Source organism: Prinia subflava, chromosome 6 (assembly GCF_021018805.1).
Source record: "Prinia subflava isolate CZ2003 ecotype Zambia chromosome 6, Cam_Psub_1.2, whole genome shotgun sequence".
NCBI lineage: Eukaryota > Metazoa > Chordata > Aves > Passeriformes > Cisticolidae > Prinia > Prinia subflava.
Window position 1 is genome coordinate 34990619 of NC_086252.1, and position 144179 is coordinate 35134797.

The 144179-nt window shown below is 40.9% G+C and overlaps 2 protein-coding genes across 3 annotated transcripts in view; both read left to right on the top strand.

Moving 5' to 3' along the window:
• The first annotated feature begins 16180 nt into the window (after positions 1–16180).
• On the top strand, positions 16181–70007 carry KYNU (kynureninase). The gene is made up of 13 exons (XM_063400999.1): positions 16181–16376; positions 21739–21859; positions 28545–28627; positions 34234–34295; positions 35619–35690; positions 37157–37231; positions 38569–38715; positions 44917–45015; positions 45775–45848; positions 63253–63305; positions 64785–64870; positions 68270–68500; positions 69694–70007. The coding sequence occupies exons 1-13, from the start codon at positions 16208–16210 to the stop codon at positions 69844–69846; spliced, it is 1425 nt and encodes a 474-aa protein (XP_063257069.1). The 5' UTR covers positions 16181–16207; the 3' UTR covers positions 69847–70007.
• A 13614-nt stretch (positions 70008–83621) lies between these two features.
• Positions 83622–144179, top strand: part of ARHGAP15 (Rho GTPase activating protein 15) — a 322319-nt gene continuing 261761 nt past the window's right edge. The window contains exons 1-7 of one of the 2 annotated variants that reach the window (XM_063401000.1): positions 83622–83861; positions 84212–84272; positions 100848–101027; positions 130913–130987; positions 134141–134202; positions 135559–135646; positions 141640–141729. In XM_063401000.1, coding sequence (XP_063257070.1) covers positions 84249–84272; positions 100848–101027; positions 130913–130987; positions 134141–134202; positions 135559–135646; positions 141640–141729 — 519 coding nt within the window. In that variant the 5' untranslated portion in view covers positions 83622–83861; positions 84212–84248. Of the gene's footprint in view, positions 83862–83936; positions 84067–84211; positions 84273–100847; positions 101028–130912; positions 130988–134140; positions 134203–135558; positions 135647–141639; positions 141730–144179 lie in introns of those variants that run through there. The other variant, XM_063401001.1, reaches the window with a different exon arrangement.

Genomic DNA, 144179 nt, shown 5'->3' on the forward strand with positions numbered 1-144179 from the left:
AAAGTTTCATTTCAAGGGAAATGGGGAAGGATTTGCTCTTTTTTCCCAGTGGCAAGTACTGTTCATCTTCAGTTTTCAGCGTGCTGGAGATGCCAGGGATCGTTTATAGCCACACGGATAATTGGGAAATGTTCCTATGCAGGTGTTTGTGTTCTCTGCTAATCACATTTGTCCTTCTTTAGTCAGGGAAAAGAGAAGATTAGAGGATGTGATTTTCACAACACACTCCTAATTGCTCCAGCATCTCATAGATTTAAAACCAAACCCCCCTCTCATTACTGAGTTGCTGTTAAAACTTTTATATTTAAATATAAAATTCCATTTGTATGCACATATATGTGGGCTATTTCCATCATGAATATTTTCCCGGACTATAATTTCCTTGCTTATCAGTGAGATTTTAATTCAGAATTTATTATCCTACGGACCTCACGACTCAATTTCTTTGTGCATGGGGTCACTGCTGCTTCCTGATGGGAACCTGCAGGGCATCACCTCGTGCAGGAGCAGGACAGGCTGGGCTTGGAGCTGTGCTGAGTGCTGAGCAGCCACTCCAGCCCCAGCACAATCATCAACCCTATCACTGCACCTCTCAGTGCTTCCTGACTGATTTCATGAGTAGTGCTTGCTGTGAAACTGAAGTTTTTCAGCTCAACAGATATATATATTTTTTTCTTTTTTCCCTATAAAAATAACCCTCTGGAGGAGGCAGGGTATTACTCCAGCAGTGAAATCCCTAAGACTTACACTGGGAGGACATGAAAGAGGTTTTATTGGTGGTATTTATAGATCTTTCGCACTAGAAGAGCTGTAGAAAAAGCCTGTGGTGAGGCTGAGAGCTTGGCTGGCAGGACTGGCTCTTACCTGGTAGATGCTGCATCTCAGCTCTGCTCTGAGAGGTTTGAAAATAGCAATACTTGTGTGTGATACAGAACAAGACCAGGTATTGATTAATGACAGGGATGACCTGCAGGGACATGTTTTTCCAGTCACCCCATGGACATCAAAATGATGGTGTTGTCTTCAGTAAAGCTGTAATGAGCTCTGTTTTCAGGCTTTTGTAGTGGAGTGCAGAGGAGTATTGAAGGCATTTTTGGGATATACTGTAGACATACCTCAAAATGTATGCAAGACAGTTTTCGAGTAGCTGAACTGCTGTTTTTTGGTCTTTTTGTTAGTTTGGTTTTCTTAATTTTTTTCTTCTTCTTTTATGTTTTTTCCTAAATGGAAATGCATTGAGAATTGTACCAGCCAGGTATTTCATTTTCAAAGGTAGGTTAATGCATCTACCAGAGTGGGACAACTTGAAATCCTGACCAGAGCTTCAGTGCCTTTTATTAATGCAGTCATTATCTTTTATTTTTTGTCAAAGCTGTTAGAGGTTGTGGGGAGATATTGGGATCCTTTAGGATCTGAACTTCCATAATGAAAAGATGCAACTTGCTGCAAAAATGTTGTCTTGAACTTACTTCTGCAACTGAATGGGAAGTCAGGGCCTCATTTTTTCAACCCTTTTATGGGAGAAGGATGGTGGAGAGCTCACAGGCAGGTAAAGCTGGTGGAAACACACACATGGATGAGCCCTTGGTGTTAAATTGTTGGACACTCTTTCCTCCAAGGTCAAGTGAAACTTGCTTTCTGCCAGAAATGCACAGCCTGTGCACATATGTCAGTAAACCATTTTTATGGGCTCTGTCTCTCAAAATCTCTGCCTGGTATAAACTTCTTCAGCTGATGCCAGTAGGAAGCTTTCACTTCACTCAAGTAAGATTGTAGAATAACATTTGTCAGGCAAAAATTAGGGGGGTAATGAAAGGGGCTTTTGTTTTTTTCATGTTTTAGCAAAGAGAATCTTCCACTACCTCACGTGCAAAAGATGCTGTGAGTGCACGGAGAGCAGCATCTCCTCTGGAGCTGGATTGGAGGGACCTGGCTGAGGGAGCTGGGAAGGGGCTCAGCCTGGGGAAAAGGAGGCTCAGGGGGAATTTCTGTCTCTGCACAGCTCCTGACAGGAGAGGACAGCCGGGGGGATTGGGCTCTGCTCCCAGGAACAGGGACAGGAGGAGAGGGAACAGCCTTGAGTTGCACCAGGGAAGATGTACATTGGATTTTAGGGAATATTTCTTCCCTGAAAGGGCTATCAAACACTGGAGCAGGCTGCTCAGGGCAGCGCTTGAGTCACCATCTCTGGAGGTGTTTAAAATGTGTGCTTGTGGACCTGGGGATGTGGGTTAATGGTAGACTTGGCACTGCTGGGGAACTCTTGGACTCGACGATCTTAAGGTCTTTTCAACCTGAATGATTCAACTATTCTAAAAAAACCTATTTTGAATGACTCTGAGCATGCCTGGGGTCATCCTGACCTGGCCAACAAAGGATGGGGGCTTGCAAGGAGAGAAGATCATCCAGGAGAAGAAAGTCTGCATCCAAGTTCAGGATCCACCTTACAAAGGAATAAAGACATAAAATAAATAAAGACATAAAATAAATAAAGACATAAAATAGCTTTGTTGTGGCCTGAGTATGGGGTTGTCCAAGAGGAAGAAGGTGTTTGTGTGGGAAAATTATCTCATAAAGGGAACAGCTTGGGCCCCCAGCCTGCATCTACATCTGTGTCTGGCTGTCAGTGAGGAACAACTGCTGAGGCATCGTGCTGGGAGCTCATCCTGAGCTCCGTGAGCAGGAATCAGGCAGGCACAGCCCCCTGGGCAGCTGCTGCTGTGGTCAGCAGGCGTTTATCTCCCTCCCAGGAGATGGAGGGTGGGTGTTCATCTCCAGCAGATGGCAATCCCACAGAGCCCGGGCACGGCTGCAGAGGGCTCCCTGCGGACAGCAGGTTTGAGGGATGTTTTGGCAGGGACCTGCTCTCCTCTAATGACGAGCAGCAGTCACTGCTCCTCCTGAGCCACACTGAGCACCAGCCTGGAGTGCAGAGTGGTCCCAGCAAAGCTCTCTTTGCCCCGTGTTAGCCCAAATTCCCCACTGGCACAAGGCTTTTCCTGCTCCCCTGGTGTATCTCCTGCCAGCTCTCGTCTCGGCTGTCAGGATGTACAAAGGCCCCAAAGATCTGGTCAGTGGGAAGGTGCATCTGCACCAACCTCCAGCAGGTTTTGCAGCTCCCATTTCCAGCATTCCCCAGCATCTTCTGCCCACCAGCTGCTCTAATCCCCCTTTCTGTGCCTGTTCCTGATGCTGCCTCCCACTCTGGGTTTTGGATGTGCTCAATTGTTTGAGAATCTTACACCCAGCCATCCACAAATTCAATCTAAATCTAACATCAAACCCTTGGATCCTGCCCCAGGTCATTACAGTGTATAGGATACTCCCATTTTTTTCCTTTATTACCATTTGCAGGAAAATAATTTTTCCAGGTATCTAGACATCCAAATAGTTAACCCAACAAATTCAGCATATAAAAATCATCAGTTGTGCATCTTCAGTATAATCTTCTGAGTTATGCAATTTCACTGTTACCTGTTTTTTAAAATAGTTGGTATTTTAGGTTTAAAATAATGTTAAAATTGAATGCTCAAAACATGGCAGCTGTCAAAAAGCCTCTGTCTTTTTCTTCTGTTTCTTTTCTTTTTTTTTTCTTTGATTTTTTTTTGTGCAGAAGGAAATACAAGGAACTGTGGCAAATAATTAAACATTCTAATTTGAGATAATCTTTGATTAATGAAGAAGCTGCTTTCAAATGCTCTTCTCCAGCTCTAATAATTGATCTCTAATTGTCCCATCTAAAGGTTATATATTGCCTTTCCTCCTGCTTGTGTCCTCCTAATGCCTTATAACTCGGATCTAGCTATTAGCAATGTTCATTAATTCCTCTGGAAAATGCTGTGAACTTTCCAAACTGAAAAAAAATGTTCTTTCTAAAACCAAATTTAGTTTTGTGCCAATTTTGAGACTCATTGGAAAAACCACACCAAATGACATCACAAACATGATGTGTAACTTTTCAGTTCCAAATTATTTAAGAATTTACTTCTAAACAATTTGAGGATGTTGGACAGAGGAGGTGTAGGAGGATAACCTAATTAAAAATAACAGAACAGATGCTTTTTGTTCTCTTGCTGCACGCAAACAGGTGGTGGATTTGCAATTAAGTGCATGATGGCTGAGCAGTAAGTGCCTTTATCAAAAATTGGGAAACTCTGGAATTTAAGATCTGGGGAAGTGTTTGTGATGGCAGAAAAACTCTGGGTTGTTACAAAGGAATTTTTGATCTCTAAGTTGGGACACCTAAACATTTATTTCATTGTTTACCTGAGAGATAAGGCTTTTCATAAACTGAATTCATTTTTGGAATAAACTGCATTTTAACCTTATTCTACTTTAGTTAGACAAACCCTTTTAACCTGTTCCTTAGCGGAATTCCTTTTGTAAAGTCAAAGAAATATGGCTAAAATTCTTTGTTGTTCCTACTGGGTATTGGATTAATTTCCCTAAATACTTGTGTGTGTCAGGACAGCACCAAAGGCTTGTGATTATCCAGCACATTTTCTTCATTGTTTGAAATTAAAACATGCCTAAGGTACTTGCATGAGCATAGTTTTTTTACAAATATGTCTAATTAATACAGTTTGAAAATGTTGTTGCTTTCTTTGCTCCTGAAATTTTCAGTCTAATTTCATTGTAAATTGAAATGCTTATTCATGTGCTGCTTTCCCCAAATTTGGCTTAATTGTTTCCAGTCTGTACAGCCCGGCTGTCTGGAGATGTTTATTACCAAGTAAATGTATTCTGCAAGGAGAGAGCCTGGCTAAATTGCTGGGGAAAAAAAAAAAAATTCTACAGTCTGACCTTATCAAGGGAGGATCCAGAAGGTTCTTATTTTTCATTTTGACTGTGGGCCGTTAGTGAGGCAAAAAAAATCCAAAGAAGTTAAGTAAAGTCTATCAAAATAGTCAAAGGGAAAGGGGAAAAAAAGGAGGAGAACAAAAATCACATCAAAAAAAACCCCAACAAAAACAACCCAACAAAACCACACACACACAAAACAAACAAAAAAACCCAACAAAACCAAACCAAACCAAAGCAAAAAAACCCCCTGTCAAACACTTATAATAAATTCTTCAGGATAGCAGAAAAAGCCTTACATATCTTGGAATGATACAAAGATATTTTCTTCTAGCTTTGGAAAACACAAATGTCTTCGAGGAAAATGCACCTGGTATTTGGGGAATCTTTTAATATACTTTAAGTCTATGATAACACAAAACGAGAGTGCAGCATCAAAATGTTCAATAATCTTTTCCGAGTGATCTTTAGCAACTCTCCTAAGCGTTTATAGCTTGCTAGAGGGAAACACATTTTTCAAAGATCACGAGCAGTCCCTATGGAGACCTGTAACCTTCCTCAGAGCAATTCACCACATCCTGATGGGTCTGATCACAGCACAGGGAGACAGGCAGAGGGAAGGAAACGCTCTGGGAATACTGATGGAGCCCTGTGCCTGCTGAGTCACTGCCTGGGAGCAGGGAGGGGGCAAACAAAGGGTTATTTGGGGATTGTAAATCCCAACATTTGTAAATCCCAACATGGAGTTAAGCGTTGGCCAAAGCTTGGTTTAGACCTTGGCCGGTTCGTGGCCTGATTTGCTGCCTAATCAGTTTATTAGTGAGTGAAACAAAGATAAAATCTGTGCTCTGGGAGGGCTGGGAAGTTGGACTCTGGGGCTGGGGAAAGGAGGAGGGAGCGTGGGGATGGCAAAAGTCTCCTGGAGCAGCACAAGGACCTGAGTTTGTTCTTCTGGGCAGAGTTTGGTGTCGTTGCCGTGCCACCTGCTGGGGTTGTGAACCCAGCACGAGGTTCTCTCCTCTCCCTGGCCCCTTGCAGGAGCCGTGCCCTGCCCTGCTCCCCTCACAGTTTGCTGCTTTCTCGTGTTATTTGGCACCAGGAGGTTTTCCAGGGTTCTCAGCTTGGCCAGGGGATCGCTGCTGTTCCTGTGTGTGCTGCTAAACCCGCTCGGAGAGAAGGCTGCAGGACCAGCTCCTTATCTCAGGGTTTGTGTGGCTACAGCCCCTTCCTGAGCCACTGCTGGCCTCCCTCGGGTGGCACATGTCACCTTGCTGCCTGTCACCATCCTTGGTGTGCTCTTGGTTCCTCTGCTCACTCCAGGCCATCAGGAACAGTGGTGTGCTACTTAAATCAGGCAGAGCCCAGCCTTGCAATTCCAGCTTTTGGAGGGTGCAGATCCACACGATGCTTCATTAACCTGCACCGTGCTATGTGTGGCCTCTGGATTTTATTATTTTATTATTATTTTATTTTATTTTATTTTATTTTATTTTATTTTATTTTATTTTACATTTCATTTCACTTTTCATATGGCCCACATGTAGTATAAGCTCAGCTTGTTATTTTTTGTCCTGCCTTTTCCTTCTTCTCCTTTCCCTGAGCTTTATTCCAGGTGGTAAATGCTGCAAGAACATCAAAAAAAAAAGAGAGAAAAGTGTGAAGTGCATTTACTTTTATGGAGCTGCAAACAAGGGACGGGGGAAGGGGGGGAAAGGCACTAGGATGGTTTGTCTGCCCCAGCTGAGTTCATGTCCTCAGCTATTTGTCAGCCTGCAACGCTGTGAAGAGCATCATAAAAGACAAACAAAAAGTTGTTTGTGCTGCACAAACATTTAGGACAAAAGGAAAGTTCTGGTGTTGTGGGATGCCTTGCAGTGAGGTGGTGTTGTTATCCCACTGCCTTTGGCTCCTGGTTTCTGATTGCCACAGGAAATGTTCCACCAGCAGATGGAGGAGTTGCTGGTTGTGTTGTTCTGTGAGATCTGGACACTCGTCCTGGTCACCTGAGATGAGGAAACCGTGCCCAGGCAGAAAGAGATACAGAAACTCTGTACAGAAATTCTGATACAGAAACACCTCTGAGAGCACCTTGCAGGAGGAGCAGGCAGGAGGTTTCCTGGAAATCCACCCCCAAATGCTCCGTTTGATTTTTAGGATTTTATAACACATAGCAAGCAGCTGCCATGAGGAAAGGGGGTCCCACGTCCCTCATTTTTCTTTCAGCCTCTCAAATGCCCCCTTGGCCATCACACCACTGCTCCCTCAGGGAGGGACAGGCACGTCCCCCCTCCTGTCCCTGCCTTTGGTAAAAAACACTCAGAATGTCCTTGCTGGCCTGAGCAAACACTGAGACCAAATATTTGACCAGAAGCGGGGGAAATCTCATATTCTTTGCAAAACATGAAGATCAACAACAGTGAAAACCCATTCCTTATAGCAAGAGGCTTTCAAAAAAAAGAAAAAAAAAAAGAGAGAGTTTATGCATCCAGCCTGGAAATGCAGGTGAGGGCACTGAGGTACAGTCATCCTTTATTAGTAACAGCTAACTTGGAGAGACACAAGGAAATTTCATCTATTCAAAATGTGTTCCCCTGCTGTTGCAGCCACCACGGAGTTATCAGAGCCGTGGGGAGTTACTGCTCTTGTTCCCTTTACGTGGAAATCACTTGACTCTCATTCCCTTATTGTCCCTCTCTGGGTATTACTATCATCAGTGCAGTGGTGCAGTAGTTCTCTTTAAATGTTACTGCAGAAAAGTAAATAATTTCTTATTCCTGTGATTTTTTTTTCATACAGGCACTGCTTTGAAAATAGATTTTAAAATAGACTTTAAAGGACAAATATTATGTTTAATGACTCAGAAAGAAATGAAAATTATTACTGACACAGAACCTGAAGAAAAACAGTATTAGGAGCAGGTCACATAACAGGAAAAAACCCATATCTATTTAGATAAGGTGTGCCTAACAGTCTGACTGAAAAGAAAATAGGGAAAATCCATTCAGACAAGGAGGAAGGTTTCAGGAGCTCATTTTGGCTACTCAAAGGGCAATTAATTATTTAACAGGAGCTACTAATGACTGCTTCATAAATAAATAAAAAAATAAATAAACACTGGATCATCATTACAGGGAGTTAAATCTCTATCAAATAAAGTTTAATAGACTGAATGAGGACTTTTCAGTCTTAATAAGACCAAAGTTAATAAGACCAAAAGTTAAAATCAGACAGCCGGAGCAATCCACTCCTGCAAAAGAGCCAAATATACAAGTTTCCTCCAAATAACTTCAGAAGGAAAAAGCAGCTTGCTGGGATGTGAGGGAGGAGAACCAGTTAAGTGAGGGCAGATGTGGGGCATCCTCATCACACAGGCTTTAAATGTGACCCGAGGGAGCAGAGGAAATTTCTGGCAGAGCCGGGGCTGTTGATGGAGTGGAGAGAAAACAAAAGTGATAAGAAAGTTGTTACAGCAAGCTCAGCAGGGAGGAGACCAAAGGTTTTGTGCTGTTGTTTACTGAGCGATTGCTGTGAAGCCCGAGGTGAAGTGCATCGTGCCATCACAAGGTGCAGATGGCACGCTTTGAAAACGTGGCTGGGGGGCTGCCTTGGAGCTACAGACAATCCTGGTTTTTCTGAGCATCTGTGCCCGGGCAGAGCTCTGTGCTGCAGGTGCAGCGTGTGCTGCTTGGTCACTGCTTTGCTGCTCCTTTCCTGACTGCAACAACCACAGAGGGTTCCTGCCTGGGGGTCTTCCAGGCTGTCTCATCGTGGGTAAGACCTGCCTGTTCCTGTTAAAGAGAATCCTTCTTTGTTTGCTGCATCATTTTATCCTCTTGACAGCGAGAAGGCTCAGGGCTGCCAGTGCCACATCCAGCTTTCATGACCTGATGGACCCAGTGTCCTGGCATCCCATCTGGCACGGGCCGAGCTTGCTCCAGGGTGCCCTTGGTTATTTGTTGTTGTCACATGCTGCAGAAGAAGGAATAGGTTTTGTCAAATTCATTTGTTACAACTTTTCCTGGCGCTGCTGTGGGAAAGCTCCCACTGTTCCTTCCAGTCAAGGGACAAGGCTCCCGTGGCTGGAGGGGTCCTGGTCAGTGTGAGGGGCAGTGCTGGGTCACAGATGGGCTCAGCAAATGAGTGGGGACGAGGCTGAGATGAAGCAGCACCAGCACACTCAGGATGTGGCTGGCAGGGGCTGGCTCTATGTGGTTACAAGGCAGGGAAGCTGTTGGAATGGGAAATGTGTTTCCTGCACACCCCTCAATCCCTTCTCTGCCCCACAGCCCTCAGTTACACACACAGAGCTCCTTTTATTCCTCTTTTTCCTTCTCTAAACCATCTGTCAGACATCCCTGCCTTCCCATCACGCTCCTAACAGCTCCTTTGAGAGGGTGAGGGCTGTGCTGCCCTCGCTGCATTCTCTGCCTGCTCCCTGCCACACAGACCTGTGCCCGCTGGGACTTTGGCCAGTTCGTGTGGCCTCCCTCCCTTGGACATTGGTCTTGCTGTAACCCACAGCAGCTCCTTCTCCTCCTCCTGTCCTCTGGCTGCTTCACAGCAACACAGAAAAAAAAAATCCCAGACCATTTTACTTGTTCTGCAGCTAAAAAAAAACCCATATCCAGGTTATATGTTTGCTGATGTTTGAGCCTTGAATTTGGGGGCAAAGGATTTTGTCTCTGTTTTCCTCTCATTCCAGCAGAACGGTTGAGAAGAATAGCTGGGAAGAAGGGGTCAATATTCCAATTCCCATAAAAGTCTGCAAACATATGGCCTTTGCCAGCACAGCTGCTTTCCTGCCACCGTCAACAATCAAGGTTAAAATGCATGATGCTCATTCAAAGGGAAATGCAGTGGGAAAATTTTCACTCCACTGTTTGTCTAGTTTTATTTCCAAAGGCAAATTGAAAAGTTGCAATGTATTTCAGCTTGGTTTGACCTAAATGGCCAACCAAACAAGAAATAAATACCCTTTTGGGCTGAGTTTGACTTTGGATCCCTTTTGCTTCAGCAGCTCAAGTGCCCCAATCTCCTGCTTCTTTCTCAGACCAGATTTCTGGTGGGATAAAGTTTCTTGAGCAGCAGTTCCATTGTCTTGCTGGTGGAGTAAACAAGTTGAGTTAGTGGGCAGCCCCAGAAAAAGTCATTTGACAGTGCAAAAGAGGGCAATGATACTGCAGGAACTGATGGATAGAGGTCAGCTCTATTTTGGGTCAATATTAAGTGCTCTGTGTGGTTGTTTTGTTGGGCTTTTTTCTAGCAAAGAAGATGAAATGTTACAGTTCAGGAGTGTCACATCTATTGGTGCTTACTGAAAATGGAAATCCAGATAATAAACAAGCATTACTGCAGGGGTCTGGGCACACAGAACTCCAGGATGGAGATGTATCTCTGAATTACATTGTTAGTCCACAACTCTGACCCTCTTGCCCCTATATCTCTCCTCACTGTTCCGTTATATATTTTTGTGGTTTTTCTCTCTCTTTTTTTTTTTTTAACCCTCTGAAGCTCCACAGAGGCTGGATGGAAACATTTTTTTCCTTGTTCTGTATTCCTGTGTTCTAGCTGAGGGTAGGAATGGGTGTCACTCAAGCTTGAGTGGAGGGGTTTGAGCAAACATGTGGCTGGTTTGAGTTAATGTTTGTAGGGAGCAAAGAGAGAGATCACCTCTGTTCATTCCTAATTTCACCTTTAATTCTTCTTCCGTTTTCCACCCTGGCAAATCTGCATTCCATGTGAATTCCCACCACTCCCTCTGCCGTGTGGTTGCAAACACTGCTGGCCTCTTGCTGTTCTGCTCTCAATTGTCTCCTCCATGAAAGTGAAAGAGTTTGGTCCAAAACTGTGTTTATTTCCCCATGCCCACATGGAAGGAGGGGTGCCTTCTTAACTCAATCAGAACTTTAAATTTCGCCCTGGTGACAAAGGAAAAGATAATAACAGGAGCAATAATTACACACACACCTGGTTTTTGGTTAACTCGGAGGTTGTGTGGCTGGTGGGGTCAGAGTCTGGGCAGCCAGGCACGTGACTGTGGCTGTTTCTCCACGCAGTATTTGCTGAGTATTTGCTCAGGAGTTTCATCACCCCCTCCCAGGAACGGCTGCTGACCACAGGATAACGTGGCTTCACTGCAGAGGAGAAAAGATGAGTTTTCTGTGTAAAATTACTTTTAGCACCACAGCGCTTCTTGACACGAGGGTCAATAAGTGCCTGAATTACTCTAAGTAACTGAGTTTATTATAATTCCTCTCTGTCACATCCCCTTGCTGCAGCTGTGACACTGTGCTGTATAACTTATTTAATTATACAGTGGCGGTTTGCTGCTGCGTGCCTGTTGTTGGGGACTTTATGAATATTTAGATTTTTTTTCTTTCTCTCCAGTTCTGTAATTTAAACAAATCCACTGAAGCATATTTAACCTGAAGTAATCTAGGCTGCGTGCTGCTTTGGGCTGTGCTGTTTTAGAAACTTCCTTCTGCAAAATCATATTTGAGCAGAGCGATTCCTCTGGTGTAGAGACGGGGAGAGGATCAGCCCTCGTACACGGTGCAGTTTTGGAGCTCCTCATTTGTTTGTTTTCCAAACCAGCCCCAATTAGGGCGCTATTGGTGCTTTCAGTGGGTGTATTTTGACAGCTTGGGCTGTGCTGCCAGCTTCCCCAAGTGTGCACACCCCCACTTTTCCCTCCCAAAGGGCGCCTTTGGACACCGGCCCCGACATATCAAAGGTCTGTGGGCTGGGCTGGGTTCAGCAACCCCGAGAGCAGCTCCTGGAGGGCAGAGAGTGCAGGACAGGCAATTCCCAGTGCTGAGCCCTCTCCCCTGAGGATACCCACACTGCCTAAAGCAGGCGTTCACTGTGTGCCTGTCAGCACTGTGCTGGGTAGGAGGACTGTGAGTAACGTCTCAGAATATTTAAAGGAAATGTTTAAGGGGAGGGTTAAAGCAACTTGACCTTTTCTCTATCTCTTTTTTTTTCTTTTTTCCTTTTTTGTTCCTTTCTTTTCTTTTTTTTTTCCCAAAGACATTGAGGCACAGGGGAGATCCATAATGATACAAGAGGATCTGAAACAGGACAAATTATCATTCTTGTAATTAAGCCTAATGGACCTTCCTGAGAAGGTTTGAGATGATGACTTGCTAATATTCACTTTTTTTTTTTTTTATTTAGTCAGTAAATTATGCATAAAGGACAAAACTGAAATAATCACCCAGACATTCATGTCACTTGTGCCTGGCTAACTCTCGTCCATTGTCTTTCATAGCTTTAAAATGGGAAATAAGTAGTAGGGACCAATGTTTGGTAGGAGCTGATAAATTATGGAAAAAGTGGCAGTTTTGCTTATTTTAAGTTGCATGTGATATTTTTGATTATGAAAGGTTCCTTACAGTCATAGTTGAGCTTTTACACTGAATCAGGGTGTAGTAAAAGCAAGTCCTGTGGAGGAGCAAAAAAAGGAAAAAAGTAAAAATATACTGACTTCATGTTATCTGTTAAGTCCAAAACTGTAATAAAATTTCAAGGAAAGAAAGAAGAAGATGTGGTCTAGTGAAAGTGTCTCTGCCCATGGCATGATTGGTATAAAGTGGTCTTTAAAATCCCCTCCAACCCAAACCGTTCTGGGATTATATGAAAACACTGGAACGCCTTGTTTTAGAGTGGAAACAAATTGTTTCTCTTAAAATATTCTTTTTTTTTTTTTTTTTTTTTTTTTTTTTTTTTTTTTTTTTCCCCTCTTCTCGAAGCTGTATGAAAAAAGAAATTCTAGTAAAGAACCATGTTTATCAAAGTGAGATATGCATTTTCCACTGAGGGGTTTGAATTTTAGTTTGAAGAGATTACTGAATATTGTTTTCAGTTACAAGGAGATAAAGTGCACTGTTCTTATACAAGTGTGTTTGCTCTACATGTAGGAAACAACAAATGACTCTTGAATTATTGTAAAATAGTTGCACAAGACTCTATTCTGGAAAAAAAAATACAATAATGCCAGTCAGAGTTAAGGGGAGTGGGAAAAGCCAACCCCAACAATTCTGGGATTCCTCTATATGAAGCTTAATTCCCACTCAAAGGACAAAAGTACTTTCTGATGCTGGTCTCAGAATTGGATCTCTGGGATTTCATTCCCCAACTGGATTTTGATTGATTTTATTTTAGTAGATTTATCTTATTTCATAATGTTTGTATTAAATCAGATACCCCTGAGCACTTAATCTTTTTTAACTTCTAGATCTTTGTATTTAATGTTATATTTGCTGTCAAAATCGAATACCAATAAGAATCACAATAAATGTAAGTCATTGATCAGCTGCAGCAACGACAGGGAACCAAAAGCCTGATCCAGGAATTGCTGTGGGTAGTAGAGAAACCTCCTGACTTCAGTGAGGTTTGGGTCAGGCCTCAAATGGAAACAAAACCCATCTGTGCTTGCCAGGCTGGCCAGTGATGACCTGGGATATGATGGCCATTAATCCTCTGTAATAACTGGGTGTCCTCACTGAAAAAGGGTGACTGGTGAGATAAATAACAGGGAACTGTGCTGTGTTCGTGTGGTGTAGAGCAGGGAATCCACGGGCTGGAGGAGAAGGTTGTGGTTATGATACTGAACAATCCTTCAAGCACCTTCATCATCCTGATCACAAATTTCAGGGCAATTACCTCAGTGGTCCCAGGAGAGGAGCGCTGGAGGCTCTCAAACCCCCTTTAGGCTGTTTTCAGAAGAGGACAGAGGTGATGGCAATACTAAATACCCTTGGTCCCCTTCCTAGGGACCATGGGCACTGAGCATCACTGAACAAATATCCTTAACTCTCAACATCCTGCTATTCAGAGAGCTGAAAAGGCTCCTTACCTCCAGGAGGTATTTCACCAGGAAGTAAAAAAAAATTAAAAAAAATCCAGGCATTAATTTGAATACGAAGGAGATTTTACAGAAAATACTGTCCTGGCAATTATTTTACCTAGAAGGAGACAGTCAGGGAGACCTGGTTTTCAACTCCTCATCTAAGGAATTTTTTTTTACATAATTTGAATTAAGTACTCATTATTAAAAATAGAGGGCTCTATCTTTATTATGTATGTGCTGATCATGCTTTGATAATGGGATCAGGACATCCATGCTGGAGCTGTAAATCAAATAAACAAGCTTTGGAAACAATGCTTAGTTCTGCTTTCCAAATGCTGATTCAAGTATTGCTTGGAAATAAGATCTCATTTACTGGTTAATCCTGTAATTTGGAGAAGTGAAATTTAAGTTACTTAATGTGTAGATTATAATGAGGTGACTGCATTAGTGGTGTCCATGGTGGCTGTGACCATAACTTGCTTTTCTTGTTGGCTCACAAAATCTGGAGGAAATGAAATTCCCTAAGCTGTCCTCCCTGGTGTCTGCCAAAGCAGTGCAGGAGGTGGATGCTTTTGTGACCTGCAGAAAAGCACATCTGTGATGGACACCCCAGCAGGGAACAGAGGCCTCGGGTTTGCTGTTCAGCTGTGGAGGGACTGAGGAGCAGTTCCTGGGGCACAGGGGGCCTGGTCACACCTTCCTCAGGGCTTTCAGTGGGTGGCAGCTCTTTGGGAGTGGGGTACCACCCCAGTTTGGCCACTTGAGCATCACACCCAGCTCCCAGTCTGGGTGTAGCCCTCTGCCTCCTAGAAACCTTGAAAAACACTCTGAAAATCAAGATGCTGAAGTATTTTTCTTTTTTTTTTTTTTTTTTTTCCCCTAAGCATTTTTGCCATTTTATTTTCTTTTTCTTCCACCTAAAGGATGATTAGGGTGAATGAGTGGGAATGATAAATTTGGCAACAATGAGGAGGTGTGAACAACCTGTGTGGAGACAGCACAAAAATAGGATGTCTCCAATAACTCCCAGGGGAGGGTGAACATTAGCTAAATGAAACCTGTTGTTTTAAGGAGCTCTGTTAGTGTTTTTTTGGTGTGTGTTTGTTTGTTTGTTTTTAACTCTGCATGCTGGTGGGAGGGGAAAAATTGTTACTGTGTAAGATATCAGGTCTGGAGGGGAAAAAGATTATGCTCTCATCACAAACCAAATGATAGCAGATTAAAGCAGGTAAGCAGCATCTTGTTGGCCATTTGGCCAGAGTATAAACAGGTTTGGGTTAATTGGCACCAAGGAGGCTGTGCTGTTTGGGGGTTTATATTTAAATACCAACCGTTGTCCTTCCCATATGTGTTGACAAAGCTCCTCTCAATAGTCATCTGTTGTTCCATCCACAGCTTGTTGCTGATAGCTATATGTAGGATATTTTGACTTTAAGAAATGAGAGCTTGTGGAAGATATTTGCTTAAAGAGTTTTCTTCCTCAAACAGACAGAAAAAGCGATATTCTCTAGGGGCTCTGTGCTCCTTGTTATGTGCTAATCTATCCAGTTCCAGCCTATCCCCTGGAGTGCTCCTTTGCACCAAGACTCTTGGGGATGTTAAAAAGGAGAAGGTTGTGTGGTGTAACTGCACATTTCCCTAAACTGGGGCAGCCACCGAGCACCTCGTGAGCCTCTTGGCTGCCTGCTGCCACAGGACACAGCAGGGACGCCTTGCCCTGAGGGACACAGTATGTGCTGCAAACCTTCTTTGCCAATTGCAGGAGCCAGTGAGTGCTGTCTGGAGCACAGTGGTGTCTCTGAGCATCACAGCTACAGGACTGTTTTCATATAAAGATCAACCAGCTTGTAAAATTTGCAGTTAGTTTTGGGCGCTCTCTTAGAATTTGTGATCTGTCATATCTGATTTCGCTTGTGCTTCTCTCCTTTCCCAGGAGAAACAGATCCAAACCAGCAGGATATTTGGTGTAGCTGAAAGGAAATATTAATTGAAGGCCCCGATCTTGAAATCTATGTTTGCCTGACGCCTGCATCCTGCCTGCTCTGCCCTTGCACACGAGCACGGCCATACACAAACACCCCTTCCAATTTTTGAGGCAAAAAAATGCTGAAAGGGGCTGAACATTGCACAGCCTGGGAACAACTTCAGTGTGTCTGTGCACCTGCTATTCTTAGGAGCTCAGACTGCAGAAACAATAATGCTGCCTCTGGCTTTGACGTCTCCAGACTGTGAGTGACACTCCAGCATTTGGAGCTGCTGTCAGTCTGGTGGGAGAACTCAGAAGAGGCTGATAAAGCTCAAAAAGGGAAGAGCTTTGTATCTGTAGAAGGGAAAGAAAAAAGCCTTTGGGGGTTACAGCAATATGTTGCCTTGGAAATATTTGATCGGGTTTACCATTCTATCCAGACACTTCACTTTTTAAAAGCTTTAAATCAAGTAAGTTTGGGGTTTGAATGATGCAGCTTTAGTGGCTGCTTATCAGCCACTCGTGACTATGCAAGCTGCAGAAGCTAAACTGGCATTTCTGAATTTCAGGTGAAATTGAATGCCCTGAAAATGGATCCATCTTCTCCTGTGCTCCCAGCAAGCATTTTGGAACAAACTGCCTTGCAGCTCGGATGCAGTCCCACGGACAAAAAACTCGCTTTCCACTTAGATGAAAAGGACGAGTTAAAGCATCTTCGGGAATGTTTCTGTATCCCCAAAGTCAAGGACCTGCCTCAAAGTGAGAGTTATAATTGCTGTGAGGGAGAGGGAGGGGAAAGGGCTGGGCTTCACATCTTCTGCATGTGTTTATCACAAGTCCCTGGAAATCATCGTCACTTATGAGATAATTGAGCAATTGTAGTCGTATCTGAGCACAGAATGTCCCTGCTGTTGCTAAATCAATCCATCAGCTTATTCTAGCACCAAAAGCTCCATGTTCTCGTTGCCATCCTGAATCAGATGTGAGGACTCAGTACTTACGTGGTGCTTATGCTGTCAGTCAGCAGCTTTGAACAATGTGGTGACTGATTGAAGATTATAGGCAGAATTTTCTGTCTAATGGCTCGGAACAGCAGCATCACTTGGGTAGCTCAGAGCAGTTGTTTCCTTGGTGTGATTCAGTTTGGTGCTGTCTGTCTGGTTACAATTATTTTAGTTAATGAAAGGGGCAGTATCTATATACATGAACATTTATGTCTTATTGCTGGTGGTGGAGATATTTTCTCACCAAGGCCAAATGCAAGACTGTGCCTCAGAACAAATAATTGATCTGAGCAAATAATTCATAATGAAGCCTTTTATTTGAAGATATTTCCCACTTTCCTCATGAATTGCCTCTAAAAATAGATAGCACCTGACTTCAGTGAAGCTATGTAAAATTGTTCTGGACGTTTTTCTCCTTCTTTCCTGTTCCACAGGTTGTTTTGAGGAGCCTGTGGCATGTCTGGGCATGGGGAGGGCTTGGTGTGGAGGCAGGAGGGGTAAAAAAGGGGGTGGCAGGCTGAGAGGGAAGCATTTGCTTTGGGTTTGCACTCCCAGACCACCAAAACTAAAACCCAGCAACAACTTTTTTGGCAATAGCCACTAAGTTTAGCCAAATTCATGCAGGGAAACCTGGTGGGAGCAGCCACCTATGGAGGCAGCAAGGTCCTGGTCTCTCCTCCTGCTTCCCAAGTCCAGTCTGGGTTCATTTTCATCTCAGTTACGTGGACAGAAAAAGCTGTGCAGGTGCTGGACACTGGAGGAATGGCATGTGATTTCCTTATGTGGTGAACACATACAGGCATAGTCACTCTCCTCCTTTCCTACCTATTGAAAATTAAAGGAAAAGATATGACAGAACTTCCTTGCAATTTTTTTTCCCACTAAATGCAGACAGAATTTTCTGCAGGTTTTCTTTTTCTGAAAGGAACAGTAGTGATGGTAAATGAGAAATTACAGGTGCATTCACCAAAGTGTGTCCAGTAAGGGACCATGTGATGGAAAATGGTGTCAATAGTCTGAATTCCTGGACATCTTTTGAAATTGTTTCTGTCTTCAGCATCTTCCTGCTGAGCAATGATGCGTGTTGGGAATGCAGTCTGCTCCTGCCCTTGGGACACAGGGATGACAAATTTCAGTTCTCTATCATCTGGTTGTATTGGCTTATCTTTCCCCACATTTGAATCTTTGAGTTGTGCTGTTTCTGTTATTCAGAGCTGGACTGGACATGACTGGACACTTTGCAAATATTTAAACTATGTGCTTCCTCCATGCCTCTGTAATTTCATTTTTTTAATCCTGGTTGCATAAGAGAGTTTCCTAAACCCCTCTGTCTGTTTGGATATTTGACTAGTCTGTACTCAAAGCTCCTTCCACTGCCACTGTGGTGGTGCAAGATGTTCCACTGGAGTTGGAAGGATGCTGGAACACACCTCCCATGGCACTGGTGCTGCTGGAATCCAGCCCAAGCAGGAGTAGCCGAATCTTTGGCTGCAGAATGCCAAAGGTCACTTCTCAGTGTAGTGTTGTACCAGCTTCAAAATAAAGAATTTGCTGAGCAGTAGGTACGGGTTTTGATACCCTTGTGACAGTTTTGTTTTCTTCCCTTCCAACATCCATTATTGTTTGGTTTTCAATTGCCACACTATTTAGACCCAAAGGCTGCTGCTGTGGGGTTTCCCCCCTGTAGTTACAATAATATTTAGTCCTGAGACTGTGGGTAGATATGTTTTAGTGAAGATAAACCGTGTACAAAGTAGTATCTGTTGGAAAGCAGAGACCCCATCATTCTGGTGATCCTAAATTGAGGGGTTTTCCCCTCCCCCTTTTTTTCCCCCCTGACCTTTTCTGTGCTTCAGCTGTCATCAGGAACAGCTTCCCTGCTGAAGAACAGCAGGGGTGTAAATATATATATATTTACATTGTGTGACTATAGCACAGAGACAGATCTGCCATGACATTTATCTGCGCCCAGGAGCGGATGCCAGATAACGCGTTCCCGAAGATAAATGTCATTGCAGATATTAGCCATCAAACACCCTTTATATATTTACATAAAACATTACAATGAGGCTTTGAAACCAAACCTCACAAGAAGCAGATGAGAACATCCATAGGAGACAACAGTAAGATGACGTACAGGAAAATATTTAGGAAGTCATTAGAATAGTTTAATTTAGTTATCGAGTTATAAACTGCCAGGGCTGTTTATTTGCTGTATCAATCAAGAGGAAACCAGTAGCAGCCTAACTCCCTGCAAATCTCTGAGGTTTTGTGTGCAAGCGAGAGGGATGAAGCTCAGGTGAGCAAATGGGGAAAAGATGACAGCAGAAGATTTAGGGAAATATTTGGAACCCCTTGCTCTTCTCTAAGCTGCCAACAAAGTCTCTCTAACGCTCTCTTTGTGCACCCCAGGGAGGAGGCAGGAGCGCCTGCATTGCAGCTGGGCACCAAATCACCCTTCTGATGGGGGCTGTGCTTGTGCTTTGTCACTGATAAAGCAGCAGGGCTCATTTGGGCGTCCTGGGAATAAAAAGATGTCCTGGAGTGAAAGCTCTGAGCTGTATTTCCCAGAAGAGATGGTTAAAGGTGGTGGTTAATCACAAAACCCTGGCTTTTTGGAGGGCTGGGGAGGGGGTACAGGCAGGTGTGAAAAAGGAGATTTTTCATCTAAGGAGATCTTTTCAGCTAAGGACAGAACTCAGACAAGTATAAACAGATGTAGTCATTCCTTTCTGGTTAGTAAACCTGTTACATTTTTCCCTTTTGTTTGGACTGAATATTTCTGACAATACACTTGCTTTCCCTTTTAGTTTTAAAAGGCATAGAAGTGCATCTTTAATGTGGATGAATGGGTATTATTAATATGCAAAACAATGTACGTGATTAAATTTGGCCAGTTTGCAGGAATCTGAGTAGGTGTGTGAATATATAATATATTTAATTAATCTTAATTTAAATGTATTTTTGATCCAGGCTGCTCTAAGAAAACATTTCAATAATAATTTCTTTTTTCTTTGCCTTTATTTCTTCAATTGTGCTTATTTCCTGTTAGAATATTTCAATATACATTTCAAATCAGCCACAGCTCCTCCAGAAATTAAAAGGGCCAATACCATGAGAAATAAATGTAATTTGAGAAAAGACAAGTGCTAGGCTTAGGAAAAAAAAATATATTACTTTTATGAATATAACAGTGAAAGTGGAGCTGTTGGAGCATGAGGAGGTGCTGATCAGGAGAAATTACAAAAATGGTGAAAAAAACAAGCAGCAATGGTCCAAACTGTCTTTGCTTATGAGTCTTTTTGTGATGTCAGAGAGGGAGAAGTAAAGAACTTTTTGTCAAAAGGAAAAATGTTCATCCAGATTTAGGATTGATACCACATGAAGAAAAGAATATCTGAAGGAAAAGGTATAAATGTGTTAAAATACACTTTATCAAAAAAGCACTGCCTTATCTCCCCAGAAGTGAAGAACAGTATTTTTATTTAGAATGGACTGTGGTGTAAGAAAAGCTGGTTTGTTTGCAATTCCTCACCTCTTTTACTTCTTGGTGAGTATCAGTGAGACCAGCTCCAAACTCCTGAGCAAGGATCCTTCTCTCTAGTCCCAGTGGGACAGTGTTATTGTGTTTCTTGGTAGGAAAAGAACTGTTAATAGAATCAGTTTGGGGGCATGGATGATATTGATGCCTCTCTGTTTTCATTCATGTTACAATGGAGATGAAAAACAGGCATAGTATCTGCAAAACAGATTAGGCTGAGGTTGCTCTCTGGCTTATGCTCTTTAAAAGCCTCTAAAACTTTAATTAAAAAATTACCCAAGTTGTCTATGCTCCTGAAAAATGTGTTTCTGGGGCAGTCAATGAAATTGGTAGCTATTAATGCAAAAGGTAGTAAGAAACCATTTCCAGGCTGTTTTTCTACAGGCCTCACAAATTTTTCACAGACTCAATGACAATCCTATGGTTCATTTTTAGCATCTATCTTAACATGGCCATTCATTTGATCTTTATTCTGAGGGACATCAATTATATTTACCAAAATTATATGTGCTGTTAGCTTTCAGGGGGATTATAAGTATAGGTCTGGACGAATGCAAATTACCACTTCTAGAAGGTCACCATCACTTGTCCCTCCAAGAATCTCTAACATGAGAAATAACAGAAGAAGGCTGTGTTTGGATTGATAGATGATGACACAGGGTAATTAGATTGTTCAGAACCTCACTGGAGCTATTATTTATAAATTTCTACCGCCTTGCTTTTCTCCTAATCATTGAAAGGATTTGTCAACATAGATTTCCTCCTCCTCCTCAGACAATGACATGAAGTGCAGCCCACAGTATTTGCTGACAAGAGCTTTTGAGACTGCCTTAAAATATTCTCCTCAACAATTACATTTTTTTCTAGAGATTTAATCGTGCAGGGACAACTTATGTGAAAGACACAGATTTACCTAGTCCTAACTTTTATGAAAAGCATGATTTCAGTACCTCCCTGACTCAGAGTAGGTTTACATTGGTGCTGGAAGACAAGGGGATAGTCTGATTGGGAAGATGCTCCCTGTTTACTCACCTGATAAAATCGGTGCCAGTGGCTGCTTCTCACACAGCCCCTGAGAGCTGAGGATTCAGTGGTGCCCAAAATCACATCAGCTCCAAAAATTGTAGGAGGAAAGGGTAAATAATTGCTTGCAAATTACCTGCTCTCCTCCTTAGATCCTTGGCAGGGTCACCTGAGTGATGTTCTGGGAGAGAGGTGAGGATGTGACACCTCTGTTCACATGTGGGGGCCGTGATGTCCCAGGGGATGGACAGAGCTCTGGGGGTGGTGTGTGTGCCTGGGGGGGTGCACACTGCTGACCCTGCTGTGTTCAGTCCCACCCCTCTGACCCTCCTGTGCTCATCCCTAAACCTCTGACCCTCCTGTGCTCAGTCCCACCCCTCTGACCCTCCTGTGCTTGTGCTGACCCTCCTGTGCTTGTGCTGACCCTCCTGTGCTTGTGCTGACCCTCCTGTGCTCACTCCCACCCCTCTCACCCTCCTGTGCTCAGTCCCACCCCTCTGACCCTCCTGTGCTCACTCCCACGTGCATTTTTCTCCTCTGTTTCCCCCCACAGCTGACCTGGCCCTGGTGAACGGAGAGGAGAGCTGCGTGTACTTCGTTGGGAATTCTCTCGGGCTCCTGCCAAAAAAAGTTAAAACCTACTTGGATGAAGAGCTGGACAAGTGGGCTCGAACGTGAGTACCCTGCGGGTGCCAGATGCCGACCTGTGCAAAGAGCAGGATTTTGTTTTGGAATCTTCCTGGGAGCCGCTTGGACAGCAGAAGAGTGTGTTAGAAGTACTGCAGCCCAGGAGTAAAGCACGTTCAGTGTTTCCCCAGTGCTGTTTATGTCTCTTTTAGAGGCAGGAGCAGTAAAACAGGCAAATAGACCCTTTCAGCCCATGCTGTGTGTGGTGGCTCTGCTTGCCTCACCTGGAGGACCCGTGCAGTTTAACCCTCCCCACCCAGCAGTGTTTAAAAACAACAGTTTAAAACTAAAATAAATAGAGCTCCTACGAGGCACACAAACCTATTTGGCTGCTGCTGCTTGCTGGTGAATGTGGTGGGGTTCCAGGCCCTGTGATTTTCTAATTAATGTTTTTAAGTGCTTGTGATTTACCCTGCAGGCCTTACAACAAGCAGTTCCCCTTGAAACAGCACTGAATGCAGGCAGTGCTGCTGCTCGTGCTGGCAGGTTTTTGGCTCCTCTTAAACCAGGTCTCTGCCTGACAAGTCCATTTTATTTAGGAAGAAGCATTCCTGAGGAAGAAGCTCAGTATCATCTCAGCAAGGAGCTGAGTGTGGACTGCAGCAAACTTTGCTGAATCAACCTGATGTAAAAGAGACAGGATAAGAGAAGGACACATTGCAGGAAAGGGACATTGCCATCAAAACAAATAACAATTTTTTTGATATACATAGCAGAAAGAAAAAGCTTTTTTTGCTCTTTATTTAGGTGTTTTTAATATTATGTTCTGTTTCCATTAAGAGTCTGTGCTTTGAGATCTCCAGCACCTGCGTGAGCAGCTGGAGGAAGGAAAATGATGAATAAAAACCAGGGAACTGAAGGTGGGAAAGGAAAATAACATCCAGACGAGTGAGTGAGCCGGGCAGGAGATGAACTCTTTTATAGGGTGCAGGATATGAGTGGAACAGATGTGATTTCATGGTGAGAGAGCAGAGGAAATATGGAGAGGCAGAAGAGGAAAAATGAATTCTGCTAAGTGGGCAGCCTTGTTTCAGCAGGAACAGTCGAGATGGAGGCTTCCCAATGCAAATGTGGGAAATCTGTAGCTGCTCTTCCACTTGTAAATGTATGAATGCTGGGAGCTCATCAATCTGGTTTATTGGTTCCTATTTCTCACCTGTATTTTGTAGGTGAGAAGGCTGGGAATGAGTGGGAATGAGTGGAACTTTGGGAAGAGCTCGTTCCTTCTGGTTATTCACTCAGCACAGCAATGCAGTTCCTCCAGTTGTTTGCAAAAATTGCAACCCCGTCCATTTCTGTGCTGTTATCCCGCTCTGTCAGGGAAACAGCTGAGCTCCTTCAAAAGGCAGAAGTCAGAAAACATTCTCAGAGTGATGCACTGGGACTGCAAACGTGTTTCAGCTCCTCCACTGTATCTTTTCCCTGCCTCACCTCTATTCTTGTGTTTGTCTTTGCTGCAGTGAGGGATGAGTTTTTCCTCAGTGACTGTAAAAACGTGGAAGAAAAGGTAGGCAGGGTGTTCCTTCAGATCAAAAGTGCCTTCAGGAACTGCATCTAGGGGGAAATATTGCAGAACATTGATTTCCAGCCACTGCAAGAGAGGGAGCAAAACTAGAAAGGCCAAAAACACAGCTTGGCCTCAAAAGCCTCACCAAGAATAAATCAGCAAGTTTAAAAACAAATTAAAACCAAAACAAAACCAAAGACCAAACTAAACAAAACCCCTCAAATTAAGATCAACAAGGAAACAGAATAAAATCCTGAACCTAAAGCAACCGAGACAGCCATCAAGCTAATTTTGAGGAGAACAGTGGATGCTTAGAGAAGGTGGTGAATGGAATGCAAAGGAATAAGAGATTCAAGGTACAGAAATGTGTACTTTTATTACAGTCACCAAGGGCAGCTTAGCAAAACCCAGTCTAGGGTGTTGGCTGCTCCCAGCTGAAGGCTGTTCAATGGCTGTTGTGTCAGCAGTGTGGGATGTAGTGGCTCTGGCTTAGATAAATAAGTAGCAAGAATCTAAGAAATGGCATGCAAATTAGGTACATCCATCAAGTCAGCAATGGTATAGATTCTGGCTTTCTTATAAATTGGTTTATTGCATTTTCTGTTTGTTGTGTCTTGGGACCCATCTCAAAGAGCTGTGAGTCTATTTGAAATGGCTTTCACTGCTTGCAGTTAAAGGCAAGAGTGAAAAGGAAGATTACCAGTGCTGGTCAAGGGCAGGGAAAGCTGCAGCTTTATCTCCAAGTAGTGATGGCAACTCATTAGACAAAGAGCTGGGAGGGAAAAGCATGGAAAAACCTCTTTGTTGTTGTTTCCTCTCAGTACTCAGTTCCTTTCCCCATCTCCACTGTGGCTGGTTACAGCTCTCATCCTGCATCTGCCTCCCACATCCTTCTCTGGTTTTGTATCCATGTCCCTCCTTCCTCTGCTTCTTATGCTAATCTAGCACGATGACAAATGCAAGCCACTGGCATCCTTAGCATGGATCTCAAAGCAGCCTTTGGGGCTTCATCTCTCAGTTGTGATTTTGGCTAAAGCCGAGGTTTATTGAATGAGGGGCGAAAAGGGATGAGGAGCTGTTCCCTCATGTTTAGCCTAGAGCAGCCAATAACCCAATCCTTTAAAAGTCCAGATTTCAAGGGACTCTTTTGGTTGGAGGAGAGCCAAGAGGTGCTCTGCAGTGCCTTGTTTTCCCTTTTGCCCTGCCAGAACTGGTGAAGTAATTAAAATATTTTATGGAATCCTTACTGTGTGTGAGCATACTCACTGCAGCAGGCAGTGTCTCTCTCGTCTGGATCACTCATTAAAGGGGAACAATTAAACCAGAAGGGAGCCTGCTGTAGCCAGTTGTGCTCTTGGGAAGGGCTGGCAGGGCGAGTGGGGAGCAGGGAACCTGCTGCAAGTCTGGAGGACTGGAGTTGTTGAGCAAAATTAAGACTGAAAGGAAACAAAAATGATTGTTCTCTGTGGATGTATTGATGTAGGGGAGGGAAGAACCACTTATGTGAAGAGTATGTTGGCGCAGTAAATATATTTTATATTAAATATAATATAAAATACAAAAGTATTTATATTACATTTAAATATAAACAAGAATTAATAAATTTAGGCTAGAATAAATCATATATATAAATATATATACACATTTCTAAGGATTAAGGGAGTCTGGCAAGAGGCTGACATGGACATAATAGATTAACAACCTCCTAGTTTGAGGAAGGCTTTATAAAGTAAAGCCTGCAGTAGCAAATAGTATTTTGAGCAAGCCAAGAAGGTGTCTTTGGTTCTGTGTGCTGAACTAATCCTGCAGGCAGGAGTGCAGCTTGGCCAAGCCCTCTTTGACAGCCCCAGCTCTCCTGCCATTCCCAGGACTCCTCTCAGCATTCTGCCTTTCAGCAGGTTCTGTGGTAGAGCTGCAAACACCTGTTTTAATGCCCTGGGGTTTTTAAGTTTTGTCTTTAATCTTCTGGTCCATACAGTTCTTTTTCCTTTTGCTATGTCTTCCTTTTTTTTTTTTTTTTTGGCTTTTTCTTTGCTTGAAACCGTGGTCCAACTTAGGAGTCTGTACTGGCTCATTAAATACCTTGCATCATTTTTGGCAAAGTAGCAAGAAGGAAATTTGCACTTGAACAAGATTTGGATGAGCGCAGAAGATTCCTGAAGATGGCAATTAATTTAAATTCCTTTTCTCACCGCCTTTGAAACCCTGGGATCATCTCAGAAAATGTGTTTCTAGCTCCCCTAGCAAGCTTTAAATCAACCAGACCTCAGTGAATAAAACGTGGCATTGTGATTTCCTGCCAAATTGAAAATAAAATGGCAACCGACTAAAAATTAATTTGCACAAGGAAAAACTCTCAGAGAAGTTGGAGAAATACCTGTTTGTCTGATGCTCTGTGATTTGATGGGTGAAGTTTTGTATTCATTAATTGGGATACCTCAATTTAAATCTCTTTGGCTACCTAGGGAGCAGTGGGGGGAAAAAGGGCTCTCCATGTGTGAGGGGAATGCCAGGAGCACTGCACTTGTGTCCTTAAAGATTATTACCCCCAGTGCCTACCAGAGCTGAGAGGGGTGGCATAATATACAGAGATATAAATTCTCTGAGGCAGAGAATCATAGAATTTTACAACCTAAGTGTAATAGGATGTATTGTGCCATCAGCAAAGTCTACAGAGTTTCATGTGATTAAAATAAAAAAAAGGGGTCCAAGAATATGCTTTTAACTACCATTTTAGAGGCAATAATTTTTGTCTCTTGGCATTTATATTGGCCATCAAGAGGGAGGCAAGCTGTAAGCTGTGCCATAATAATAATAATAAGAATAATAATAAATGCTGCCTCTCCCTTCTTTCAATATGGTTAAGTGTCCATGTTTTCCTCTCAAAATAAAACATTCTCATGACCAAAATCTCACAACTGTTTTCATGATAACATGGAAATTTATTCTGAAATTTTGATAGTCCTGTGTGCTGATAGTGAGAACTTTCATTAGTAAATTCCCATTAGGATGACACTAATGGCTATAAAATCAGGGAAATCTAATGAAAGAGGATCCCATAGGTAGTTAGGACTTATTTTTCCCATCTTATTATGTTTGCTATCCTCTGTCAGAAATACAGATTCCCTCAGGTTGGGAGCCACAGAAAATCTTTGGGGGTTTTATTTTAACAGTTTGTATTATCCTCAAGTCCCTTGATCACTATATTACAGTTAAGAATAGGACAGGAAATTACCAATAAATGTCTTTCTATTTGTGAAACGTATACCCCTGTCTTCAGGGAGTGCAGCTGCACTGTGGGCTGACAGAAGGGAGGGGATTTCAGCTCCAATCCTGCCCCTCACAGCATTTTCTCCCTTTCCCACCCACTGCCTTTATTTGTGGTGTATGAAATGCTCTTGTAAATGAGGGTTATTTCACACTGCCTGCTCTCTGCTGTCGAGGGCTCATCAGAGAGCAATTCTAAAATGGAGGAAAGCAGTCAGCTGCTGTACCAGGAGCTTTTCCAAACTGAGGAGCAGGGTCCTCCTGGTCTGTGTGGGACTGGACTGGTTGAGGTTGAGAATGTTATTTTATCTGTAAGAGATGTTCAGTGGTACCTGTGCACTCTTTGAGCTGTTGATCTAATCTAGCCCAAAATTAAATGGTGTTTTGCAAGGATGAGAGGCTTGAAGTAGTTAATACAAATGTGCTTCTTTAGGATTGTAGTTCTTTTTTGGGAGTATCCTTAGGGGGCCTGAATTAGACCCAAATCAATCAAAAAGGGTCTGACTGTAAAACGCCCAGGTAATTTTTGTGGGAGACAGAATAAAACTCTACCTGAGAAGGGAAAGTATGAGGTGGACAGGGAAAACCAATCTTTTAAATGGCCTTGAGGATGGGGTAGTGTCTCGTGCACCCTCCATTCATGTCTGAGTCTGCCAGCTGCCCTCCTGTGATTTTGAGTGAACATTGTGGGCCAGCTCTTCTTTAAAAGGTTTACTACTTTATGTTTTTCTTTTTTCTCACATCAAAGCTTTTAGGGTGTCTTTTGGTCTCCCCGGATTCCTACTGGCTCTGTCTTTATTTTGAAACAGCTTTATACTCAGCTTCATGCAGACTGGTGTTTCCAACTCCACAAGTACCCCGTGGTGCTCAACAAATATGAAAATCATCCAGTGTGAGATGGGAGCCCAGAGCAATGTTTCCCTGGATTAGCACCATTATTACTTTTCTCAGTCTGCCTCCATTTGCATTTAAATCTGTACTCTACACCCTGCATGTTTAAGAAACTAGGCAACTTTTTATTTATATATGCACACTAGCTACCTCAGAAGTTTTCTTCTCTGTCATAATTGAAGGAAAAATTAATTCAGAATACTCAATCCAGAACTGAATTTATATATCTGTCACTTCAGAGTAACAGCATACTGGGGTTTAGGGTGGCCATATGATCCCCTGCAGACAGGAGCAGTTGGCAATATAAAGCTTTAAAATAGCTTTTGTCAACCCAAAAAGCTTTATGCACGCTGAGATCTAGAACAACTTTTTCAGGGAGAAGAGAAGCAATAAAAATTAGCAAGCAGCTCTGTTGATGCAGGGAAGCACCTGTCCCTGCATGAAGTACCCTCTGCTTTAGAAGGGTGAGCTCAGACAGGAGACGCAGGAGGATGGAAATTGTTTCTGACAAGAAATATTCCTGTCTGGGAGCAAGGCAGTTTTTAAGTCTATCATCCTCTGCACCATCTAATGCTCAGGCAGGAATGCAGGCTGGGGAGGTCTTGGGATGAGCTCTGCTGTCTGTGCAGTGATGTGAGCCTGGGTTAGCTGGTGCCATCCCACGCTGGGATGCCCTGTTCCCAGCTTTCCTGTCCCCAGAGTCTTCCAGAAGCCATGCAGCCACTCCCAGGGGGCTTGTGAGAAAGCTATCCTCTTTAATTCTGAGGAATTTCTAGAGGAATTTTGTGGGCCAAAATAAATGATTTTCAGGCAACTGAAATCCTGTCATAAACCAATAAATTGTTTTTGCTCTGAGGTTTCATGGCATGAGAAGTGTCCCTCAGCTTAGGCAAATCTTGTCCTCCTCATCCGTCCTCTGAATGTGAAGTCTCCAAATCAGACATGGTTCTCAGAACTGATGCAAACAGAGTTCCACACACTTTCATCATTTTCCCCTTCCTTTTCAGAGGTGTCCATGGCCACTTCAATGGCAAGCGCCCGTGGGCTTTGGCAGACGAGTGCCTCCTGGACCCCATGGCTGAGCTGGTTGGTAGGTGTGACATGGAGGGGAACATTAATCTTTCCTTCTCCAGATATAAAAACAAATTTGGTTTCTTTCAAGACTCAAAAACCTGCAGCTCTGTAGGCAGAATTGAGTTCCTTTTATTCTTATGTTCGAAAGTAGGTTTTCTTGTGCGTGGACTGACTTTTTATTTCAAGGCTGTGAGTGATTTAGGGGATGAATGTGTGTGGTAATGTATGACCATATGCATATCATGAAGCTAATTGCAGCAGAGGGTTTCTTGGAGCACCATAAACCACTTGGACTAACACGTGAAGCCCTTTCAAAGGGCACTTGGTAACACAGAATCTCAGTCACTCTTCCAGAGGTAAAATGATGAGCTTTCCCCTTTGATAAATTATCTCTATCTAGACATTTTCTGCTTTTCCTCTTTTCCCTGCCACTAAATCCAGACTCGTATGTGAGAGCTGCTTATGGCACTGGAGCAGATAACTGGGGCAGGACCTGCTGTCCCCATTACCCTGCTGTCCCCCTGGAGGGGCCTGCAGTGCTGCAGGGCTTTGGTTATCCCAGAGGCTGAGGAGCCCTGGAGACTCCTCTTGGAGAATTTGGGAGTTGGCTGAGTGGGAATGCAAATTTCCTCTATCACTTCTTACTCCGTGTAGTTGCTGAAATAATCTTTCACTGGGATTTCCTGCAGAGTTGTCTCTGAAGGGGAAAGAGAAATTACCTTGGCAGGGTCTTTTTCTCCCCAACCCTCCCAGCTGTTGTCAAGGCTAGGTTAGTAGATTTTGGGGAGATCTGGCCCATATTTCAATGTAGGTGTTGAAAGCAACTCTCAATAGTGACTGTCAGAACTGAATTATCAGGCGTTCATTTGTGCCATCACTAAGGAAAAATATTACCCTAATGTTGACCTACTGTATTCTAGATATTGTATCGTAATTTCTCCTCCAACTGCAGACAAGCGTTCAATGAGAAAATTATGGTTTTTCTCTTTCAAGAAAAGCAAATGGTGTTGGAACAATTGGGAGCAGAGACATTAAAGAATGTTTCATGACAAGCTTATTTATAAACTTATAAATAAAATCTCTCTCTGAATTCTTTATGAAGCTTCCAAATAGCTAAAATAGTGGGTGTTACTATTGGAGCAGAACAAATGCAATAAATTATTGTTGTAGTTGGTCTATCCATGATGTAAACACTGAGATAATATAAATATAAGTGTGGCTACACTGGGCATCACTGGGCTATGTAGAAAAATCCCATCTGCAGAATGAAATAAAAATCCCAAAATGCGGATTGGGGGTTCTGATTTTGTAAGTTGCTATTGTTGTACCTGGTGTTGCTCAGGAGGTTGAGAGGTTACTTCTGTTGTTTTCATTACACTCAAGGGCAAGCTCAGCACCCTCATCCGTTAGGCAACATAGAACATAAAAATATGGAAATACAAAGGGGTGGAGGGTGTTGAAACGCTGAACACAGCTGATTTAGGGGTTTCTCCAGTATGACCCATCTCCCTTGGCCAGTGAATATTCTTGTTCTGGTAGGGTACAACTAGGAAGCTGTGGCCAGGTGGGGAAAGGTGACTTGGAATTTTCAATTGGAAATCTTGAATTTAACTAAGCAGGGAGTCAAGAATTTGTCTTATGTCATATTCCCAGGCACTCAAATTAGTAATCAAGGTAAGACCACTGATGTTCTTCACACAACCAGCAGAGAGAGAGCCAAGATTCCCCAAAGAACACGTGGAAGCTTCTGAGTTATCATCTTTTTGTGCATCCCCTTCTGTAAGCATTTGCTTTGTTTGCAGAATGTGGGCCCCCGTGGCAGGCTGAGCCCTGACCTCCTGCCACTGCCCCTGCCAGGTCCCGGTGGCCTCGGCTGTGGGTTAAGAGTCACTGCAGAAAGCAGAGGATGAGCCTGGGACCCTTTTACCCTGAACCATCTGTCTTGTAGAGGCTGCCAACTAAGTTTCTATTTTAATATTAATTTAACTACATGATGCATTGTAGGTGGAAGGAGATAGAAATGAGAGTTTCACTTGAATTTCATCTAATTGCTCTTCCATCTCCTTACTTTCCTCCTTACCTTTTATTTAGCAAGCTCCATGTGACACTGCTGCTTTTACATCACCATGGCTTAACCACAATGAACTTGTTATAATTTTCTTCACGGTAAACAAATATTCTAAAATTTTCAATAAAAATTATGACTGAAGTAACCCTAACACTAACCTAATTTTTTGATTTAAAAATTATTTCCTGGGAAATTTCCTGGATTTAAAAATTGTTTCCTGTTGTTTTCCTCAAGGATAAAAAGCATGGTTTGGATTCTGTTCTCCAGAATTTTTGGAGCTTTGTTTGATTAAATTGTAAAATGTGATACAGGCTCACAACTGGTCCTCAAATTTATTTGCAAGGTTTTTGTTTAGGGAATACCCTCATGGCTTTTTTCAGGACATAGGTGAGTGCAGATGAATTACTATTTCCCAAATAATGATGTATCATAGTAAATTCCCATTTTTAAAATTGCAGGCAGTAGTGAAGAGGCTAAAAGGATAAATGGACAAGAAAAAAAGCTATGTTAAAATGCTCTTTTCAATGTGATATTCCACAGATTCATGAAATGGTTTGGGTTGGAAAGGATCTTAAAGTTCCAACCCTCACAATTTATATTTAAGTACCGTTTTCCAACAAAAAATGATATTGATTATGTATGAGTGTGTAGCTGAATGAATTCTGAATTTACTTTCTTATTGACTTTAATGTCGGAACAATAACAGAATTTTACTGTGTTTTATATTCAGTATTGAACATGTTGTGGAGGAGGAAGAGTTGTCATTTCTCGCCCTAAGTAGTGGTAGCAAGTAAAACTCTTTGGTGAGATTTATTCAGGAATGGACCAAAGACTGTAAAACACCTTTGTCTGCTTAATGGTTTATAGTGCACGAGCACCTTGCTTATTAAACGCAGTCACATTTTCTTGTTCAGTGAAAGTTACAGTAGTAAATACGTCGTGAAATGAAGAGTCAAGGTCAGTGGAGGCCAAAGATTTTTTTCTGCGCTCACACCAAGTGGCAGAACGCAGTGAAGGCAATCTCTGCTGCTCCTACCAGACCTTATTAAAACATTACAACCTTGGCAGGATCACCTTCTGATGGAACAAGATTAACTGTGTGGCTGCTGCTGCACGATGTGCTCGGGCAGGTCTCTGTTGAAGGAAGACTGAACACTGAGCAGATTCGGAGTGACTTTGAGTGATAAGGATTATTTGAAATAACCAAAATGTTTTCGAAATCGGGGCCCTTAGCCTTTCTCCAATCATTTTACAACACGCTTTTTACTTGTTCCTCTGAGGATCAGACTTCCCCGGCAGTCAGAGAGGAGAAGGATGGCAGTGTCTGCCTAACGCAATCGTAATTGTCTCTGAAGTTGCACTTTGCAAACGCTGCTTCCTTTTATTAAAGAGGAGATTTATCACACAGAACATACAGGTTTTAGCCTGTCCTGGAGATTTGGTATAAAGTTAGGAAATAAGGAAGGCAAACATAATTTTGTCTCCCGTGTGCCAGGTCTTTGAATATTGTAATAGGTTAATTGGATCATGGAAAGGTTGTTTTCAGAAATGCAGTGCAGGTTATAAAGGATAACAGTTTTCCAATGACATGGATGAGGTTTGTTTTGTGGGCATGAAATTCAATAATGGAAGGCTTTTAATAAATATATAATTTACGGAAGACCGAGACTTACATGACAAATGTAGTGTCATATTTAATTTGGGATGCTAGCATGCAGCTAAAAGTGATCCACAGGTTAACCATTTGTTTCGTACGGAATCGGCACAGCAGGCAGAGGACTGCTCGTGCAGAATTTGCTGTGGAAGCCACAGATTTCACATAAGGAGCAGAGGGACAAATAAGAACAATACCATTTCTTGATCCTGTCCCCCTTTTTCAGCCTCAAGAGTTCCATAGAAATATTAAGACTGCAAATAATACTGTTTTGAGCTGCAATCACTCTCTCTAGCTGTCTCCTGCATCTGCAGTAGAACAACCCCAAGGTGACCTCTGCCAGCAGCATGGAGCCTGCAGATGCAATGCTTTCAGAGGGAAGAAAAAAAAGCAAAGGAGAGGAGTTTAAGTGAAGAAAAAAGGTCATTTTTTCCTATGAAGAACTAGTCCTTCATCTATTTCTTTCCACAAACTTGAGGTGTCTGAAGGAGGAGGGAGCTTATTCATGACATCTCATTCTTGTTGTGGCTCATCCCCTGGACAGATCACTCCCAGGCACTAACACCCGTTTTCCAAATCCTTCTGTCCAAAACCTGGAGATTTCATCAACACGTGGAATCATCCTTGAACACCTCAATGAGAACAGTGCTCAGCTTCTCCTCTGCTGGCAGAAGCTGAGGCCTGCTTGGGAGGAATGTATGAATTAATTATAATTAGAGATTTCCATGTTCTTTGGCTATATTTGCCTGCATTGTGTTGAACCCATGGTTATATATTTTTTTCCTCTGCTGACAAAGTCCTCACTCTGTGAATTTAAACTGCTTAGGATACGGTGGCAGTGTGTCAGGTGTCAGCCAAGGCAGGGACAGGAGAAATTTTCCTTTACTTGTCTCCCCTTGCCCTTTTATATCCCCAAATAATCTTTTCCTTCCTCTATATCGATTCCAAAAGTGGCTGTTGCTCTCCCTGCCTGCTCACACTTCTCTCCATCCCTCCCTCTCTGCACTCTCTCCCCGTTTGCTGAATCTGTGGCTGATCAGGACAAGGTGCACGAGCACATCTCCCATCTGAAGAAGACACTCAAGATATTGATTTGTCTCAAGGATGAATTTCTACTTTTCAACAACAGACACCAGGAATACCAGAAGGAAGCAGGGATTGATTTTCTCAATATCTTGGTGCCACCCTGCCCAATACACAATTTCCTGTCCTGCCTAAAACCTTTGGCCAGGGCTTGACAAATGCTGGAGAATTTGTTACTAAATACTTGCTAACAACAATTAGTTTTTACTAATTAGCTTTGCCTGTGATTAGCTGTAGTCCAAAGGCATCTGTTATTATCCTCCTTGGAGCAATGTGGGTATGACTTCTTGTGAAGCTGCTACATTAATAATGGTCTGTTATATCCAATAGGTCAATTTTTGCTTATTTCATTTTTTAATTAGGGATGAGATTTATCTTGACATTACAGTAACCACTTACAGCAGATGATTATCTCAGTGTGTTTTCTCACTTGTGTTACACGTGAACTTCTGGCAAAAATAAGTCTTCAAGTCTTGCTTTACATATAGTCTTTGTGACCTCACTTGTCTGAGGTATTCAAGATAATAAATCCACTGGTGGTTTGCTGGGAAATGGGAATATTTCATTGTTTTTTTTTGTTTTCTGTGTCTGACCTGAAAAAATAAATATTTTCCTTCCAGTGCAGTGTAGACAGTCAGACAAGAAATCTTTATATTTCTCTCTGATGACACCTCAAACGTTTGTTTCCTTTCGAGGCTTTGGAGAGACATTGACTGCATTCTTACTTTTGCTTTCTCACCACTGTTCTATAGTTTTCTGAAATTTTAAAGAAAAACTCCAACCATTTTTCAATCTTTTTATCTTTTCATTATTTTAGGTGCCAAAAGACAAGAAATAGCCTTAATGAATGGGCTGACTGTTAACTTGCACCTTCTGATGGTATGTCTTTATGATGTATATTTGATCTTGTGTTGACAAATATTTTTCTCCTTGCTTTGTCTGTGTGTAAGCAAAGTGCTTTCTGAGGACCTCACGGAGACAGCACTGGGTGACAGATTAAAATTTTAAGCCTTGGGAGTTACATCTTGAATAATGTAAGTGCAAGACCCGGCCTGACTCCATACTAAACAGGAAAGCTGGACAGAGGAATATTTTCAAGGACTCAGTAGGGGAAGTTTGAGCTGTTCTTGCACGTGCTGTATGTCAGTTGCCAGAGGAAATCTTATTATTTAAGACACATTTGCAGGTAACTTCTCAAATTTCAATTCCACACCAGATTTCAAAGTTAAGGAAACAGGAGCTCAACTGTGATCAAGACAAAGCTGTAGTGTCAGTCAAGCTTAAAATGCAGCTGCGTACGAGAGATGACACCTAGAATTATGCTATTTTATATGTGCCTAAGGTGTGCTAAAGCATTTTGATTTGCATGCTGTAGTGATCATAAATGTGCCTTATTTATGTTCAGGTGCCCCTGATGAGGCTGCACAAAGGCTGTCTCTGGTTCTCCAGTATTTCCAAAGGTTTGGTTCAGCTGAGCTCAGGTGTGAAGCTGCGCTTTGTGCAAGGTTTTCACAACAAGTTTTATCACTTGGATCTGCTCCTCTGTCTCTGACCTTTTTAAAATTAATGACCCTGGAGCAGGGCAGGTGGGGCTCAGCACCAGCCAACTCACTGCCCTGAATTAGGTGTGAATTTGTTGAGTGCACAGAGGTGCAGAGGGTTGTGTAACCCAGACTAACTTGAGCAGGAGGGCTTGTAAGTCTTTGTAGTCCTCCTGGCACAGCTTGCCAGGAGCTGAGAAGAAAAGACCACCCACATGTAGGTGCTGAGATGAGGTCTTTGGTCAGCCTTGTTTTGGAGAAAGGGATGATTCCACAACTAAAGTTTTAGGGCAGGGGATGTAAATCTAATTCTCATTCACTGCCTGCTGTTTTCAGCTTGCTGCCTTTGATTGCTGGATGGAGCTGGGTGAAATCCCAGCTTCCCTGGCTGCAGTCAAAGCTTTGCCATTGATTCCTGTAAGTGCAAGTTTCCACTGCTGGGTTTTGGTGGCCTTTGTTATGGATATGTGAAATACAGCATTATAACACTTTCCTACTTTGATAAATGTTATACAGACAAAGAAATATTTGTAATTTCTGGAGGATTCTCTGTAGTCTGCATGAAAGTAAAGCAGTCTTTATTAAGTTATATGCTGGGAGCATCTTTCTCATCTCTGCTTAGATAAATTTCAATATTTCTTTCTTTTTTTTTCTTTAACAGCTATCTTTCTTTAAGCCTACTCCGAGACGCTATAAAATTCTTCTAGAAGCAAAAGCCTTTCCCTCTGACCATGTAAGAAATTAATATTTCACCATATTTGTATTATTAATCATATTTTTCCAAAGAATATAAGTAGTATGATTTGAATATTTATTAGCTCATCTTGTCCAAGTTACATTACAATAAAAAAATCTGTCAGAAGCCTTTGAGCTCAGCATATTTTACAGATCGTAGCTTTATTCCTTTTGTTCAAATAAGAAGTGTTGCAAGAGGAAAAGAATGAATGGGTGCATTGATTTATTAGTCTTTTTAAAGACATTGAGCAAACTACTGGCCTAAATCAACTAAAGTTGTAAATGTTTTATTAATTCTTGTTGCTGTTTTACTTTATGAAACCAAATCAATACAAACTCACAACATTAACACTTATATCTCCCCAGACAGAGATGGAAATGTTTGTTCTTAGCACTTTAGATTACTAGTTCAAACATAATTTGTCTGCTATAAAATAAGAGACAATAGCCCGTGCATCAGAGTTTTGAGCAAATTAATCTTTGGGTTTGTGGGCCACCGCTGCTTTATCATCAGCACCGTAAACTCCTGGAAACTGATAACAAATTTGATCTCCAAGGTGCAATAAAAGTGACTCAAGCTACTTACAGGTTTATTTGTAATGAAGATGCTGGCACAGATGTATAAGCCTCAAATTGCTTTTATTTCTAAGTAATGTTCAGATTAATCCCACACTTGTTCCACGTGCACTTGTACATTTGCACTTCATCCTCTTAAATTTCTACGGCACTTCAGTAATAATCTCTGCAACTGCCATCGCCTCAGCTCCTGTCGTGAAATTTTAAACTGTTTTATGCTGTTATTTGATGATTGTTGTTTGATCTCCAGGACCATTATTTATCGATATAATTGGCAGATAGGGTTTTCTTTTTTTTAAATGACTTGAGAGTTTAGAGCTCTTATTTCCCTTCAGCTGTGCAGGAAATAGGAGAGGTGAGGATGTCCCAGGGCAGGATGCCTGTGCTGGCCAAACCTCGTTTGTACTGGCAGCAGGGCATGTGGGTACCCCAGGCTCCTGGGGAAGGGATGGTCAGCCCTCCTTGGCTGTCATCCCTGCAGGCTTGGCTTTCTGCTGAAGTGCACAGCACAGAGCCATGGAGTGGTTTGGGTTGGAAAGGACTTCAAGATCATCACGTTCCCACCCTCCTGCCATGGGCAGGGATGCCACCCACTGGATCAGGTTCCTCAGGGCCCATCTCCACCCTCACTCTGCTCTGTTGTGGGATTCAGGCTTTGACTTTGTCCTTGCAGTCTCTCTCAAAAATTAAATTCAGATCCCTTTCAGTCCAAAGGAAGCCTGTGAATTTCTCAGTGGAGTTGGATTATGCTTTCAAGAATTATTTTTAGTGAAAGGCAAGGCATCTGAACACCTTCCTCAAGTTCTGATGTGTCTGTCCTTTTTTTTTTCCTTGCAGTTGTTTACCATGTGTTTGTGTTAATGTTGTCTGCATGGAATTCTCTTCCAGTATGCTGTGGAGTCCCAGCTCCGGCTGCACGGGCTGGATGTGGAGAAGAGCATGGTCCTGCTGCAGCCACGGCAGGTGGGTGAGGCATCTGTCACTTCTGCTGCTGCCACCAAGGGCAGAAACACATCTCATGTGAAAGCAGGCAGACATTCTCAAATATTCTGGTGTAGGAGTTGTAATCTGTGTTTATTAAGATCTAGATAAAATTTGTGAATCATAAACAGACGTGTTTCAGGGCATACTTTCGACGTTAAACCCCATTTTATAATTGCCGATTCAATAGTTGGTTTTGAGAAAAAAAAAAAAGCCATTTTCTCTATTTTTCCTGTTTCCAAAAAAAAAAAAACCTGGCAGCATCCCTGAGTCACCTGCAAAATATAGTAACTCATTGAGAATGCCCAGTGTCCTCTGAATGTCCTGAGGTAAGAGATTGCCATAACACGAGCACCACTGTGTCTGCATCAGCACGGGCTGAGGGAAAGGTCTGCTCTGGGTAATATGCAATTCAGATTAATTTGAAAGGCTGCCTCGCTTCACTTCTGCAGCATTAAGAACTTTGTCACCTCCCTATAAACCAGGGGTGACCTTTTGCTTCTGAAATCTGAGTCATCTTGTGAGTAAAGAGCCCACTCCTGAACGCTTGATAGATTTGCAGAGATTGTTGAGATAATAACAGTGCCTTGCAATTCAACCATCTTGCCCAAGCTTTTTTCAGTAACAAGTCTAATTCAATTCTAGGTTTTCACTGCCTAATTGATCCCTAGGTGGTGGTATGTTGTACAAGTTCCCTTGCTAGGAAGACAGGAGGAGGATGGGGCAGTAATTTTCCTGTAAAGAATCAAAAATGAGGTTGATTTTTTTTTTCCTTGTGGTTGAAATTCTTCTATATTTAATGACCACAGGTTTGGGGATTTTTGTACTTTTGATGATGTGAGACATTGTTTTTGAAATATGAATATGTCAGGTTTATAATAGCTTCCTGTGGGATACCAAGTTTATCAGAAAAGTACAGAGTGAAACTGATAGACAACTTTCAAATCTTGTGGGTGTCACAAATTTCAGATGCCACTTAAAAATCCTTAGATATTCTGTCTGCACCAGGAATTTTTGACTGTAAATGAAAACTGTCAGAAATATTCAAAAGTATGGAGCATGTTGGAGTATGAACTGAATAGATTTTTTTATAACAGGCACCTCCAAGATTCACTTGCTAAAGATTATTTTTTTGAGGTTACTTGCTCATAGGCTACTTCATAGCACTACTTTGTACATCATTACCAAGACAAGGGTTTGCTTTTGATCTCCTTGTGCAAGCAGCCTGGCTCATGGTAAAATATAGATTGTGAAATAAAGAATGGCAATGTCATTACTGCCAGAGTTGATGTAAAATGTGTGGTTTAACTTTGTTTTAGGGGGAGGAGACCTTGAGGACTGAAGATATCCTGGCTGTAATTGAGAAGGAAGGGGACTCTATTGCTGTCATTATGCTCAGTGGGGTGCAGTACTACACAGGACAGCTGTTTGACATCCCTAAAATAACGAAGGCTGGCCAAAAAAAGGTAGGACTGCTCCAGATGTGTCCTTTTCATGCCAATTTTAGATTGCTTTTTCTCTGTGAAATATTTTAATGTCAGTATTCCGCAGTTTTTTGTGGAACAAAACACGGAAATTTGTAGGTCTCTGGTAAAATGTAAAAGCACTCTGTGCCCAGACCTTTGGGGACTGTGTGCTGCATGAAGAAATAGCCCTGTGGGAGCAACCTTTCAGGCAGATGAATGTTAAACTATTTGGAAAAGGTAATTCGTGACTATTAGCTTTGACATGGCTTTTCTTGAAGGGTAGAATACCAAGAGCCTCAGTGAAGAAGGAGGAGGAGGCAATCACAGCTCTAATCTGTCACTGAAAGTTAGTTTGTGTAAGATTTCTGAGCTTTTTCAACAGACTTGAATGATTTTCCCCTTTTCCTGTAGCCGTGCTTTGGCAGATTTTCCCCCCTTGAGCAGGGAGGTGAGCTCCCCATGGAGCTCAGACTCCACTGATGAGTTTTCCAGAGACAGGAGCAATGTGGAGCACATCAACACCACAAGATGAGAGCATTTTAGTGATGACTCAGCCTTCAGAGCTTGCAGGCAGTGTGTTCTGTGGACACAGCTGTAAAACCCTTTAACCATCTCAACTGCCTTAGGAATCCAGGAGAAAATAATTCTTAATTAAGTTGTCTCATCAACAGGAGGTCACCAGACTTTCCATGGTGGCAGCCTTTTACTGGATGCACCTTATCTCATACAAGATCAAACCACCGAAGGGCAAACTTATTGAGCATCACTGGATTTTTGGCAAACCAGCTCACTCTTTATATTTAATGGTTTAACTCCCTGGAGAGGTTCCTAGCTCACAGCACACTATACATCTTCTGTAGCCGTAGGTTTGGCAGTGGAATTTTTTCTGGACGTCAGGGCGTAAGTTATGCTGACGGTGGTGAAGTCCCCCTGGGAGAGCAGAGCAGGTGTGAGAGCTGGTGCAGGGCCCGTGGGATATAAATGGGAATGTGCTCACAGAGCAGCACCTGGCGTTAAAACCCAGCGTTAAAAACAGTACAAAACAAAACCAACTTGTGACAGGGCTGTAGAAAAGAAGTGTGGGGAGTCAGCTGTGTAGGAGCTCCAAAAGCAACACCCTCATGGTGCTGTCCTAGAGTGTCTGCCAGGACTTTGCTGACCACAAAAAGAAAAAATCACAATTCCACCGTGCTGGAATGTTAGAAAGGGAGGACAGGTTATTAACAGGATGGTGCCACCCACTGCTCTGCTCTCTCTCTCTCCTGGTGGCAGCAGAGCCTTCGTTCAGCTGCCAACACCTACATGTCTTCAGAGCTGCTTCCCAGAAAGTCGCTCCGTGACGTGCCTGAAAGGTGTCTGAGAAACAGAGAGAGAAATCTTGCTTCATTCCCATAAAGATGAGCAACCTGGGAAAAACCCATCACTTTACCACCTCTCCAAAGAGGCTCTCTGGACTGTGGGCTGCAGACTTGGATATGTGGAAGAGATGCAGTTTCACTGATAGCTCTAAGCTGCCCCGAAGTGGTGTTCTAGGAGAGAGTAGTCACTCACAGCTTATTACATAGAGTTTACTACATAGATATTTATAAAATCTGAGGAGATAACCAGGACTTGGTGCAGAAAGATTAAAATTTCTGCAAGGCAGTGCAAGTAATAATAATATTAATTAGGTACATGGGGTATGGGCTACCACAGGGATGCACACAAAAGCACCACACACTTTACCCAGAGACCGTAACATGTTCCTGAAGAGGAGAGCAATTTGTGACAGCATTTCAGCATTCCAGCAGGAACAGGTAGATGTCAAAGGCCTGTTTCCATCTGAATGCCTGCTAGAAATGACATAATGTAGACATTATTCTCTTCTTCCACAGATGTTTCAAGAGAGAGAAAAAAAAAACCCACCAAACTGAATTTCTAGTATCTTTGTGGTTCGAGTGTGCAGGATTGAGATCCAGGTAGATTCATGAACTAAAATATCATTAGTATACTGAAAAAGCAAAATTAATTCAACCTGAAGAACTGTTTGAGTACCCTTAAGGCTTGAAAAGCATGAGCCAGCCGTGTTTTTATTTCCCTCCTGTCAGATACGCTCAGCTCAATGTCCTTACAGATTCTGCCCCCGGGTTAAGTGATGTTTATATGTTTATACAAACCCTCTCTGTAACAAACTGTTACACCACACTTCAACATCTGCGTATGACAAATACGTATGACAAATATTTACTTGAACAGCCACAAAATCGTTGATTCACAAAGAGTTTCTGTTGGGAAGAAGCATTTCTGCTCCCTGCTGCTTATCTTGGACTCAGGGCTTCTGGTTATCAAAATGCCTCCAATGTGGGGTTTTCAAAAGAATTGGCTCCTTTCCTTCTCTCCCAGGCCAGAGCTGGGGTTAGGAGCTGCTGTTGGATTAGGGGAAAATAAAAACAACTACTGAAGCAGAGTCATTAGCATCTATGGGTTTAATTGGACTTCTAGACCATATCTCCTTCAAGAGCTTCTGGACCTGATGAATCCAGCATTGCCTTCTAGTCAACATATTGCCACAGATAGGCTGAAAGTCATTTCAAAAGCAGATAAGACTGAAAAGTCAGGTTTGTAGCAAAAAGGCAAAGTTCTCCTTCCCAGGGATGGAGGGTGGTGAGTGACCCTGACCTCCTGAACAGAAGATAGGCTGGGGAGAGCTGACAAGCAAACGAGCCAGAAGGGGGAAAATACAAGGTGAAAGTGTCATTTGAGAAGGAGAGAGGGAAAAAAAAAAATCACTTGTCAGCCAGTATGTCAGAGAGAAAAGTCATACACAGATGGTCTTAATAATTCTTTTAGTGTACAATTGAAATAAAGTCCCACAGCGTTGTGTCCTATCAAGGCTTGGCTGGAGATTTTGAGCTGTGAGCTCTGGAGGCCTGGAAAATGTCCTAGGATTCTTGAGGTCAATCATTTATGAATTAAGTTACTGATTTCCTTTTACATTTTTTAAGCCAATTTCCTAAGTTCTCTGCGTACATTAAGATTCCTCCCAGAGTGAAAGCTCTGCACATAGACAGCTTCATTAAGTCATTAAATATTAAATGAACTAAATTAAGCTTGAAAAATTACCTCAGGCTATTTTTCCATCTAAGGTCTCTCAGATAAATCGAAATTACTACGTATTGTGCAAGGGACTCATCAGCAGGCTGAGGAGGATGTATCAGTGTTCCTTGGTTCATACTTTCAAGCTTGCTCTAGAGGATGGAGGAGGCTGAGTTGTTTTATTCTTCTACGGGTGAAGAAATGGCTGACTTTTAGGAGTCTGCCTTTCAAACACAATTTTCATTTCATAAGTTATATTGTACTTTCCACTGACTCTGTGCCATTATGTAAAATATTTTAATCTCTTGAGTCCCAGTAGGAAGAGCTTTAAGATCCTTCATCTTCATTTCTTTTCCTGTCTCTCTTTCTAAATGTCCCAGCTTTGCTGGCATGAAGCTGTCATTTCTCTCCCTCTCTCCAAATGTCATTGTCCATGCTGAGTTGTTACCTGCTGGTTATCAGCAGCTACCCAGACACTTTGCAGAAATGACTTTTAGATGTTGGAATAAAAGGGAGGAGGCAGGGGCGAGCACATGTCCTGTCCTTTGCCCGGAGCAGATGGAGAGCTCTGTTTTCCCCCCAGTCTGGGGAAGCGCCGTTCCCACGCAGTCCTGGTTCTTGGTGGCTTGTGCAGGGAGAGCTGCTTCAGTTTGTTTTACTCTTTCCGTGCAATCTGTGTGGCTAAACATTTGCTGTTTGTGTGACTCAAGTGCCAGACACCTCCCAGGGAAAGCAAACCAGCACAAACCCATCTTGCAGATGACGACTCGAACAAACGGGTGCGAGTGGGCGTTTCTGAGACGATGCAGGAGCCCTGCCAGCACCGAACCCGAATTTCCAGGCTGTGCCTCAGTACTGTTAAACAGTGCCCAGGAGGATCTGCCAACCAGTTTCAAAGTGGTGGGGAGCAGCTAAAGGAGTCCAGGAGGATGACCCATGGGTGTTATGTGGATGTCCTTCCTCTTTGTGGGCTCTGAGCCTGCTGTGGGTTCCAGCTGATCCATTGCAGCCTCAGTGCCAAGGAATTTTGTCCATGTTGAGGTCACACATGTGGATGTGGTTATGGAGCCTCATTACTGTGAGGGCATCCAACCTGCCACTGCCCCCAGGTGTCTCCTCCTACCTCCCATCTACTGTATTTTCATAGTTTGATATGGTGTGGTTGAACATAGTTTTTTATAGAGTATGACAGGGATAGAACAACTGGATTTGGCATGTGATTTATAGAATTACATTTCTTACATGCTTCTTCCTCATGAGCAACTTCCTTTATTTTATTATTTTTTAAAAATGTGTTTCAATTTTGTTAATGTACAGCCAGACACAGACATTCTGCAAGATTCTCATTGTGTTATTCCTGGTTTCCACTAAAACCAGTGAATCTGTCATAGAATTGCTCCCAAAAGTTTGTGTGGAATGTATGTACCTGTTAAGGTTTAAATCCAGTCAACTGAAGTTTTGAAGTTAATGCTTTAAAACCCTACAAGAACCTCCTCTTGTATTTCACTGGCAATTTGCTTCAGTTGGCTGTAGCTTATTTCTCTGATCCAAAGCCATTTTATCCCTGAATGAGAGCATTCCCATTGGAATTCAATGTGCCCCAGCCTCTCTGCATTAGCTTTGCCATTTCAGCTGATTTGTCTGAAATCAGTGCTGTGTGTCCCTGTGAAATCAAGCCACCACAGATATTTATTGGGACTCTAGTTCCAACCCTTGGATCATGCAAATGGCTGTGGCAGTGAGTTTTCTTCCCATCGTTTTGGACAAACTTTTCAAGCTGATAACTTCACAAATGTCTCCCTTAGACTTAACGTGTCGCATCTCCTTAAAATGCTGCTCTGTACCAATTATTATATACAGAAGATTAAATATACCAAAGTACTCCTTAAATAATTTAGCTAAGACTCCCTCCATGCAGGAAACAGCAGGAGATTCTTTAAAAAACCCATTTGTTTTATTATTGGACGTGGATTTTTCTGAAGCCTGTGCTCTCACTCTTATTCCTACCCTGCTGTTTGCAAGCAAGCTGTTTGTGTTTTAAAAGCAAAATGTAAAATAGCATTTAATTTACAGTCCAGACACAAAATGCAGTCTTATTTCTCCGCTTTTAAATAAATACCAAACCTTAGAATAACTTTTTGGTTTAAAAATGCTGCCATCCAGTGGTTATTTCATATGTAAAACTCTTAGACTCAGAAATCTCTCAGTCCTTAGATGTTGGGTTTTCCCCCCCTCTTTTTCTCTATGTCCTGTGCAAATTATGGGTATGGCAAATACAAGACTTTTCACAGAGAAACGACAGGATTCTTCTTTTTAAGAACAAGTAGAAAAGTTCTTAAAGATCAAGGCATTGCATAAACTGCTATCTCATCCATTTGGATTCCCAAAGAGCAAGATCCTCCTCGTTTAAATACCAGGGACACCTTGAGCATGAATAAATGTCGGAATGTGATTGTGCATGGGTAACTGGTGTCATTATGACCATTGCTGCTTTGTCTCTGCCCGGGGTTTGTTGTGCCACACAAGTGTTTGTGTTCATACATTTGTTCTCAACACTCATTTCAAGTGATTCCACTTCACTGCACAATCAAAACCTCAGCAATCTAAACCCTATCCAAGCCTCCTTGAAGACACGTCACAGAACAATTGGTGATTTCTACGTGTGTCTGTGGCATACAAAACTTGTTTCTAGTAATGAGTCAGAACAGATGGGACTGGATAAATTAATCAGAGAAGGGTTTGGGTTGGAAGGGATCTTAAGGATTGGCTCATTCCAACCCCCTGCCATAGGCAGGGACACCTTCCTCTATCCCAGGCTGCTCCAAGTTCTGTCCTTGGCCTCGGACACTTCCAGGGATGGGGCAGCCACACTTTCTCTGAATGACTTGTTCCAGTGTCTCACCACCCTCACAGAAAAAATATTTCTTCCTAACATCTCACCTAAATCTCTCCTCTCTGAGTTTAAATCCATTCTCACTTATCCTATCACTCTCTGCTTCTGTAAAAAGTCTCTAGGTAGCCTGCACATACTGAGAGCAAGTTAAGCTCTGAAGGAGTTCTTTTCAAAATAATTTCACAGTGATGATTATCTTAATAAGTAACCTAATGATCGTCTCTTTCCTGCAGGGATGCTTTGTTGGATTCAACCTGGCTCACGCTGTTGGGAATGTAGAGCTTCATTTGCATGACTGGGGAGTAGATTTTGCCTGCTGGTGCTCCTACAAGGTAAACCAGATTCATTGTTGGAGACCTTTTTCCATAATGTCACTTATCTCATGGGTCAGCAAACAGGTCAGGTGAATAAGAGCTGCACCTGAACTGTTGAGCAAGGCTTGGCTGAATCTCTGAATTTGCCACAACAAGGAGATGGACACTGGCTTTGGTGATGCCTTTGTTATGAGTGGTTCCAAAAAGAAATAGTGGCAGTGACCTACAAGGTCTTGTGTGGATGTGAGATGGATACTGGTGGTGGATGAACTCTCCCCTGTGGACATGGGATCAGGGGCTCTTCTCTTATTTCTCACACCAAGAAGGACTCGCAGCTATAATATTTTATAAAATGGTCCCTAAGTAAGAGAATATTCCTGTCTAAACTTCAGTAATTTCAGATCACAGAGGAAGGTATCTTTAGTTCCTTTGGCTCCTAGTGAGATTAAGACTCGACAGACATAGTCGGATGAATTGTTTGATGACTTTGCTAGATATATTTTATATATATAACAAATATATGGAGCTGTTTCAGATGTACTTCAATTTTCTGGCCTGTTAGACTTCAAATACCATACGTAAGCCAAGAGAGAGACATTTAAAACTAATCTGAAAAAATATATCTGATTTTACCTCTATCAGCACTTTGTGACAAGTGCTAAGATCTCGATCTAAAAACCACTAGAAATGTTAAAATTGGTTTGTTTCATAGATCAGGGTGAGGGAAGGAAAGTGATGCTTTACAGATAATTGTACATGTTGATTTATTCTTTGCAGTATTTAAATTCTGGAGCCGGAGGCCTTGCTGGTGCCTACATTCATGAGAAGCATTCCAAGAGTGTTAAACCAGCGTAAGTATTTTTTCTAATAATAAATTCCCGAACAAAAGGTGGTGTGAAGTTTAAATGAGAAAGAGCCTTCCCTTTGAATTGTAATCTGAAAGTGAAATTGTGTCGATTCCTAGCCACAGAATATGGGCATGTGCATCTGTGGATACATTTATAGAAACAGAAGAAAATTCCTGTTTCAAGAAAAGCTCATTTGTTACTGATTTATTGCCTCAGTGAAAGGAGTAGTAACAATTTGGTTATTTGACTTTGTTACTTCCGTTGGGTTGTTTTACACTAATTTTAGTAAATTTAAAAATTGCTAATGCACATGCTCACATCTAAAATGCATTTCCTCCTTTAAGTCTGCTATCAGTTCTTAACTAAATAGAACCATAAAAGAGAGCGTTGACAATATTAAAAACAAGCGTCCTAAATCGTGCCTATGAGGCTGCTTAATATAAAGAGAATATTTAACATCTTCCTTGAAAAATGGATTTTAAATAATCATTGAAGCCTTTGGTTGGTGAACAAAATCAAAGACAGTTTCAACTCTGTGCCTAATAGCTCTTTAGTAGTGGCATGTTTTCATTAAAATTATATCCACTGGTAAAGCTAGGAAGTATTACATGGAGATCTGTTCTGAAAGACTGTATAATCCATGGAAAGCTGAGCTATCAGCTGAAGTTAGCTGCATTAACAAAAATACCTGTTATTTAAGCCATTTTATGGCTATACTCTTTCTATGTATATTAAGAACAGTGGGATAATACTTTTAATGCGCTGACAAATGTAAACATTTCTGGCTGTAATGCTTGCAGAAATTGCTGGCACTTCCTTTTATTTTAGCTTGAAGAACACAAACTAAATCAGGTTTCAGAGACAAATAATATTATAATAAGCAGCTTTGCTGCACTATGTGCTGGTTTCAGCCTGTCTAGACTCCCAGGAGATAACAAAATAACGCTGATAAGTTCTTCTCAATCACCCATAACAGAAAACTCATTAGGATGACATATGGCCTGTTGTGAGCTGATCCCAACCTTATAAGTGAACACATACTGGATATCTGGATATTTCTTCTGGAAAGGTTTTTTTCCTGCTCCCCTGTTGCCAGGTGCAGCCATTGCTCCCAAGGCCACACCTGGTTGTATGGATCCCACGGATCCTGGTTGGGGAGAACTGGGAAGATGCTGGGGAAAAAAAAAAAAAAAAAAAAAAAAAAAAAAAAAAAAAAAAAAAAAAAAAAGTGAAAAATTACAGAATAGCTATAGGTGGAATGAATAAAATATCAAGGACTTTCAGTCTTTTTTCCTCCTTGATGACATTTTGGAGCTTTTCTGAGGGTACTGGCTTAGTATTGTAGGTAAGAGTTTAGATTAGGTTTTTTCCCTGAACCAGCTCCTTCATACATAGTCATTAATTTGTCTACTGAATCTGGATGCTGAACATCTTAAATGAAATTACCTATATGGAATAGGTTTTTCCAGCCTGGGGACCAATTAAGGATATAACTCCAAACTTCCTGCATCGACCCTCTGCATTATTTAATCATAGCTATTTCATATTTCCCGAGATTTGATAATCACTCATCAAATTGTTTGTAGTTCCTACGCCCGGGTTGCACTGCTTTCCTTTCTTTCCTGCATCAACCAGCCATTTCAGATCTCCAAATAAGGCACTGAGACAAAGGAGAATTTGTCTATGTCAAAGTATTCAATTGTATAGCTGATTTAAATGCAGAGCAATTTGCTGTATGCTGTACAATCAAATAGAGTGGAGTTCAGCTGCTCGGGAAGCTGCAGGCTCTGAGCCGTAGCTGCAGAGTCTCTGGCTGTCATCTGAATCAAGGATGACACCCAGTGGCTGCACAGCTCCAGTCAGGAACACAGGCACCAACCACTTGTTTCTTTGCACCTCAGCACACACATAAGCAGGGAGGTAAATCCCAATCCAGTTGTCACCCTTTTATCATTTGAGCTGTCTGAAATATTCACGGTTTCAGGTGTGTCACTTTTTTTGCCCCCTATATAAATTTTTCTAAATCGTCTCATCCTTCATATTTCCTGCAAGTTATCACCCATGTAGTTATTTTTATATGGAAATAATCTGTTGTGTCTTAATTGGAAAATGTATGTTCTGCCTGTAATTCAGAGAGGCAGAACATTTGTCTTTTACTGGCTGAGACTGGGGCAAAAAGAACTTAATGAAAATAAAACAGCTGGATCCAACATTTCATTTTTAAACCCCCCAAACTCAGCTGCTGTACATCACCAAAGGAATTTAGGTATCTTGGTTTAACTTTTCTTAATTTTGCGAGTGTGCTTTGTCTTATGCCCAGTTTAAGAAACTGGGTTCCTCTCCAGCTGCTTCCTCCAACAAAAAACCATTTATTTATGCTTTCTTTTAAAAGAAAAGAGGTCTTTAAGGTATTTAAAGTATTTAATGGCCTTACCATCAGTGACAGAGCTGTTTTCTGCTGTGGGGCTGCCTCACTGCAAACCTCCACAACCCAAACCTGCTGTAGATCAGCAATACCTTGGCAGGTCCCAGCAGACAAAAGGCAAATCAGCCCCACTCCTCTCCATGGAAGTGCAAGCTTCCCACAAGAGTTATAAAGTTGGTAATTCAGTATCTTGGGAAGGGATTTATGCCTGAGGACAGGGATTTATGCCTGAGGACAGGTCAGATTGATCTCTAGATCAGATGGAAGCTGAGGGTGATAGAGTCTCCTGTGTCCTCTGTTGTTTTGTGCCATTGTAAACACTCAGCTTGGGATGGTTCTCCACGTCCCTGCAGGGGCCATGGGTCTAAAAGGGACATGTTTTAATGTTTAAATGTTTTAATGTTTAAATGTTTTAACCAGCCCAATTAACACCTCTGCCCAAGCATGGGGCTAGTCCTTTGCCAGTGCCCATCTTTCTCCTCAGAGCAGTAAAACTGAATCAATCTGACATATATGGGTCTGATCTAGCCCCATTCCCCCATGATCTCACCTCCTTTGAAGCCTCTTTTAATACTCAAATAGCTTTTTTAATACCTGCTCCATATATCACAGTGCAATATATCCCTGGCTAATTGTGTGAGAGTGATTTCTTTATGGGAAGGTTTCAAATAAAAGAAAAGGGGCCTGGAGAGAGCAGAGCAATGAAATGCTGCTGAAACCATTGGGTCAATGCAGGCGGAGCCTGTGCCACCAGGTTTCCATGTAAGTGTTGTAAAGGGGAGGTTTCCAACTCACAGAGAGCACTGAAGTGACCCAGTAATACTGAAATTTCGCTTGTCTAGCTGTTCAGGCTTCAGAAAAATTCCCATTTTAATTTTTGATTTTTTTTCTCTCTCCCTAATTCTCCATTTATAAAAAAGATAACTCGAGTTACCAAGGAATTTAGTTGTAATGAAATGAGAATGTTTGTGAGCACGTGGGGGAGAAGGTGCTTGAGTCAGGTGTCCCAGCAGGGTGTTTGAGCAGTGGTCAGGTGGTGAAAGGGACAGGAGGAGACAAATCTGCAGAGCCCTGAGACAGCAAACTAAGTAAAAGTAAGGCACACTTTAAACAGATGAAAGGGAAATAAATGTATGTAAAGCAGTCAGGAAAGTAAAAGATAAACCCTGGCAGAAGATTAAATGAAAACTGTACAGTGTTTAAAATGAAGGAATTTATCAAGACTTTAGCCCACACTAGCAGCAGGTAGTGTTTAAAAGTGAAAAGTTCTGTGATGTGAAGAAATGCTGCATGTGCAGGAAGCAGCTGAAGTCCAAAGAATGTTTTGGCTTTTACCACAGGATAAAAATAAAGTTTAAAGAGCAAGAAGCAAAAAGTTAACAATTTCATATTATCTTCAAGGAACAAAAGGCATCTTCAGCCAATTTCTTCACAGACAGAGGTGAGATATCAGCTCTTTTTCTTAAATCACTTCTCCTTTTGGTATCTTGATGACAATGGAAATGCCAGAGCACAAATATCTTCCTGCTACTTCTTTGTAGAGACCTGCACAGATTTTTTGGTGTGTGAACTCTAACCCTGTGTCAGATACACAGAAATTTGCTATTCCAGCTCCTTATATTTTCCCCTTCCCATTTTTCCCAGGTCATCCCCATCCTGCTCCAGTGCCAACCTTCTCTCTCCAGCAGCTGTTTTGCAAGAGGTTACTCTACACCTTCTAGGACTGGTAGCTCCCTCTGAGTTTTTCTGTGCTCATTTTCTTGATTTATGAGGAGATATCACATTGGTCTTTTTTTTGAATTAGAGTCACATAATCCTCAAAATAAAGAGCTGAATCTTCTGTAAAACCGCTGAAAATAATGTAGCTTTGGAGGAACGTGAGTTGGAAGCAAAGGACAGTCATAAAAAGGATTTGGAAGGTTGTTTTATAACTGCTGTACTGGAAAGAACTAATGCTGACCTTGTTTAGAGTGCTTCTAGGAATCATGGGATTATCGAATGATTTTGGTTGGGAGGGACCTTAAAGCTCATCCCATTCCAGCCCCTGCCATGGGCAGGGACACCTTCCACTATTCCAGATTGTTCTAAGCCCTGTCCAACCTAGTCTTGGACATTCCAGGGATTCAGGGGCAGCCACAGCTTCTCTGGGCAACCTCTGCCAGAGCCTCACCTTGCTCACAGAGAAGAATTTCTTGACTTAGACTGAGTCTTCTACGCAGACTTCACTCAGATAACAGTCTAAGATGATCCATTTCTCACTGACCCCTTGAAATTGCCCCCTCTGAGTATCTCAGCACTACTGGAAGCTTTATCAGAACAGAGCTCCTTGTCCTGGTCAAGGAGGGGATCTGGAGGAGCAGCGTAGGGACTCGTGGGGAAGCTGTGCTGAGTGCAGCCAGGTGGGACAGTCGGTGGTGGCAGATGGCAGTGAACATGCTGCTCTTTCCAGGAGGGTTCCCACTGGTCCTGGTGGACTCAGGCTGTGGGCTGATGTCAATAAACCACTCGAGCAGCGAGCAGTGTCCCCTGTGTGCGTGTAGTATCCTGTGCTAAGGTAGCACTGAACTGTTGCTTTGCCAAGGAGATGAGAGCAATTTAGCTCCTTGAGCTCATTTAGAAACCAAAAGTTAAAATCTCCCTTGGGAAGAGACTGTTTAGGAATAAAGCTATTGGCTAATTAGGCTTAATTGCATTGTCTTGGGACAAGTGATTTATTAGGCCAATCTAGACCCATGATGGGCCTGCAGGGGTGTGTTCTCGGATTCACCAACTGCATGGCAAATATCCAAGAGCATTTTTTAACTTTGGAGAGAGTCTCTGGGAGAAAAAATGAGAGAGGTTAATGTGCACTCACATCATCTATTCCCATTCTTATTTCTTTGGCTCCTTTTATGTGGCTCCCATGATTGTCTCCTTGCTCTCTGTCAAGCATTTTCTCTCTCCCTTCCTTCAAACCCTTCCTTGCAATTAAGCTGTATCTCCGAGCAATCTCACCTCTTTTCTCATGATAAATAACCTTCTTGTTCCTTGCTCCCTGAAGGTCTTCCCCTTTGTTTTGTCATCTTGGCCCTGGCTGGATTTTAAGGTGATTGCAAAGGTGCTGTGTGTGAGCTCTGCAGCTGCTATGGGAGAGTTGCTGTGAGTGTGGGAGAAATGTGGAATTCTCTGTCCCTGAGTGCACTCCCACACATTTCTCCTCCTGGATCACGTTGAGGGGACATGACTTGGTGTGCTGTGGTCCTGTCCCACTCCCAGGCTGGGCAATGAGAGCGAGGGGTGCCTTGTTCCTTCCACATTTCCTTTCCCGTTGGCCGCCTCGCCTTTCTCATCCCGTGGTGTAAGACACAACTGCTCCCACACATGAAAGGAACCAGCAGGCTCAGCCTGATGGAAAGGTGAATGTAGCCTGAGGGTGACTCTTGCATCCTGTTAACGAGCAAGGAAGGGATCCTGGGGCTCTCCTTGGAGTCTGGATGGTTGCTGTGATTTTCCCTTGCACTTCAAAGGCCGTGTGTTGTTATCTGCCTGCTCTCTGTGCCTCAGTTCTCCACTTCCAGGCAGGTAGTTTTGAAAGCACTTTGCTGTCTCTTGATTTTTCCCAATACGAAGTAGGAAGCTTCCTTTCTGCTGAATGAATTTACAGAAATGCAACACTCGTACTGGTGTTACACACCTCTGAGAAAATGGAAAGAAAACCTTCTTTGCCTGCTTTTTTAGTAAGTCACAAAAAGAGATGTTATTTCTCCTCTTATTCTCATCCATTCATCTGTGCGTTTCTGTAGCTACCTCACAGAACCTTTCTATAGTAAGGAGGAAAGAGTTTCTTTTTAATGAAAAAACCTATAGTAAATCTTCTGCCATTTCCACTAAGAGCTTGCTTACCTCTGTGCAGAAATGTGCTGGAACTAATGCAATTTTGCATCTGGGATTTCCTACTAGATGTTGACTCACTTTCAGTGTTTGATCATTTTCCACTTTTTCTACTCCAGCAATTTCGAAACTTTCTATGAAGCTTTCTTCCTAAGATCCTCAGTTAAACCTGTAGTCTGCACATGCCCTTTAAAAATGAGATTTGCTCATGCTTTTGGTTCATTAGACCACAGTGGGGAATTGTGTCTAATTTCTCCTCATGGAATGTGCTATGGGGTCATGGTATGGATTGAAATTGCTCTAAGCTGAAAGCACCAGCAAGAGCCTTTATGCTTTTGTGCCATTAATCGTTACCAGTTTTCTCCCCATTTATGTCCCTTGGCTATATCCCTGTAATTGTCAGCTATGGGTTCAGGATGGGGTTTTGTGTCCAGGATGTTTCCCAGGGCTCTCTGTGTCCCTGACCTGGCTGAGCACCTCTCTGGCTTCAGCTGCAGCTCTGGGGTCACACATAGAGCTCGTATTGTGATTCATGTCTCAGCCAGCACCTGACTCAAACCAAAAGCATTTTCAGAGGTCATTGGAAGGTCAGCGCTCAGGTTAAGGACATAATATCATTCAGTCTTGTTACTTTTTTGCTAAGTTGGAATTATGGGTTTGTGCATCGGGGGGACTATGAAAGGATTCTTCATTTTTTTTGCTTGGTTCACCACTTTTACCTTTTTATTTCCACGTGTTCATGGGGTTTCTAGTCCTCACACTCCCTCTTTCTCCTGGTTAAAACTTCTTTCCAACACTCAACCAAGACAAGGTCTTACCAGGTCAGAAGCCTTTCTATTTTTCTTTTTCTTTTGTCTCCCTTAATCAAATCTATTTTATCTTGAAGTCCAGCAAAAGACATCCACAGCCTGCTGTCTTTTATTTCTTACCCATCTCCACAAGTCTTTGAATCAGGAGCTTCCTAGGGGCCTCCATGACATATATTGTCTGTTCTTGCCCACTCGCTGTAAGCCATCCTTCCTCTCACTTTCCATTTGTGAAATACTTACTTTCACACCTCTTTGTCTCTGCTGGTAAATTTTTACTGTCACAGTGACTACTCCTCATTTGTCACCAGAGTAATTTTCAGTGCTTGCTGGCGGCTGCCTCTTGCTGCCTTCCACTGTGTGGAAACTGCAGGGCAGCTCCAGCCACAGGGAGCTCACTCAAGTGTCTGAAGAGAAGTTTCTAGGGAGATGCTGGGAGAAACACAGAACCTTCCCTTTCCTTTTCCTTTCCCTAATTTCTCAGTCGGCATGACATCAATTCACTCATTGAATCACACCAGTGCAACTGTTTTGGGAAAATGTTAGGTTTTTGCTGTCCCACGCCACGAAAAACGGCTGCTCAACATGAAGAATTATTTATTATTTTCTTTAGCTGTGTTTTTGATTATTGAGCAAAAATGGAATTGTTTCCTGCTGAAATCTAGTTTTTCAGCATCCCTCTTGTTTTCACTGACAGTTTTCTGAGATGACTTTCGAGCAGCCCATTGTGAGCTAGAGCAGGGAGATTTTGTCAGTGTGTGTTGAAGGTCAGGGTTGCACATACAGTTATTTTCTGACAGGAGAATAAATCTGTATAAATATCCTTATTTGACACTTCTCACCAGCTTCTAAAGTGAGAAGAGCTTGGAGCTCCTGGAACCAGTGCTGGACCTCGTGTCAAACATGACATACTTACATTGGAGCTCATGTCAAATCTGTTTCAGACCCCATAAATTTTATGTGCTAATGAAAATTTGGGCAACCGCAGCCCAATAAAGAAAGGCCCCTAAGTCACATTTTTCTTATTTTCTAGTGAAGGCTGAAATTTAATCTTTTTTGAAGAGAGACTCTTTAAAATAAATCTGAAAGATGCCCATTTCTGTTCTCCCTTAATTATTTCATGTCTTAGACTTCAGCTGAAAAGACTTCATCTGAGTTTTCTTCCCTCAGTATCACTTAGTAAATGTTTTGTAACACAGCTACTGGATTCTGTGGCAAATTTGCTGGCACTTGAAACTATGAATTCAATTAGTTCTAGCCACTGCCATAAAAAAAATAATTTCATCTAATGTAGATTGTTTTTTGTTTCAGGCAAAGAGCAGAGGTGACAACTTACATTTTAACTAATAAGAATTCTGGTATGATAAAGGTCTTGCATTAATGTTGTGATTACTCTGTTCAAAAACAACAAAGACCCAAGGAAGCGCATCTTCCCAGATCGTAAAAATTTTATATTATATTTCAGTCAGATACATTTATTATTTAGAAATCTATCTAGATATCCTCCCCTGAAAGATTTATTCAAGGGATTGCAGAAACTGTATAGTTCAGTAAACGCATCACAGTAATCAAAACTATCCAAGTCTCCTTTAAGTCAGAATTCACATTTAAAAGAAGCTCTGAGAGGGATTGTTGCTTTCACTTGTTTAATTTAATCTATTTGAAACAGTCTAGAAAAAAAAATTACGGAATTCTTAAAGACTATAACATGATTTTTTTTTTTTTAATCACCATAAAATAATTGAGAGCTATTCAGTACTTTATAAAAAATCACTGAGAACTTTATTAATATCTCTATGAGTAAATTGGCTCCCTGCTTGATTTTTAATTTCTGGTGTTAGGCAGAATATTCAATTTCCCCTTACTAAATGTGTGAACATACTGTTGGCTGTATTCCCCCTTTTCATATATCTGATATTTGGCCAGTGAAAGTGTTATATGAGCACTTTGTGATAATAGTTGTTCATAAGCTGATTTAACAGTTTTTAATTCAACTTCATTAGCCTTAGGGGGTTTGTTTTTTTGTGAAATCTTCTCCTGGGATTTAATTTAGGCTCCCATTTTGTCTGCTGTTGGATCATACCTTTCCTTTGCCCGATCATGGCGAATGAAATTATCGTCCCTTATCGCAAGGGCCTCAGAGGCTTGGTGAGAGCTCTGTGAGGCTCAAAGGGCCCTGATTGGATTGGCAGCATTGCAGCCATTCCTCTTTCTCATGCCCTGGCCACAGCAACTCTTTTCCTGCTACAAGAGAGAGCTCAATCTCCTTTTGTTTTGACCTGGAGGGGTAATGTGGACGGGCGTGTTGAGATTGGTGCGTTCCTGCTTGTGTCGAGCCCAAAACACTAACAAGGTAAAAATCACTCCAGGAGGAGCGTGTGCACCCTCTGCCTTCAGCTGTAAATCACCCCGCACTCAGCTGGCCAAACAGCCCAGGTTTGTCACCCAAGAGCCTCTCTAACTTTGGCAAGTTTTGTTAAATCACCCTCCTCGAAGAGCAGCAAAGCTCAGGGAGCTGAGGGCTGCCCAGCTACTTTTGGAAGGAGGGTGATTACTCGGATCTAGAAGTTTCTTAATTCCGACCATTGCAGTTGCTTAGTTTAGTGTCATTGTTTAAATTATGAGACTTTTTCAGGATTTGGGTCTTTGCTGTTAAAACTTGCTGCTAGGCAGAAAGTGAGTTTAGCTATTTTTTGACCAAGACAAGCCTCAAAATCGAGGAGAAAAATTGTCTCCCTTTAGATGGTACTGAAAATGCAAGCCTCTTAACAGAAGAGAAATGTCATGCTATTAGCCTCTAATACAATCACATTACTTTGGTCCTTTGACAAAGTAAAGCCTCATTGATATTGAATATGGAAAGTTACTACTTTCACAGTAGCAACTTTTCATAAGGAGTTTTGATTTTTTTCCCCTGAGTTCTAAGAGACTGGCCCATTAATAATGTATGGAGCCGCTCACAAGTCACATATGCTTAATAATTAGGAAACATTTGTAATGAGTTGAAAAGGGTAAGGAAAGCAGCAGAGTGTGTGCGAGTCCTAAACTACAGAAGTCTGAGGCTAATAATTACCTGGGCTTCAAAAGCTTTTCAAATCCTAACAACAGATCCCTCTTAAAATTAACAGGCACTGCACAGAAGAGAATAATGAAACAAGTCCAAGCTTACCATTTGGGATAAAGGATAGCTAAAAAGATATAAGGAAAAAAAAAAAAGGCTTTAAATATAGCTTCTGGCAATCTTGGCAAAGTTTTCTGAAGGAGACTGTGAGAGTTAGGTTTGAAATATTGCTGAAGTCTAACGGGGGCAGCTGCTATAACTCCCTTAATCCCCTGTGCAAATCCTAGCCCTTACAGATATATACTGTGGGGCTACTCCATACCTGACAGCTTCTCAGTATGGGAAGCATTTCACCTTCACAAGGGGGTTAAAATTGTTGAATTCTTGATTTCAGTGATGAAACAGGGAGTTGCTTTTCCATTATTCTTTGTTTTGATTAAGCAGACCCCTCGTTGTTTCAAACATCATTTGAAATGTCTTTTCTCCCTTTCAGTGAGCTGTCAGCAGGGAAGCCTTGGGTCAGAGCAGGACCCTGGTGCTCAGTGTGGAGAAGGTGGGGTGGAATAACACTGTCCATCCACTTGGGCTTGTTTTGTTTCAGCATAGCTGTAAAATACCATGTGGAATTAAGCAATAGAAAGACTGATTTTTAATTTTTTTTCTAACTTTATCAGAAATGCCAGTTAAGTGATCTAGATCAAGAAAAGTACTAGATTCTGAAATTAGTAGAGACCTGACACTGGCAACAACTTTTGAGGGTGAGGTGATAATTTGGGGAAAGGCTGACAGGAGGGGAAAAAACAAGTGACATCAGCTTTACCTCCACATACCCTTTCCTTATCTGCATATAAAAAAATCCTGTATATGATACTCCAAATAAATCTACCTCTTCATCCTTACATGGTCCTCATTGCTAAATATATGAGCCCGTTTTTACAAATATATTCTCATGCCTCACTGCAGAGTTAAGGCAGTCCTGAGCAGAATTCCTAGAGATGAGGGCTTAAGGCATGGAGAGACCAAATGACTCATCAATGATCAGACAAGTTTGTGATAGCCAAGAAATTTGAAACTCCTTCTCAAACTCCAGCCAGTGAGCCAAAAATATGCCATGTAAAGCAAGGAGCGGGTTTTTCTGTTTTCTTAGCTGGTGTGTGTATGTGTCATTCTATTTATTCTGAGTTTTGGCATTGAATCCAAAGAAACACAATCTTGCTCATGTGCTTGCAATAAAATTAATGCCATAGAAATTAAATTAAAACATATAAAAATTGCAATTAGAAGGCTGCATAATAAAATTAATGCAGAGTAGAATGCAAAGAGTTGAGCCCAGCTGTTGAGCCTGGGGACTAGGGCTGTGCACAGAGGTTGTGGAGAGCTGTTTGCAGGTTTGGGTGAGAATAAAGTGGCTTTGAGGAGGTGAGAAAACTGCTTCTGTGAGTTTTAGGAGCATTAGGAGATGTTCCTGCTGAGGACCTGAGTCCTGGGTACTTTTTCTCTCTCTATTGCTTTACATGGAGCCCAGGAAACTGGAGGTACCTCAAAATATGGAATTTAGCTTTCAGTTGAGCTGGAGATTCAGATATGCCTGTGAGGCATGTTCAGAAATGTTTTGGGTTTGAGGAGCTGATTGCACCATTTGTTGGTTTGGGGGGGTTTTTGTTTGTTTGTTTTTGTTTTTTTTAAATCCTGGAATTTGAAATATGAAAGCTGGGCTTTGGATGTGGTACCACCACATTGTCCTAGGCAGAAGGATGCTGGTCAGACATGGTCAGATGTGGATTGTTCCTAGCTCCAGGCTGGCTCCAGCCTCCAAGCTTTCTGTGTTCTTAGTAGTTTAATTTCTAAGACCCCATGGGTGTTTTTGTCACACATTTCCTTTTGAGAGAGTGATATTAAGTCACAATTAACCCCTTTCCTCTAAACTTGTGTCACACTGCACTTGTGCCTGTTGCTTGCCCATCTTAGGTCTTTACGGGATCTTGAGACGTGGATGTTCTTTTCAACCAGCCAGTGACGCGGCCTGGGGGTGTGCGGCCGAAGCCCACTGACCACCTGAGGTCAGTTCTGTTGAGTCTTCGGCGGGCCGCGCCCTTCTGCGGCGAGTTGTCTTTAAAAAGACACTCTCTGCCTCAGAGGCACAGGCTCGCTACAGTGATTCAGCTCTTTTGTGAAAGGGTCGCCTAGGCAACCCCAGCAGCTCTGTGCCAGCAGAGGGGTATGGAGCTGGTAAGCGGGTAAGCAGTTTTGCCCACAGATCCAGAGCCCAGGCGGCGCAGAAAGGAGCGGCGGGAGCCAGGAGATCTCCGGAGCTTCTTTATTCAGAGGCTGGAACCGGTGACATCAGAAGGACCGAAGACCCCAGGGGTCTAAAACACTGTGCTTTTATGGGGTTGGAAAGGGGTGTGGTTTTCTCTTAGGGCTAATCGCAGGGCGGATTGAGAAGTTCTCCAATCAGAGAGAGGATTGAAACGTTCACCAATCAAGGAGCGAGGATGAGGAACTCTCCAATCATGGAGGGGATTGTGAAACGGCCCAATCAGGGGAGGGATTGAAAATGCACCAACCATGGTGCGAGAACAGGGTGAAGTAACTTTTTAGCCAATGTCTGCGGGACAGTAACTTTGAACCAATAGGGGAGGACTACCAAACTTTTGGCCAATGAGGGAGGGGAGAACAACTAACTTTGAAGTAACCGGGAAAACAGTTAACTTTATGGGAAACCCTAACTGTGGAATTGCTGTTACAACACACTCTCCCTCCAAGGGAGAGTGTCGCTCTCTTCTTGGATTTCCCCGCCTCCCACAAGCCAGTTATGCCATGGACATCTAGGGCTGCAAGAAACTGAAATTAATGATTATTTTTGGCCCTTTCATTCTCCTCCCTGCATGAGGGTGCCTTTGCAGACATGGCATAAAATCTTCCTGGCTCTGTGTAATGAACTTTGGGAGCAGTGACAACTCTTATTAACTCCTCAGAGCTGATTCTTTCTCATGGCTGGAACAGCAGCATGAAAAAAATCAAACAAATCTTTACCAACACCTGGATGCTTTTGGAAAATTAAAGCAATGTGTGAATGAAGAGCTTAGCTGTCACCCAGCAGCTCCTTTGTGGACACAGCCTGGCCCCAAACTGCCTGTTTATGATTTGGCTTAATCCGTCTTTTCATAAACATAACATGCTTTGCTGGTGTATGCTCCTAATATAATCTAAATAATGACTATGAAATTTCCAGCTCGCTTTGTGACCTGATAAGGGAGAGGAGACAAACTGCTCCATGCCCAGGGGAGCTGGAAGATGTAAAATCAAGAATTACAAATTCCACACTGTATTCCTGCAGCTTTTCAACGTGCCTTCCTCTGGATGTGAAGTGATTATCTCACACAATATAATGACAGGATACTTCCAACACATTGCCCTGGACTGTAAAAGCTGGGCCACATTAATGGTATTTCCCTGTTTTTTGTACCACTACTCAAGACTTTCTGCCTCTTTTTCTCGCTGAGAAGGGAAATGAGACCCATGTTGCTCCAGGCTGTAAATTATAAATGAGTAGCATGATCATCTGTAATGCCAAAGCAGAGGTCAAAGGAAATTTTTTGTATTTTTTCTGTGTTCTTTAAGTGGATCTTCTTTGATGTTTACTCTGCACATCCACCACGATCGTTATATCCCACACTCCTGCACCATTAACGCAGCTACAAACGAGATGGCTCAAGCCATGAACAAACAGTGCTTCAGTCTAATGTAGACAGACATGAAGGAGGAAAATGAGCTAAATAAAAATGCTTATTGAAGGGATTTTTCCCTGGTGTAAATGTCCTTAAAGAGGGTATGACTAAATAAGAGGATACCGCTCCTTCCTGCAGTCATTTTCCAGCCCAGCAAACCCTTGTTCATTGATTTGTAAAACAAGAGAGCATTTTGGAGTTGAAAAAAAAAAGGACTTTGAAAACCTTTCAGCAATATTTAATTATATTCTTTTTTTTTTTTTCATGAAACCGAGCTAATAACAGTTTGCTTTAATTTTTTTGTGGCACATGTAAAAATTCTATGACTGGAAGTGGCAGAATTCCCTGGGAAAGTCTCAATATTACCAAACTGTGAGGCCGTAGAGAAGGTTGGATGGGTCCTTCAGCAACCTGGTTTATGATGGCAATGGTTTTATTTGAGGTATAGAATGGAACAATCTATTTCAAAGGTTATTTTCTAACAGAGGTGGTCTTGTAGGAACATGCTCACCTTGCAGAGAGAGACACAGCTAGTTTGGCACTAATTTACTCTCATCCTTGGCATGATTTCTCCATGGATTTCAAATATGCTTTTGCTCCAGGATGGAGAGATGTTCTCTGTGGAGGTGTTTCAGGAGCATCTCTGCTGAGCAGCCTTGCTGGAGTTACCTGGGACTGGCAGCAGGAGTCTGCAACCAAAACCTGTCCATCGCTGAGATAACAGCTTTGATTAGTGATATGTTAAAACAAGGGCTTGGTTTGGATAAATTTGCATTTTTTAATTTTGAGTACATTTGCTAAATGTTTTGAGGAACATTTGCTAAATTAGACCTTTATCTCCTTAGACACTGATTTTTAACACACTCCCCACAATGGGTTTTATCTGCCATGGGAAGCATGTAACTTGACAGTCCCATTGCTAACATGTTTAAGGTGTTTTTCATCACAAACACTTCATATATGGCTTTTCAGAGCCTTCCATTTCATGCATTTTGCCAAAAGTTACGGGTTGAAATTCAGAATCTATTTAGATCTTGGTGCCTTTGTCTTTGAGGCAGGAGCAGTTGAAATGGCGACTGCAGTTCAAAATGCTCACTTTGCATGCAGAGTAACAACTCTTTAATAAGAATTTTTACTGCAGTAAGTTAATGTGCAGTTTTATGGCCTATTATTTTTAGTGAGCATTTATAAAGCGTTATGTTCGGGGTTTAACACCTTAGCTCTCTCCCATCACAACAGGTTGAAATTTGGCATAGCGGTGGCAACCTTCATTTCAAAATTTTCACAGAAAATTGTAAACAGCAAATTGCTGTAATTTATGAAGATTTTGTTAATTTCCATGCTTTGAAGGCTGTCAGCTTAAATGTCAAATAACGTGACATCCATATGGACCATTAGATCAATGAGAGTGTAGGACCAGAGCTGCCTCAAAGTGCACATCCTGCAGTGACACCTCTGAAGTTCTAGAACAGCCAAAAGAGAAAAAATAAAAAAAAAAAAAAAAAGAGGAAAAGCAAATTGTCAGATTATGGTAGGAAAGGGCAAGACAGCTAAAACTGTGTTTAAAAAAAAAAAAATCCTTCATTCTGTCATTTTGGAAAAGTTTTGAAATTTCTCTTTCCAAGTTGCCTCCGTGGTGCTGCAGCTGAGATCTGGGTGGAAGCCAATTTCAGAATTAGCGAGTTTTGAGCATTCAAAGTGCAACCAGAGAGCTTTTCATCAGCCCCGCTCTGGGTAATGGCCCGATTGATCTGTATTTTGTCTTTGCTTCCTGGGTGTGGTCCAAGCAGAACCACAGTATTGTTTTTTCCTTCTCACAGACTGTTAGTCCAGATGTTTTATTTCCTGTGGATTTCATTTCTGCTTAAAACTTTTGAAATTCATAGAATGTGTTGATATCAGTAGACTGTTGCAGGAACACACAATATTCGGGGTTTACAGTGCAGCTTTGTCAATATATTATAGAGTTCCTATAAAAGAACTGAAATATCTTTTATGGCTCGAAGCATCAGTAACGGAGTCACTCGGGCAGAGGCTCCATTGTACTTTATTTGGGATGTACTCATTTTGGCAATGCAATATCTCATTTAAAATGGATGTATATTGCACTATTAATTTTCATGGGTCTCAGAATAATAAAAACATCATGCAGCAATAAAGAAAAAAACATGCTTTTTCTCTAGACCCTCTGTTTAGATGCAGCTCACAGAAGTAAACATAAAACGTGTGTTGTTATACAGAAATACGAACTACCTTATTTTACACTCTGCAGTGTTCATATAACAAGTTTCTGACTCAAATGGGGTCTTAATTCTGCAGAGCTCAGCTCTTTTAGCCAAACTACAAAATGCTCTTTTAGGGAGGGGCCATGATTTTCTTTTCCCCATTTGCTTCCAGGAAGGCTGATCTACTGTGACCTTTACATATAGATTTTTTTTTTTTTATCATTACAAGTTTTGCCAGGCTTCACTCCTAAAATTTTGCTACCTGGCACAGGGAAAACTGAGCAAAGCCTTGGCATAAATGGTGTCCAAGATGTCCAGTCCTGGAGAGCTGAGAAGTTCAGGAAGGAGTCTGTGATGGTGACGTCTTGATACTGTAAAAGCTTTGATACAGGGGAATCTCAAGCAGGACTGGCATTATTAATCACTGATATCACTGTGTGCTGAGTTAAGAAGTGGAGAACCCAAGGGAGGTGGGGAAAATTTCCCTGAATTTGCAATATTGGTTTTATTTGCAGGGCCCTGGCAGTAGGTGATCCAGTGCATCCAGTTGCTTTAGAAAAATATTTATAGCAATGCCCTCCAACATATTTTCCATTAAATGTGAATAAATAGTGTAGTGTCATTTTGAAGTCCAAGCTCAGACATACTATTTTTTAAATAGTTGTATTTTTTTTTCCAGGAGACGATCTTATAAAAAGGAATATAGCATTAAACTGGTTTGTTGGGTTTTGGTTTTTTCCAAGAAAGTTTTTTGAAGAATGAGTTTAGTTCAGGAAAATAATCTCACAGTAAGGATGAAACAATGCCCACACAATCCTCTTTCTAAGGTCTTGTTGTCTGCTTGTTGTTCATCAAAAAGTCCTTTTTGTGGTGAAACTAAGTCAGATTTTATAACTCCTTTTAGCTTTCATTATTCATTAAACTAACTTTAAGAGCAGGGGGAGAATGGTTTGAATTAATGCCTTGGAACCAAACAGTGGAAATATTTCTGTACTATTTTTTGTTTCATGAAGTGAATTCAGAGAAAATGGGTATTGTTAAAATCAATAGTTAATTGAAAGATATGGTGTGTTTTATCATTTGCAGTAAAAGAGAAATTCTCAAATGGTAATGCTAAGTTTTTAGTGTTAACTCTTTATAGAATTTATTGCATTTTTATGTCATTGTTAGAAATAAAATGTATTATCAGAAATGTATATATTGCTTAATCTCATATAATTCTTAATACTCAAAGCTAAATTAAAAGAGGTTAAGATTTCTGTTAATTTATTTTCTTTAAAAAATCTTAGGCTTATCGGCTGGTGGGGCCATGACTTCAAAACACGATTCCTCATGGAAAACAGTATGTACTTGTACACTCTCAATTTATTTGATTTATTTACATATAAAAAGCTTCACTTCTGTAGCAGTTTGAGGAGAAAGGACAGAACTTTGCATTTCCTCATTTATGATAAAGGCATTAGGCTAAACTCATCCTAAATATGTGAGGCAGTGGAGTTAACAAAATAAATTTGGAATAAATTTGTGTTTGGGCATAAGGGTTTGACTGTCTGCTCCTAGACATTTTTGCTGAAATACCTTCAAAATGCAGATATAGAATATGGATGAAACTTTCAAAGTATCTCAGTGAATTAAATCCATAAGTCTCTGAGGAGAGAGGATCTGCTATCAGTCACTGGTAATATCTTTCTTCAGGATTAGTTCCATTGGAATTAATGAGAAATTATACAAATAAAGGTAAGGCAACCTGACATAAGTTGTGAAATCCCACTAATGTTTCAGCATCTCCAAATTTCCTGGGCTAGGAGGGATGGGTTGTAAGACAAACCTGCTCTGAAACAGTGAAGTGCTTATTGTCCCAACACGAAATGAGAACTCATTTCCAAACCTGACAGCTAGACTGTTCAGCTCCAGTTTAAGCTATGGCAGAGAGAATATCCTGAGGGATCAGGATGAGAAAGGAGCTTTTGGGTTTGATTGGCTGTTTTGTTTTTAATATATTTTTAATTTTCCGTGGCAGCGCCTGTTGATGTGGCTTTGGCTGGAGAGCACCTCTCTAATAGCCGCAGTCTGCTCTCTGTTTTCAGACCAAATGCAAGAGAGTGGCACTGTGGAAAGCCAGCAGGAGACACAAATTGCCTTGAAATGCTGCTAGAAGAAGAAAAACAGTGTTTATTCATAATTTCCATGAGCAGTTTTCAGGGGAGAAGTTGGGCATTATACAATTAGCCAGTCTGCTGTGCGTGAAAAGCGTTTCCTCCTCCTCATCCTCCCGCTCCGGCGCTGGAGCGCGGAACACGAACGGCGACACGGAACCTACAGCGAGGCTTTTGTAGGTTTATTAAATAGATTCTGTGAAATTTCACACACCCCAAAGTCTAGGCAGCTCCTCCCCATGGCCTCAAGCTACACTTAGCTGCATATGCAGCTCCCATGTGTCTCGTCAGCTCGACAGAGTCAAGGAACGCGATTCCTTGCTCCGCGCGAGCGTCTCTCTGCTGACTCGGAATTTCCCTGCCTCGTGCCAGCCTTAAAAGAGATTCGAGTGTAAAGGTGGTTTTAACACACACCATTTAAACAAATTAATTGCAGTCCTCTGGTTCCCATGAAGCTGCTAATGAGGTCTTCTGCTGGATAAAATTGGGCTTCTCTCGAAGTTGCAAGTATTAGCTGGGAATAGATTACTGTTCCCTTTTAATGACCGATTCCTGCGGGCCACATTAGGGAAATATTTTACTGAGCGAGGACAGACTTCAAGATAAGGTCCAATCCATTAAAATGAAGAAATCAAAAACACTAATATAAGTTATTCGTTTTCCAGAATTACAACTAAGTGAAGGAATTAATGGATTCCGGTTATCAAATCCTCCAATTTTACTGGTCTGTGCCCTGCATGCCAGTTTAGAGGTAAGTAATTGCTTTACTTTGAGCCTCAATTTAAGAGTATAAAAATGTTTAATGAATGTTATGTGTAATATTGCTGCCTCCCTTAAAGAAAACTGTGAAATATTTGAAAATTGAAAGGGAGAAGTAATGAAAAGCAAACAAAATAACCCCACAGCCCTGAGAGACCAAGGTCTTTAATGAATATACTCATCTCCCCACAAACTCTGCTGGAGGACCCGAGTTGGACCCAGAGTATTTGAGGTTTGCACCTCCAAACCTGAACTCTAGAAATGTGTTTGTCCCTGCTTTTAGGAGCTCAGCACAAACAGTACTTCTATCCCACAGAAATATTCAGGGCCCCAAATCATAGAATAATTAAAGTTGGAGGAGATCTCTGAGATCACCAAGTCCAACAGTGACTGGTCTCAGTACTACTCATGAGAAGGATTATGGTCAGCATCTTCCTACAGAAGAATTATGTAAAAGTTGCTTTCAAAGCTGCTGCTTCATGTATTCCACCAGCAAAGCAGGCTTACATCCTTTGTGAAAGAAAATTAGGTGTCCTGGTGTCCTGGATCAACTGATCCGATGGCTCAGGGAACCTGTTCTGCCTTTGGATACAAACAGAAGAGACAGAAACCATCTACAAATGTTTCCTAAAAGGGGAATTCATGAGTGTGGCATAGCTCCAAACTGTCTTTTCTTCCACAGAATCATGAGTTTTCTGGTGGTCAAAGGAGCAGAGCCCCAACTCTGACCTACCTCTGTATGAATCACATACAGATTCATATGTGGGTGGCTGTGGGAAGGGCAGTTCTGCCATGCAGAGCCAATTCCTCCTCTGAAGGTGTGGTCCATGTGCTGAAAGCTTCTGATCCTCTTTGGAGAGCACAGCCCATCCCTGTCTGAGGGTGTGGAGCTCTTCCCCAAACACCTGTGTTTCATATCAGGATGTTCCAGCGTTTCTCTTAGGGATGGCTCACCCCTGAAATCAGGATTCTCGCTCTCTGTGGCTCAAAAAGGGAGAGTTACCCAGATTTACCTGCTGTATGCAATATATTCTACTATAAAATCATCCTTAAGCTGGTTTTCAAGGCAGCCTTGGGTAGCAAGCTTTTGCCACCAGCAGAAATGGCAGAAATTTATTCCTGGTTAGCATTCTGTTAATTCTAGTGGAATGGCTGAGCTGATGCTGGAACAAAGAGCAGTGTCCACATCCCTGTTCTGTATTTACCAAAAAAACCCAGCATCTTAAGCAAACAAAGTCAGAAAATTGCCAGTTATGGTCTCTCCATCTTGCATGCAACGCTGGAGGACTGCAAAGGGCACGGCCACGCTTCTTGTTCCGCCTGACAATTTATTTCTTCAGCCCTTAAACATCCAATATATTGTTTTAAACTTTATGTGACCTTCGAGATAAGCTGAAAGCCATCCTGCCATGACCCAGATTGTCAGAGCTCGGGTTTGTGTGGGCTGGTGTCATTTAGCCCACTGCAGGGAGCCTGGAACAATGAGGGCTGAGCAGTTTCCATCGCCTCCCCTTTCCCTGCCCACATTACCTTTTGGCACAGCCAGGATTTCCCAGTGCTAATTGCTCTAATACAGTGGGAAACAAAATAGTTTTCGTGTCTGGCAAGAGATGGCTGGTGAAATTGCATGCCACCTTCACTGGGACACATTAAGCAGAAGGCAGTGTTTCCAATGGAAACAATGAAAACTGCAAGTGTTAATGGATGTTATTCCTCAATAATGCTTAAAGTGACTGTTATGGCACTAGCTGCTGCCTTTTATGGAAAAAAGGGGAGCGCTCTACAGACACATTTTAAAGACCTTTTTCAAAAAATTTCACCCAGGAGACCAAGTATTCCTTGCACAAAGCCTGTGGAAGCAGATTTTTGCATGCAGCCTAAGGAGATCCATCCCTCATACTCCTGCAAATCCTGGAGGAGTAGCAGACAGGTCTCAGCTTTCCCTCTAATAATGCACTGAACAGTCCTGTGCCTGCTCTGCCTGCCTGGGTGGAGAGGGAGGCATTTCTAGATTTCTGTTGACCTGAGCAACTGCTGGCTGCAGGTGGCTCTGGCCCCTGTCACGTTTATTCCCTTGCAAAGTCTGTCTTAGAGCATCCACATTCCGTTTCACAAACACAAGTGCAGGGGTTCTTGGTTCTCTGCAGCATCTGCTGGCTGTGATAGCATCAGGGAGTGAGACTTGGGATGTTCTACAAAACAAGGATTTCCATATGCTGCTGGAAACCAGACTAGGTTGTGTTTGGAGTAGGATTTGTCAGGTACCTCTTTACGCTTTTCTGGGTTATGATATAGGTAATCTTAAAAATGTTGCTTCTCTAGAGATTTCTTGAGAGTGAAGATGATGGATTTTCATCCAGAGCACTGCCCTGCCTCTGATTTGCAGCTGCAGTCAGTGGAGAGAGGGCTGTCCACAAGCACTGATGTGCCAGGATGTGATTTGAAGTGGCTCTTGGGCACTTGCGTGTCTGTATCTTGCCATTTTCCCTGCAGCTAATTCCATGGGAAGAAGGAAAGGGAGGGTTTGAGGCAGGCAGGGGTAAATTGTTTCTGGGGTTGCATTTCCATCATTCCCTGTAATGGAGCCTTTCCAGAGCAAAAGCAGAAGCTGTCTCACCCTCTGCTCCCAAATTCCTCTACCACATTGATTGTGTTTGTGTGGCCTAACAGCACTGCCATTTTTAAGCATTTTTGCATGTCTCATGATATTTTGAGTGTCTGAAACTCACCAGTTCTTGTAGCTGTGCAAGAACACAGAGCTTTTGAAAAAGAATTCAGTGGGTTTTTGTTGTTGTTGTTTTGTTTTGTTTTTGTTTGTTTTTTTTCACGTGGACTAGAGTGAGTGAGCCTGTAGAGGACTCAAAGTTATAAAATTAATGTTAGTACACATTTTTTTGCTTTCACAGATAAGAATTTCTACACCATTCATGATGTTTCAGTCTTGGCCCTTGGATTTTGTTAGCAGAGTCATTTAGTTTGGAAAAGGCCTCCGAGATCATTGTGTCCAACCATTAAACCAGCACTGCCCACCATAAACCACGTCCTCTGGTTCCACACCTGCGTGGTTTTGAATTCTTTTAGGGACCAGATTCCTGCCATGACAGCCTGTCCCAAAGCTTGACAGCCCTTTTAGTTAAGAAATTCTTCATAATATACAAACTCAGCCTCTCCTGGTGCCACTTGAGCCTGTTCCCTCTTTTCCTATCAATTGTTTCCTGGGAGAGGAGACCAAACTCCATTATCCTGTGTTTTTAAAAGCCAAATCCTGCCATGTTTATGTGAAATGTTTCTCTGGTATTACTGCTTGATTCCAGTGATAATGTATAAAGAAATCTTTATTTCCTTTTCTGCAGCAGCACATTCTCATTCCAATGATTTCAAATCACCACAGGTTTTTAGCCAGACGACGATGAAAGCATTGAGGAGGAAATCCATCCTGCTCACTGGCTACCTGGAATACCTGATAAAGCACTACTACAGTGAGGACAAAACAAACCCAGAGAAGCCCTTTGTAAGAATAATCACACCCTCTCAGGCTGAGGAGAGAGGATGCCAGCTCAGCCTGTCCTTTTCCCTTCCAATCAAATCTGTGTTTAAAGAGCTGGAGAAGAGAGGAGTTGCTGTGAGTAAATCAAACTTTATCTTCTCAACAAGTAACAAACTATTGGTTTGCTTTTATTCAAATGTAGTCTCATATAGGGCAAAAACCCACTAGGACTGATGACGTTTTTTACAATTTCAATTTTTACTTGTGCAGGCAATCAAATACATGGAGCTATTTTATAAATTATTTCTTAGACCCTGTATTACCCTTTCACTGTTGACTTATTTCCAGTAGTTCTGGAGTCACTGCTGAGGTTAGAGCTGTGTCATGGGTGCATCAGGATGGGAGGCACAGCTACAGATTTGCATGACAAGGAACTCTGAACCTACATCTGTCCCCTTCTTGATCCACAAATGGCCTAAAGCTTTGTGAGGCATCGAGATGGAGCAGTGGAAAAGCTGCCATTTCCTTAGAGATGTGTTTAAGCACTCAGAAAAAAGAAGCCAATGAGCAGCACTTCCTTGTAATGGCACAGTTACCATCGAGCACTGCTCCAAAAGAATAAAAGTGAAATTTAGGGCCGTACATTGCATGATTTAGATGTGCTGGGAGCTGAGACTGATAGCATAATGCCATATAAATGAGAGATCAGTTTTATTTCTGCTGGTCACTTGTCTCCCCAAAGGGCACCTCTTTTAGGTTACGTATGCTGCTGCTCTGGTGCTGCCAGGGAATTCCAGGAACTCCTGCTTTTAAGAGGGCACGGGGCCTCACGCTGTTGGCTTGTCTTTGCAATGCAGAGATATTTTTCAAATAGAAGAGATTATTATATTCAGGAAAATGTTCAAAATCACTGTGAGGGGAAGAAAAATACTGCAGTGCTTGTGTCACTACTGGTACCTTTAGAAGAAGACTCTCACACACTGGAATGGGTTTTTTTTGTGCCTTTTTTTGGTCATCTCTGTGCCTCTTCAACTCTGTGTTGCTATAGGCATTAAGGTGAATTTTGTGGCCACGTAGCTGGTTTGAAGCCCTCAGCGGGACTGCTAAAATCCTGCCCATCCTGAGCTTTGCATCCTTTTTTTAGGCAAAACTACTCTTATTAAATTTTTCACGATCACACTCCTTGAAGATCCCAAAGGTTTTACCCGTGTTTCCTTGTCAGTCCAGTCATTCTTTCTCAAAGACAAGTTGTGGCTTTTAAAAGTGTAGCCTGACAGACAAACATGAAGTGCCCTGAATTTACTGACTGTTCCCTCTCTGTTTTGCAGTGTGACATGCGAGAACCAAACGCTCTCCGCGTTGCCCCAGTTCCTCTCTACAATTCCTTCCATGATGTGCACAGATTTATTGAAATCCTGGGATCTGCAATTACATCTTCAAAACAAACAGCAAATAATACTGTGCTATCTGGCTCTTATTGATGGCTCAGCTGCACCTTTTAATCTATTTCTGACTAAGATGCATTTATCCTGCTGAGTGATTCTCTGCTTCGAGTAGACCAAGCTATATCCCATGCAATTTGCAAAAAAATGACTGTGCTTGAATAGTTATTTACAACAGACATAGTTTTATTAAAGCTCACATTTCCACTCTGCTTTGACTTTGACTTCATGAATTAGTATGCTTTGTATATTTTAATGGGGCTCTTCTTAAACATTTTATGTAGTTTTATTACATTAGCCTTGAGAAGCATGGAAGAATTGCTATCAACTAGAACAGGGATGAAAAAAAATCCCTTCTTTATTATAAAAATTATGCATAATAAAATGTGGAAAATAGACAAATCACCAACTGTTAAAAGATACGGTCCAATTTACATTTTTAATTTAGTAATTCTATTTAAAGTACATGGTATACTTGAAAAGTAAAAGTTGAACAATCAAGTTGTTTCAAAACTCCTGACTGCTGCAGGCCGAGTTTTTCAAAGGGCCCAATATTTTGAAATTCTGGTTTAATGAATGATTTAATTGAAGAACGAATTTACATTGCAGATAACTTCTTTGGTGTGACTCGGTTGGCCAAAACAAACCATTTTATCTTCCTAGGTAGTCCTGTTGGAGAAGAGGAGCTGCAGAAAGCTGAGAAGAGTTGCAGACCCGTGTAAGGCAGCGTGTAGGGCTGTGGGAGCCCTCCCTGCAGCTTTAGTGGGGCTTAGCTGGGATTAGGCAAAATGAACCCTGAGCTCTTTAAGCAGCAGCAAAATATCTCATTGTTAACTCACCGTGTGGCCCGAATTTTTACAGAGATTTGCACCAGGCAGGCAAGAGCAACGTGGAAAAACTGCTTACATTTCAACAACTCTTTATCCCGAGTTGTTTTAAGGCATAAATAACACCTTGGCATAATTGGCAATTAAGCCCTAAAGTCTGTAGCTGTTCACGCAGCGTTTTCCAAGAATCAGCTGAAACTTCCTCTCTGATGATGTTCAATGTGTCTCATTTTGGTATGAAACACTTAGAAAATTGCATCCAGGAGTGCTTTGAATATGTGAAGGGAGCCTGTAATAAAGACAGGGACAAAGTGATGGGCTAGGACAAGGGGGATGGTTTTAAGCTGAAGGAGGGTGGATTTAGGTTAGATTTGAAAAATCTAAATTAAATTAAAAATTAAATTAAATTAAAAAATCTAAATTAATTTTAAAAAATCTGAAGAATACATTTTTACAGTGAAGGTGCTAAAACACTGGAGCAGGTTAATGCATCCCTGCAAACACTCAAGGCCAGGTTGGATGGGGCTCTGAGCAACCTGATCTGGGTGTTCCTGCTATGCCAGGCACATAAAAGGTCCATTAAAAGGTCCATTTAAAATGTCCATTTAAAAGGTCCATTTAAAAGGTCCATTTAAAAGGTCCATTCCAACCCAAACTGCTCTGATTCTATGATTCTTTTTATTCTGCTTCAAGAGTGAGGAAGGATTTTGCGGGGAGTGAGGTATTCTCTAGTTTTGCTTGCAGTTACTTTTGCTGGTTGAAACTTTCACACCCTTCGAGCACCTCCTGCTGCACAAGGAAACCCCAGGGCCTTCCCAGAACCAAAATTCCCCAAAGATGTGCACTGTTAAAATCCTTGCTGCAATAATGCCTATTGTATTGGTCCTAATATTCAGGGGTAAGCTGAAAGAACTCCAAGTACAGCATTTGTTAGTATTTTTGGGGCTTCTTTAACCAGAATATTGCTAGGAAGAATAGCACAGGAGTTTTAATCAGTTGGAAAGCTCTGTCTCACTCAAGAGGTTTTGATTACACTGTAGTCACCTCTCCTGAGTTCAGCTGAGACTGGCTGGCTGTGTTGCAGGCCAGGTATCTGTATTTTTGTGGGTTTATTTTTATCCTTGCACCTGCAGCTCGGCTCCTTCATCTGTCAAGTGACACCATCTCACAAAGGGGCCGTTCTCCATGAAGTGGCAGCTGATGCAAAAAGCAAAAAGAATATGGAAATGTGCAGGACCAAAATGTTAAGAAGGGTTTAACTCAGTGTCAGTGCCTTTGCAGCACTGGTGTGCAGGTGCCAACTGCCTCTCATGTCTTCCCTGTAAGGTTAGGCAAGCTTAATATAAATTCAGATATTATTGTAAATCATGTTATAAAATACCTTATTCTGATATCACCCCAGAAGAGTAAAAATGCCAAAATCTCTTTCTAAATAGCACCTAGACCTCAGGTTTGGACAAGCTGTCTTGGCAGTTATGGGGAGATAAACAGGGATTTTTGAGAAGTTTGAGATCTGCTTTCAATTCACACACTGTGAAAATGATTTTTTGTGTCTCTGTTTGAGGAAAGTGAACCATGAAGCAGGTAAAATACTAAATATAAGCAGTTCAGGTTTCAAAGACTAACAGATTAATACTAAATATTTGATAATATTTTGTCTTTTAGTACCATTTCAGGCTGCAGGTATAAATACTGACTTTACAAATACGTATTTGTGTTCCATTTGATGAAATTCAGTGCATCAAAACTCACTTATCTCAAGTATTTTGAGTTACTCTGTCTTTTATACCTGTGAGCTCTGATGATAAAACTGAAAGCTCCTTGCATTTACAGGCATAGATATATATAAATACAGAAAATTATTTCCAAAAAGTCAGAGGAGCCTATAATGCAGTTTACTCATTTTACTGAAACAAAATTTCAGCATCAGCACCAGTTTCACATGGTCTTTCACTACTTGAAGTAAAAGTTTTGAGAAATGAATAATACTGGAAGTTAACATTAGGTGTCAGTATTTTACATATTATTTAGCAAAAGAATATCAAGGGTAAGAGTTTCTGTGGAAAAGAAAAAAGAATATTACAGTCTGCTTTTTCAAATGATTTACGTTATTACAGTTAGAGTAATATCAGGAATAATTATGTGTGAAATAATTAATTGTATATACCCCAAATGCTTCTTGCTAGTTACATTGATGTAAAATTCAATACCAAGTACCACTGCTTTCTAATTGTGATAACATTTCCTCCTTGGATTGTCTGAAGAAATTACATTTTCCAAATTGAACTGCAGGACATGAGGATCTGTAGATGACAGAAAATTGATATCCAGGTAGAGTGAGAAGATGCCTACAAAATGAAGGCAAATGTGAGTATGCAGATCCCTGGTTGTGTGTGATCTTTTTCAGCACAACAACATTTCAAAATGCACAGAACTCCTAAGCTCACTGCAACTGTTGAGAATACGAGGAAGAAATACCGTAGGATCCATCTGTGCATTTTTAACCCTGTTTTGCCACAGGAACTCCAAAGACAAGGCAAAGCCTTCCTTCACAAGCAGCAAAGGATGCCTTTGTCTTCCAGAAGAACATAACTTGTGTGAAGAAAAAGGCATGACACAGTAATGCTTTCATCTGAGCTCATGGCATTACTGAGAGGGGGAAGGATGCGGCTCATTTGAGGAGCTTAAATCCCAAAATGTCCTAGACTGACAACAGAACCCACCTCCATTTCATTTTATCAGCAAAGTATTGTGCACAGGTAGATTAATCAAGAAAGATGCAAGAAAAGATGGAAGATGCTAAACCAAAGTAATTAACTTTTTAACCTGTGTTAGATATTCCCAAACAGAACTGGGTACAGGAGGGAATTCCCTGTGAAATTCCTCGGGTGCCTCGGGTAGGGCTGGGTTTTGGTTGTGTTCACCAGGGTGAAAATAAAACATTTTGGGCTCAGTACACAGAGGGGCCTGGCAGGACGTGACAACATCAAAGCAGCCACATCAATATTTTATTTTAATACTTTTCCCTGAGTCGTTGAGGTTATCAAAGACCTCCAGGATCATCGAGTCCACCCACCCAGCAGTGCTGTGTTATGGTGAAGGCATGGCTGAGGCAGGGCTGTTATTCACTACCCTCACCTATAAAACACTTCAGAGGGAGCTGACCTGCCCAGAGACCCCCCAAAACCTCTGCAGGTTCCCATCCCAACCTCTGGGCACTCGAGCTGGTGCAAATATATTTCTGAAAAGCTCCCTGCTCTCTGAGACCAGCTGAGAGAGAGTTTTGCATTGTAAGCTTAAACTTTTGTCAATATTTGTGAAATATATTTAGACAGCTTATTCAGAAATGAGTAAGTTATAGATCAGTAATTCATACTTTTTATATCCCGAGTTTTTATTACCTAAACTTACTCTTCTAAGCATCGTTTTATGTTTCTAGTTAAATATAAGTGAGAATTGATTGGGGTATTTCTCAATGGAATTCTATCTTTATTTCATCATAATTGCTTCATATTTGAATAATGACAGATGAACTACTTCATTCAATTGCAGTTTTAAGGCTTTGAAGTCACAATAGCAGCAAAGGATTTAAATCCTGAAACCATTATTATGGCAGAGAAGACATCAGGGAAAAGGAAAACTTATGGTAGTGTAATTTTCTAGACAGAAATTTCTTCTGTGGTTGCACTTTTTTTTCTTTTTATTATTTTTTCTCTGGACATTTCATTAATGTTAAAAGAACCCTGGAAGAAGAGATTGGAAATGCTGAATGAGAGTCTTGCTGTAAGTAAACTTCTGTAGTTATTTGGCTTTGGAGCTAGCTACAAACCTTTTAAAATTCTGGGCAGCTGCAATACTGTATTTCACCAATAAAGAGTTCATTAGATCTTTTTTCTCTCTGACATTTTACATCTAGTCCTGAGTACATGTTAATACTCCAAGGTATGAATTTCAAAGTTCCCTTTATCTTTGTGTACGGTTTTAAGCAATTAATCAAATGATAAAATATAGCTTTAAAATTAGAAACGAACTGTGAATTTAAAGTATATGTTCAAAAAAGTTGCTACACTAGAATTTGGGGGGGATGGGGCAGTTCAGTTCATCAACTGAACTTAATTCTGGTGTTCCTCTTTTTTTTTTTTTTTTTTTTTTTTACCTTGCATTTTATTGAAGAGTTTTGAAGCCATCCTCAAATTGTTAAAACATGACCATGGTCTGTCCAGGATAGTTCCTTCTCCTCGGAGGCTGCTTCAAAGTGGCAGAGACATGGAAAAATCATTATTCAATATGTTCAAAAAGATTCCCATGTGGGGGCAAGATTTATACAGGCTTCTGAAATGAGCGTGGGGGCAAACAGCACTGAGACCCACTCACTTATATTTCAGAATTTTTATTCTGAAATAAAAGTGAGTGGCACTTGTATCACCCCTGTGCAAGGCATGAAGATGAAGAGATGCAGGATAAATGTAGTGGGGTGGAGGTTGCCACAAAATTTTGGCAGCAGGGGCCAAATCCAACCTCTTGAGTTCCACCTGCAGCTTTGCTATCCAAGGACGTTCCTGGTGCCCAGTTTTGAAGGCCTGGGGTGGGATGGCAGTTCCAAAGGTAGGGAGAGAACATCTGCAAAATTTCCATTGATACCTGAGCACAAGGCATTAAGAACTGGGAATTTCTAAATGTCATTAATGAATCTCAGCAGAAACCTCCTTGTAATTTTTTTCTTTTTTGCCTGTATTTTCTGTTTTATTCGCTGGGGTGTGTCAAGCATACAACACCCCGTTTCTTCTTAATGAGTGTGTTATTTTAATTTTCACCTGGGAGGTGAAAGGCGATATTCAGGAATATTCACTCTTCAGACAAGACATGGAAGCAGTTTTAATATCTGAGCTGAAAGTTTGTGCAAAATGCTCTGATGCTGTGTTGTGTGGTATCTAATTTAAGCCATTGTGGCCACGAGGCAACAGATGCTGCCAATTTTTCCCTTCTTATGTGGAAAACACCTCAAATTAGGTAACTTGTGAATGTGTGGACCTTCCTTTTTAAGGATGCTTCTGGACTTTTCTGTACTGCTCCTACTTAAAGAGAAAAAACGTGAAGGTCTCATTTAGAGGAATTGTGAGTGAAAGAACATGTTTACCTTCTTCTGAATCCTCTTAATTGCCCCTGAAAGCATCAACTTATTTTTAAACTGATGTGAAAATCTCACTTATTTTAGAATCGTGGAATAATTTCTGTTGGAAAAGATTTTGAGGTCACTGAGTCCAACCTTAGACCTCATGCTGCCAAGTCCACCACTAAACTATTTCCCTGATTTTTTGTTTGACTTCTACTTTCAGTATAGTACAGTGCCAGATTAATTTAATGGATTTATAAACCTCACTATAATATTTAAGTTTCATTTGATTTTGAAAGAAGTTGGATTAGAAAAGAAAAATTTCTTTTATTTTCTAATTACATTAATACAGCAGTGACAAGTACACTGAATTTGGAGAAGAAATTACTCGCAACTTTTCCAATTTAACTACTAAATGAAAGATTCTGCATTGCTCTGTATCAGATATGGATGAAGGATAAAGCTAGGTGTCAAGTTTTGGAATATCCTAAATTCTGTGGAAGATGATGTATCATATGACTGCGTGATTTTAATTAGTATTCTTATTTAATTCAAATTTTCTCTCTTTAACTGGATATTAAAGCTGAAGTGATAAAATACCAGAAGAAGTATGAATCACCAAAGTTCTATGTTGAAGTCTGTTCTCCTGACATTTTTCTGAATGAATATTGAAATGCTTCTCAACAAAAGTTCTTGAAATTTCTCCATCAGTAATCAGACCCAGACTTGACTTGAAAAAAAAAAAAAAATCCTTTTTATATTTAGTTATGGAAAGCATGCTCTTAGTTATAATGATGATCATTAAAACAAATGTCTTGGAAGGCCACTATTTTCAATTCAAAGGCTCTTCAAAAGCATATGAAAAACTTCATGATACATATGTATAATATGTCCATCCTGAAAAAAATATTAGAAAAAACATACCAAATTAATGTACATCTATGTATATGTGTGCCCCTCTCCAGAGAATCAAGAGGTTTGGTTCTGTCTTTAATTTTTTTTCACATTTATGGGAAGTGTAAGAAGTGGTTTAATTTGATGAAATCAAACATTCGATGAAAACAAAGGCGTTAGCTCTGAAATAAGACATCAGCTTTGCTGGGCTGTAGCTCCTTTGAACTTGGATGACATTGTCTCTGAGGACAAGATGTTTGATGAATTTTAGACTTTAAAGCCTTTGGTAGGAAAAAAATTAGTCCAGAATCTGTTCCTGTAGGATGGGAGGGAAAAAAAAAATCATTCTTCAAAAGATCAGGAAAAAAATGATGTCATTTTCTATTTCCCTTAAGTACCTTTTCTTCAGATGCTTATATTGGAAAAGGCTCAACAGCCATGAATTTAGGGGCTTATGCTCCAAGTGATCAGGGCATTTATGTCCTCTCTGCACAGAATATTGAGGAGAAAAAAAACCCCAAACCCTCTTAGAATTTAAGGATAAAGGGCTTTGTGGGTAAGATGGTCTTACAAAACATCACTGACTAATTTTAATCTATTAATTTAATATAATGAGCATAATGATTTGTGTAAAATTGCTTTACCCCTGTTATATGCCAAATCTGTCAGGAACAGCTGCTTTGCGTTCAATATATCATAATGACATATACTGTGGAGTTATAATATTTAAATTTCTTTTCATTAAGGCCCCATTTTAGATTTGCAGGCTTATGCACAAGGGGAGAGGGGCTGGTGCCTCCATCGACTGTCGCTGTTAAAGGTTATCAAAAAGAACTCTTGGCTCTGTGAAGAAATGAGTAATGAGTGCAAGTTGGTTTCCCAGACCCTGTTACAAGGGAAGAATAAACCAGGATTAAAAAGCCTCATGGAGAGTGTTTTTCCCAGCAGGCCTAATGTTTAATATTTTTTTTTCTCAGAAGAATTAGGAGGGTCAAGGTAACTGGAGCTTGAGATAAAGGTGAATTGATAACACAGGTGGGGATGTGGACTGAAGGGTTTGTAATTAATTTAGCCTTTATAAAAACCCAGAGGCTGCAGCAGAGACTCCTTTTCTCACTCTTTCCTATATCCTAAATACTCTTAATTTTTTTACTTATCTCTAAATGCCACTTTCCTTTGGAACTGCTGATGGTACACTTTGTCCTGTGGCAGGGCTTGCCTGGACTTATTGAAATAATGGATCTGGATGAACATTTCTCACAGCTCAGAAGGTCCAGTTCTGGCTGAGAAGAAATGAGCATTGCAATAATTTGTGCTAAACACACCTCGTGCAAGAGTGGAGATGTAAAATGTGGCTCCAGGCTCCTTCTGCTCTGTCCTGGAGGTGATTCTTCCATGGAAACTGCTGAGGTAACTCAGCATTGGGGCATGGCAGTGCTGTGTACCTGCTTCAGCAGAGCCTCTCTTAATCTTGGCAGATTAACAAAATAAGAAGAGTCCCAAAAAAGCAATATTATAGGCATGGACCAGAGCAAAGAGGGCAGCATGGCCTTGAGAAACAAGGGAAAAGGAAGTCCCTGACTTCAGAGACCACAGACTATAGAATTAAAGGGAACTGAAAAACTGGAACAAGCTCAAGAGCTATAGAATGAGGGCTATCAGCTTTTTATTTTGGTCTGCTTGGAGCAAGCTGACGTTTGTTGTATTTCTACGGACACGTTGACGTGTTCTGAGCAAGGACATCCTTGTTTCCTGTAGGTGGCTGCTGTGACTAAATCTTCCAAGAAGTGCAAACAACCAAAGATATCTAATACTCAGTGTGGTGGCTAAGAGTTGCACTGAAGATGCCCTTCTTCTTTTTCTTTTTTTTTCTTTTTTTTCTTTTTTTCTTTTTTCTTTTTTCTTTTTTCTTTATTCTTTTTTCTTTTTTTCTTTTTTCTTTTTTCTTCTTTTTTCTTCTTTTTTCTTTTTTCTTTTTTCTTTTTTTCTTTTTTTCTTTTTTTCTTTTTTTTTTCTTTTTTTTTCTCTTTTCTTTTTTTTTTTTTTCTCTTTTTTTCTTTTTTTTCTTTTTTTTTTTCTTTTTTCCTTCCTCAGACCTGGGCATCCCCACTCACAAATAACCTGATTTCCTGCCGTCTCCCAGATCCTGTAAGAATCCAGCAATTTCCTGGCAGAAGGAGGGAGCTGAGGAAAAGGGCAATGGGGCTGAGCCATGCACACAAACTGGAAGTGCCTGTGCATTACATGAGCAAATAATATCACAGGAAGGGATTGGAACTGACATACGGGACATAATTAATTCAGCTGACTGCTTCAAGTCTTTGATAAACTGATTTATTTGATGTTCCCCAGTCCATTCCAAGCAGCACAGTCTCCCCTGGAAGCTTCTGGACACAGGAGAGGACGTTCATGTGTCTGCAGAGGAGTTTGACACCCTGGAACTGACTCTCCCTTGCATTTCTTGCTTTCTTTTTTCTGGCCCCAGTGCCTGGACAGTTCTGGTTCACTTTGGGGTGGCAGCATGGGAGGGAGCAGCAAGAGCAGAGCTGCCACTCGGACCAAGCCTCTATTAGGAGGAGACAAGAAAAGACTTCAGCATTTCTTATTTCCACTAGATTTGATGGGAGCACATTGTTTTTTGTGAATGGCTTGTTTGGCTGCTTGCTTATGTTCATTTATTTCTTAATTTATTTATTTGTAAGTGGGGACTTTGGTACTGTGGAAAGATTGTTTTTCCCTCAAAGGCTGAAGCAGAAGGAGAAAACATCTCAGAACTTTCTTCTCTGCTCATCCTCAGCATGGGATTTTACTGCATTTGGGACTTTCTCCACTAGAAAATATTCACCAAGTAGCTTGAACTCTTCTAACAGAGGTAGAAACAACACTGGCTGGAAAATCACTCTTGTGCTAAGCACTGACATATTCCTTCCAGACTCTTCCTTCACCATGAAAACATTGTTTTTGTAGCTCTGACTTGACCACAGATTTATAGATCAAGATATTGTCTCCCAGAGTGCACAATTCTTTTCTTTTAAGGTTCCTTATTGTGTGATGTAAAACCACCTTTTTGGCAGTTTGGTATTGTAGTACTTTTAGCACTCCAGAAAATACATTTACACTGCATTTCAAGCTTGCATGTAACTAAATCCTGTCAAGGAAAGTCTTTACATAATGCATCAACATATGCTGGGGTTTTGTCTCTTTTTTTAGTACAGTATGGCTATACAATGGATTGGAATGACTTTTCTAAGTTATTAAATATAGTCTTAGGCAAGGCTGGCTTTTAAAATAAATGGCAAGATCTCTAAAAACACCTGGGAAAGAGAGAGAAAAAGACTGATTTGGATTTTTATAGAACTTTCTTACCCAGTAGTTTTTGTTAACTTTAGTGTCCTAATTTTTCTTCTTTAACAATGAAATATAGCAGTAACTAAGCTTGAATATAATGATAAATCAAAAAATAAAGTTATTTTCTGAGCTATGAATATTCCTAAATCCAAAACTCATTTTTAAGTCAAAATTAGGTTTATTAGGAAATAATTGTTCAAAGAGTTTTATCCTAAACTTCTCTGCTGCTTTCTACAGTATGTTATCAAAACTTCAGTGGCTCAGCTATTAAGTGATTTGATGCAAGATCATTTTTTCTCCTGAAATGTGAAGGTTCTGGGTTTTAGACCTCAGTCACAGCACATATGTTCCTTCCCCAGAGCCAGCATTAAAGTGCTGGAGAATCTCTAAAGATCTATTTCCTGCCACCTGTGACCATTTTGTTAAAACGTCTCTGGCGCTTTGAGGGCCGTGGTAAGTAAAATGGATAATTTGGGGGAAAAGTCAGCTCAAGGTAAAAGGTTTTGGAGGATGGTACCAGGATGTTTATAATGCACGTTGTGGCTGAGAGGGTTGTGTGAATTCAGCCATTGCTGTGTATTTATATTGACATTTCCATTCAGACTCCCATTTAATGAGCATTTATAGCCCAAGCAGGGGATGGGAGAGGCTGCAGCTGACTCGGGCTGGGAGCTGTTGGAGCTGTTGCATGGCCACAAGCACAACCTTCTTGACACATCAGAACATGCTTCCAGAAACATTTTTGCTGGGATTAAATATTCAAGGACCTTGGGAAAAAAAAAAAAAAAAAGGCTGCTGAATGGGCATCAGCATTCCAAGCAAATGATTGCTATGAGCCAGAATATGAATTACTGGCTATGCAGGAAAAAAAATAATTTTTCTCCTTTTCAAAATTATGGAAAATTATGTTTCTCTGGTGAAAGATGTGGGAAAAAAAAATCATTATTTTTAGCTGTCCAAGGCCAGGTTGAATGGGGTTTGGAGCAATCTGGTTTAGTGGAAGGTATTCCTGACCATAGCAAAAGGTTGGAACTGGATGATCTTTAAGGGCCCTTCCAAACCATTCCATGATTCCATGATCATGACATAGTCCTCTTGTTTCCTAGGGTTTTGTCCAGATAATTGCAAAGTTATGGCACTTTAGCCATTTTTAGTAATAAAAAATTAGTTTCCTCTGCAATGAGGCATTGGACACGCAGTTGTCCTTGCAGGCCTTGCCTGTGTTCTGTCAGGTTTGTATTGTCTGTTATGGCTTGATTTAACCACTGAATTAGTTTTGCTGCTGGGTGTCTGCTCTGCAAGCCAGACACCAGGCTGCCTGCCAGTCATCACAACGGGGAGTGAAGGCTGAACTACGCAAAACCAGAAAAAAAGTCAAGTTTTCTTTCCCCCTCAGGAGACTTTCTGGTCCAGAATAAGTCTTGGAGTAGCTCTTTGTGTACCTGAGGAAGCACATGATGCCTCTTGAATTTATTTTAACAGAGCTGGTAACATTTGCTGGGCATTCAGCACCTGATATTGTTTTAAAACTGCTTTTTTAGCTTTAATTCTCCGAGGTATGAGATGAGGCAGTCTGGATGTTCACCAGCTTGGTGACACATCTCACAGGCAGTGACGCCATCAGCCTCCAAAAGAGGGACAAGAAATCAGCCCCTCAGAGATGATGCTCCATCTTTGACTTGCACAGCAAACACAAGGCCCAACCCATTGCACAGCAGGTAGTGCCTATGCAGCTTCTGCTTCCTGCTTAGTTTTACTTAGATTAAATGAGCGCTTAGATTTTGTTAAACTGGCTTTTTTTTTTTTTTTCTTTTTTTTTTGCACATCTGAAGTATTTTCAGCCTTTCAGAGATCACACAGGAAGCTTGTGCTGCATACGTTTGAGCTGTATGCAAAGCTGCCATCCTTTTATAGAATTTTGTCACTGCTGACATACTGTCAAATGGATGTGAAGGAGCTCAGACGCAGTCTGCAACTCGACTGAAATGTTAGGTGTGCAGTGAAAGATGTTCTTGTGAAAAATGTCGTGTCCCCAGTAATCTAGGGTTTGGACCAGGTAAAACAGGCAACTTCTGCTGCAGCATTTTACAGGTTTGATGATGGTTTTTCATATTTTAGTGGTTAAGTTCTGTTGTCCACACTGCTCACAAATATTTTGTGACTGTAAAAATGCTTCCAGTGATTTTATCTGAGGAAAATCTTGAGATCAACACAGCTAGACTAGATTTGTCCACTTAAAATTATTTTGTATGACAAAATTAGTTGGCATGTATACTGCTTTTAAAGGAGTTAGCAGTTAATTAGTGCTGCTGCAGGGCCTGAAGGACCAGAAATGATGAGATTACAGAAAATTGCTGTATTGCTTTCTCAACTTCTCAAACCTGGGAGAAACCCCTCATCATAATTCATAGACATCATTCCCATTTTATTTCAAAAGTCTGACTTTAAAATAACCCCTGAAATGCAAGGCCTACAAAGAAATGATAGTTTGGAAGAGTGAAGAGCAGCTGCTGGGCTGCTCAGCTCCCTCTGCTTGGTGCTTGTGCTGCCTCTCGGCACACACAGGAAGCATTTGGAAACAAGGAGAGTTTTGGTTCTGGTTTTGTGTGGTTTTTTGGCATAACTGGATCTTTGGCCATGAAATGGATCTTGTAGAAGTTACTAAAAAATGAATAATTGTAATTAAAGGGTCAGTCTGTAGCCTAAGAGCTCGGCTTTTCTCAGCAGGGCTGTGTCCCCCTGCTTTATTGCTGGACTTTGAGGTTTCTTGAGTCCCTGAAGGTCCTGCTTCCCCACTGCTCCAGTAAGTGCATGATGGACCAAAGCTCCTCTCTAAAGGGATTTTCTTGCATCTTTTTTTCTTGCTACAGTGGGAAATGACCTGCCTGCAAATCAGTCTTTTCCTTGCAGCCGTGTAAAATGTCACAATCCCCTTGCAGCCCTTCCCAAGCTCCAGCCCAGGCATGGCCCACCCCTCGTTCCCTATCTCCATGAGGATGGTTTTGCTCTCTCCATTATCTCTATTTCCCTCTATCACAGCCATGGGTTGCTCTGTGGGATCCTCCTGCAGGGCACACAGTGACTTTGTTGTTGGAGCTCTCCATGGATGGGACAGAGCTCCTTGAGGAGCTCCTCCTGTCCACAGAGCTCATTTCACCTCCCTGTCAGGACAAAACCCTAAACATCAGGATAGCTGTGATTTTCTCAGGTCATATGGCACGTGTTTGGTGTTTTTTTTTTTTGTGGGAAACAACCAAAAAAGATCCCCTTTTTTCTGCCAAAAGCATTACCAAAGTTCTCTTCAGCCTGACCAGCGTTGTGATTGCCACCAGAGCCCTGCCCTGCATGGGAATCCCCGCTGCAAGTTGACCTAGAAATACCAGAAAAATAAGGTTGTTCCTTGCTGAAACAAACAACAAACAACAAAAAATAGCCACGTGGCAGATGCTGATGAAGGCATTTATGAGGAAGGGGCTTTTCCAGAGCCCCAAGGGCACAGAGCTGTGCCTGGATCTGGTGCTTCTCTGGGTTCCCCAGCCTGGGAGGGGCCACTGGGGTGTGGGAAGTGACGCAGGGCAGCAGCTGTGTGTGCCCTGCTTCTCCAAGGGCTGCTTCGTGCAGGAGCCTTAGAGCAGAAAATCAAAGAAACAGAAGTGCTTTTCCTGTCTGACCTCTACCAGGCAATAGTCCCAATCACTACAGGTGTTTGGTGATTTTTTTAGCGCCAAACTCTCTGATTGTCCAGAACTTGCTGCTTTATTAATCTAAATAACAGTGCAGTGAGTGTCCTGCTTACTAAAGCTATAGTTCAGAGTAGCAAAGCAGATTTGTTGCAAGCTGTTTATTTCCGTACTCAAAGGGTTTCATTGAAGGTAAGAAAAGGGAAGTTGTCTTAAGGCTTAGAATCGTAATTCCTTTCAGCATTTCCTTTTAAACCTCATCTTTACCTTCTGCAAGAGCTAACCTTCCCTGTTTGCTGCAATTTTCACAAAGAAACCGCTTTCATACCTTAAAATCTGGGTTTTTCTCCAATCCAGAAGAATTCTACACCAACCTCTAGATGCAAGCCGCTCACTGGTGAGATGGTTCACTTCTGCTCTTGCAGGAAGTGGTTTTATTTTACTTTTCTCCCTGCTTTCTTTAGTTGTGTATGAGCTGTGGGGCTAACCCGAATGCTGTCTCTAGACATGTGACCCTGATCTTTTCCGTTCTTTTGAAACAGTCAAAACTGCTGCTCGCTGATGGCGGCCTGAGAGGAGATGACAACGTCCCTGAGGCTGCAGGTAAGGAGCCTCTGACCCATCTCAGGGCACTTTGGGAAACCTGTTGCTGAAAATTTTTTTAAATAATCACAGCTAGGAGCATTTTGTAGGCATTCAAGTCAAATCACGCTTTATTTGCACGATTATTTCTATAGGCCTTTGTGAATTTGAAAGCAGTGAGAAAAGTGTGGAGGCTACAGATGTGAAATGGTGTTTTAAATGAGTGCTCAGGATTTAGCTAACCTGTTGTATTCTGTGCAAGAGGCAACTTTACCTAACCCTGTGTAGTACCCCAATCTACTAATCCTGTTTCATATCCCGGCTGGAACTAACGAGCTCTCCCCAGAAATGTAGAAAAGTTTGTGGCACTGGCTGGGAAATGAGATTAGATCACTTTTGCCAGCATTTGCCCTTCCTGAGTGCAGTTTAGCACTGACTGATTAGCTGGCTCCTGTGCTGGTGACCATGAGGGATGTGATTAGTAGCCATGGATACTGTAAAAGCAGGGCTAAGGGTAGGTAACTGGTTGTTTCGGTATTTCTAGAGTGTGAAGATGTTGATAGAGCCATTTCTTACCCTTCCTGATATCAAGAAGTTTGATACCACCCCATTATTTGTCAGTTGTACTGGTAGGAAACGAATGTGAGGCAGAAAGGACATTCCAGATAAAATATCCTGGGTTTATCTACGGGCAGTGGATGGTGATCCTGGTGGAGATGTTCAGTGGAGATGTCAGGGCTTTGTGTTTCCTGCATGGGCTGTTCAAGCCCTCACTAATTCATCCTCTGCTTCAGAGCTGGCCAGAAAAGGGTTCTGTGTCCTGAGCCCCCACCTCAAAGTTTTCCCTCAGCAAAGAACCCTCTGCATTTCTGTTGGTGGGCAAACAACTTTCTGTCCTGCAGAGCTGTGCAAAGAAATAATAATTCAAGAGGATGCTCAATAACACAACAGAGCACTTTGATTATGGGCCACATAAAGGACAGCCAGAATTAGCAAGGCTTGTTTTATGCTTGCTTTATATATTTTTTATCACAGTAACGTGCACCTTGCTGCAAACTTTGTGGCTGCAGGCTTTGTGCCTGCTTGTCACAGGCAACTTGGGTTTCTTTTGGAAATACGGGTCAGAGTTTAAAGATACCACACGTGGCTCGGAGCTCGTTTTGGAATTGTGCATACTAACTGGAGACAGATTTCAGTGTAATGGTGTAAGATCACATTTCATATTTTCTGTACGTTTTTGGAGAAAAAAAAAGAGCTGTCCTGCCTGCATACACAAATCAGCACAGACAGGGAAATTGTATAAAAATAACATGTTCTCTTCCTGGGCTGTGTTTGTCGTGATTTTTATGTTTCTGCTGCAGAGTCTTAGAGTAATTTAAAATGCATTTTCCGAAGAGCTGTGAGATTCGGTGAAGTAGTTTGAATTCTCAGAGTTTTATGTCTTTATTTTCTCCCTTTCTCTTCAACTTACCCCTTTGTATCCAAAGCAAATTCATTTTACAGCAGCATGTCTTGTTCAGTTTACCTCTCCATCCAATTACATCTGTGATGTACATTTGTTCATTTTCTTTTCCAAATAGAGTGAACAGCAGAAGCACTCTGTATTTTAACGCTCCTGCTATACACTATTATTGAATTGAAAAAAAAATTGCTTTTTTTGACAGCATTTTTAGTAGATACTTCTTTTTGCTTTGACACAAAGATATCGTGGTTTGGAAGAGATGCTCCATCTTCCAACCAAGCTTGAGTGCATGACACTCCTTGTAGTCTCTGTCACCAGGGGGTTGTACCCTGGTCTTGGGCGTGTTCCTCCCCACCTGGAGCGAAACAGGAAACAGAAACTAAAATGGTGACTGAGGCAGGTTTGAATTTTTCTCCTGGTGTGTGGGTGGCAAAACTCCACAGCCTCCAGCGTGGTGCTGGAGAATTCCAACAGCTCTGGTTTGGATTTCTCTGTCATTTCTGGTCCCAGAAATTATTACTTCTTTGCAGCAACGAGCTTCAGGACAGGGTTTAAAAGGCAGCATCCCGTGCAGTGGGATGGATTTCCCTTTGTGATCTCCAGTGCTTCAGTGAGGATGGCTTTGGCTGTGCTGCCCAAAGACCTCAGCTTGGGGCTCTGCTGCTGGACTTTGGGCCATGGTAACTGCTGCATTATGGAGTGTGTTACTGAATCACTCCAGGATGCCGGGTTATAGGCAGAGTCTTACAGATTTTTTGATGCTCACTATGTGTAATTTTGATATTTGCTTATTTTTCTTGAATTTTTTTTTGTTAGATACCTCTATGCTGTGTCAGATCATTCAGTGTTAGTTGTTAACCATTTAATGATCTGTCAAAGCCTGCATGTGGCTAAAAACCATCTCTTGTTGAAGAAGTCTGTCAGTACTTAAGGGCGTTTCTCACTTTTAACCTGAAACATGGCAGTTTTACAGAACATGTCCTAATCTTCTACTGGTGCTGTTCAGGATGATCTCTTTTAAAAACAGAATAAAGCATCACCTGAGCTCCAGCCAAAGCCTCTACATTCTGGTTACCTCCTAAGAGCTCCATGTGGATGGATGAAACCTGTTTCTAGGTGTTACAAAGACAACAGGTGTGCTGAGGGATACTGTTATGTGCAGATGGTTTTCCTGATTTCATTTTTGGTAGTATTACTCTTGAAGAAAGCAGATTGGATACAATTTTGGCCCAGATTTTCCATGATAATTCAGGTGCCATTCGGAGCACTGCAGCAGATTTCCCTGCCTGGTCACACAACCTGCACAAAGCTGTCCCTTCTCCACTCTGGGGTGGCTTTTGTCACCATCAGACTGGTGCCGTGACCTCTGAGGGTCAGGGTAGGCTGAAAGCCTCGCTGCCTCCAGCATTTGGGAACCTGGGCTAGGTGAGGAGGTTTTGGTGTTACCTGCTCTGAAACCTTCTCTTGGGCTGGGTCTGCTCCAACCAGTGGTCCCAGGGAATCTGAATTTCACTCTGTCACCAGCCCCTGAAGGACAGAGAGGGTTGTTCCCTTGCCATGCTGGATGTTAGGATCGTGCCTCCACGCACTCAGCATGCCCGTGTCAGTCTTCCCTGCTTTGAGAAATACTATAAAAAGGTTGTTTTGGAGACTCACTACAAAACAAGCACTGCTAGCTCCTCATTTACACCAGGACTTCCTCAATGCAGAGCTATTTTTTACTTAAAGAGTGAGACTTCTTGTCACAGTCTTGCATCATCTTTGTCACAACTCGAAGCTCCCTGGGTTGCAAACATCCAGGCTGGCTGAGACTGGAGCAAAAGGAAAGAGCTTGGACTTTTATTAAGAAGGTTAGGAAATAATTTTCTGGGCATAGGTGTTTAAATGTTGCAAACTGTCAATGAGGGAAATCTAGCCCATGCAAGAGCTGTCAGTGGAAACAGCCAGGCCATGCTGGAGAAGATTTTTAGGGCATTATTGGTTCATGTTAAAGTAACCTGCAAATGTTGACATCTGACACATGTAAAATAAATTCTGTTTGCAGAAACTTGGAACCAAAATTCATATATGCTTTAAAAATTGACCTTTTTCTCTTAATTTGTCAATATTTTCACTCAGCTTACTTATGAGAAAGAAATGTTTTGAGAATTAAGTAGGAAAGGTAACAGAGGTTTAAGTAGATATTTGTATTCTCCAAATTATCTGCTAAACTACTGTGTGCGAGTTGCATGAACTCTGGGAGTGCTCAGATATTTACTGCAGCATTTCTTCAATAAATGAAGTGAGTTAGATGGTGATATGGTTGGTGGCAGGTTGTGTAAGATCCATATAACTCTTCCTGCCATTTGAGATTGGCAGATATTAAACCATTCACTTGCAGTTAAGCTGGGTATTGTGGGTTTCTGCTGTGGTTTTCATGAATATTTCTTCCAAACTTTGTGCCTGATGCACTAAGCAGGCACGGTCCTTGAACAGATGAACTTAAAGCAAAACATCCATCAGTTTTCAGTACACCTGCAGCCTGGTAAGAGGGGAGGGGGAGGTGAGGAGGAAGGGAAAACAGAAGTGAACGTGGCTTAGAGCTGAAGGGACACACGTCCACTACGTGCTCGTTCTTCGTTTTGGATTTCTTTTTCTGCCACGCCCTGAGCAAAACCACTGCTGTACTTGGTGCTGAATCAGATACCAGTTACCAGAAGTGCTCTTGGGCAGGACACAGCCGTGGTACCTGAACTTGTTTATTTGCTGCTCAGGATGTTACAAATTCTCTTCCTTTCGGGGTGAGGAAGGAAATGACAGAGATATTTTGTGAAAGCAGCTGAAGCTCTGGAGTTCTGCCTCTGAGAGAGGTCTGTCACCTCCATGGCTGCTGGGTCTGTCCCCAGCCTGCTGGGGCTCAGGAACTCTCAGCTTTTTGGTGTTTCTGCTGCAGCTGGGGCTCAGAGCCAAACCCACACACACATGAGGGGAAGGGGCGATGGCCACACCATGGACACCCACAGCAAACACAGACAGAAGCCTCCCTGGGCTCTCTCAAAAATGCATTTCTAGAAAATATTTTTGCTATGAATTAATATTTTACACCTGGAAGGGTGTCACCTCAGACCTTCCATCTCTCAGAGCCCTGGCATTTGCTGCTGTTTGTGTGTTGGGCTGAGCAATGCTGAGGTCTGATCCAGAGAGATTAACATTTCCATTATCAGCAGAACATTGCATTCTTGGTTATTAGCAAAAAAAACACCCAAGAAAGTATAGTAATGAGTAATCAAATTCTTGTGATGATTTTTTTAGATTTAAGATTAACCCATTTAGCATTAATCCATCCACCATTAATCCACCTGCTCTTGGAGTGCCAAAGAAAGCAGAAACAGCCTGAGTGAAAGCAGATCAGTTCCTCCTCCTCCAGTAATCCCAAACCCTGGAAAAGGTGAGGAGTGCCACAAGTTTTAGCAGAAGCTTAGAGGAAGTGATGTCTTCAACCCATTCTTGAATTTCCTTTGGACAGTCCAGCACTAGCTCCTGCTTCAGTAGGATGCAGTCACAGATATCTAAGGCATTAGAATTGTTGCAATTTGAATTTGAAAACTTCCTTTCTAGCTTCAATTTTCTTCTGAAGTTTGGGTCTTTTGTAAAACCTTTCCTGAGAAGAGTGAATCTATTAAGATGTAGAGTAAAAATTGTACAGAATAAAAGAATGAAAGGAGTTAAATGAAGACATTTCTTATCAGAGTTTTACCCTGCACCAAGCTTCAGGTATTTAGGGAGCAATGTTGGTGCAGCCTAAGGACATTTTGACTCAGGTGCATAGGACTGCAGAGGTTCATTTGAGCTGAGTGCAGCTATTTCATCCAAAAAAGGGATTTGAGTATGCTGCCTCATAAACCCAGTGGAAAATGTAGCAGTCATTAAGTATTTTTGCCCTGAACAGCGCTGGGGGCAGATGAATGGCTGTGACTGTTTCACTATGAGTGGTGCTGCTCGCAGGCAGCTCTGGCTCTGCTGTGTTCCTGCTGCCATCGGCGCTGGCTTTGCCTGTGTGTGACACATCTGTGGTGGGACACAGGTGGCTGTGGCCTCCTGGAAGGTTTCCTGGAACCACCCTGAACCATCTTAGTGAGATAAAGTTTTCTGGTCCCTGGCTAGAGGATTTAATTTGCAGCAAAAATTTAAGTATAATTAACAGAGCCTGTGCTCAAACTACTTGCGTCACCAAAGCAATCATGCCAAAGGGGTTGGAAATAGATGATCTTTAAGGTCCTTTGCAACCCAACCTGTTCTATGAGTCTATGAAAAGGGCTTTTTTGGCAACACAGCACCCTTGGTATTCCCCCTGTGCAGGCATCTTGGCTGCACATGTGGTCTCAGATGTTATCACACAGAACAAGGGCCTTTGTCCTCTCCTTGCCACCAGCAGCCCGGTGGGGCTCACCCTCCTGCTGCCTCCTGCTCTGTGGCAAACTGGGGGCCCCATGAAATGCAGAAGAGGGGCTTGCTCAAAGCAAACCACAAAGAATTTCCCCTTCTGGTTCCTGCTACAGCTTAAAAGTTTTCTCCTGAAGCCGTAGGTGCTGTCCCTGCTGCATTTCACGGCAGCGTCTCTGGGAAGTGCAGCACCGGGAGCTGTGCAGAGGAACGTGGAGACAGAGTGTGGGAACAGATTAGAAGTGTCTGGAGGATTTTTTCCTCCTTCAGATGGGAAGTGGGAGCAGTGAGAAGAAGTGAGGGAACAGCTGCAGGATCACAGCACAGAAACTGCTGCAGATATGGGTGGTGGGAGATGGAGAGAGGGTGGGAGGGACTGCTTCATGTGCACAGCACGGGGAGTCAAACACCATCCGGGGAGTGGGAGGGAGGGCATCTCTGTCCACAAAAGGACAAACCTCCTCTCTGTACAACTATTGAGGCAGGCAGGGTCAGTGAAAAAAAAAAACAAACTCAAAAAAGCGTTATTATAATTTTTAAATAAAAAGAGAAATAAGTTTATCATAAATTCACTTTATCCTTTAATTTATTTTTTTAAGTCTGAGAAGATTTAAAGCCTTTGGTATTCAATAATCTCAGTTTGACAGATGTCCTCTGTGGGATGATGGGTATATGGAAATGCAAGAAGGACTAAGGCATAGCTAATGTGCATTGAAGCTACTGAGCTGAGGAACTCTGAGATGCTCCAAGAGGTTAAAACTACTGTTGCTACTTCACCAAAGCTTTACAGAAAGCAAGAAGGCATTTTTTCTGGTGAAAGGGGTGGTGCTGCTGCAGGAACTGAGGACTGGAGGGCAAAGTGAGGCATGACTTACAACTTCTCCACATGTTCAGTGGTGCCAAACTGATTTAGAGGGAGGGTGAGATAAAACATGCGTGTAGTTTTACTCAGTGATGAATGTGAAACGTTTCCTCCCAGCGAATTACCCAGTGGGGCTGTGGGGAGGGCACAAAGGGGCTGTCACACCCTACCCAAGCAAGGCCTTGTGACAGTCTGGGAAATTAAAGCCCAAAATTTCTGGTGGCAAAGCTCTGAAATTTAGAACTTAGAGGGGGTTTGTTTCTTTGGCTACTTGCAGCAAGCTTTCAGGTGTTTAAAAAATATTTTTCTAATACATCAGTTTGTCTTGTGGTACAAACTCTTCTACTTCTCCAGAGAGTTCAGGCTGTTCCAAAATTACCATCACCACATGTCTAGTTCAGGTAAGCATGGAAAGCTTGGATGAATATCCAAATCCCTGTGAGGAGAAGTTCTGCAGAATTGAGCTGGAAGTATTTCAAGCAGCCTTACTTTGAAATTTCTGTCACTTCTGCTTCTGCTTGTATCTGTAAATACTGCAAGAATAACCTTTCCCATAGTATCTCATCACTTCAGATCTCTGGCAACATTAAAAGTAACAACACTTTTCTGAACATTTAGGCTATAGGAACAGATTTCTTTCAAGCACCGGGGAAAATTTGTGATTCTTATGTGATGTTCCTAGAGAAAACATTGATTTTTTTTCTTTTTTTAAATTCTGAATTAGACAGCTTTAAACTAAAAAGTTACCGTGAAACACGCATCAGGTGCAGGTGTGAAATGAGTTTAGACTGGTCAGTCTTGAGGTGTTTGGAAAGCCATGGCTCTACTCTGGACTTATCTGCAGTAAATAAACCTTTAGAAAGAAGGAAGGAGGTAGAAGAAAACTTTATTTTCCTTATGAGTAGGACAGGTCAGGTATAACCAAGCATTCTCCTTTAGCACTTACTAGGTCACATTTAGTGCTAAACCAATTAAATGCATGAATTATAAATTGTTACTACATTTTATGCTGATGTAAATCACTTAATGCCATTGATCTACTGCCCAAACCATTCATGTTCAGGGTCATAGGAAGCATCAGAAGTGCTGTGTATGGGATGATACCCACAGATGGATTTTAATGCTGTGTCTGTATAACCAATATTCTCCATCAGGAGGATTGTACCCTGGCTTGCACAGCACAGAAAACAGAGGCAGGTGGATCAGAAGCAATCCAGAAAGAAATGAAAGGTGCTGCCAGCAGGAAGACCTAGCAGTAGCATTTTTTTTTTCCCCCAGGCATGTTCTTTTACATATTCAGCTGAATTTCTACTATGGACAACTGTTCCCAGAACATATGCAGGCCAAACTGCACACAAAGGATACAGGATACTTTTAGCTTCAAGTTCCACTGGAAGCTGAGGTATTGAATTGACATGGGAATGGTGAAAATAGACTCCATTATGCTGTCCCATATGATATATTGGGACAGAAGAACTTCTGAAAAAACTGCTGCATTTTCTGAGGCCTTCCCATGTAAAATAATTAGGGAAGTGATGCAAGAGGAGGCATGCCCATGTGAAGTCACTTGATGACTTTCTTTTACCCTATTATGTGTGGTTTTGTTGTTTTCAGTAACATCCCAGTGATATTTCCAAGCAAGTTTTGTTTGTGCAGGGAAGACCTGCAGAGAGCAGGTCATGGAGCATTACAGGATTAGAGTTGTTGGAACTGGAGTCATAAAATATGGATGTGAAGAGCTTGGCACTGTATCCACAAAACTTTGGAATAGTAACTTTCCCATTCTCCTCTCTTTCTAATTTTCAGAACATTTTCAACCAGATAGGAAGCAATTCCAGAGGGGGCAGGTCTGCCCTATAGAGACCAAGCAGATTTTCCCTGTTTCCCTTTCTCATCTGTGCTGCTCTTTTTAAGGGTTTATCTATGTATAGAAGGGAACAGATTCTGGGGCTGTCATCTTCTGTGAAATTCCAGAATAACACATAGGAGAACTTCAGGGCCCTTTTAAATCCTCATGGATAACCACTGTCAGTCCAGAAGAGGCACAGAAATTTTCTCTCTTCATGTTTCTCCTCATCCAGTCCTGGAGACAAATCAAGCAAAAATTTATAAAGATTAATAATATTTCCATCGAATATATTTGGATAAGATATTTTACTGCCACTTGCTAGAAAGTGGGATTGATATAAGCCTTTTGTTATTTCATTTTTCCTTTTAAGTTTTTTTTTTAAATTGTATTTTTTAGTGTGCTGTTGCTTGTTGAAAAAATACAAAAAGGCTGCAGTTAATCTTAATAATAAGCCACTTGTAGGTTTAGCTCAAGTTTCAAAGGGCAGGAAATGACTGAAGCACCAGTTGTACCAGTCTGCAAGGAACTGTGGGGTGCAGACTGTCCTCAGGTGGGCCTGTGAGCTGCTGTAAGTGGAGAATGACATACCCCTATTATGTGTGGGAAACCCTCAGGAATGAGAAATGAGGTACCACACCCCAATGCTTTAATTCTTAGGAACTGAGTCATTAAAATAAAAAAAGTATGTTCTTGGACCCAAAATTAAACAAAACCATTGCTCCTGTACAATGGGACAAGTCTGTGTCCTTCCCTCTTGTTACAAAGTGCATTTCCTTGGCTGGCTCCATAATGCAGTGAATGCTTTGTCTCTCCTCCTCAGTGTTGCTGTTGCTCAGCAGTAATTCCATCAGCCTCAGTTGGTTCACTGGGAACTCAAAACCAGAATCAGGCCTTTAAGACCTGCCTGGAACCACCTTTTCTGTCTTGCACAAGCCAGAATGAAATTATGATATATGAAAACACATTTTGTTCCTTCCAGATGTTAGGCATGTACATGAGATTTCTGTTGTGAGAATTATGCTGTTGCTAACCAAGTGTTATTGCAAAATATAGCCCGAGAATCAATCAAAGAGGTTGAAACTGTCATCATGTCAAGGCTCAGGTTAAAATCTCACAGAGAACAGGTTTTTTCAGCCTAAAGACTTGTTTAATGCTTTACTCTTGAATTGGGTTACTACCTAGAAGATCTGCTAAGTGATAGGACAAGAGGAAACGGCTTCAAGTTGTGTCAGGGGAGGTTTATATTGGATTTTGGGGAAAATCCCTTCACTGAAAGGGTGATCAAGTGTTGGAACAGGCTGTCTGGGAAAGTGGTGGAATCACAGTGCCCAGAAGTGTCCAAAAACCTGTAGATGTGATGCTTAGGGACATGGTTTAGTGATGGACCTCTCAATGGAGGATGTTGGAGGTATTTTCCAAGCTCAGTTATTCTCTGATTCTGTGATTTGGTTCAAGCTGTGTTGAGAAATTTGCCTTTATTTGCATCCTTCGTAGAGACTGAATGATATACCTCAGAGCATAAAAAATTGTGAATAATGGTTCGGGCAGCTCATGCCACACATGGTAACAGAGAAATTCTGGACAGTGAGATATGGCTCCAAACAAAGCATAAAAGATTATTTGTTCTTCTCTTTGACCACAGCAGAGAGATGGGTAACTGTTCATATAAACTGGAGTGGGCATTTCTGCTTTTATTTCAGAAAGGCCACAAGCACTGGACTAGAAAAGAGTAATTACAGAGACAGCTTTTAGAGGAACTCTGTGATCTTTGCTCTGTGTGTTGTCTGTTCTGAGACACCACCAAAAGCCTAATACGGCTGCAACAGGTTAGAAAATTAAAAGAGGGTGTGATAATTAATGCTGGTGAACATGGTTTTTTTGGTTTTTTTTGTAGGACTTAGTCATCAACTTAGATATGAGATTGCAGTTTGGGGCGATGAGGGAAACTGAGCTGCTGACTTTAGGACATGTAACATTTTACAGCAGGCTGAACCCGGCACTAAATTCTGGTTTATTGTCTATCTGACATAAACAGACAAAAGTGGTGATGTTGTGTCATTCCTGATCTCTTGCTTTGATTAAAGGCAGGAGTGATGGCTGAAATTAACCCTCCTTCTGAAGTACCTGATATACTTTTTTGCAAATGGAAAGGCATAGTAAGGTAATTTCTGCTTTGTATTTTCAGTCCAATGGATTCCTCTGTTCTCCAGTGTTCAGATAAACTGGCTTCAGGACACTCCTGGGCAGCAGCCCAGGACACTGCATCCCTCAGCAGCCTTTCCTCTTTGTGTCCCTGCCCTGGGCACAGGGGTGTGATGTGTCAGCTGAGAGCAGCATGGTGGGGACGGCTGAAACAAAATAGACACAGCAAAGTGCAGATAGGAATAATTTAAAAACAACAAGCTGTGGAGCAATTTAGTTATCCTCTCTCTGTACATGCACATTTTTTTTCATTTATACCCCTTTATTTTCCATCATTGTGTGTGTTTAAGCCGAGCTGTGCCTCAGCAGAGATATCAGTGTAGCACAGGCCAAGGGCAAAACCTAGCAGCAGCAATATTTACATAGGTGTGTTGATTTTGGTGATAAACACTTTCACAGAGAGAGTGACACATCCTTCTTAACAGGAGTGTTACAACTCCCCACGTGTCTGGCATTCTCTTGGTTTTGTTCAGTTGTTCACTGCAACTTCTGCTCCCATTTTTATGATTTTGCAGGCTCACAGGTCTGGTGTGATGGTGAACCTAGCGCTGATTTTTATCCTTCTGTGACATTATTGCATTAGGTTTCATGGACGTTCTTCAAGTACTGTGTGTTCTTGAGCAAAATACCTAAATTAGTCAACGCCACAAGAAGCATTTCAGTTTTGCAGAGTTTGCACTCTGCTGTGTTGAGAACTTTCATGTTCATTGTGCTTCTGACCTGACAGTGGTGCAAGTCACAGGGAGGAAATGTGTGAGAAATTAAAACTTATTTAAAATTACTGAAAAATATGTTATTTTAAAGTCACAATCCTGAATAAAAAATTTGAGAAGTTATAATAATTAGTTGTTTTTTTTCCTTTTTTGGAGAAAAGTACATTTTACAACTGTTTAATCATAGAAACCTAGAATGATGTGTTTTGGATGGGATTTAAAGACCATCTTGTTCCAACCCCCTGCCATGGGCAGGGACACCTTCCACTATCCCAGGTTGTTCCAAGCCCTGTCCAGCCTGGCCTTGGACCCTTCCAGGGATGGGACAGCCACAGCTGCTCTGGTACAAGATGCTGATGAATTATCATTTGCATTCTGTCTTCTACCGTATGTAGCTGTAGGAAATGTAGACATAGCTGAAGCCAAAATTTGGAGATATTGCTATCTTCTTGTTTCTTGAGGAAGTAATTCTCTGCTTTGTAGAAAATCTGTGTACTGACTTTACCTGTACTGCACCAAAACTCAGGAAATAAAGTTCTTGGATAATACCAATCAGTCCACTTGTTATAAAGTCACTTTTTGAACAAAACAGCATGTGTAAAATGGATTAAAATACTGATAAATGCAATACAAAATTCATTCTAGGTCTGTTGAAGGAGGGCAATACTCACAGACTGTCATTTTGAGACAGAAATTATAGTTCAACTACAAAAGATGCAAGAATGGTAGGGATAGGAGCAATTCATTATCTTCACTTTTTCAAAAACCAAAAAAGTGTATTTTTTGCTTTTTTGATAGAAACTCTAAATAGCAACAGAAGGATTTGCTTTTGTTTTGTTTCTTTGTTATCTCCTTTCTCTTTTCAAAAGGACAGAAAATAATTTTTCCCAATCAAACAAAAATAATTGCCATATTTTCACTGTTGTCAAATGTCATGATTCTGTGAAAGCTCCATATTTAAATTAAACATTACAGAAAATCTTCTGGTGAATAGTTTTGGCAATTCCCAACACTTTGTGGGGAAGTGGGAGCCCTGATCTTCACCATTTGCTGTGCAATTCTCCAAACCAGGGCCGGATTCTCAGAAGTGGGATGGTTTTGCTGTGTCAAAGGACTTGCATCCTCAATAACCTTTCTGGTTTTCACTTCTACAACACTCCTTATTTCCACACCATGTGTTCAAAAGTCAACTGTGCATTTAGAAATTGGGGTTTTAGGCTCTTTAGGAACTTTCAAATGCCACTTGAAAGTTTATCAGCCAGCCCTCCCCTGTGGTTGGTGCCTGAGCACCAATTCAATTGAGCTTAACTCAATCTGCTGCACTACAAATTTGCTGTGCTACTTGCTGGAGCAGGTTACATCCTCCTGGAGCACTCCAAACACGTGGGCCCGTTTGGGAAAAGTCACTGCAAGGCTGCAAAAGTCACTGCACAGCACTGAGGCTGCAAATTTTATTAAAGGATGAACCACTTCTTCCTTCAAAGAAGGCTTTGACCCCCCTGAGGTATCTCTGAGCGTGACTGGCCTGGTTTTGCTGCCACAGCCAAAAAGGTGATTTTGTTCCTTCAGCTCAGGGGTGTTTCTTGCCCTCTAAGTGATTCACCCACTCTTCAGAGTTAAATTTCTCCTTCCTCATACCTACTGTAACCTCTTTTCCCCACTCTATGAATCAGTTTTCTCTTCCTGCATCATCCATCCATCCTCATATCAAGGATTTTTCTGGTCCCTGACCATTCCTCACCCTTTTCCAACCTGCCCCTTCTGTTCCAGAGTGTCCCAAAACACCTATTTCCAAGAGGAATTTTGAGTCTGTTCCCTTGTTTCTCTTCTCTTAGATTAATCTCAAAGTTGTCCTGCCCCTTTACTCCAGGAACACTCTAAACAACAGGATGGAGAGGAGGGGAAATTCTGTCTTGGTTTAATGCCTTTCTCTAGCAGATCAACCATAGGAGGTTTCAAAACTAAAATTTATACCCAGATGCTGTTTGCCAAAAGGCAAATTAGCTAATTATATAATGGACATGGAGTGCCACACAAGCAGTTGCATGGGGCTTGGCAGCTCTGCCTTCCAAAGGAAGCAAAACAAATTCCCCTGCAAAACCGGCCCAAACTTGGCCCTGATGCTTCTAATAACAATTTGGAAGCACCAACTCATAAATGCAGAAGATAGGATCCTTTTTATGTTTTCTGACAGTATTTTATCTGTTTCCTGATGGTCTTCCCCTCTGTTACTAAAAAGAAAAAAAAAAAAAAAAAGAACAAAAATAAACAAGCAAGCAATAGAGGCAGGGCAGAGTGTGAGGATTACCAAATCCTCCCTGCAAATGCAAATGTCGTGCTGTTGCATTTGTGGAGCTCATATTCAGGGTGCCATCTACTGGCATGCAGGGCTGGTAACGCTGTCAGGAGTCTGAATGGAGCTTGGACAGCAGAGGATTCCTGCCTGAAAACCCCAGGGGCACAACTTTTGTACCTTTCTTCCATATTGTGCCAGACCTCCTTCATATTCTGCAGGATCTCACTGTGTTTTGCACTAAGACAAATCTGATGTGGAAATGTTCCGGTTTGGGTTTTGTTGTTGTTTGTTTTTATAGTAGTTCCTGTAATTTTAGCATCTTGGAAAGCCCCCTTGTAATACTCTGATGTATGCAAATTGGTTCAAATTTTCAGGAAAATTAACTAAGGTTCAGTGAGATTAGAATCAAAAGTTTCAGAAGTCTTTGCAGCCTTGCCATTTACTGACTGTGTTCCTGCTTGTGATCCAGGGCATGACTTTGTCACGCTATTAAACTTTTCTATGTCACGTCGTGTACTGGCAACACCAGACAGAGACTACCTAATTAAAACTCATAATGCTCCCGAGAAGGGATCTGTCAGAGTTTTATAGGTGGGAGATTTCAGCAGAAAATCTGAGCAGTGTGCTCCAGCCAAACTTTGGATCCGTGACAGAGCCAGTGTTGCTCTCGTCTCTCGAGTCTGATCCGCTCTCCAGCCTGGAGCCTACTGAAAATCTGTTGAGAAGCAATTTTGATTTGATACCAACATGAAATACAAAATGATTTGACTCTCCAAGTTTAGGAGAAAAAAAGTCCTGCTTGGAGCTGCTGCAGTCCTTGCTGCCAAAATGACAAAGTGTCCCTGTGACATGGATTTGGGTGTTGACTGCTCTGAAGGGTGGTGAGAAGTGTCTTGGGGAGGGAGAACACACAGTGCTGCCCATCAAAGACCCATGGAAGGAGTTTTCTCAAGTACAGTACATCAGCTCTGTGTCAGCCATAGGCAGGCATGCTCCTGAGTAACACGAAACAGCTTTAATCTAATTTCTGTAACCTCAGGTTCACCTGCTGTGGGGATCCTTGAGTAACTGAGTCAATGCAGGAAACAGCCAATGGGCACAAGCTTTGCTTTTGGTTGGGATTTTTTGGATTAAATTCAGTGTTTCTATCATGACACATCATGTTGAGTGAGTGAAGGGCTAATATTAAAGCTCTTCCTTCCTTCTCTTGTGGAGAGTGCTGTCATGAGTGCATATATTCCCCTGAAGGTCCTGGCCCTCACCAGGGGGGTTGGAAATATGTGATCTTTAAGGTCTCTTCCACTGCCCAAAAATAGTTTGTGGTTCTAGGAAAAGCTTTCTGGTCGTGGTCTGGGGCAGCCTCTTCTGGGTGGTTCTGCTTGAGCACGTTGGACCACTTGACCTACCAAGGACTCTTCCACCCTCGGCCATTCTGACTGCACCACCTGTTTGTTATCATCCTCTACATTTAGGGCAATTCCCTGTGAGGAATGGTTTTGTCAGTGCCAGGAGAGGCTGAAGCTGTGGGAGCTGTGTCCTCCCACCTGCCCAGGCCGTGGTCCTGCCCAGAGATGTGCAGCAGAGCCCCCCATCTCCCTGTCCCACCTTCACACCAGCACGATGTGTTCTCTGCTCTGACATCTTCATAGTAATGGGCTTTCCTGAAATCGAGGAATTTAATCTTTCAGAGCCTTCAGAAGTTGTGGGGATGTTGCTAGAAATAGCCGTGCTCCCCAACCCATTTGGAAAACGCTGATTTTTCAGCAGTTTATACTGTAACTGCACTTTGATGGATTTCCATTTCCCTGGCTCCATAGTGGGGAAACCAGCTATTTCAGCTTGTGTAGTATCTCTTCCTTACACATTTTCTCATGTGGTTACACAGCAATATAAAGAGCCAGTTTTCTTGTGACTCTCAGTAGATTGCTGCACCCACGAGCTCCATGTAGTAGTACGAGGGTGAGCAAGGGGGGAGGAAAACAGAGCAAGTGTTGTACATCACTCTCTTGGTGTTTTCTACAGGAAATATAAAGCAACTTCTGCCTACCAAAAAAAAAAAAAAAAAAAAAAAAAAAAAAAAAAAAAAAAAAAAAAAAAAAAGTTTTGAGACTTTGAATAGCTAGAAGAGGGTTTATTGAATTTTTCTAGCACCAAAATGGGAGGTTGAACAGCAGCTCTGTGGTCACTACAGGTCCACTCCCCATCCAAAGGCTTGAGAGCTCAGTCATTTCTCAATTTCAGATTCTAAAAATGGACAGAGAAACAAAAAACCTCATCCTTGCTGCTGGTAGAATTGTGAAAATGGAGGGCTGTTTTATCAGCTCCAGGTTTGGCTCCAGGACACTCGCAGGGTTGCAGCGTGGCCCCGAGATGCACTTGTGGGACTGTGGAGGTAAGATATGTTAATTGGCTTCACAGCGTGTCCTTTCCCTTTGCAAGATTTAAAATGTGTCCTGTGAGCAGGGCCAAAGACAAAGTGGAGTGGCTGCCAGCTGGACGTGGCAGAGGCTTGCAGGGAGATTACACCATGGAGGAGAATGGCTTTTGAGATAAGGATAATCTTTTACATAAACTAACTCTTCCAAGGCAGTTTGGATGGGAGAGTGATAAGGACGTTAATAAAACTACAGGCTGACAGAGCTGATGCTTATCTGGGTGTTCAAAGATGATCAAGATCTTGCCAGCAAGATCACTCAGCTTCCTCTCCTGACTGCAGTGACACAGACCTGGCATTGATACGTTTTTGTATGAGGACTCCCTAGATTAATGCTTTTATTTTACATTCTTCAGGTCAACCCAGCAACCATGGAAAGGTCTTCAACTTCTGATACAGCCTCTGAAAAGCCTAATCCTTCCCACCATAGCACGGGGGCTGTTCAAATGAGGATCAAAAATTCCAACAGTCACCACGACAGGCTGAGCCAAAGCAAATCTATGATTCTCTCTGAGAATGTGAAAGTCGCCGAGCCCGTAAGTAAAGCACTCCTAATACTTTCTGAATCTTCCAATTTTTTAAAATCTACAGAATTATTTCACACATGACACTGGTTCCATAATCACCCTTTGAAAGGAGATATTTAAAGTCACTAATACCTTTTTAGGACTACCTCTAGGTATTGGAATAACCATTTTCCTTCATGAAATACAGAATTTGGCTTTGGTGGCCACGATCATAAGATCTACTCAGCATTTTAACTCTCAGTTTTAACAGCACTTAAGTAAGGCTTAAGTAAGCAGAGAATAGCACTTCCAGTTTCAGATACAAGTCACAGTTTCTCAGAAGGCAAACTTCAAAAGCAGACAGAAGAAAACGCATGGAAATTTCAAACCCTGCAAATAAGGAACAACTTTGTAACAACAGTAAGTCTTACTGGAAGACTGAATGAATTGTACAAAAATCAGTCACTGAACTTATGCAATTATTTTGATAGTTAACAGAGTCAAAGGAGTTGAGTAATTTTTTATCCATTAGCATTTTTTTTTAAATTAAATAGTTAGTGATGAACTCTATTGCCAGTTGCATCCCTGCCCCTGTGCTCCTTGTGAGCTCCTAAACAAACTGATTGGTATGAGTCTCCCCTGGTTAATTTTCTTCCATAATGGTGGCAACTTGCAGCTGAGGCCATATGATGTTACAAAATTATTTATGCAATGTTGGCCACTTTTTGGACTCCAGATCCATTTTGTTCTCAGAGAATGCAGATGAGGGAGAAGACTCTGTTAGCTGGGGACAGAGTCCCACGTCTCAGCCACTCCTCACAACCATGCCAACCATTATTCTTTTGCTGTTGATGTAATGGATTCCTATGAAATATTCAGCTTTTTGACAAACTTATTAAATGGAGGAAAGCCACAAAATCTTCAGTATTCCCTTTCCCTTTTTTACTCAAAATTAAACCTTGAAATTTAGACTTATTTAGAAATATGTTATTCTAGTGATTAATTTCTCTGGTGTAATTTAACTCATTTCACATACATTTCTAGAGTGAAAAATCTGTTTAGATCTTAGCAGCTGATAAGATACTCATTTACCATTTATTTAAATTATATTCTTTGCCTCAGACACACTGCATATGTTTCCCCTTTTTATCTGACTTGCAGTGTTCCACCACCAAAAACTTGGAACGCTGCTTATAATAATTTACTGGGAATAATGTAGTGTAATACCAGGAAGAACTGTACCTTTGAAAAAGTTTAAAAGTTAAGTATATTTAATGGTGCCTAACGTTTTATTGGCTGTGTTTAACAAAAGGCACTAGGCTGCAGTTGTTTTTGACAAGCATGAAAACATCACAGCATGAGACTGCAAAAGGAATTATGTAGAGAAATTACAAGTGATCCATCTCTCAATGAATTATCCACCTCAATAGCCTGCAGAACTCAGCTACCAATTAACACCTACTTTATTACATGTTGGGATGTACTTAATAACTTTCATGTGTTTATGCACTATTACCTTGACTGATGCCTCTTGTACAATTAGGCATAATTGGCATATCAATATGCAAAAGTTAAAAGGATTAACCCTCTTAAAACTAATGAGCATTTCTGTATCCAGCTGCTAAATGAGACAAAATTAGCATTTTTCACTTTTGGGCAGGATTTTATCATGCAGTTTCTCATTGTTGATATTACCTTGTTACATAACTTTAGTTTGGGGGATAGTATGCTGGACTGTTAGAGAGCAAAGGCTCTAAAAAGTTAAATTAGACATAAACAGTCACCGCCGTGTCCCAACAACCACACCAGGTGCAATATATGTTCCTTGGCTGGGAGCTGGGAAGTTGCTTTGTGTTACATTTGTTTAGTAGCTAATTACATAAAAGCAGAATTTCACCCAGTATATGTCATTTTACCAAGCAAACTTGGCTCCGGCATAATAGATTGAAAGCTTGCCATGCTACTAATTTCCTTTCTGTTTCAATTCTTTTCATCTCTTTTTGCCATGCAGAATTTTCTGACTAGATATTGACAGGCTGAAAGTGTTTGGGCGTATTTACTTAAATAAGCCTCTTAAAGTTGTTTGTTAACGCCCAAAGTAAAAACAAAATTCCTAAGGATCCAAATGCTTTCAACTGTGGGCTTTAAATGCAGGGAGCTAAAGGAACAGTGAAATACCAATTGTGTGCATCAGCCGTGTGCTGACATATCTGGGCATGTGACTTGTGAAGGATTTTGGGGGAAGGTGATGCAGGGGAGTATCTTCTATCATCCCAAGGGTCCTGAAAAAGAAGGACTTTTACTGATACACACATATATGTGTGTGTATATACATATAAATTTAATAATATTGTTTTAAAAATCAAGACACTCCTCTCATTGCACTTTTCTACGGTCTTCACTTTTGCATTTAAAGGCACGCACATCTCTGCTAAAAACACCAGAATATTACCAGAATATTAATCAAAGCTAATTATTTTGTGCTTGAAGAGAAAAAGGATTTATCCTCATCTTCCTGCTTGGAAATTTTCTGTTTTCACAGTCTGCCTCTGTTTAGATGATGGATACAACCCACGAGGCATCCATTGATTATGTTTATTTTCTATTTTACATTGACTGAGGATTTTTGTCCTGTTATTGGAGAGATATTTCTTTTGAAAAACTGGAAGCAGCTGAATAAAGGGTTCCATACTACCCTTTTGCTGTCCACGTTTGGTGTGTGCAGTATACTCTGTTCCATTAATAAATGGGTCAAATCCTTTTTACTCAACTTATGCAAAACCCACTGACTTTAGCAGATTAAGGCAATCAGCCTTTGGCACATTTTGAGCAATCAATAGAAATATAGATCTCTAAAACTTATTTGGAAAGACACTTATTAGGAGATGCCCACTCTGGACAATAAAGGCACAAAGGTAGAGAGATGAGTGGTGATTTATGGAGGAGAAAAAAGCCTGATTTTCTCTGAGGGGTTTGCTGTATTCTGAAGCATGTGCTGTGGTGCCTGCAAACACACCTGGGGCTGTGCTCCTGAAGGTGAACAGATTATTTTCTGTGCTGTGACAGGGAAGGATGTGCATCATACATCAGCAGGGCCATATGCACGCGTGCATTTTATAGTGGTGCGGATGCAAATGTGGGAGGCAGGAACTAAACACGCGAGAGATTATTGGGGGGTTGTGTTATTTATTTCAATGGAAATGCCTGAGCTTTGTGCAAAGGTTGAAATTGATATTAATGGGGAGTGTAAAGAGCACAAATCACAGGGCTGGACACAGAGTGGCAAGTGAGGTCTCTTTCTGTGCTTAATGGTAGCGTCTGAACTAGCAATGTAAATGAATATTTGCTATTTTCATCTGTTAAACCCCAGGGAAGTGCATTTTGCTTCATTCAGAGCAACTCCAAACAATGAGATGTATTTTTTATTGGTGTGTATATTAAGAATTAGAACCTATTTAGACATTCCAAAATGTTAATGTCTTAGAGCTTTCTCTGATTAGGTTAAACAAACTGGTAGGTTTATTTATCTCCCTAATACTTTATCAGAGAAATGGGAAGCAATCTTCTTTTGTTTCTTACTCCTGTGATCATAGAACACTTGCCAAAGTTATGGCTAGCCAAAAAGACAGAAATAAATTTGCTAAAAATATAAACCTTCTGTTTAGCAGAGTTTTTGAGCCATATTTTGAAATTGCAGGGCTCGTACATGTTTACTTCAAATCAAGCTTATAGTCAAGTTTGAGGCTTTGTTTGTATAGATTGTCCTGAAGTAGATCCTGATATTTAATTAAAATGACACTAAATCACATTGAATTGATAAGACTTGGCATCTCAAACAAAGGTAATTGCCCGTATTGGTTTTGTACAAAAATAGAGCTGCTTGGAAAATGTGCAGCCAACACAGACTGTCAACTCCATTTATAGATCAATATGTGAAAACCATTGATCAGGCAGGCATGTGTAACAGTAACACTTTGCATTTATTTGTTGTTTTTATACCACGTTAAGGCTTACAGGATTATCGGCTTCCAAAATATTTTGACTTCCTCGTAAATATGTTATCTGTTTAATGTTAATTACAAGACAGTCTCCAACCCTCTTTTAGAGTATTTTCAGTTTCATTGCTATGGGTAGTTTTAGCTCAAAAAGGGATTATTTCAATCTTTGTGAGATCATCAGAGCTTCTTTTATAGTGTAGTTTATTTAGGGAAAGTTTTTGAGGATAGCTCTTTTTTTTCCTTCCCCCAGTTTACTTTTTTTCTTGGAGGAAAAAGCAAATCTTGACAAAATATTTCTAAGAGCAGAAAACCTTGTCCTGATATAGTTTTGAAAAATATTCTTTTTACTGTGATCTAATAGTGACTGCCCAGGCTTTATTCTCTGCAAATTTTATCATCACACACTGATATGTTATAGATACAGCCATGTCTCTATAAAGGAAAAATGCTGTGTTCCCTTCAAGGTGTACACAAATCATGTAATAGCACTGGGACAGATACAGAAAAATATATCAGCTTCCCATGACAAGGGTGGGAATTGTTAATAAATGCAAGCTTACACCTTGTTTGCTCCAAGTATTTCAGGGTAGGTGTGGGAGCAGTGGCTCCACAAACACAGCCCAGTTTCACTTCTTGACCACGAATATTGGTAAAAGAAAACAAATCTGGTTAGTAACATTAGTCATTCTCCTTTCCAGGGCAGGAAAATGAGAAATGAAGTGTGTCATATGTCCCCTTACTGTATTCAGACTGGTTTTGTGCTTTGAAAATGCAGATCTGCTCTCTGCTGGGTGTCGTGCTCACAGATTGTTCTCAGAGTGGCCCTTGCCTCCAGTTTTTCACTCATTTCAGTGCCTCTGTCCCCTGCTCCCTGCCTGAGGAGCTGCTCTGGCTTGGGGCAGGGCCCTCAGCCTGCACAGATGAGCCCCTACCTGCTCATGGATGTTTTCCATACCATAAAGTCTTAAAAAATTAGTTAGACTTAAAGGTTAAAAGTAGAATATTAATGCATGAGCCCATTTGAGGTCTCAGCTCACGTTCCATGAGCGATTTTTCTCAGGTTTGCCTCCCAGCCTTTTTACAGGGCCAATATTTTGCCTGCAGGTGTGTTTTTGGGCTCAAAACAAGCCTTTTGCTTTTGTGAATAATATTTGTTTTTCATTTCTATTTTCTTAAATATGCCCTGTGAGAAGGTATTTTTAATGTATATTTACATCATAGCACTTCAGCTGCAATAATCCTGGCTAAGAAGGAAGAAGTTAATTTTATTGTTCAACTCCCCATTTATTTCTCCTCCCCACAGTTTCACTGTACCATTTCAGCTGCGTAGCTTGACAGGCAGCATCATAATGAGATCATAGCAAAAGGAAATAACCAGCACCTATTTCTTCTTGAAAGTGAGGATAATTTCATTTCAGCTCTATTAAAGGAATGGTGAATGTAACTGGTTTGGCTTCCTTGTTAAGCCAAACCGAAGTTCAGACGAGATATTATATGAGTCAGAATTGCTGATTTTGACTTTTACTCAGTGTGACAGAAGGGTAGAAAAAAGGTTCAAAACCCTCTTTTTTTCCCCCTTTTTTTCTTTTTTTTTTTCTGCAATCTTACATTATCTCATGCTGTGAAAATCTTTACTCTATTTACCAAGCACAAATTAGTCTTGCCAAAGGTTCTGAAAGTTTGCTACTTCAGCTTAGATCCTAAAACTTCAAAGAGAGCTGCAACTCCACAAATTAGTGTATGTGCTCTGCCATGGCTATTTTCACTTGAACTTAGCTAAATTCGTTTATAATTTAGTGCTGATTGAACGCTGCCATAAACGTACACAAGACACATTTTTTAAAGTTAGTCCTCTGATTACTAATTTGAATAAAAAACTCTAACCTTGTTAGCATCTGGACTTATTTTCATAATAACAACCCCTTCAGAACCTACAAAGTAATGAATAATTGACAACAAATGAAATGTTTTGATAGTTGTCGGCACAAAGCATGTTTAATGTTTTGTGTTGCTTCCTAGCTAATTATGTAGATGACACATTTGTCAGACCTTGACTGCCATTAGAAACGTGTTTCCAGAGGGGAGAAAAACAGGCTATTCATAGAGTAATTAACTAGAATGCTCAATGACCTGTGAGAGATTCAAATGGCTGCCAGTTCAGACATTGTTTTGTTACAGAAGCAGAGGGGTAATTAAAATTCCAAATTACAGTGCTATGATGAAGCATTTGTTTGTTGACAGTATACTCTTACTCTAGTTTGTTAATTCTTTTTTAAATTGCTTCTAATCCATTTTATGGCTTCGGGAGCCCCGTCTTTGAATCCACTGACAGCTAATATCATGGCAGACCGTTCCGTGGGTGGGATGGGATCCCTGCTCTGCCCTGAGCCGTGTGCGGCCGCCGAGGCGCGGCTCAGCGCGGCGCATCGCGCGGAACGATCCGCTGATAACGGGGAGGACGTCTGCTCAGGGCAGGGAACGGTTCAGATGGAGCCGTAATAATCAGACAAATTGAGGGAAGGTGTCCTGGAAGGTTAGGGGGGAAGGGCCGTGATGTGGCCACGGTGACCGTGGGTTAGGTGGAGCGCTTTGGGATAGGCGAGGTCTGCTCGGTGACGGGGATTTGGAGGGCAATCGTCTTCTCAGAGGAATCCAGCACAAAATATGAGGAATGGGGTGTTCCATAAGAGTCGACTGTATCTTTGCCAGCGCCCTTTGCAGGCAGTAATGGACCTGACAGGGTAAGCTGTCTTTTCTCCTCCAAATGGGGACTCTTTGCAAGTCCAAAGTGTTAAAGTTCTCTAAACAATGAATTAAACGCAAGCCCGAGTGAAATATTTATTTACTTTGCCAAAAGTGAGACTCCGGTTTTGTTAAGGAGATGTGACAGAAGTAACATGGTGTTTGATGCAGGAGAGCTGACAGCGGCATGGAGTGAGCGCTGATTATCCCGAAGACACTGTCAGCCGGGATTGATTTCCACTTTCTCCGTTTATGTAACGGTTCCTGTAATACAGCTGACCCCAAATCACGTTACCTTGTCATTTCTCTGCATGGATCAAGAAGAGATGAGCTGAAAATAGCTAGGCACTGACCTTGAACTTGGCGGAGAAGTGAGAAGTGACAGCGGGGGATGCTCTGCGGGCGGCTGCTCTGCGGCCGCGGCAGCACCAGGGGGCAGAGCAGCACCAGGGATCGCAGCTGGAGCAGCTGAGCCCGGGCCCACCACCCCGTGCCAAACGCCTTTCTTCCCCCCCCCACCGCCCTTTTCCTTCCCCTTTCTATTTTATTTTATTTTTTAATTTTTTTTTCCCTTTAAAAATTGGGGAGATGCTAGCTAGAAGAGCAACCGGCTCTAAAACGTCGGCGCTCCCATCGTGCGCTGCTCAAAAATGGAATTATTTGAGAGGATGTTCAATATTGAAATGTCTCCTGACTGAGTGCAGCGTTAGGAAGTTTTGCATCGCCTTTATGAATGCCCCCCTCCCCGTTGTGTTCCTAATATCTGGTGAAAAAATGAAAACAATTCCTTTATCATTAGTGGAGTTTTCTACAATTTGGGTGGTTTATGAGAAGATCAGTACATTCCTCAAAGTCTACTAATCCCTTTGAATTTCACAAAAAGCTTGGTGTAGATACATATAAAAATATTTTTAAGCTGATAGGACATCTCAAAAAGGGTAAAAAGAAATTAAATAGGTTTTTTTCTTTTCAGATGAGACACTTCTCTCTGTTGCAATGTATGTCTTGAGGGGAAAAAAATGAAAACTTGGTTGTGAAAATATTATTTAAGTTACCATCTAAACTCCATGCTTGACTTCTTTTGTTCCATATTTTCTTTTAATCTCTTCACAGCCTTTTTAGTGTCTGATGGTGGCAGGAGCTGTGGGGACATGAGATGGCAGGGCTGGTTCTTCTCAAGGATCTGGGGTTTGGGGTGCCTCTGCTTAGGGCAGGACCTTGCGAGAGCTTCAGGCAGGACCAGGAACCCTGAACTCAGCCTTTAATTGCCCAGAGTTCCCACTCTCACTTGTTAACACTGAAATACTGATAGGAAAGTAGAGAAAAACTCAAAAAATATCTTCTAAGGTATTGTTGGTAGTTCTTCACAGAACACGGGGAAAGACAAGGTGTAAATAGGAGTTCCTTAGTAATTATTGATTTTATTGTCATCTATAGAAGAGCAGTAATACTAATTTTTGTCCACATCATATAAAATGTGATGTTTAAGAGCAGAGTACAGGCATGGGCTGAGGTTGTAATTTCTCATTGATAACTGGGGACTGTGTCTGTGGAATCAACAGCAACTTAGAAGGAAAAGGGAGTAAGAGACACCCCTCTTCATCCTTTCTGTCAGAAATGTGTGAAAATGGTGAAATGAGGAGAACTCTAAGAGCTCTAAATGTTCCTCTCCTTCATCTGGTCTTGTTCAATCCCAAAGAACCATCATGGAGTCGAATCAGAAGTTTGTAGCTCAAACTTGCTTGCTCCAAAACTCTGCAGAGTGTTGCCTTTGAGCTGTCCTGGTAAGGCAATGGAGCAGACTAAGAAAATTTGGACATAAAGTTTGAACGAACCAGAACCTTCCAAGTAATACTATTTTCTCTATCTTAACATCTGATTTAAATTGCAAGGATCCCAGTGCCTTTATACTAACATCATGTCAGAGTCCATACCATAACTCCTTGTGGTTTTTACCAGTAGGAAAAATTTATTTCATAAAATCTCCGCTGATTCTACTCCTCAGTTTTCTGATTTTTTGTCTGTTTTATCCTGTAAGAAATGGCATCCAAATATACAGACATGTTAATGACAATGAAGTTGCCATCATGATGCTAAACAGTCCAATGCACTACAAAGTTGCATCTTTTTGATTCAGGAGTGAGATAGGACAATGCCATGATGTTAGAAAGGTAATTTTATATACAGAATATTTCACTCGGCTTCCAAGATAGCCTTCAGTTGTATTTATTTATTGTAACCAAGTGGAGAAGGAGCTGGACTGGATTTTGTTATGTTTCCCTGGTCCCAGCCTGGACATTTACCTGCCAAAGGGATTTTTTAGTCTTTTTTTCTGTTTCTCTACCTGTAAAATGGGACTGTGGAGAATGTATATTTCTTTCCCACATGTTAAAGAGGCTGCCTCAAAGCTGGCTCGACTGTTACGTTTCAATCATGCTCTTTATGTAGATAATTCCATTCTCATCATATTAACTCTATTAATTAAAACAGAATTATTCCACAATTATGCTAGTGTAACTGAGAGGAGAACTTGGCCCCAGGTCCTGTACATTTTCCTTATCTATACTCTCTGTGCTTAACTGTTTCACTATTTTTCATCCAAAAAAGCCTTATTTTGGCTTCATCATTAATCAGTTCTCTTCCCTTGATTCTATACCCCTGTGCTTTCAGCGGCGTTGGGTTTCTCTGAGGGCCTGTGTGTTCTGTGCTGTATATTTCAAGAAGTATGCTTAAAAAGTGTTGTTTAAAGGGGTCTCTCTGGGAATCTGTGTCAGTGCACACCGTGACAGGGAACATAAGCTGAGGAATTATATTCCTTTTATGCTATCTTTATTAAATACTCTGTTGCAGCTGAATTGTGGCATCTAACACATTTCCTTTCGAAAAACGCCGTCAGATTTGAAATATGTAGGTACTGAAACTGAGATTATATCAAACTTCCCATAGCTAGTCTTGGGCACCTGACCTGCATAGCTTCCCACAGGGGAAAAGTAAGCTCCATTTCTTTAAATTTCCAATGAGAAGGGACATGTGTCTCCTTGCATTGAGCTACACGATATCACATCGTGTGGCACCGAGTGACCCAATGCAACATGACAGGAGAGGTAAAGAACCAGGGGTTTTTTGTTTGTTTGTTGTTTGTTTTATTACTGCAGTGAAATATTCGCAGTGCCAATGAGATGAAATGGGGATCAAATTATTTTGTGCATGCCCTAAATACGTGTGCTATTGCACTGTGTATGCACACGCTGAATAAACGTTGTTTAATGTCTTGAGGAGGGGTTTTAAAACAGACAAGAGTGTCCTTGTTAGGCAATGTTCCTATTCTTAGGCAAATAGTTGACAGCAGCATTCTCCTGCCCTAAATCAGATCAAATTTCCTTTGAAGTCAACCTTTCCTTATTTTTTTTTTTTTTTTCAGGATCTGATCCTGTCATGTTAACGTGGTAATATTTTATTTTCTGTTTGATTTCCTGTTTGGTGAGATTCATAGCCCTAATGGAAATAGGTCTTTATCATCCAAGATTTTGTAGCTAAGGGTGTGCCTGCACAGACACACAGCCATGGCACAGCTGGATTGAAACCTCCCCCTCCAAAGGGCCCAGAACCCAACACCCTGAGAGGAAGAAAGAGCCTAATTTCTCTAAATAGAGCCTATTAAAAAAGAAAAAAAAAAAAAAAAAAAAATCAATTTTTTTACTTCCATGTCATAGACCCATGCAGCTAAGTTATGTTTGTTATTTTAGGACAGTCCTGACTATGCCTAAACTTTAGAAGCAGCTACACCTTTCTTTTTGTGATTATTGACTCTCTGAGCTGCCACATGCTCTGCCAGTTGCACTAAAAAATGGCATTGAAGACCACAGCCAAACCCCAAGTAGAGTAAAAAATGTGCTTTCCTTCCTAATCTCGGCATCTTCCCCCAGTTTTGGAATCAGTTTTGAAAGGCTGTGAAATCCCCATCCTATTTTCCCTTACTTCCCTCCCCTGCCCCAGGGCTCTGTAAGAGAGATTGTTCTCCTGGATATTTCATCCACGGCCAGGACTGGAAGTGCTGCAGCTGTGATGAGAGAATCTGTTCTCATGACATCCCTAGCCCCAAGGCAGGTAGAAAACCCAGACAAGCATCCAAACTTTTGTTTGTTTATTTGGACCAAACCTGGATTTTGGACCAACTGAGCTTCCCACCAGTGATTCTGTCATCCTTAAGAGCTCGTTCTTCTTGATTGTGGTCCTGAAGTCAGACTCTTACTTTATAACCTCATTACACAAAACCCCCCAATGTTTAAAAATTAAAATGCCAGGTGCCAACTCTTTCCAGTAGTTGGCTACTTTAACTTTGAGCTTTCCATTTTTTATCAGCAAATGATAAACTGAAAATTCAGTGTTCCCAGTTTAGATCTTTCTCAAAATTAAAGTGTAAATCTAAAGTAGCCACCTGTAAGCACTAAAACCTGAAGACATTTGGACACAAGTTAGACAAATTGTTTAAAGAACTGCCAATTGATTGCATCAGGTTTCAAGAATATCTTTGCATGGAAGATCCAAAATTTGTATTTTAACATTTTCAGGCCTGATTATCTTTTCTTGGTTTTTTCTGCTTTAGAGGTGGGGAGAGTTTTGTATTTTGTTTTCTAAATTTTCTTTTAATCAAGAAATTGGAGAGCTGGGAAAGGAAATAACACGACTGTAGATAAACTGTTGCAGAATACTAAGGTTGACACCACCATGCAAATCTCAAAAACCTGGAAAAGGTTGGGGCAATTGGGCCCATTGTGAAAAGCATGGAGCAAGTAGGGAGCAGAGGGATGTGGAGACAGGTGGGTGGGGAGAAATGGGGTGGGAAAGGTAAATTTGCTGGGTGGAGCTGTGAATTGTGGCAGGAGGAAGGGCTGTGCTCCTGGTCTCTGGTGCTTTGTTGGCAGCCAAGGAAAAAGCTCCTCATCAGTTTTGGGGTTTAGCTGACTGCACATCCAGGTAGGTTTGTTTTTCTGTGTATGGTGGTTTGCAGAGAATCTTTAGTTGTGCTGAATTTGGCTGAAATTCCCAGTCCTCCAATTTCGTGGGTCACATTTGTGTTGCTATAACCAAGAGAGACATCCTAGTGCACTCTGAGCACATGAACCGCTAGTTCCTTTAAAAAGTCCATCCTTTTCCCAGAATATTTTTTGGTTTATTTTGTTCACTATCCTCATGTAAATTCTTTCATGTTTTTTATGGCAGATGAGCCTGATTACATGAAAGTTTACCTTTCAAACACTTCCCGTTTATCACACAGTTTCCTTACCTAGAAAATCCCAATGCAGCCACTGCTAATGTTTGATAAGATTTGTACCTGGTAGATTCTAAATTACATTAATGCATAAAGGCTGTAATGCCAGGCTCCCTATTGTTACAGTTATTAAAGCTGTAACTGAAATGATATCTTTCATATTGATCTTCAGCTAGCAGCTCTTATCCAGAAGCTTTGTTTCACATTAAAGACACTAATGATTGTCTCCACAAAATGAGCAGCTTAATAGTTAGAGAAAGTTAAATGGAAAAAACCTAACTTTGATAGCCACCTTTGATAGCTCTTTGCTCCAACATCTCTCATGGCCACAAAGTGCAAGCCAAGCATTAATAGACCTTTTAATAAAATGACTTGAAAGGAATCAATGGTATTTTTCACCAAGTCTAATTTCCAGCAAGTTATTTAAATGTTTGTATTCCTTCTGGACAGATCATGTCCTTCAGTAGCTGCCAGTTTTTCCTGGAATTTCTCAGGCTGTCTTCCTTGGGTTTTTAATTTTTATTTTGAGGGATCTGGTTTTGATTTACTGCTTTATTGAAATTTTGTAAAAAATGGAGTAAATAGAAGTCTTGTACTCTTCCAAGGCTGGCAAAATTTCCTGTAGACATGGAGCCAAGAGCCAAATGTTTGTGGGGTGGAGGGTGAAGTCTAGTTAGAAATGTACCAAGAGCCTTTTTGAGTGGGCTCAGGTACCTCGGTTCCTTCATGGCCTACAAGAATTCTGTCTCTTTCCTCACCTTCAGGTGAAAATGGCACCTCCTAGCAGCTGAAATTGTGATAAATTGTGATAAAACTGCAGGACAGGAGGCTCCAGCTTAGGCTGGAGTTTGTGGGTGAAGAGAATAGAGTCATAAAACCAGGGAATGGTTTGGGTTGGAAGGGACCATAAAGCTCACCCAGTTCCATCCCCTGCCATGGGCAGGACACCAGACCAGGTTGCTCCGAGCTCCATCCAGCCTGGCCTTGGACACTTCCAGGAATGGGGCAGCCCCATTTTATTGCACTTGCTCATCTCCTTTTTCTTGCTTTTTTATTTATTTTATTCTTTTTCCTTGGGATTTTTGTGTAGCTTTTCTGTTAGTTTTTAGTTCACTTGTTTGTTTTGGCTTAGGGTGAGGAGCAGCTGCTGGATCTTTTCTTGTTTTCAGCTAGAAAATTATTTTCCCCCATTTTTGGATGTGGCAGACAGGCTGCAGCCTAGGTGTTTTCCATGAGACCATGCAGTGTGAGCAGAGAAATACATGTGAAATTTTAAAATTCTCTAAGCTTATTTATTGTGCTTGAGATATGACAGGTATCTATTTAAAGACTAATATTTAAGTGAAGGACTTTTTTTTTTTTTTGATGACTAGCAGCAAACACAGAAATTGTTCTATTTGTGATGAAAAACTGGTGGATGTTTATTATTTTGCATAAAGACAGGCATATTGTGCTGACAAGGTAGAGTGTAAGGGATCAAATTAATTTGTTTTACTGTAAAATGTAGTTCAGCTGAGATCACCCCTCTGTGTTCACTGGGGGATGGCTTCTCCCTGATTAAGTAATGATTAAGTCAAATATCCCATATGCTAAAAGTTCATATATGAAATGGTGAGAGTGAAAAGAGAGAAGGAAAGGAAAGGGAATAATATCAAAAACAAAAAACAACAGAAGATTTCACTATGAAGAGTCCACAGCCACAAAATATTTCCCTCTGCTCTCAATATCTTGTGAGGAGTCAGCTCTTATTTCTGCTTTTTTTTTTCCCAGGCTCCGCTGGAAGAGCCTGGATTAAACTAATGCAGGAACATGTTTCGGCCGCTTATTATTTATTACAATTTTAGTTCCAGGTTTCAAAAACAATTAGGGAAACTGCTTAATAGGAAAATGACTCTAATTACTTGTTAATTGAGGTTATCTGCTTCACATTATTCAAAACGTAAATTGTGTTGACACTTGTACCCAGATATGATTACTTAATAAACAGACTGAAAATGCATCATGAATGAATTCACCCCCCCACCCAAAAAAAAGAAGACTTTTTATTTTTTGACTCTGATTTGTTCATCTGAAAGATATTAAAAAGTATATACACAGTTTGCAGCGAGCTCAGTTACAGCATGTTAGTACAAAAAATAAATTATATGTTTCAAACAGTGAAAAGATGAAGGGCTGAAATTGAAAAGTGAAAAGGTTTATTAAGCTTGCACATAATATATTCAGGTAAGGTTTGCACACAATAAGGATGGGGTTACATGAAGTATGGTGTTACCTCTTAAATAAATAATTTAGCTAATAAGTCAAGTACCTGGATCTAAATAAATACCAATGTTAATATTTGGCATACTAGCATTTGTGTTTGATTTTAGTCACTGACAAAAAGAGGAGTGCTATTTTTTAAAAAAGTGGCTCATTTGGCAACGAGAGATACAGATTTCTAAACAAGATTATACTTTCTAGGCAAGATAATTCTACAATTTAAGAATAAAACTGTTTTTCCTTTGCATTATTGCGCCTTGGGACTTCTATTTTTTTTGCAGAAAAATACAATCTCTATTTTTAAAAAAGTCTTAGGCTGTGAATTAGATTTCAGAGTCTTCAAATGTTTAATGATATCCAAGACCTTGATTAAATACTGTGGAATTTGCCAGCCATGTCCATGTGGGTAGGATCAACCATTTTTACAATACTGGGTTTTGAGGCTTGTGTGGTTAATTTTGCTTTTTTATGATGTGGGTTGCAAACGTCATAATTTCCCTGAAACCCAAATTTTTTTGTCACAGGAAAAAAATTATCAGTGAGAAAAGTTGATAGCAAAATTTTTTGTTTTAAAGGCCTAACTAGTGAACCTGTTGACAAGAGAGATTTTGTGTGTGTTTCACCTTGAAACTTTCCTGTTTGAAAGGAGAGACCTCAGTTCATGCAGAGGACTCCGGCCTCAGGGTCTGTTCCTGTGTGTCAGACTTGGGACTATTTATTGCTGAGGCATTTTTGGGAATATGAACCTTGGTAAACCACGGTGGTCAGGCGAGGAAAGAGGGACAGCAGGAAAATAGTGGAGAGTGGAAATAAATTAATTCTTCAAATGAAAGGGGCTGATTGCACATTTCCAAGGTTATTTGTTTTTTAATAGACATAAGCATAACACTTCCACTTTGAAATTTTGGGCTTGTATCTTCCCTAGCTAAATACCTTCTAGAGGCATTTTCTGTAGAAATATTATTACTCCCTTCTCCTTCATATTTTGCCAAGAAACGATGGAAAGTTGCAAAGCCCACAAGGATGGAAGTTTCAGAGCTGTGTTTGTGCCCATTAATTTTCTCTTCTATGATATTTTCCCATTTTCACTCTGTTTGACATTGAGCCTGAGCTTTGTTCCTGACTCGTAGCCTATGGCAGTGGAACGGGGAGATGAGACATCACGGAGATGTAGAGCACACATAAAAAGAGAAGATGTGTAAAAACTGAAATGACATGGCAGCTGAAGCAGCTTGTTGCTCAGCTTGGTTGCATGTTTGAGTGGAGGAAGCGAGGTAAATTGTGATATGTAAGAGAATAACACTCGACAGGGTGTATGGTTGTAAGGTATATGGATGCTCAATCATGTGGTGAGGCAGAAGGCTGAAGGACAAGCGCCTTCAGTATCCGCAGTCTGTGGATATCCATGTGACCTACAAAACAGGGGGTGTTAGCCTTGCAAAAACATCACTTGCAAAGCAGATCCAAGCCATTTCAAGAGAATTCCACCCACGCCGTTTGGCTACCTCCTAATCTTTCGGTGATTATTAAAATAATGACGTTTAGCGGGGGAAGGAAAATCACCGCCCCACGTTTCTGCGTGCGTTCCCCCCGTAAACGATGAACTCTCACAGTGGTCTGTAGGCAAACAACCATCCCCACTTCCCACTGGCTGTACTTATTAACCTATTAGAGATACATGTGCCTTTATGCTAATTTATCTGAACATTTGCAACCACCACTCTGTCTGTGCCCGAATGGCTTTGTGTAATGGATCTGATGATCTTCAAATCTGGGGTAGGATTTATTTAGGTCAGACTCCATTTACAGTATTTGGAGTATTTGAGCTGGGAAGCAAATGGCCCATTGTATACATTGTAGAACATTTTAAGGTGAATTTTGGGACTTTGGAATGTAAAAATTCCAAATGGAAAATAGTTTGCAAATTCATTTCTATGGCAATGTTTAATAAGTGACTGAAGGAATTATAATTTAGGTGGATTTATCTTCCCTTGTGCTCCACTGTAACACACACACGCTTAAACCTGCAAGGTGTTTAAAAAATCAGCATGTCACAGTACACCAGCCTGCCTCTGCCTTCCTGGTCTACGTGCACCTGTATAAATGAGGGAAAATATCCCATTTTTTGATTTGGTGACTTTTCTCACAGATAAAGGGATGATTCTATGAAATGCTGGGTGCTGCAAAATCAACTTCATTATTTTAGCACACAGAAGCTGTAAAGTCCAGATAGTTTTGTTCTGTCTATAAGGTGTACTGTGCATTCAGCAATTTATAAATCTATAGTCACTGAACCTAGGCAGTGACAAACTGGGCTATATTGGCTAAATGACAGGTTTTTTGTAATGCCACTTGTTACAGGCAAAGACAGGTCCTTTACACAGTGAAAAGCCAAATGATAAAATGTGTATAAAACCTTCCCTACAACCAGCTTCACCCCAGGTATTGTACCCTGAGGGGAATCCTGCAAGCCCTGCAGTGCTGGGAAAAACTGATGCATTCCCTGTGTCCTGAAGGTTTCAAAATTCTTTACGTTCTGAACTCTGTGCATAGAAATAATTTCAATAAACTTGTTTTATCTCTATTTTTAAGAGCTTAATTCTGTGCTGTTACAGTCTCGCTGTTAGGATGATGAGGCTTATAACAGTGATGCAGAAAAAACCAGAATAATGAACAAATATTTGTAGGGGTTTGTGTTTGTGGTTTGTTTGATGTTTTCCTAAAATCACTTGGCTTGATTGTGAGAAACTGATGATAAACTTTCTATCCTATTAATGGCTAAAAGCATGTGGAATGTTAATTTCAGAAGAAATTAACAATATCTGGTAACATTTTAGGAAACCTAAATAAATGTCTTACTAGAACCTTACAGAGTTTTCTGAGGTGGTCCATGCTTGTTCATTTAAATTGTAAATATTTAGTTGTCATGGAAATTACAAAATTTAAAAAATGGGCAATCACTATGCCAGTGTTCAGAAAGGGAAAATGGCATGACTTGGAAAATTTTACAGTCAAATTATCCTATAAGAGTATTGAGTCAATTAATGGAAAGTGTTGCAGGGTTCATTAAAAAAAAAAAAATAGAAATATCATTGATGTCAATCATCATAACTGAACAAACAACATTTAAAAAAAATGCAACCAAATGGATTATTTTTTGATGTAAGTCTGGTTGGAAAAGGAGCCATACTTGTGAAGTGCAGTGAAAGTTTTTAAGTCACTCGACTTAATAGTACGTGACATTCTGATTAAATATTAGTTATATGCTGTATCAGTGAAGCACACATTAAATGGATTAGGAACTGATTAATTTACACGTTTTGGAAAGTAGTCCCTGGGGAATCATCCTCAACTGGGTGAATTTTTAGAGTTGTTCTCCAGGGACTAGAATTAAGCTTGACACTAATCACTCTCTTTATCCATGATATGGAAGTAAATAGAACAGTTCTAATAACATTTGAAAATAAAGCAAAGATTGATGGAGTGGCAAATAGGTCTGGGTAAAGGCACTTGTGGAGAGTGATCCGGATGGCTTAATGACTGAAAGTGTATTTTAATTTATCCAAATGTATGTATATATGGGAAACAGGCTGTGCTGCACGAGAATTAGGAACTGTGTTCTGGGATTTTGCTGTAAAATGTGGCTCTTGTTTTGGGTGTTTTGGGGTCAAGAAGTTTGAGCTGACCATTGTGAGTGAGAATGAAGCAGGGAGATGGCAAATTCTTATGTCTGTCAGTTGCACTGATGAGTAGAAAGTCAGAATAGTGGCTCTAAAGTAATGAAGATTATGCAAGGAAGAGGCAAAACCAAAAAAAAAAAAAAAGAGGTTAGAAAAATTGTCTTGACAATGAAGGACCTACAGACCTCAGCATGTTTAAATTATTGAAAGCAATTGAAAGGCGAATTATTTCCCTCTTTCCTACATTATAGGACAACACTGGGCACCAAAGAGTTCTTTAACATAGTGGGAAAAGGGTATACAAGATGAAATGTCAGGAAATTGGAACCCCCCCAAAATAAAATGAGGATTACAGCACATTTTGCAAAAGACTAGTGGGAAACTACCAAGAGAATTGGTAAATTCTTCATGTTTTCATGCCTTCAACCAAGAAATGTGTTCCTTCCAGAGAGATATCAGAGAGAAAAATTCAGCATATGCTGAGTCCAGCACAGTTTGGATAAAATATTTATATAAACATTTTCATAAATGGTGCCATCTTGATTCCTCATCCATGTCATGGGGTGGAGAAGCCATCCAGTGGCAGGTGCTGTTTGAAAGCTTTTGTTGAACTGGGGGTGAAAGAGGAAGAAACCAAGCACAAAAGTGATAAATCAAAACCTTTCTCCCTACATTACATGATGTATATTTGTGACTTTGCTGAGAGTGTGGTATATATGTGTGTACAACGTCATATATGCACTGAAATATGCAGTCAAAATCCTGTTTTCTTGTGCCACCAAAGCTTCTAACCATGTTTTGGTTAATTATTTTTCTTGAGTTGCTTGATGGTTGTTTGGGTTTTTTAAGAAATTATACAGATGTAATAATTTTGGGTTTTTTAATAAAAGTAAATTACTTCTCTGGAGTAAGTGCTGCCCACATCTTGGATGGCAGTGGGTGATCTTTGTGTTGCTGAGAGTATTTTTTTAACATTTTGAAAAATAGCTGACTTTTTTTCTATCAGAACAGAATTAGGAAAATCAAATCAGGGGCAATTTTCAGTCTGTCTAGACGCTTCAGAAGTTTCAAACAGGATAATTCCATTTCTTCCTTCCTTTATCTGCTGTTTTAGCATTATGTGGTTTGCTGTCAGTGTGATGCCACAGGAGGATAAGATCAGGAGGTCCAGTGTGCTTGGGTCAGGAATATTCCCTGTCCCCAGTGTTTTCTTCAGGACATGGCCCAACTTGTGGAGTAGATCTTTTTGAAATGTTTCTATGTCTTTGTAGGGCAAATAATGAAATAGCACTTAAGCAATATGAAGAATAGTGTTTTGCAATTGTAGTTTTAATTTTGCCAAGACACAAATAGATTGTGCTTTTTCTTTTTCTTTTTCTTTTTTCTTTTTTTTTTTTTTTTTTTTAATGTTATGACAAAGAATCTCATCAAGAATCCCGAAGCCTGATACAAATTTGAACTAACTTTGGTATTTGAAAAACCCCCAACCAAGCCCTAACCTTTACATCATCACAGTTTTACTGTGTCAGCAGGTTGTGGTAAAAATGCTAGGATATTAATTTTGTGTGAAATGAAGGCAAATTGTAAGTGGAGAATCCCCGAGCTGGGTAGCAGCACTAGTAATCACTGCTGTCCTACCTGGTTTGCTGCAAGGTTGTGATTAAAAATAAAACTGAGAAATCTCCAAGGAAGAGGGGAGAAAAGTTAGGTTTTTAAATATTTTCATTCTTTTCCTAGCTGAATATCATGGTGTCAAATCTAATAGGAAGGAGTCGTCCTGCTAATTGACCTTTGCAAAATTACCCATTTGCTTAAAAAGCTACTTGAAGTAGATCAGTTATTATCTTGATTACTCTTTCTTTCATGTTAATGCTTATAATGGCACCTGGGAAAATCTGCTTGAAAACTTTGCTTCATTCTTTCTTGTGCTGCATCTGTAATTTGGTCCTCTGAACAATGCTAATACGCAAAACTGACTTTTTTAAGAGATTGCAGGTCTTGATGGTATGAAAGACTAATATGAGCCAACAGGGCTGGGGAAAAAGTATTCACAAGCTTATTCAGGTTATTAGTGCAAAGGGAAGGGAGAGCAGGTGGCAAGTTAGATGGTCATCTAGATATTATCAATCTGACAGGTATCCAAGTGGTTCTGTATTACAGCCTCTAATTTTGGTCTCTGAACAGTTTTTAATAAGATTTAGCTGTGGGGCTGTCAGCCGTGACCTGTGTTAGAAGATATTCCTTTCAATCACACAAAAAGGTTCTTTGTGGAAATTTCTGCACTGAGGAAAACAAAGGACTTTCCACTGTGAAAGCCAACGTTTCACCTCTGCTTTGCCTGGAATCAACAGCCCAAAAGCTAGAGAGGAGGTGGTCTTAGTGGTTTCTTTTTCCTTCAGCTTAAAGAAGTTGAACTAAGCTTAACATTCAGAGCAGACCACTTTTTATTCCGATTCTTTGATTTTTGTCACCGGATGTTCATAGCGACTCTTTTGGCTCATGTTCTGTATAAATCTAATTTCGTTCTGGAGCCAGGGCTTTTTAGGCACTGCTCCCGTGCAACTTGGACACAAGGATTTGACAATATGTCCAGACCCAAACAGATCAAGCAGCCACACATGAGTGATTTCGGCGGAGCATGCTCAAAGACAAGACTGATGTCTCTGCACAGCAAACAATTCTCTGGGGCAGGGACAGCTCGCTCAAATCCAGTCACCCCAGAGTAAACACTAAGTTAGACACAGCTTAAATGTGCCTCCGAGCACAGGTTTTCACTGCTGACTCCGTGAGAGCCCCGAGCCAGGCTGCAGTTCCAGCCTTGCAGATTTATCTCTCTTTCCAGCCTGCTCGCACACGCCCAAAATTGTTGGAGCATTGTTGGGGTGCACTCAGCAAGGGGAAGGGGAAGAAAAAAGAGTAAAAAGCACTTGCTGGAGTAATTTTATCAATATGTTTCATGGGTATTTGCAGCTCAGTGTCTCAGTTTTCCATGCCTGTTTGTAGGACTGATAGTTTGCTCACCACAGTGTTGGTGGGAAGGAGGATTCCTGAAAGACTCCACTGGAAATACTCTCTGCTTGAGCACTCCTTGATTTCCCCTTCCCTCCTTCTTCTAAAAGTTCAGTTCATCTACTCAAAGAGCAGAATCTCCATGACTTTTCTAATTACCCCCACACAATGTATGAAGAACAACTAAAGAATGGATGGCTGTGGAAATACCTTGGGATTTGTAGGCACAAAATTCAAATAATTTCAATTAAAATGTAAATAAAATATACCTTTTTGAAATAGTTAACAAAGTGTTATTTTTAAGTAGCTTATTTTGAGCAATAAAATCATTGCTCTATGTTGATTTACTGTTAATTGAACTAGGGAAAAAAATGATATTTTAATTTTAAATTGCAGCTCTGTCCTAATATAGCTGCAATAAGGTTGATTTTTGGACTTGGAAAAAAGAAAGAAGGAGAAAATTTTCTTATCTAATAAGTTACCTGAAATAATCTCTTGTTATGAAGTGAAGTTTGCTCAGTTATTGTTCCAAAGGACAATGACACAATTTAAAAGGGATCTTGGTTAACATGACTTATTTCCCATCTACCTGTACTGGGTCCATGGCTTCTCACGGAATATTTTGTGCTGTATGGTGTATGTGGAACGTGTGTTGAAGCTTAGACAGGTCTGGGTTTAGCTCACCCTGGTTTTGGTACGATTGGGGTTTGATTTTTTGCACGCTTTGGCTGCTGAGTGATGTGCAGTACCCAAGGCAGTTTTAAAGGAATTTGGGTACCAGCAGTGGGAATCAGGGTAACCCAGGGGCTGCTCTGGCCCTCGTGGCCACGGCTGTGCTGCTCTGCTGCTTGAGCCACTTTGTTCCCAGTTAACCTGGGTGTCCCTCCACTGCCACGGGCAATGGAGAGTAAATTCTTACACAGGAATCCTTGCAAATTTTTTGTATAATTCCACTTTGCATTTCCCTCCCGAGTACACCCCCCCTCCCTTCCCATTCCTGGCACATATGTGTCCACAGGTGTTATTAAGTGTAGGGTAGCATGTGGTGCCCATGCTTCAGTGCTATTGCAGAGGAAGGACTTCCTACAGGAAAAAAATGATCACTTTCAGTATTTTGCAGGCTGCCCATCTAAGCCCATCATTGCCTGGCATCTACACACTAAGGGCAAGGATCCAGCGAACTTGTGAGTGGGCACCATGCCATGTGAACAGATGGGCATGGAAGTAGGCAGCCAGTAGACCATGTATGTGCATCAACTGTGGGTGTTGAGGGCAAGATTCCCAGTGGAGAATGTCCAAACAGCTGTCTGGCCTGAGCCAACATGCCTACGACCAAGCAAAAGTGCCATCCCTAAATCCTGCTGAGTTGGATTAACCTTCAAAAATAAAAATTGCTTCTGCAGTAGCATAAGGTGAGTTTTTGGCTTGTTTAAATCCGAAAGAAGGAATTAGGTAGGCAGGATAAAGCGATGTGCTAATGTGGGGTCCACTAGAGAGGACTGAGCATTTGCCTAGGAATATTAATATTATTTTCTACAAGGGTATTTATGTGGCAAACAGCAACGGATGACTTGCAGGAGTGTGACATCAATGTTAATTATGCTTTTCTGTAAGACAGTCCTTTCAGGAGAGAGCTTTTGAGAGCATTTTGATTGCAGTGTATATGCTGGATATGATTTTGTAAAGGCAATTCTTGTAGATGTTTTTGCACGTTTACTTAGTAAGTTTTAATGATTTTTTTTTGCTTCCCTTTTACCCTGAGACTACAATTCTGGGGTGCAATTTCAGGTCAGAGTTGCTGACACAGTTTGCTGTCACAGCTGAGTTCTCACATTTATTGTCTTTATTTTTCTAAGATCCAAAGGGGACATGAAAAGATAATCTATCATTACTCTATGTCTGTACTAACTTTGATTTTTACCTTTTGTAGCCATAACATCAAAGAGCACTTTTGCAGACGTAGATGTCGGAGGCAAAGAACAGTGAAGCTCATGTAGTTATTGCATTTTTATCCCTGCTGTTTTTACTCCATATTTCCTCTACCATTGCTGCACTACTCATCTCTAATTTTACCAAATCGCCTGCAATAGTTTAGATAAATATATTCAAATATCACAGTGAACCAAAAATAATGACTGTGTGATGAATACAAAGATCAGAATAGGAAACTTATCAATACATTAGATTTCATAATATATCTTTTCATGTATGGCTGGATGAATGCTGTCATAGTGTGTACATTGCTGCATTTTGTTGCGTACTACAGGCTGTAACAGAAAAAGCAAATAGAAATATATCAGAAATCTCTTTTAATGTTCTTTCCTGGAATCGATGAGGGTTGTATTTAATGCAATTAAAGCATATTGAAGCTTAGAGACTGGGTTCCAGTTTGATTTCCAGTTGGAAATCCTGCGGATTAGAGGCAGCACAGCTGTTGGTTCCTTTGTGATAGTTGGATCCCCAGGTACACGAATCCAAGTGACCCACAGTCAGATTTAGAGCAGCCCTAGGATTTCTTGAGCACATATGGGTGGTAAGAACCTTTTGTAGCTGTCTCTTCTTCTACATAGGCTTTTGGCACTTCTCCTACTCCTGAAAATGCTAAAAATGAAGCCAAAAACATCAGCTGGGACTCCCTCAAAGCAAGGATCAATTGGACAAATTTCAAAGGCCATTTGAGTGACTAGAGAGGAACAAAAGGGTCCCACTCTAGGGAAAAATCTGCTCCTGGGAAACAGCAAGCTATTAATGGAAAAAAGTATCAGTGAAGGCTAATTCTTGGACTTAAAATATTAGCCCAAATTGGATCCCCCAAATTTAGAACATTCTCCAATAATTTGGGGAAACAAGGCAACATAGTTTCAAACAGGCTCTGCTTTGTAATCAAACCTGTGATTAATGATTCTCTGATCACAGAGAATGAGCTCATTTTAACACCGGGCTGAAATTTAAACTAGGATCTGAGTGATTATTTTGCTCCTCTTCGGTGAATGAAGATAAATGGAGTTACTCCCCCAGCAGAGGCACCGAGGTGCTGGTCTGCAGCAGGTCCTGAAGCCAGGGAGCAGCACGCCCACGTGGTTATATTGCCTTGATAAAAAATACCCACCTTCACAGGCTCGGATACAAAGGAGGACCCTCGCACTGAGGGAAAGGTCTATAGGATTCTGATTTATAAGGGAGCAAGAGGTCAAGGGAAGCAAAACCATTACCATTATTTTCAGAGGCTCTGGAGATGTGAGCTGAGTGTAGAGGGCAGTGTGCTCAAAGGGAGACACGCAGGGTGAAGGCAGCACGATCCTGCTCGCTGCTTTTCCTCTTCCCCCTGCAGGTTTCAGGCTGCAGATTCTGCTGAGAGTGTGTCGTGTGTAGCATAGGCCTGTGAGGACTGGGAAGTGGTTTTCTTATTAAATGATGCATGGAGAGATTATCTGGTCTGTAGCCAGCGCACAAAAGGTCCATCCATGCAAGTTCCTGTTCCTGAGCAAAGCGTTCGGTCACCTGCATGGTAAAAGAGATTTTGGGAGCCTGGGGATGGAGGGTAAGGAGCAAATGTGGGCTGGTGGGGGCAGGACTGAAACTGCACTTTGTGCCTCTCTCTCCTGCAAACCTTAGGAAAAAGGCAGAGAGACCTAATGTCACATTATACTGCCTTTAGTCTCGTTACCTTTCTTCCTGAAGAAACCCCTTTGAGACAAGGAAAGGGGAAAAAGAAAACATGAACCATGTGGTGCTAATGTAATCCTCAGGAGGATGGTGTTAGGAGGGGTCCAAGCAAGACAGGAGGGCCAGTGGCTGTGGGCAGGGAGCCCACTGGGACATGGAGCTTTCCCCAGGGCTGAAAAGGGTCTTCTCCTGAGTGATGGCACAGCTTGAATGCCCTGGGAGCAACTGCAGCAGTGTGGGGGAGGAATGGGAGAGCTGTTCATGCTGTTTCTTGACATCCTGTGTGGCTTGAAAATGGAAAAAGTTCCTTATCTGCTGAAATGAAATTAATAGAATTGAATAGTCATAGAATAGTGTGTGGCTTGGAAGGTACCTCATGGGCAGAGACACCTTCTACTATCCCAGGGTGCTCCAAGCCCCATCCAGCCTGGCCTTGGGCACTTCCAGAGATCCAGGGGCAGTCACAGCTTCTCTGGGCACCCTGTGCCAGGGCCTACCCACCCTCAGGTGAGGGAAGGATTTCTTCCTGACCAGTAATCTAACCCTGACCTCTGCCACTTTGAAGGCTCTCCCAATTTTTGTGTCATGAAATGTCCTTGAAGATGACAAAGGGGCATTTCTGAATAGGGAAGTCTGTGGGATTTTCTCGGTGCCTTTCACAGCTGACATGAAACCATATCATAGCTCAGCTGCTTCCAAATAATTTCTGTAGATAACGATGGACTTGCCATACTGCCTGAGACTGGATCTTGAAAACAAGTCATTCTGAGCGTGGCAGTGAGTGAGATGTTACAGGATTCTCCTTGCCACTGCCGTTGCCTAGGTGTCTTTCAAGGGACGTGGCCATTAAGAAATGCTACAACATATTTTTGTTAAGTTTCTTTATCTAAGCTGTTATGAGCTGTCACTGCAGTGTGGGAGTGACTGGGAACCAAATGACCACAGACATCAGTAAATCAGGTGTCACCCCTCCTTCTCTGTGGAGGGAATGGTCTCCACCAAAGTTTACATGACTGGTTTGTACTTTTATTGCAAAACTTTCAAGCTGCCACCAGCAAGTTCGATCCTGTAAAGAATGGAGTGTTCTGGCCCTGATCCAGAAAAACACTTAAAGCCACTGCAGAGTGCTTTGCTGGATTAGGTCCAGAGTGGAGCATCAGGCAGGGGTAGGGGCTCCACAGTAGGGGATTTCTCTTTTTTTTTGGTTATTTATAAAGGAATCTCCACATACATGATTGCAATGTCAGCAGGATGAAACAAAACAACAGTTAGAGCCCTAAAATGAAAGGTCAAACCATGAACAGCATGAAAGGGTTTTGGTGGAAATCTATCAAACCCTCCATGAGAACCTTCTCCTTGGCAGAGCAATCCTGTGAGTGATGGAGAAAACAGCAGGTAGATGCCAGTGTAGGGTTTCTCATCCAAAGCAGAGCTCTGCTGGACCAGGTGCTGCTTCTCTGAGAAAACCATGGTTTTCCCAGGCTACTTGTAGATGGTGTTTGTGGATAAATAATCTGTGGTGAATAACTTACTTGACAATCTTGAAAGCCACCTAGAAAGGTCATACAATTATCTTAATTACTTAGGGATACAAGTGAATTCAGAATGACATTTCAGGAAATAATTAATTGTCTGTACTTTGCACTGGAGCAGCATTTTGAGTAATGCCGGTTGGTTTTGTTAGGTTTGGTTGAAATCAAAAAGAATTCTGCTGCCTCTCGTTGATGAGATGAATTAGGTTAGAAATATGCCTGCAATGGGAAATAAAGAAACAAATGGGTCCTCCAAGTTTCTTTTTAAATCAATGCCACACTGTGTGAAGAGAGCAGTGCTGACTTAGCCGTGATGAATCCCCAGAAAAGGAGGGAGAATTTGAAGAACAAACGGGAACACGGAGAGAAATTAAATGAACCATGGTGTTCCTGTGTTTCACCCCCTGTGAAAGCAGCAGTTGTCAGATGGCTGTCCCTTCACACCGGGGCACCAGGCACACGGAGTGGAGGCTTTGCCTTTGTGGCAAGGATGATGACGGATTAGTGCCTGGATGCTGAAATAACTCTGGTAGGAGATGGATCCCCTTTAGCTAAGGGAAGGGGGGGCTGCTCAGGCTGAGTTTAACAAAACCAGACTTGCCCACAGACTTGCAAGCGCTCGCAGAGTGGATTTTTAGTGCTGCAGGTGACATTGTTGCTGACTGAAGAATGTTCATCAAATCAGAAAACTGCTGATAAGCTGCCTTTCCCAAAAAGGGGTCTCACGAGCTTCTCCTGTAAATCTCTGCCTTTCATCGTGCCCTGGGAGGTGAGGTAGAGGACTTGTGACAGATATTATTTAGGTTTTTCTTGAGTTTATTAGGGTAATCAAATGGAGTTATGGAGGAAAAAAAATCTCAACCCCTCTCCTTTGTAGTCTGTCTATTAAAAGCTGAATGAAAGAATGAAAATAACAGAGCCCTCACTTCCCTTTGAATGTTTGGGTACCTCATTGAGAATTGTGAGTATATTGAAACATGGCCATCTTGACTGCTGTCCCCAGCTTCTGCTGAGAACATTTTAACTTTCAACTGGGTTTACCTTAAGGGACGTGATGTAACTAACTCATTCAATTGTATTTGCAAAATATATTTAAGACCAAATTTCTATCAGCCCTGCTGGAATTTTATCAAATCAATCAAAAAGAATATATTTCCTCTGATGTTACTTTTTTTTTAAAGTTGTTTTGATTCATTTTCTTTAAAGTTCTATTTCTAAACCAAAAGGCTGGTAGAAATCAGTAAGAACTTTATTGCAGTTTCCATTAATTCCATTTGTGAGCCAAATATTCGGGGTGTCTTTCCAGAAGAGCTGGATTTTGGCTTGCATAATTGTGGATTTTGGTTGTATTTCTGTAACTAGGTTCAGACTTTGGAGCTTCAGGAGTTTCTTTGCATGAGATTGCACATTGATGGGCTATCAAAAAGAAACAGCTTTTTAGCAAAAGTATCAAATAAATAATTGTGTAAGAGGCTTATTCTTTCCCTTGCCTTCATGAAGTTTTCCCTAATGTTTCTTCTTTGCATACATAAAGAGGTTTCTTAAAAGGACGTCGTTTCATCCACACCTGGAATTTAATTTCCCTTAATCTTTTCTTATTTCCTGGAAATCTTGAATCTTCTAATTCCACTACCCTAATAATTTGCTAAGCCTAAAAAAATAGGGCTTTTTACTCATTTCTTCATTCTGTTGGGGATGGATTCAGGGTTCTGGGTAATTTCTTTTTGACCAAGTATCAAACGTGAGCATTTCTCCCGCTGATGCTCCGATCGCGGAACCAGAGAGCGGCCGAGAGCTCTGCTCGGTGCTCCACTCTTCACGAGGTGTCACACAGGGTCCCCAAGAGCCACGTGGGGCTCTGGAGAGGGCAGCTGAGTGCCAAAGCAGGCACTGTGGAGTGCCTGTGTGCCTTGTCATTTAATCTGGATGAGTGAAGGATGCATTTGAGAAGTCATCTTTGAGCAACGCGCTCTGCCGTGTGTTAAGGGGTGATTGGAATGTGGGGATCCGGGCAAGGAAGAGCTCCTGTGATCTAGACCTGAATAGCTCAGCTATATGTCTCAGGCACTATAGAACCTTCAGAGTTGTCTAGCAGCAGAGATAAAGAAAAAGATAAATTGAATTAATTTATTTTGAATTTATATACATGTCTCTGCCTGCATTAATATTAAGCTCCATCCAAAATCTAAATAGAAAGACTGTAATCTTAGAAGTTCTCTCAATAGCATCAGCAAATCATTCTTGTTTACCCTACATGCTAATAAAACAGGAACATGACACTCCTGAAAACAAGATTGCAAAATACAGAAAATGTGGTCTGACATTTTTTTTCTCCCCAAAGGAGGGACTGCCACTAACTAAAGTATTTCTTATGAAAGCTCGATTGCTTAAGATGCAGAATATTAAGAGAGAAAAACACTTTAGGACACAGCCATGTCACCAGCTGTTACTCACCCTTAATGAAATTGTTAAGTGATATTCTTCATAAATAGGTCAGAGAAACTTCTGAATTGTGAAGAATGTTTTATCTCTTTCTTTGAAATGTTTGTATTAAATTTAGAACTGGTAATTCATTAAGCTCATTAGCTCTGACTAGGAGAGTAGAGCAATATCTAGGATATAGATTTCAAGGCTTAAAAACCTTAGTGCTTACAAATAAACATGAAAGCAATGTGTGGAGAAAAAATATGGGATCATAATATGTTTAACTGTTTTTTGAGCGTGGCCCTCTGGATTAATTAAGAACATTTTCTATATTCAGACACTTGAATATAAACAGAATACATTATGACTTTTGGTTAACTCTCTTTTAATAGGGGAAAAGAATGTGTTATGATGAATACAGTGGAAACTAGTTGAGACTATATTTTATTGTTTGCTTTGTGGCTTCATCTAAAAGAGGAAATTATCACTGAATTTTGCAGGACCTCAGCTTGTGGTTTTTTGGTTTTTTTTTTTTTTTTGATTGATATTGAATTTAAAGAGTAAAAGGTTTTTATGTATATATATACACACACACACTTGCACACATTTTTGAGAGATCTGTTCTTTGTTGCAGATTTTTGAGGAAGTAAAATGCTATTGAGCTCTGCCAAATGCTGGATTTGTGAAGTAACTTTTATTTCATTTTAATAGTTTGTGGTATAAAGCAATAATTTTTCAGAATGAATTAAGTCACAGTTGATTGCATTTTCTTCCTCAGAAAAAAGGGAGAATTGGAGGGAATTGAGGACTCAGTATTTGGGAGCAACTGTAGAGTCAAAATCCAGGATTGCTGTAACCTTTCACTCATGGAGACTTCAGAACGAGCCTTTAAAGCAGATTAAACTTGCTGGATTTTTGTGTGCTTTTGCCCAGTTGTTTTCTGGTTTCTTCATTGCCTTGCTTTTTGTGGCCTTGAGGTTATAATCAGCACCTTCCTTATTTCTCCAAAATGAGTTTAGAGCACCTAACCAGATAAACCATTTTTGAGATTCCTAATAAGAAAAAAACACCATAATTTAGGTTATTATTATCAGCTGATTAATTTTTAGTTAAATTTGCCAAAGTGACATCACAGAGAAACACATTTATACCAGAGTTTTATACCAGAGCTGTACCTTTTAAATACCCAGGGCTCAGAGGAAAACCAGAAAGAAACCCCAAACCTCCACCCAGTGTGTGCTGTGTGTGCCCTGTAATTAAATTTGTTGGTCCATCTTTACCTGTGTGTATTTGCATCCTCTCTGAATGTAAATATTTTCTTCTTCTTTTTCAGATAAGTCGTCACAGAAGGAATCTTTCCCAACACAACTTGACATTTCCAGACATCATCAGTACCCAGGACCCCACGGTGAGAAATTGCTCTGTAAAACTGATAAATCACTCTGGTTATTTTTAAGATTTATAACATAAATGTTGCACTTGCTTTACTAAAGAATGAATACGTGAAGATCTGGATGCCTCAAGATTTTAAGGGATGTGAGGGACTTTGATTACTCCATAAAAAGAATAATTTCAGAAGGTACAAATTCATTTATATGGCTTGACTTTGCTGTTAATTCCCTTGTACCTGACTGAGGTTTCACCTGTGTTAATATTTGGTATAAAAGAATGTGATGAAGTCTTTGTCCTCTCTTTGCCCTTATTAAGATGTTTTCAATATTAGTATTAATTTGTATAAGAAATATTATAATGAAATTAAAAACCAATAAATTCTTGATGTTAGCAGAATCTAGGGGGAATGAGAAACAGATGTTTTTTCTGCTAAAATAAAATGAATATGCAAATACAAGTTAATTAAAGAAAGATTGGTATCAGCAATACTGTTACTTACACAAACTTTCCAGGATTAGGTACCTTCAGAAGGTTTGAATTCTACTCAAGAAAATTACAAAACCTGTATGTGACACAGTGATAATTATGTTTCCTTATAGTTTCTAACAATATTAGCTCATGACCGTGAGAGTCTTTTTTAAAAATTTTTATTTAAAACCTCAAATATTTACACTATGTACTCTCATCTTTACTAGTCTTCTAAAAACAATTTAAAAAACAAATCAACACAAATTCCACAAAATAATTCCAATTTCCTATTTCTATGCTAATTCTTCAGGGCATTTTGGGTCATTTTCTCAACCTTCCACATGCTGAAAAGGTGCAGGAAGGGCAGCAGCTTAACAACAGATGATGATATTTATTGAGACAGAAACAGAGTGTATCATTAGGATATATTTGGAATTCTTTTCAATCCAATATCATCCATTTGCAGAATTATTACAAGTTGATCCTGAGCTGCCCTAAAACTGTTCCCTTGGAAAAAAAAGTATCATAGAAAAGGAGATATTAACAGATGTTAAACAAGGGGAATGGAGCACCCCAAACAGAATTTATAAAAATATTGGGGTCATCCTAGATATATTTTTATTTGACTTTGTGGTAGTTTTTTCACAATTCCACATGTGCCCTTTATATTAATTACAGAGAAAACTGTGCACGTTATCAATTAGAGGTGGTCATGTTAATTTTATTCAAGGACAACACCTGTACTAATTCAATTAAAGCAATATATGTGAAAGGAGTTTTCTTAGCACTGAGAAGGGTTCATATTAACTGCAGCTCTTGTAGTTTTTTACTGTTCAGATTTGAGCCATTTAATTTGTAGCAAATGGTGGATTTGAGCTATGTAATTTAAGTCAGGATATTTTATATACCCAATATTTGTTAGTGGATTTGATATCCTAGCTGAAGACAATTATAAGGAAAATATGACTGAGCAGCAACATTTTCATCTGGAAGCACATCGAGTTCTTAACTTCCCAAGGCTGACCACAAAGGTGATTCAGATCTGATGCTGAAAAATAATATTTTCTTTTAGTTCTGGATTGGTTAAGACAGCAGTTTGGGAAGGTGGTTGGTAAACTTTGAAAACACGAGATTTTGGATCTGATTCAGAGAAGCAATCAACAGCTTGAATGGTTAGCCAGTGCTCCTCCCAGTTTCTGTTTCCAGATGGATAGAAATATTAAAAAGAATAACTTTTCTCATAAATTGTTTGGTGTCCGTGGCCCTGGCCAGCCCCCAGAAGTTTCATGCTGCAAAACCGAAGGGTTAGAATGGGAAGAAAAATATCAAAAATGTAAAGTAAGGGGGGGGGAAAAAAAAGTAGGTGGAGATGGGGATTAAAGCTTATTTTAGCTCTGCGAGTTCACCCATCCATCACTAGATAAACAGTGACATAACTCTGCACAATAATCCCTGCACACTTTCTCCCTGGGTTTTCTGTGGTAATGATATGTATGACAGGAATTTACATGAGATAATGACAAATTACAGACGAAGCACACGCTGATCCTCATGCACCCACTTGGGAATGTCACCTAAATCACTGTCCATGGGCCTGCAGGGCTTTCCACAGGTACAAACAGACATGTACACAGTGTGGATGTCATTGCATGTTGTATATCCACCACAGACAAGATCTGAGGCAATCATGGAACATACTACGCTCTTCAAATAATGCTATTTTGTACAATCAAAATAACAGACATGTTTGATTTAAAAATCCTTATATTGCCTGTTAAAGCATGTTTTATTGCTATTTAATGGCTTTGCAGACAGCAAAATTCTATTGAAATTGTTATGAAATTGCCTTGTGATGCAATTTACTACAAAGACCATGTGGAGTTTCTAATATCAAGTCGGGCACTGGCTCAGTTGTGTTTGAAAGCAAAACCAGACTCCCTCTTAATCACAATTTTGTTTCTTTTTCCCATTACTGACACAGTTGAGACATCCTTAGTTAATGAGACTTGATGAGATGGAAGGTCATTGAGTTTGGCTGAAAAAGTCATCTTGCTTTGTTTGGTTTTTGGCTTTTTAATATAAATTTATCTAGAGAAAACTAACCCCTCTCCCAGCTGTACAATGGGATATTCCAGCTAATCAGAGAGCCAAGGTCTGCAAGGAGCTCTGGTATTCAGAGAGGTGGAACAGCACAAATAGAAATGAAAAAAACAGAGCAAGCCCAGGCCTTGCTTCTAATACACCCAAACTCAAGCACAGTGTTGGGACTCTACAATCAAATGTCACAGTCCCAAACAGAGTCCTCAGTGTGGTGTGTCCCTCACAGCTAATAATGAAACTCAATATATAAAATGATATTTTAACATCATTTACCTGCAATGTGTTTAAAATCATCTTTTCTTGTAGCTAGAAACTTTGCCAGAATTTACATAAATTTCTACTAAATAAATAAAATAAAGGAAAATAAAACTTTTTTGGGTATATATTGTGGGTAATTTTGTGTGTAATAATTGACTTAAAGTGTGGTTTGCAAATATTCAAAAGAATAGAATATACCAGATAAAACAGGAGATTAAATGGAGAATTAGTTGTAAGATGTCCCACACTAGAGCAGCTGGATGCAGACTCCCATGCATGTATTAAGTGGTTTTATTCAGCTGAATAAATAATATGGTTATGACCTTTTTTTTCTTTCTTGTAGGTAGTGGAGAAGGAAGGATATCTTCTGAAAGCAAAAATCGCAGATGGAGGCAAGAAATTAAGGTATAGCATGGGAGTGTGACAGAGCCTAAAGGGGAGCCAAGAGAGTTGGAGAGGGACTTAGGACAAGGGCCTGGAATGACAGGAAAAGGGGAGATGGCTTCAAACTGACAGAGCACGATCAGATTGGATATTAGGAAAAAATTCTTCCCTGTGAGGGAAGTGAGACCCTGGCACAGGTTGCTCATAGTAGCTGTGGATGCCCCATTCTATCATTACTGGTGTCATTTGATATAAATTGGGTACTGGATTTAAGATATATTGCAAGATATATTGCCATTGACTTCAATGGTAATCCACATTCATCCAACCTATCCAACTCATGGGAAAGTTTGTTTAAATCTGCACATAGCACTCTTGACCACTTATACATTTGTGCACTTAAAAGACCTCTATTAAATGGAAAGGAAAACCAGAAAAATATTGAAGATCTGATGTGCTTACCAATAGACAACTCATATTCACCACATGAAGCAGATCAATAGTGGGTTTATGAGTATTTCTGTAAATATCAGATGTTATGACCCCTAAATTCAAAAATCAAACTTGAGCTGGTGATCTAAAAATAGCTTTTTATCAGATCAGATTTATGATTATCTAGTGGTTTGAAACCCTTTATAGGTAATATATATAATAATATTTTCCTCTGAGTTGATTGTGTGTTTCTGTATCAGGGGACATCCTTTCACACGTCCATGTGTATTTTCACTTCTCCCTAGCCCCAGCAGTTTTCTAGGACTGTACCATGAACTCCTGATGTTTAATGGTTACTCAAACCTTGCTCAGATATTGTTCTTGTCTTCCTTGCACTCCTGTAAACTTTTAGTTTAGGGAAAGGAGAAAGCATTTGGGACCTTTCAAAATAAACCTGTTACTGAGCTCTGTGTAGTCAGATCAACATTTTTCCTTCTCAGTTTTATTTTAAGTATTAGGTACCAGAAGGGCACCAGCTATTTCAGAGTCCTCTACATGTGAACTTTGAGCATGTGTGAATAATCTCACCACTTGCATTTGACACCATGGCAAAAAAGAAACACAAATGGGCTTCAAAATATGAATGAGGAGAAAGAAGCCCTTCAAGCTTTGATAGGTTACATTTTGGTGGTAATTAGGAGGGTGCAAATCCATCAATGTTGTTCGATGTTTGTTGACAATGTTGACTTCAGACCATTTTGTTTCTAATATATATATTATTATGTATTATGTCTTAATAATTAAAAGACAACTCTACAAATAAAATATCTTTTACCTCCTGCTCACAGATTTTGCCTTTCTCTCTCTCTTTTTTTTTTTTTTTTTCTTGTTTTGGTTTGGTTTTTGTTTCTTGATTTTTTTTTTCCTTTAAATTTTCTTTGCTAGGAAAAATTGGTCCACCTCCTGGATTGTTCTTACTGCTCGGAAAATGGAATTCTACAAAGAATCCAAGCAGCCAGCGCTGGCTAACCTGGTAGGCAATCAACCATCCAATACCCTCAATCTCCCGGCAATAATTATTTCAATATAAAAAGTTTGGTGTTTACAGGGGACAAATTTAGACTGAGCTGGCAACTTCAAAGGTTTGAGAGCAGCTGAAGGAAAAATGCCTTGATAAGCTCTTAATCAGATGTAGTGTATGTGAAGAAATAGGACACAGCATGTCCTTTATTAAGAGGTGCATTTCGAGAGTAATTGCAAAGTGAGACAAATGGTGAGTGACTGCCCAGTAATGTGAAGGTAACACTTTAAATTAAGGTGCCACTTATAGATGCTTTATTCTTATTTATGAAAATGATCACTAAATGCAGCTACTTTCTCAAATAACGCATTATAAAGTATGTTATAAAATGCATTAGTAATAAATGTTGAACAGATGATGCGATGAGAATCTGTTGCAAGGGATATTGTGAGGCGTAAATTGTATTAAACCATGCATGTGCATCTTTAATACATGAATTTAAGTTGTTATCTACATCCTATAAAGTGGCTTATACATTAATAAATAATAATAAATTATTTATAAGTGGCACCTTAATATAGGGTGTTACCAAAGCAGAAAACATTATAAGTTAGCAAAGTGATTTTTTATCGCAGTATAAATGTGACATCCACCATATCCCGCTAACCTCCCTGAATATTTCTATGACTCCATCTAATGCAGCTAATGCAATTTCTGCAGCCTGTAGTTACCATGGAGTGAAATTTGCAGCACCTTTTTTTATTGTGCCCCAAGGAAAGGCCACCCAGCTCGGTCCTGGGGGATGTGACAGTGCGCGAGTGGCGGCGGCGCGTGTCCCCGCGGTGCTGGGCGTCGCCGACCCTCAGCGTGGGCAGCAAAAGGGAAATTTGGTGGCTCTGTGACAATTTCCGTGGCTCTGTGGGCAGTGAAAGGACGGGCTTGACAAAGCCCTGTTGTGAAAGGCTCTCAAGGCCCGATCGAACCTGCCAAATCTTGTTGGCGTGACGGGTGGCTGCAAAGGTGCTCTCTTTGGCAGGAGTCACAACCATTCTTGTATAAATCCAAGATCTATCAATGCCACCTGTCATAAAATCAGCCTTGTTGTGTCTTACATTTTTTGAAAGAAGGCGAGGTTTGTGGAAAAAGAACCCCAGAAGTAAGAGATGAAACAATAAAAATAAATAAAGGGTGAAATTTAGCACTTTCTCCTTGTGTCTGTGCTAGTCCAGCTGGAAAACACAACTTCTCTGCAGCCACAAAAAAAGAAAAGCTTAATTATTGTTTTTTACAGAATCGCCTGTTTTCCTTAAAGTTGACTTTTATGTTATTTGGAGAAAGGCAAATGTCTAAGGTGAATTTATTAGAATCATTCTTATAATTTACTAAGTGTCTTGCACCTCTACCCTCTTCCTCTTACCTCTCTGTGCAAGCCCTCCCCCAAATTCCAGGAGATAAATGAGCTGGAGGAAATTTAACACACAGAAGGCTGGATTTTACTCTGAGGCTCCTCAACATGGTTAAAATCCCCATTAATTCTTTAGGGATTTGGGCACTAAACTAGACCTGCCTGTAGAATGGGATTTTGGCCACGATCTCAAACAGTTTAACTAAAAAAATGATGTTGTGCTGTGAAATGGGACCTTCTAAAAGGTCTGTCCCTATCCCTGAAGCTTCAGTCACCACCAGTGCTCATTTTATCAGTGAGCTAAAATCTCCTGCCTCCTGTGTTAGGAAGAACACAGACATATTGAACTTGTATTTTCCTCATGCTGGGGAAAATAAGGGGGTGTTTTGTTTTGTTCCATGCTAGATTTGAACACTGGGTCTGTGAACTCAATGTTCACTAGGTGAGAAAAATCTGTTAAATTTACATTTTCTGTCTGTTGCATAAAACTTAAATGCAACAGTAAATAAACAAATTGGGTACAGCTTGAAAACAACTAGAACTGTCAGTGCTCATAATCTTATAACCCAATTTCCTAAACCCCAATTTTTCACATCAACAAAGGCTGAACTGCCATGTTTGGCTCATCTGATAAAGTAAATGCAATGCTTATTTCCATTGTAAACCACTTAACCAGATATAATTTTGATACTAGAAAGGGACTAATACAAAAAAAAATTCATCAGAAGCCATTTGTTTACTGATTTTATTTTATTTTGCCAGTTTTAGTTTACTTTGGAAAAGAGGGAACTCAAGCATTAATTAAACAATGTAAGAGAAACGATGCTCATTCATGATAGTATGAATTATAACAAAGCATTTTTATTTTAGCAGGAAAATGATGTGACTTAACAAAAAGATTAATGTTCCTTTGTATTCTAAAGATATTAATTCATTAATTATTAATTATTGAATACCGTACTTGGAGCAAAAATTTAGACTAAGCATCATTAAAAGGAATGATATTTCACAAAACAAAGGCAACAGGAGAGAAGGAAATGAGAGCCCCTCTAATCATACCTCTTTTCATGACAAGGGGACTAAATAGCATTTAGAGGTGATCTAAAATTCTATTTGTCTAAACCTTGAGTGATGTTTTAATCAAAGAATATCTAAAAGGAGGTTTTGCTGTTCCTGTGTAGGTGCAGGGCTCACTGTGGCAACTTTGCTGTTGCTTTGCACAGAGAGGACTGGGATCCATTGCTTTGCTTTCTCGTGAAGTTGGTGACAAAATCCGGAGTTATTGGAAGTAATAGAGCACAGCAGTTAAAGCACACAAAGGAGAGATTCAGAAAATGAGATTGTTTACAAATACTACTGAAAATGCAAGTTTGCATCCCATGTAGCTAAATCATTAACTTTTGCTGCTGCCTTGATCATTTGTGGTCCTGGCTTTAATACATTTCTTTTTGGGTTTTGTTTGTTTGTTTGTTTTTTATTTGTTTAACCATTCTTATTAATTTGACTAGCTATTTTTTTTTAAATTAAGGACATTGTGATCTAAATGAATCACAGCTCCATTCTTCCTTACCAGCATTTAATTCTATCATCAGTTGGTCTTTCTGACCAAGAAAATGTAGTCAGTTTATTCCCTCAGATAGTTTATTCAACAGAGGTTATTTTAACCTCAGGTTATTAGCCCATCTGCAAAGTAATTTAGAGAGTGAAAATGCTGCTGAAATCCATATTCATGTTTAGGAAGATTTCATCTTAGCAGACACTTGTATCAATTTACAGCATAACCCCCTGCAACAACATTGATATAACATAATTGCTCTGACTGCAGAGCACAAAGCAAGGACGTGGAGAGCTCAGGCTTCCCAGTCACCTTAACTTGCTCTCTCCCTGTGTCTCTGGCTGCTGCACAGGCTGGGAAGCCAAGCCTGTAGCAGGGAAATCTTTTGGCCAAAATGAATTTCCCTGTAGATTTCCTGGAGTTCTGAGGGGTTTCAGTGGGTGCTCCCCAAGGGTGCAGCAGAAGAGTGGAGGGCAGTTTCAGGCTGAATGGGTCTGAGGGATTTACCATGAAATTTTCATCAGGAGCTTCACATTTGATGCCATACCCGTGAGTTCATTGTGGTCAGAAGCGACACATTCTCCGAAGGATAAGTTTTCATGGAATCATAGAATGGTTTGAGTTGGAAGGGAGCTTAAAGATCATTTTGTTCCACTCCCCTGCCGTGGGGAGGGAGACCAGGTTGCTCAATTCATATTTATTTCCCCCAGAGAAAGAGACTGACTCCAATAATTATTGCACACAGCAGAAGCCTGTTTGTCTTTCCCACACCACAAGCCTGCATCCCATCCTTTCTGGAGAGGGAGATGCACATGCCTGTGCTTTTCTTCTGCTTATTACAAATTCAGAGCTGTAAACAAACTCCAGAGTACTGCAACTGCAGCAAGATTACACTGTGTGTTCACAGAAGGGTCCAGGTTCTGCTCTTGCATATATTTTTGTACAACAACAGAAATCAGAGATACTACTGAGTTCCCTATTCCATCTTCCTGCAAAGCCTCTCTAGGCTCTTCATGGTTTCTTCTCCCTTCAGTGTTCCATGACAGTTTTCCTCAGGAAAATATTCTGCACCCTGGTAATGTGCACTATCAAAAAACCATTTCTGTTTCTTTGTCTACGTGTTAATCTCTTCTTTTAATCTCATCATGTGTTTCCAAAATTGCTCAACATTTTCTGCTGCTAGCATAAATCTGCCCTTCTTTGTTAAAGTATTTTCAGACTCAAACTATCCATGTGGGTTATTTTTTTTTTCAAAGTAAGATTACCCACTTTGAGAAGCCTGTGTTGTGTGTTCCTGATGGGTTGCAGAGCTGCCTCTGTGGTGCAAATCTGGGCATTGCATGGAGTCCTGGAGATGATCTGAGCCTCGTAGCCCTATTTATAGAAGTATTGGAATATTGAAAACTCATTCATTTCCTCCACAATTTGAATATTTATTTGCATTAATATATCAGGGCTTGGGTTTTTTTCCAATTCTGTAAATTTTGCCATGCAAATATTAGCTGACTAAATTTCACAATATTTTTTGCAAAATGAAGTGTCAGTGCTGCAGTTTTGATCTGTTATTAGAAAAAAATTGGAAAGACTAAGCCCTTGTCAGAGGCCAGGCAGGAAATTTGAGGCAGAGGTGGGGAAAGAGAAATCCAAGCTCTTTTCTTCAGTGGTTTGACCACAAGAACATCCTTCTGTTTTGAAGAGTATATTTCTTTTATTTAAAAAAAAATTAATAATAATAATAATAAAAGAAAAGGAACAAAGGCACACAGGACTGTCAGTTTTACTGGAGCTTAACCATTGTGGTTTTATGGTTTGGCAAATGGAGAACATAATTACAATCCAAGTACTGAAAGCTTCCAGAGACTACGCCTGCAAATCACTTGACCAAGATCTCTTTGCTTCTTTTAACCTAAATAGGTTCTTTTCCTGCCATCTCAAAGGCATCCTGGAGAACACACATACTTTAGCCTTTAATAACAACATCAGAGAAATTCAGTGAGCAGTTTTTGGAAAGCTGAATCCGTGGCTGGTGCTGGACTGGCCACTCTTAACTCTATAGAGTCTGTTTCCTGTATCACTAATTACATTTTTAGGGTAACTATGGCTTAAGAGCAGCAGAGAAAATAGCTGCATCAAGCTGATTAATTGAATTATGTGGATATCACTCCATGCTCTACCCAAAAGGGAGTTAGTGGTGCTTTCTACTGTTAACAGGAGGATTTTTGCTGTTGAGTAGGATGTGCAGCAACCCAATCTACAAAGCCTACTCTGAACTCCATGGGCTTTGCCAGAACTGCTGCACAGGCAGAGTCCCTGGAGAAGGAGCTTCGATGGCAAATGAGGATTATTGTGCTTTACACCAACTCCCAGCAACGTAAATGATACAGGCAAACAAATCTGCTCTTTGAATCACTTGCATCCATCTGGAGGAGCAGGGGAGGCAGAGCTGTGTCACTCCAGGATGCGTGGACTGACACTGAGAAGTATCAGCCCTTGTGCTGAGCTCTTTCTGGGTGTCACACACATGCCCCCGAAGACTTTTCTTCTTTTTTTAGGAGCAAGAAATGATAATTTGTTTGGAGGAAGGAGATAGCTTGTCTTAGGGATACGATGTATGCTCTTGTCTAATTTCTGTCCTTTCCAGTTGCATCAGTTTAAATTTGTGTTTGGGAAACCCACAATTTTTTTCCGTTAAACTCAATGACTCTTCAAGAGGTTTGGCAAAGTAAGCAGTGGAAATAGCTGGTCCATGTGTCTGCATTCGTGTTTTGATCTACTATGTTACACTAGACTGTTTTTTAAAACATTTAATTGTTTTTAAAATTATGTTCTAGTATGAGAACCTTATTTCTGAACTAAGACACCCCAAGAGTGGTTATTTAACAATACCAGGGTATATAATGAGCTCTTTTCAGTAATATCAGCAGCTGTGCTACAACAACCTGTCACTTTAACTTGATCTATTCCTGTTTTATCTGATAAGTGTCCCCATTTGTGAAAAGTAAGGCCATACTCATGTTGATTTTTTTTTCCTCTTTTCCTTTCCAGAAACCGGGATATAAACCTGAGTGTGTGGATTTGTGTGGTGCTCGCATTGAGTGGACCTCAGAGAAATCCAGCAGAAAGAATGTCTTTCAGGTAAGAGCAAAAGCTTTCCACTGCTCATTTGAGTGTGAACTCTGTGAAGAAGAGGTAGGTTTTATTTCCTTGGTTTTAATAACTAGAGCCTGATTTAATACAGCATTTTTCTTACCAGTGAAGGAGTGTAACACTTTACCCAGCATCGGTTTACTATTTTTCTAAGAGAAGGATTTCTGATGACTGAGTCTCCTAAACACTTGAGAACCTGTTGATTTATTGATTAATGCTCTATATTCGATTTGTTTTTAAAACTTAGTAGGTAATTGCTTTGGGTTCAGGCCTAGAATCTTGACCTAGAGGACTTCCATAAACACAACTTCTCCAAACTGCTTATACAAGCACGGCTCCAACGCAGTGCGGTTTCTCTGTTTATTTTTATTGCTGCTCAGGGTCCTCAGACGGTGATGACCCAGGTTCACTTCTGCCAGGGGAGGGGAGGATTTTAAAAGCTTGCCTCTGTTAGGGCCAGCAGAGAAGGACATGCATTTCTCACAGGACTATTCTTCATTGATGGAAAATAATATTATTTAATTCCTTGGTCCAAATCCCATTGAATTGAAAGGGAGGATCAAGGCCCAAGAAGATGAAAGGAGGGGAAAAGCATTACTGCAAGGTTAACATTCCAGGATTTAGGGGCTAAAATAGTTTATTGCAACATCTTCAGGTTTTGGACATAATCCAGCTCCCATGAATATCAGTAGAAAGGATTTGTTGGGGTTTTTTTTCTGTTTCACTAAATGTTGCATCAAGCCACATCAAAATATTATTCTCTATGAGCAGAGTTGTTTCCCAGAGTTCTAACATTTAAAATGTTTAACAATAAAAGCAATGAAGAGGGGAGAGAAGCAGAAGGGAACATGTCAGGGTCAAGATCTCGTTAGTTACCAGAGAGCCCTTTGGCATCATGACCAATGAAACATGCTGGAGGAACCAACAACGTCTGGGTCTGGGGTGGAAGAAAAAAAAGAAACACATAAAAATACCCCTAGAGGCCTGTATGTGGCTTCTTAAAAAGAAATCTCTTTGGGTCAACTGGGTGTTACAGAGGTTTTTTCAACGTTTATTTTTCTAGACATCTTTCTGAAGCACATGCAATATTTAGAAATATCCCTCTTTTCCAAGACAGGGAGACTTATGCTTCTATACCCCCCACATCTTTCAGGTTGTCTTGAGACAACACTTGGGGCTTTGTCATTTCCTAGGTATTTTTAGAATAAATATTTTGGTTTTGCTGTCAATCTTCAGCTTTTTTCACTTGGAATGTGATTAAGTATAACCTCAGCCTTCACTCCTGCAACCCCCTGAGCACACTGACAGGTCTTCTGAGCTTCTAGGGTTTATTTCTCATTTTGCAGTAAGCAAAAATTCCCGTTTGGAAATGCGTTTCGGAGCGGTGACTCTTTGCAGCTAATACATTTCCACAGTAAGGACAAACAAAGCTCTGTTATTGATTTACCAAACTGGTGGTACGAAGGCTCTGCAGCGCATTTTCTTCTCACTTCTGCTCGTGTGAGGTGTAACTCCACTGAATCAGAATAATGTGAGAAAGGAAACTCGTGCACTACTGTTTGAACCCATTAAAATGTGTCTTCATCAAGCCAATAAGTGAGTAGGAGAGGCATTAAGGAGTAAAAGCATGGGAGGAAGGACATATGTTAAGACACATTTTGAAAAGGGATGGAGCATTGTTTAGACAGAGAGCTACAAGGAGGCTGTGCCAGATGGTAAGAGCGAAAGAGGAGAAGGCTTTGGCACCAGTAGTGGTGACATTTTGGGAAGGGAAGGGGCTGAACGAGGCTGGTGCTACATGAGCAGATAGTGTGGGAAGGGCACTGGAGAGGGAGAGAAGATTTGTGAGATAGTCTGGAGGGAATCCAAGGCGAGTTCGAAAGCGGAGAGGTCAGTTTGTACCTGGAAACTGAATATTTCAGGAAACACTTCTGATCTACTTATTCCTCGTGAGGAGACACTTCTTCTGATCTCCTTATTCCTTGTGGGTGGGAATAAAATTGATAGTGTGTGTCTACTTATTCATAGGTTTGTTCAAATGAAAACAAAGTGGGTGGCTTTCTTTAATACTTTCTTATTTGGTTGTGTTTTTGCATCCTAAATATAGATGCATTGCATCACTATTTGTTCAAATATATTAGCTGCTTAACTCTGAAATGATCAGAAATAAGTATAATTGTATCTTCAAAGCCCATCAAAACATAGTTGGCATTTTGTTTCATTACTTTCTAGTAAAAACTTCTTTTCTCATTCAAACAGAGCAGTGGTTGCTCTGTGCTAATGTGTTGTATTAGGAGTAGGTGTGGAATTCTGAGTTTGATTTAGCCAGGGTGCTCAATTTGAGTTCATGAATTATAGATCACAAGTGGAAAATTACTTTTGGAATTTTGGGTTGAAGAAAAGAGAAGGAAATCTTGGACTTAAAATCCAAGCAGATG

Bases quoted from the DNA above. Each gene is read 5' to 3' on its own strand.
- KYNU (XM_063400999.1), top strand. From the start codon at position 16,208: ATGGATCCATCTTCTCCTGTGCTCCCAGCAAGCATTTTGGAACAAACT. The intron at 45,016-45,774 runs GTAAACCAGATT...TATTCTTTGCAG, and splicing joins CCTGCTGGTGCTCCTACAAG to TATTTAAATTCTGGAGCCGG. The intron at 68,501-69,693 runs GTGAGTAAATCA...TCTGTTTTGCAG, and splicing joins TGGAGAAGAGAGGAGTTGCT to TGTGACATGCGAGAACCAAA.